At 45.1% G+C, this 141,734-nt stretch overlaps 1 protein-coding gene and 1 pseudogene across 1 annotated transcript; both read right to left on the bottom strand.

The window, feature by feature from the left end:
- Positions 1 to 11,471: 11,471 nt before the first annotated feature.
- On the bottom strand, positions 11,472 to 11,589 carry LOC124554283 (annotated as a pseudogene).
- A 10,036-nt stretch (positions 11,590 to 21,625) lies between these two features.
- On the bottom strand, positions 21,626 to 97,792 carry LOC124553639 (D-3-phosphoglycerate dehydrogenase). The gene is made up of 10 exons (XM_047127510.1): positions 97,569 to 97,792; positions 60,956 to 61,113; positions 56,510 to 56,575; positions 44,710 to 44,863; positions 40,677 to 40,809; positions 35,845 to 35,951; positions 32,553 to 32,761; positions 28,544 to 28,701; positions 26,547 to 26,768; positions 21,626 to 23,052 (listed from the first exon to the last, which is right to left on the bottom strand). The coding sequence occupies exons 1-10, from the start codon at positions 97,701 to 97,703 to the stop codon at positions 22,748 to 22,750; spliced, it is 1,647 nt and encodes a 548-aa protein (XP_046983466.1). The 5' UTR covers positions 97,704 to 97,792; the 3' UTR covers positions 21,626 to 22,747.
- Between the last annotated feature and the right edge of the window lie 43,942 nt (positions 97,793 to 141,734).

Below are 141,734 nucleotides of genomic sequence, written 5' to 3'. Positions count from 1 at the left end.
TTATAAACAGGATATGCTGCTTGGAATCCGGCTCAAAAAACAGAGGGACAGAATTAGTGCTACCTCACCTGTTGATTACTAGTCACTATCGATATTTCCGATGTTGGTTATCTTTGGTTGTGTGTTGGCTCTGCGGTTACTTGTTCTGTGTGTGGTATCTTCCTTCGAGGTATTAAATTCCCTTGCACATTGCTTCCTCCTTGCAGTTGTGCCTCGAGAATGGCAGGGTGTGCTCCTGCCGAGATATCGGCGGTGGTCGACGACGTCACCCGGCAGCAAACATGTAAGTTATGTGAACTCGTAAAATGCTGTTAGGACTAACTCCTGGATTCAATATAAAACAAGCACTGATGGCAAGGCAAAAAATGGATGCTTGAGACAACTAAAAAGGCCAGAATAGCAAAGAGGAGCAAGAAAAGGAAGAGAGAAGGTGAGGAACACACAAACCGAGAACATTATGCAACTGGAGGGTTTTAAGAACAACAGAGGTGAGTAACAGATGAAATGTATCTTTAAACTGAATTTTCCCAAGATCAGATTTTCTGACATGTTTATTTTATACAAAAAAAAACTATTTGAGCTAGAGGTCTGAAATTTTTTGTTATTTTTAGGTTACCATTTGGGGAAAAGTAGACTACATACATCAGCTTACTATCACCAGGAAGAAAAATATACCCTTGTTAATTATAAAAAATTGCCTTAATTTTGATTGTCTAATTTATGTATTTATAGTATAAAAACTATTGATTGAAATCTTTTGGTTGTAGTCTAACAATGTCATAAATGTGTGCACAAAGTTTTAAGCATCTAAGAAAAGTAGTTGATAAGTCTATAGACTTCAAACATAGACTGGCAGGAAAAATTTTAAATTACTGACCGACATAAATGTTTATATAATCAAGTTTATATCAAAGCTATCCTGATTATTCTTATACCGACATCTTCATCCTTAAAACACTTTCATTGTCCTGAAATTTTTTTGCATTCAGAGTTCACGTTATGCAGTTAGACGCTCATAAACTTAATGAAAATTGTTGCTGTTTCTCCAGCTGTTTTCTGGCAAGTTGCCTTAAGAGCGACGTGCTCAGTCATGTCTGCAAAGAAGTCTTGAGTTCCAGAATGAGATTTTCACTCTGCAGCAGAGTGTGCACTAATATGAAACTTCCTGGCAGATTAAAACTGTGTGCCGGACCGAGACTCGAACCCGGGACCTTCGCAATTCGCGGGCAAGTGCTCTACCGTCTGAGCTACCCAAGCACGATTCACACCCCTTCCTCACAGCTTTACTTCCGCCAGTGCCTCGTCTCCTGCCTTCCAAACTTTACAGAAGCTCTCCTGCGAGCACTTGCCAGTGAAAGGCAAAGGTCCCGAGTTCGAGTCTCGGTCCTGTAAACAGTTTTAATCTGCCAGGAAATTTCAAGTCTTGAGTTACCGATAAGCTCACCTTTTTTTTCAGTAAACGGAAGTGCAGGATTGCGTGTGAAATGCGTTTCTGAAATCAAGTAACACGGCGTAAATATGAATGCCGTTCTCTACAGCGCTTTGGATCTCATGGAGGAACAGAGCAGGCTGAGTTTCGGAAAACCATTGTTTGCGGAATTTCTAAAGGAGATTTTCGTTTTTCAAAAACGTTGTGATCCTTGAGCATAAAATGTGTCACACAATTGTACAACAGACTGACGTTTAACCATACATGTCAGTAATCATGTGCATCTCTCCTACGACCCTTCCTGGGAATGGGAATGACCTGTGCTTTTTTCTAGCGACCAGCTATCTATGACAAACATCTGCTAGAGGGGGAGAGAGTTCTTTCGCATAATAATTGTACAGTCTTACAGGTATCTCATCTGGTCCAGGTGCCTTTGCACTACTAAGCACTGACAGAGGTGGCGCAGTGTTTAGCATTCAGGAGCACGATGGTTCAAACCCGCCATCCTGATTTAGGTTTTCCGTGATTTCCCTAAACGCATTAAGGCAAATGCCGGGATAGTTCCTTTGAAAGGGCACAGCCGATTTCCTTCGCTATCCTTCCCTACTCCGATGAGACCAATGACGTCACTGTTTGTTCCCTTCCTTCCCCCCCCCCCCACCCCACCCCCCGCCCCCCAAGATCAACTCCATCAGTCACTCCACTACTAAGCGATTGTAGGTGCTTTTTCATTCTGCGATCGGTTTGCTCAGCATTTGACATTTCGACGTCCGTACGATGATTGAGAGGAGGGACCGCGCTACGATTTTCCGTGGTGGAGCAATATCGGAAGACCGAGCTCAGTATTTCGGCCTTCTCTCTGTTATCTTCCGTTGCGGTGCGATTACGGACTCTGCCTGAAGAATAGGGGACTTCAAACCGTTTACTGATTTTACGTCAGACGAAACTTATTAGGGCTTGGTTGACAAAATTTGCTTTCAGAGTCACTGAACGATTCTCGCATTGCTCAGTCTCACTCGATTCAGCTTTTCTTCGTCAAAGAGACTCGTTTTGAAGCGGTCTACATTGCACGTTTACACTTAGCGTAAACTGCACTTTCAGAAATGCTGGTGTCATTCTCTATTTTAACGCTGAGGTGACAAAAGGCGTGGGACACCACATAATACACTCCTGGAAATGGAAAAAAGAACACATTGACACCGGTGTGTCAGACCCACCATACTTGCTCCGGACACTGCGAGAGGGCTGTACAAGCAATGATCACACGCACGGCACAGCGGACACACCAGGAACCACGGTGTTGGCCGTCGAATGGCGCTAGCTGCGCAGCATTTGTGCACCGCCGCCGTCAGTGTCAGCCAGTTTGCCGTGGCATACGGAGCTCCATCGCAGTCTTTAACACTGGTAGCATGCCGTGACAGCGGGGACGTGAACCGTATGTGCAGTTGACGGACTTTGAGCGAGGGCGTATAGTGGGCATGCGGGAGGCCGGGTGGACGTACCGCCGAATTGCTCAACACGTGGGGCGTGAGGTCTCCACAGTACATCGATGTTGTCGCCAGTGGTCGGCGGAAGGTGCTCGTGCCCGTCGACCTGGGACCGGACCGCAGCGACGCACGGATGCACGCCAAGACCGTAGGATCCTACGCAGTGCCGTAGGGGACCGCACCGCCACTTCCCAGCAAATTAGGGACTCTGTTGCTCCTGGGGTATCGGCGATGACCATTCGAAACCGTCTCCATGAAGCTGGGCTACGGTCCCGCACACCGTTAGGCCGTCTTCCGCTCACGCCCCAACATCGTGCAGCCCGCCTCCAGTGGTGTCGCGACAGGCGTGAATGGAGGGACGAATGGAGACGTGTCGTCTTCAGCGATGAGAGTCGCTTCTGCCTTGGTGCCAATGATGGTCGTATGCGTGTTTGGCGCCGTGCAGGTGAGCGCCACAATCGGGACTGCATACGACCGAGGCACACAGGGCCAACACCCGGCATCATGGTGTGGGGAGCGATCTCCTACACTGGCCGTACACCACTGGTGATCGTCGAGGGGACACTGAATAGTGCACGATACATCCAAACCGTCATCAAACCCATCGTTCTACCATTCCTAGACCGGCAAGGGAACTTGCTGTTCCAACAGGACAATGCACGTCCGCATGTATCCCGTGCCACCCAACGTGCTCTAGAAGGTGTAAGTCAACTACCCTGGCCAGCAAGATCTCCGGATCTGTCCCCCATTGAGCATGTTTGGGACTGGATGAAGCGTCGTCTCACGCGGTCTGCACGTCCAGCACGAACGCTGGTCCAACTGAGGCGCCAGGTGGAAATGGCATGGCAAGCCGTTCCACAGGACTACATCCAGCATCTCTACGATCGTCTCCATGGGAGAATAGCAGCCTGCATTGCTGCGAAAGGTGGATATACACTGTACTAGTGCCGACATTGTGCATGCTCTGTTGCCTGTGTCTATGTGCCTGTGGTTCTGTCAGTGTGATCATGTGATGTATCTGACCCCAGGAATGTGTCAATAAAGTTTCCCCTTCCTGGGACAATGAATTCACGGTGTTCTTATTTCAATTTCCAGGAGTGTAGATTGTCGCACCTCCTTTCGCCCGCCGCATTCCAGCACCTCGATGTGACGCGTACTCAACAAGTCGTCCGATGCAGCTACAGAAATGCCGTCCTTCAGACGATCGTAACAACGAAAGTCTTACCGCTGCAGGATTTTGCACACGAGCTGACGTCTCGATCATGTCCCATAAATGTTGGATGGGATTCATGTCGTGCGATATGGGTGGCGAAAGACTGGGTGTACAGGAAGTCAGGGAACACTTTCAATTACTCACTGCACAAGAACCAAACATTGTACAGATGTCATATACACTCCTGGAAATTGAAATAAGAACACCGTGAATTCATTGTCCCAGGAAGGGGAAACTTTATTGACACATTCCTGGGGTCAGATACATCACATGATCACACTGACAGAACCACAGGCACATAGACACAGGCAACAGAGCATGCACAATGTCGGCACTAGTACAGTGTATATCCACCTTTCGCAGCAATGCAGGCTGCTATTCTCCCATGGAGACGATCGTAGAGATGCTGGATGTAGTCCTGTGGAACGGCTTGCCATGCCATTTCCACCTGGCGCCTCAGTTGGACCAGCGTTCGTGCTGGACGTGCAGACCGCGTGAGACGACGCTTCATTCAGTCCCAAACATGCTCAATGGGGGACAGATCCGGAGATCTTGCTGGCCAGGGTAGTTGACTTCCACCTTCTAGAGCACGTTGGGTGGCACGGGATACATGCGGACGTGCATTGTCCTGTTGGAACAGCAAGTTCCCTTGCCGGTCTAGGAATGGTAGAACGATGGGTTCGATGACGGTTTGGATGTACCGTGCACTATTCAGTGTCCCCTCGACGATCACCAGTGGTGTACGGCCAGTGTAGGAGATCGCTCCCCACACCATGATGCCGGGTGTTGGCCCTGTGTGCCTCGGTCGTATGCAGTCCTGATTGTGGCGCTCACCTGCACGGCGCCAAACACGCATACGACCATCATTGGCACCAAGGCAGAAGCGACTCTCATCGCAGAAGACGACACGTCTCCATTCGTCCCTCCATTCACGCCTGTCGCGACACCACTGGAGGCGGGCTGCACGATGTTGGGGCGTGAGCGGAAGACGGCCTAACGGTCTGCGGGACCGTAGCCCAGCTTCATGGAGACGGTTGCGAATGGTCCTCGCCGATACCCCAGGAGCAACAGTGTCCCTAATTTGCTGGGAAGTGGCGGTGCGGTCCCCTACGGCACTGCGTAGGATCCTACGGTCTTGGCGTGCATCCGTGCGTCGCTGCGGTCCGGTCCCAGGTCGACGGGCACGTGCACCTTCCGCCGACCACTGGCGACAACATCGATGTACTGTGGAGACCTCACGCCCCACGTGTTGAGCAATTCGGCGGTACGTCCACCCGGCCTCCCGCATGCCCACTATACGCCCTCGCTCAAAGTCCGTCAACTGCACATACGGTTCACGTCCACGCTGTCGCGGCATGCTACCAGTGTTAAAGACTGCGATGGAGCTCCGTATGCCACGGCAAACTGGCTGACACTGACGGCGGCGGTGCACAAATGCTGCGCAGCTAGCGCCATTCGACGGCCAACACCGCGGTTCCTGGTGTGTCCGCTGTACCGTGCGTGTGATCATTGCTTGTACAGCCCTCTCGCAGTGTCTGGAGCAAGTATGGTGGGTCTGACACACCGGTGTCAATGTGTTCTTTTTTCCATTTCCAGGAGTGTATATCTCATTATGAAGAGAAACCCTGAAAGTTTCCTTTTTTTTTCATGTATACCGCGACAGCGGAGTGTGGTAATTTGCCGATAGTCGGCGCAAGTCGCAAACATGGAGAGTTCGGGTGCGGAGCGAGCTTTCTGTGTGATGAAGTTCGACAACAACAAGTGTGTTACGGCTGTTCAACGGATGTTTAGAACCAAGTACGATAAGAAGCCACCAACAAGGAAGGCCATTTACCACTGGCACAACAAAAATCGTTATGACGAGTTGCTTGTGCCTGGCAAAGAGGACGTCCAAGTGCGAGTGAAGTGAAGGTGGAGTGCAGACAAGAGACATTCGTAAGGAGTCCAAAGAAAGCGGTGCGTCGTGCATCCCGTGAACTCAAAATGGCTCCAATGACAGTGTGCAAAGTTCTCCGACAGAAGCTGTTTATGTTGTTGTTGTTGTTGTGGTCTTCAGTCCTGAGACTGGTTTGATGCAGCTCTCCACGCTACTCTATCCTGTGCAAGCTTCTTCATCTCCCAGTACCTACTGCAACCTACATCCTTCTGAATCTGCTTAGTGTATTCATCTCCTGGTCTCCTTCTTCGATTTTTACCCTCCACACTGCCCTCCAATACTAAATTGGTGATCCCTTGATTCCTCAGAACATGTCCTACCAACCGGTCCCTTCTTCTTGTCAAGTTGTGCCACAAACTTCTCTTCTCCCCAATCCTATTCAATACCTCCTCATCAGTTATGTGATCTACCCATCTAACATTCAGCATTCTTCTGTAGCACCACATTTCGAAAGCTTCTATTCCCTTCTTGCCCAAACTATTTATCGTCCATGTTTCACTTCCATACATGGCTACACTCCATACAAATACTTTCAGAAACGACTTCCTGACACAAATCTATACTCGATGTTAACAAATTTCTTTTCTTCAGAAACGCTTTCCTTGCCATTGCCAGTCTACATTTTATATCCTCTCTACTTCGATCATCAGCAGTTATTTTGCTCCCCAAATAGCAAAATTCCTTTACTACTTTAAGTGTCTCATTTCCTAATCTGATTCCCTCAGTATCACCCGAGTTAAGTCGACTACATTCCATGATCCTCGTTTTGCTTTTGTTGATGTTCATCTTATATCGTCCTTTCAAGACACTGTCCATTCCGTTCAACTGCTCTTCCAGGTCCTTTGGTGTCTCTGACAGAATTACAATATCATTCGAGAACCTCAAAGTTATTATTTCTTCTCCATGGATTTTAATACGTACTCCGAATTTGTCTTTTGTTTCCTTTACTGCTTGTTCAATATACAGATTGAATAACATCGGGGAGAGGCTACAATCCTGTCTCACTCCCTTCCCAACCACTGTTTCCCTTTCATGTCCCTCGACTCTTATAACTGCCATCTGGTTTCTGTACAAATTGTAAACAGCCTTTCTCTCCCTGTATTTTACCCCTGCCACCTTCAGAATTTGAAACAGAGTATTCCAGTCAGCATTGTCAAAAGCTTTCTCTAAGTCTACAAATGCTAGGAACATAGGTTTGCCTTCCCTTAATCTTTGTTCTAAGGTAAGTCGCAACGCGAGTATTGCCCCACGTGTTCCAATATTTCTACGGAATCCAAACTGATCTTCCCTGAGGTCGGCTTCTACCGGTTTTTCCATTCGTCTGTAATGAATTCGTGTTAGTATTTTGCAGCTGTGACTTATTAAACTGATAGTTTGGTAATTTTCACATCTGTCAACACCTGCTTTCTTTGGTACTGGAATTATTATATTCTTCTAGAAGTCTGAGGGTATTTCGCCTGTCTCATGCACCTTACTCACCAGGTGGTAGAGTTTTGTCAGGACTGGCTCTCCCAAGGCCGTCAGTAGTTCCAATGGAATGTTGTCTACTCTCGGTGCCTTGTTTCGACGTGGGTCTTTCACTGCTCTGTCAAACTATTCATACAGTGTCGTATCTCCCATTTCATCTTCATCTACCGGTACATCCCCTTCCATTTCCATAATATTGTCCTCAAGTGCATCACCCTTGTATAGACCTTCTATATAGTCCTTCCACCTTTCTGCTTTCCCTTCTTTGCTTAGAACTGGGTTTCCATCTGAGCTCTTGATATTCATGCAAGTGGTTCTCTTTTCTCCAAAGGTCTCTTTAATTTTCCTGTAGGCAGTATCTATCTTACCCCTAATGAGATAAGCCTCTACATCCTTACATTTGTCCTCTAGCCATCCCTGCTTAGCACTGTCTATGAAACCAATCGAATTGGAGCTAGTACAGAAGCTCAATGACGACGACAAAGACAAGCGTTTTGAGTTTTGTTTGCAGTTGCAACAATTGAATGAGGATGGGGATGTCATTGTTGATCGCTTAATTTTTAGCGACAAAGCCACCTTTCACACTAATGAGAAAGTGAACAGGCATAATTGTCGAATCTGGCGTACACGGCATCCACCCGAATTCACTGAATTTGAGCATGATACACCAAAGGTAAATGTTTTTTGTGCCCTGTCACGTCAAAAACTGTACGGGCCATTCTTCTTCGCTGAGAACACTGTCACTGGATATTCCTACTTGGACATGTTGCAGCAATGGCTGATGCCTCAAATGCAGATGGACTCTCCGTTCATCTTTTACCAGAATGCCATTTTCATCGCGAAATACGTGGGTACTATGGCTTCCCGAGTGAAATAATAAGAAAACACAAAAAACGGTATTTATGAAGAAGAGACATTTAAAAATTGAATAATATACATTTTTCTCATGTATAATAATTTCTCTATGTAAGTTTCGAGGGGAAAGAAATATAACAAAATGATCAAAAGAGACGACAAGATACGCTCTTTTGTTTGTTTTTTACTAGTCTTCACTTCTTCTCTTGTCTTGGTTGCGTGTAGACGGACATCTTGCGAGTGCTGGCAAATGTGAGCATTTGCTAATTAAGCAGATACTATATTGATTTAAATATTATTGTTCACTTTTAATTGGTGAGAGGTGACCCCGATTTCATGGCCGCCATCCTTGAATTAACCGGCATTCGGCTAATTTGGAGTGCAACAATCGCACCGGCCGATGCAGCCAACGACGCCATTACGTGGCGATATTAACTTATAAAAATTAGTGGAAGCGAAAACCTCGCCCGCTATTAACATAATGTACATTCTTCTCCACAGCCGCCGGACGCTGCAGAAAATACGTAGCTTTAAGGTTCTTATTTTCAGTACAACAGCCGAGAGCCAGAGCCAGGACTCCGACTACAGTGCAATGGTTAACGGAGGCAAGGAAAAATAATCTCGCTCGTGTGTGGGCCGCAATTGTAATTAATAACTAAAGATTTTTTGCTTTAAAGTGAAGTGACTAGCCGAGGAAATCAATATGAAAAGTTTATTCCATTGTTCAACTTATATACTCATGTTTTAAGATTCAGCGAGTCTAATTCCACTGAAGATTAATATTGTTAAAAAAGAGAACTTCACGAAAGCATTTAATTGTAAATCAAAATTGAATGAAATATCATTTTTATTAAGGCCCACCACGTAAGTCGGCAACAATCAACATTACCAATAAATAATATATTAAATTACGACGGCCGACGGACGCGGGAGTACCTGAACAAAGATTTCCTGAAAACGGAATGTCCCATGCGTCTAGTTGCAGCTCCCATTCAGCGTTCAGAGTGTGTTAATTTCCGTCGTGCGTCATAATCATTCCGAAGCCTTTTGATGTTGGTAAAGTCACTGATGACAGTGGCACTAAAGCAGAGCTATTAAACACAGATTTCAGAAACTCCTTCAGCAAAGAAGACGAAGTAAATGTTCCCGAATTCCAGTCAAGAACGACGGTCAAGATGAGAAACATAGTAGCTATCCTTGGTGTAGCAAAGCACCTTAAATTACTTAATAAAGGCAAGGCCTCTGATCCAGATCGTATACCAGTCACGTTGCTTTCAGAGTATGCTGATACGATAGCTCCATACTTAGCAGTTATGTACAACCACTCTTAGATAGCTCTGTAGCTGAAGACTGGAAAAATGCTACAGTCACACCCATACTGAAAAAGGGAAATAGGAGTAATGCGCTGAATTACAGTCCCGTATAACTAACGTCGATTTGTAGTAGGCCTTTGGGAGATATACTGTGTTCGAACATTGTGAATTAGCTCGAAGAAAACGATTTATTGACACAGTTAGCACGGATTCAGAAAATATCGTTGTTGTGAAACACACCCTGCTCTTTGTACTCATGAAGTAATGAGTGCTATCAACAGGGGATGTCAAATTGATTCCATATTTTTAGATCTCCAGAAGGCTTTCGACACCGCCCCTCACATGCGTCTTCTAACCAAACTGCGTGCCTACGGAGTATCGCCTCAGTTGTGCGACTGGATTCGTGATTTCCTGTCAGAAAGGTCACAGTTCGGAGTAATAGACGGAAAGTCATCGAGTAAAACAGAAGTAATATCCGGCGTTCCCCAAGGAAGCGTTATAGGCGCCCTACTGTTCCTGATCTATATTAATGACATAGTATACAATTTGAGTAGCCCTCTTAGATTGTTTGCATATGATGCTCTCATTTACCGTCTTGTAAAGTCATCAGATGACCAAAATGAATTGCAAAATGATATAGATAAGATATCTTCTGTATCGTACGAAAAGTGGCAATTGACTCTTAATAAAGAAATTCTGAACTTATTCACATGAGTACTAAAAGAAGTCCGCTAAATTTCGATTACACAATCAGTCACACAAATCGTAAGGCTGTAAATTCAACTAAATACTTAGGGATTGCAGTTACAAATGACCTAAATTGGAACGATCACATAGAGAATGATGTGGGTAGAGCAAACCAAACACTGTGATTCATTGGCAGAACACTTAGAAGGTGCAACAGGTCTACCAAAGAGACTGCTTACACCACGCTTGTCCGCTGTATTCTGGAGTATTGCTGTGCGGTGTGGGATCCACATCAGGTGGGACTGACGTATGACACCGGAAAAGGTGAAAGGGCGTCACGTATTGTACTATGGCGAAATAGGGCAGGTAGTGCCACACACATGATACGTGAATTGGAGTGGTAATCATAAAAACAAAGGAGTTTTTTTCTTTGAGGTGGGATCTTCTCATGAAATTCCAACCACCAGTTTCCTCCTCCCATTGCAAAAACACTCTGTCGGCACCCAGCTACATACGGGGAAACGATCATTACGATAAAATCAGGTAAATCAGGGCTCGCACAAAAAAATTTAAGTGCTCGATTTTCCCGCGCGCCGTTCCAGAGTTGAACGGCAGACAGACAGCTTGAAGCTGGATCATTCAACCCTCTGCCAGGCACTTTATTGTTAATAGCTGTGTAATGATGCAGATGTAGACGTAGCCTGAGTGGAAATGAGAGCTCCGCCAATGCACTGCCCTTTTACGCCTTGTGTACGCTCTACTACCGCCATCGGTATAAGAGCAAATCCCAATTGCTTGATTTTTGTTAATTCAGTGTGTGTGTACATTAAAGATTATTGAAATACAACCGATGCTGCAACTTATGTGGATTGGATTTTTTTTAGCAGTCCGTCGTCAAGCCACGAGTGGCCTACCGGGACCATCCGACCGCCGTGTCATCCTCAGTGGAGGATGCGGATATGAGGGGCGTGGGGTCAGCACACCGCTCTCCCGGTCGATATGATGGTATTCTTGACCGGAGCCGCTACTATTCGGTCGAGTAGCTCCTCAATTGGCTGCACGCGGCCGAGTGCACCCCGAGAAATGGCAACAGCGCATGGCAGCCTGGATGGTCACCCATCCAAGTGCCGGCCACGCCCGACAGCGCTTAACTTCGGTGATCTCACGGGAACCGGTGCATCCACTGCGGCAAGGCTGTTGCCATGTGAATTGGTTAGACTTTTAATTTTGTTAGTGTACTGCCAACAAATACAAACGAGGGCAGCAGCGCCGTCGCTGCTGGATCCCTATACTCGCTGTCAGACGCTCCTGCTCCTTGCTCGACGCATAACGATTGCCTCTCCACGGGCAAACGACATCCGAATCCTACTTCTGACCGAGAAACCAGCCGCGTGATCTGTCCTTGTACATCATGATTCAGCTGCTCCGCCGGCCGGAGTGGCCGAGCGGTTCTAGGCGCTACAGTCTGGAACCGCGAGACCGCTACAGTCGCAGGTTCGAATCCTGCCTCGGGCATGGATGTGTGTGATGTCCTTAGGTTAGCTAGGTGTAAGTAGTTCTAAGTTCTAGGGGACTGATGACCACAGCAATTAAGTCCCATAGTGCTCAGAGCCATTTGAACCATTTTGAATCAGCTGCTCCACCGCTGTCGTGTATCTGACCTTCAAGAACTGCGTACGACATTTTCACGACCTCTCGCTCGTTACGTGCGCGCTATCAGTGCAATAGAAAAGAAGGAAAAAAATCCACAGGACATTTTGCAGTAAATTAAAGAGAGTTACATTTTGTGCTGGGATACTTTTTCGCCTGAGGCCATAGTTTTAAATTTATTCTAGAACAATATACGCTACTGACCATTAAAGTTCCTACACCACGAAGATGACGCGTTACAGACGCGAAATTTAACCGAGAGGAAGAAGATGCTGTGATATGCGTGGCGACACCTACAACGTGCTGACATGAGGAAAGTTTCCAACCGATTTCTCATACACGAACACCAGTTGACCGGCGTTGCCTGGTGAAACGTTGTTGTGATGCCTCGTGTAAGGAGGAGAAATGCGTACCATCACGTTTCCGACTTTGATAAAGGTCAGATTCTAGCCTATCGCGATTGCGGTTTATCGTATCACGGCATTGCTGCTCGCGTTGGTCGAGATCCAGTAACTGTTAGCAGAATATGGAATCGGTGAATTCAGGAAGGTAATACGGAACGCCGTGCTGGATCCAAACGGCCTCGTATCACTAGCAGTCGAGATGACAGGCATCTCATCCGCATGGCTGTAACGGATCGTGCAGCCACGTCTCGATCACTGAGTCAACAGATGGGGACGTTAGCAAGACAACAAACATCTGCACGAAATGTTGGACGACCTTTGGAGCAGCACGTACTATCAGCTCAGAGACTGTGGCTGCGGTTACCCTTGACGCTGCATCACAGACAGGAGCGCCTGCGATGGTGTACTCGACGATGGACCTGGGTGCACGAATGGCAAAACGTCATTTTCGTATGAATTCAGGTTCTGTTTACAGCGTCACGATGGTCGCATCTGTGTTCGGCGTCATCGCAATGAACTCACATTGGAAGCGCGTATTCGTCATCGCCATACTTGCGTATCACCCGGCGTAATGGTATCGGGTGCCATCGGTTACACGTCTCGGTCACCTCTTGTTCGCACTGACGGCAATTTCAACAGTGGACGTTACATTTCAGATGTGTTACGACCCGTGGCTCTACCCTTCATTCGATCCCTGCGAAACCCTACATTTCAGCAGGATAATGCACGACCGCATGTTGCAAAGTGTTCGACTACTGCCCTGGGCAGCGCATTTTCCAGATCTCTCAGCAACTGAAAACGTAAGGTCAATGGTGGCCGAGCAACTGGCTCGTCACAATACGCCAATCACTACTCTCGATGAGCTGGTCCCGGCGGGGCTTCGAGTCCTCCCTCCGGCATGGTTGTGTGTGTTTGTTCTTAGGATAAGCTTAGGGACTGAAGGCCTTAGCAGTTAAGTTCCATAATATTTCACACACATTTGAACACTTGAAATACTCTCGATGAACTGTGGTATCGTGTTGAAGCTGCACGGGCAGCTGTACCTGTGCACAGCATCCCAGCTCCGTTTGACTCAATGCCCAGGCGTATTAAGGCCGTTATTACGGGCATAGGTGGTTGTTCTGGGTACTGATTTCTCAGGATCTACGCACCCAAATTGCGTGAAAATGTAATCACATGTCAGTTCTAGTATAATATATTTGTCCAATGAATACCGGTTTATCATCTGCATTTCTTCTTGGTGTAGCAATTTTGATGGCCGGTAGTATTCAAAAGTGAGCTTGAAACGCAACTCCGCCCGCACACCCAGCCCCCATCGGTCGGTATTTCTCCTGTGCTGCACGTGACACTCCCTCCTATCACTGTACAAAAATTTCCCACCGACGCGAAATTTTCCCGCTATTCGATCTTTTTTGCTCTTTCTTCACTGGGCTATTACCCCACCAGCATCGTCGGCTGTTTCGTTAACATTATTAATGTGTCCGCCACCGTAGCTGAGTGGACGGCGTCATGCCAGGGAGCCCGGGATCGATTCCCGGTTGGGTTGGAGATTTTCTCAGCTCAGAGACTGTGTGTCTGCGTCGTCTTCATCGTCATCATTTCATCCTCATCGACGCGCAAGTCTACGAAGTGTCGTCATCTCAAAAGACTCGCAGCAGGCAATCGGGTCTACCCACCGCGGTGCCCTCACCACACGTCATTTCATTTTCATTATTAATTTGAATGTGCCCCTCAACGTGATGGACGACAAAATGACTTGTAGACGTTACGCCAAAGCCGATACGTTGGCAGTTCGATCCTTACAGTAATCGGAAGGACAGACGAGCGCGACGGTGTAATCGTTTATTTTGTGCTGTGAAAATTCATAAATTGTTAGCTGAAATTTACACAAAAGTCAGTTTTCAAATTTTTAAGTGCTCGATTAAGCTGATGGCGTAATAAAGCGAGTCAATGAGGACCAAGAAAGATCGAATTTGGAAAATAATTCGAGCGGTAGCAAATTTTTGTACACTGGTATAGGGGAGTGCTACGAACAACACGCAAGAAATCCGGACCTCTGTGGGATGAGTGTGAGGGTGGGGCTGCATTTGAAGGTCACTTTTGTACGCTATTCCTGAATAGAATAGAATAGAATCTTTATTTGCCTTTCAGTATGTTTTCCATACAATTGGCATCGTCAGTGTGTTCAATACATTTTTTTTTTAAATTACATAATTGTGCGTGTGCAGGGCAAGCAGATACGCATACTAAGGTAACATTGATAATACAACAATTACTCATTCACAATAGTAATAATAATACACTATTGGCCCTTAAAATTGCTACACCGAGAATAAATGCATATAATAAACGTGTATTCATTGGACAAATATATTATACTAGAGCTGACATGTGATTACGTTTTCACGCAATTTGGGTGCATAGATCCTGAGAAATCAGTACCGAGGACAACCACCTCTGGCCGTAATAACGGCCTTCATACGCCTGGGCATTGAGTCAAACAGAGCTTGGATGGTGTGGACAGGTACAGCTGCCCATGCAGCTTCAACACGATACCACAGTTCATCAAGCGTAGTAGTGACTGGCGTATTGTGACGAGCCAGTTGCTCGGCCACCATTGACCAGACGTTTTCAATAGGCGAGAGATCTGGAGAATGCGCTGGCCAGGGCAGCAGTCGACCATTTCGTGTATCCACAAAGGCCCGTACATGACCTCCAACGTGTGGTCGTGCATTATCCTGCTGAAATGTAGGGTTTCGCAGGAATCGAATGAAGGGTAGAACCACGGGTCGTAACACATCTGAAATGTAACGTCTACTGTTCAAAGTGCCGTCAATGCGAACAAGAGGTGACCGAGACGTGTAACCAGTGGCACCCCATACCATCACGCCGGGTGATACGCCAGTACGGCGATGACGAATACGCCCTTCCAATGTGCGTTCAGCGCGATATCGCCAAACACGGATGCGACCCTCTTGACGCTGTAAACAGAACCTGGATTCATCTGAAAAAATGACGTTTTGCCATTCGTGCACCGAGGTTCGTCGTCTAGTACACCGTCGCAGGCGCTCCTATCTGTGACGCAGCGTCAAGGCTAACCACAGCCATGGTCTCCGAGCGGATAGTCCGTGCTGCTGCAAACGTCGTCGAACTGTTCGTGCAGATGGTTGTTGTCTTACAAACGTCCCCATCTGTTGACTCAGGGATCGAGACGTGGCTGTACGATCCGTTACAGCCGTGCGGATAAGATGCCTGTCATCTCGACTGCTAGCGATACGAGGCCGTTGGGATCCAGCACGGCGTTCCGTATTACGCTCCTGATCCCATCGATTCGATATTCTGCTAAATGTCATTGGATCTCGACCAACGCGAGCAGCAATGTCGTGATACGATAAACCACAATCGCGATGGGCTACAATCCGACCTTTATCAAAGTCGGAAACGTGACGGTACGCATTCCTCCTCCTTACACGGGGCATCACAACAACGTTTGAGTAGGCAACGCCGGTCAACTGCTGTTTGAGTATGAGAAATCGGTTGGAAACTTTCCTCATGTCAGCACGTTGTAGGTGTTGCCACCGTTGCCAACCTTGTGTGAATGCTCTGAAAAGCTAATCATTTGCATATCACAGCATCTTCTTCCTGTTGGTTAAACTTCGCGTCTGTAGCACGTCATCTTCGTGGTGTAGCAATTTTAATGGCCAGTAGTGTAATAATAATACATCATAACAGTTAAATATACAATAGCATCAAGATATATTTATGGTACATCTTCGGTATCCATGTAAAAACTCTTAGTTGGTACATTACTGTCACAAACATATAAGTATAATTCATATGGCAGTTTTTTGTTTCATGTAGCATATATCTTTTGTGTCACTGTTTAGAAACTCGTCAAGTGAGTAATATGGCGTACATTTGAGCCACACTTATATTGTTTGCTTAAAGTTATTCATCGGTATTTCGCTCACAGCCATTGAGAGTCTCTTATAAAATTTCAAGCTAAGGTGTTTATGACTCTTTTGTGCTAATGCCAGACTTGTGTGTGGTATGTCCATGTTACTATTATTTCGAGTATTATGAACATGCACTTCAGATCTTAAATTAAAGTTCTTTACGTTCTCTTTAGCATATATTAAACAATTATAAATGTATATACTATGTAGTGCCATTATCTTTCGTTCTTTAAAATGATTTTTGCAACTTTGTCTCGGTGCTAGTCCTAACTGCTTTCTTCTGCCACTTGAAGATGGTACTAAAACCCACTGAGTTACCCCAAAGAAGTACCCCATATTGCAGCTGTGAATGGAGAAAAGTATGTGGAGATTAGCAGATTTTTACTGATAACGTGTCTCAGATTGTGAAATAGAGAGTGAGTTCGAGCAAGTTGTGTGTCTGTCCCAAAAAATGGTTCAAATGGTTCTGAGCACTACGGGGCTTAACTTCTGAGGTCATCAGTCCCCTAGAACTTAGAACTACTTAAACCTAACTAACCTAAGGACATCACACACATCCATACCCGAGACAGGATTCGAACCTGCGACAGCAGCATTCGTGCGGTTCCAGACTGTAGCGCCTAGAACCGCTCGACCACCCCGGCCGGCAATGTGTCTGTTCCCTAGTTACTTGACTTTTTTTTGTATTCTGTTCCCCTAGTTTCAGGGCGAAGTAAATTTCTTCAGTTTTCAATTTGTTTATTGATAAAAGTTTGGCTCTGCACCAGTCACTGCTCATTTCAGTTGTATTCTATGACATCTTGCAGACTTTCCCCATCTGTTATTGGTGTCATATCATCAGCATACAGTACATTGTTGCATGGCATATAATTTGAGAAGTCATTGATGTAAACAATGAACAGGAAAGGGCCACGCACTGAGCCTTGTGGAATTCCTCTCTTTACTTTCATGGGTGTTGACTTTTGATAGTTTGTTTTCACTAATTGTACCCTATTGCTTAAGTATGACTGAAAAAATTGTAATTGAATAATTCTAAAACTTATGCCTCTAGCGGAAACACAGCCCAGTACAAAATTTAATTACATCAAATTTCATACAATAAGGTCACATTGACTTCTTTCTGTAGCAGCAATAATTCGCATGTAGTGAACAAGAGAATAGGAGACCCTGCAAATGGCTTTTGAAAGGAAGGTAGAACATTGCAGGTTGCATAAAATGACACCGGCGGGGGCAGCTGAATCAGGCTGAATAGAGAACGTGAATAACATCACTCCTACCTGCCCTGTGTTGCTGCACCAAAATGCTAATCAATTGCACCTCCAAGCACGTAGTGCACTTCATGCCAATCTGGTGTTTGTTGTACATCGACATCATGGCAGTGCAGTTTTAGCAGCCAGCAGTGCACTTACAGCCAGCTGGGACTTTCTCGTGAAATACAGCTCGTGTACAACTGTACCAATACGATCACATATATAACGTGTGAGGGATAGACGGTGTCATAGTAAGTGATGTCTGTTTCACGTTCTTTGCCGATTTTGAAGGTGAGGCACTGGGAAGGCAAGGAATTACGAGAGAAGGAAGCAATACTTGAAAGAGTGGACGGAGAAGGAAAAACTAGAAGGCAAGTCCTGATGAAAACAGCAGCACACCATGAAGATGGGGACAATGGGTCATTTGGGTCGGCAGTCGTGCTGATGGTACAATACACATCCAATGTAGGTAGGCTTTGTGCCAAGCTTTTCGTCTGCTTAGTAGTTCCTTGTAATGCCTAAGAGGCATTATGTGTCTGTGAGAGAAGAACCTGAAGCAAAGTCCGCAGCTCGTGGTCGCGCGGTAGCGTTCTCGCTTCCCGCACCCAGGTTCCCGGGTTCGATTCCCGGCGGGGTCAGGGATTTTCTCTGCCTCGTGATGACTGGGTGTTGTGTGATGTCCTTAGGTTAGTTAGGTTTAAGTAGTTCTAAGTTCTAGGGGACTGATGACCATAGATGTTAAGTCCCATAGTGCTCAGAGCCTGAAGCAAAACAAAGCAGGCAACTGGGTGTTCAATGATAAATTGCTACTGATGTTCTCGTTATGTCAAACTGATACAAACACCATTAATGGTTAACGTCGTTTTTGTAATTGTGAATAATATACACTCAGCTACGAATGTACATGCACACTCACATTAACAGCAATGTTATTACTTGAAAAATAGTTCCTGCAGTCTCTTATGGTTGGTGTCAGACACATACTGTCACCCATGATCCTATTAATTTTCCTGGCTTACTTAAATCTGTACATGGCAGTAGTACTTTGTTGTGGTTTTATTTCCTAAAATTCTGCATTTAACAGTTCAGCAAGGAATGTCATATGGCCAATGACAGCAACAAATCCATTGTTTGTTACTGTTCCACTGTTATTAAGCCTGTACATTTTGCGAAATCTACTGGTGGCTATTCACAGATTTAAACACAAAAAATGTGCTGCTTGTTGAGTTGTTAGGCAAGTCCACTAATTTTTGTAGCTCAACTAGAATGATAGTAATATTAATTTTCAGCTGACAGCATCATTATTGCAGTATGTGTGATCAGGACCTGTCCTTTCTTTCCCATTCTACGAGTATTTTTGTGGGAACATTAATTCTAGAAGGAAGACAAATAGCTTTCTATAAACTGATCATACATCTTTTTGGAAGTGGAGAAGAATAAAACAACACAATGTTTTGAGACATATAGCATTTTGTAACATAATGTGTTTGACTGCTGTAACTTATATTTACAATTCACAAGAAAAGTTTGGATTACTTCTTCTGTAGTATCAAAAATAAACCATTTTTTCTAATGAATCAATCTCAAAAATTTTGTTTCAAATGTACTAAAATATTATGTTCATATACAAATCTCTGTACAAACACTTTCATGTAATCTATGTACATAATTATCATTAATAAAAATGTGCTTTAAAACTTCTGTAATTATGATATGCAAAATTGCTTCTGAACAGGTAGAGAATTTATAACAAATCTTTTGTGAGATGAAGAAAATGTGTTCCTGATTTTATATTAATTAAGACACTGTTAACGTTGTGGATAAGTTAGTGTGGTATCTCTAGCCTTTGTCATTACTGTGCATTAGTGATAAATGTTTATATGTGGATAATCAAGTTGGAATTGAACCAACACTGTCTGGTCTACAATTAATAGTTTTACAGCTCATTTTAAACTTCAGACAACTTATACGTATTTCTATAGCAATGAATATGACTGAGCATTCTTCTCTCTTTTTTTCTGTTTAGCTCTTTTGTGTCATATTTAACTCTGGAAAAAAACCTTACATTTTCTTGTTAAATGCTTATTCGCCATTTCAAATGAGGAGATACTGCACTATTACAAATATTGAAGTCGTGGTTTTAGGTACCAATTTTATTACATTGTTTAACTAACATTTGGATTACTTTCTTTGAAATGCTTGAAAATAAACTGATTCTGCACTGGAGAATCTATTCCACTGCAGCTATTAAGTCTGCTTACATAAGCCTCATGTGGTATGTCACACAAAATCTATGGTACCAGTAAAACAAGTTTCCTGGCAGTGAGAAACTGAGTGATTTGATATAAACATCTTTCTTATGTGTAAAAGTAAAACTAATTAATGATTTTATATGCTAACTGGAAACATGGAAAAACTTTATTGAAAAGTAATTTGTTAATAAAAGTTCTGATACCATTAAATATTATATATTATTTTATTGTAAAAACCTAGAAAAAAGCGTAATTAATATGTTGTAGAAAAGGTATAAAAAAGAATTACACTCACATCACTATAGTAGAAAGGTATAAAAAAGAATTACCCTCACATCACTACCAATGAGATTTTGTTACATATGTTCATTGTCAGTGAAATATCTGATATTTTATAACAGAACTTATATTTCCAAGAAATTTAAGTGATTTAAGAATGACCACTAAGTAATGTAGTCTTGAAACTAATTTATGGGAAGTTTGGGTTCGTGTCAGGATGGTAATGAATTGAGTAATAACTGATTTTTAAAATCGTTCATTTTTATTTTATACACGGCACTACTCTCATACAGAAAAATTACAGTATTACAGTAAAAAACTATCTTCTGATATATTCAATTATTTTCTTTATTTCTAATAATGTAAAATGGAAGAATGCAATGGCATTTGATTTTTAAATAAGGGTAGATATAGGTACAAAAAATTACAGTTATTAAGACTATCAAGACAAAAATGTCAACTACAGTCTCGAAAGAAATATTGCCACAACCATAGGCTGTTAAGCTTTATGCATTTCACCACAGAACTAACATATGCTGCTGTAACAACTACAGCAATATTTATGGTGATGGAATGCTAAAAACAAAGGAATATTGATCAAATCATAGTATACTAGTATGTAATACATTAGACATTAATAAAAAGAAATGACAGTTAATTCTCACTGTATGTAGATGTGGACAGACAGATAGTATACTTAGGGACACATTTAATAGAAAAACAAAAAGTTGGCCTTCTTCCTAATAGACCATTTTTGTCAGTTTTAAGTGGCAGTTTCTCATCTTCTTTATGAGCTTTTATACAGAAAATTTGATGTGCAGTTTATTAATTAAGATAATTTATTCAAATTTTGGACTTTAAGAAACATGGATAATAAATTTCTGTTCTAATCCTAAAATGTATGGTTCCCTGATATAAACACAGTTTTTGCACAATGTATTTGATGTCACTACACAGAATGAATTTCACTGCTATGATTAAGACCGACATGATTGAATACAGAGAACTCAGCCTGTAGAATAACTGGTAAGTTCTCCTGTGTCGGACTATGCTTCTTTGGCGTTATCAGTTCATATTTTCCAATCTTATAACTTCTTCTGTATTAAATCATTTTTTTATTTCATGATGAAATTAGATCCACAAAATGTCATTGTTCAAGCAAAGTTTTTACCTTCACAGTACATGAATATCACAGCCATTGATTACAACACACCACAAAAATCATTGTATCAGTCAAACGCCTTCTCTTAAACAAAAATTTGCAGATCAAAATATTAAAAATACATTATGAAAATATATGTTAGAGCTCACAGAAAAACTGAAGTAGAAGCAAAAAACTTCAAGTTTTCATAAAGCTAATTTCATGAATCAGGTTTCACTGCAAATTAAATTACAGCACAATATGGTAGGAAGTCTTATTTATAATACTGTGAGAACATTTCATTTGAAATTAGTTGGAATGCACTAGTATTTATATGATCTTTTTTTTTTTTTTACCAAGCATTATTGATGCAATCTGTAATCAGTAAAATAAATTAATGTATTGTTCACTTTTTCTTTTAAATAGTTGCCTGAAACATTAAGGCTTTATTGGGTAAGAATGAAAAGTTTTGTCCAATCAGCTAGATGCATGTTATACTATCAAATCTGGTGAAAAACAGAGGGTAACAAGTTTTTACGGATCTTGCTCATTGTTTTATTACAAGGAGAGGTAAACATTGGTGCCTAGTCTCAATGAATACTTCAAAACGAAATTATAAATTTAAAGTGGGTGCTCAGCATGCTTCTGGAATGCCTGGAGATATTACAATATGTGAGAGACATACGACTAAGGCGAGAACTGTCATGGTAGTAATATACTCCTAGCATATGTGGTGGCACAAAGCTGGAACATCACCAGCAACTTCAACTAAATGTGGTAGAAATATGGTTTATTATGTGGGAAAAATACCCTGCTGGGGTAAAACACCTCCATCGCACTTAAAATTAGGATGGGCTGGGACAGGAGTTACACACAAAAATAATAGAAAGTGAGCTATAATAGTACATAATCCACAGCATTCTGTTATTACGACAATTGTTGACAGTCTTGATGACATTTGACGAATAGGTGTCATGGTGAGAGCTGAGGGGGGTAAGGGGATGATGTGTAATGTGGACTGTTTGGGTGTGCGGAGTAATTTCAACACATCACATCCTATCTGGAGATACACCCACCTAGCAAATGAGAGGTATTAAGGCCACCTGCAAAGGATACTGGTGTCATTGACTAATAAGTGTCAGTCCTGATGACATTTCTGCCCCACTGGTGTGGTAGGGAGTAGGAACAAGGTGACTTAAAAAAAAAGTAACTGGGCAACAATGGATAATCAGCTAAGAGCTGACCGATGGCAGTTCATTTCAAAATTTCATTCCTTACCAGTTACTACAGTTTCAGAGCACCAGGCAGTAGTGTCACATAATTGTTACAAAACACACTTCAAGAAGTGAGATGAATGCTGAAGACACAATTTGAGCTGTACTGGGCACAGTAGCTTCACAAATTGGGCAAAACAGCACAAGTGAATCTTCAGACGTCGACGACACCCGGGATGTTAACACGGGTCTCGACACGCTGCGTGGTGCGCACAGCGATCCAGGCATGAGAGTCAGTGGGTTGGCCTTTGGCCGGCTCCATGACAGGGGCAGCTACAGAGACACCGGTAATGGAAGCGGAGGCAGAGGCCAGTGCCCCCAACACAGCTCCAAGTGCTGAGGCGGCAGAGGCGGCACGGAACAGGCGCAGAGGTGCGCCCCCACCGAGGGCAATGCCACCGTCGAAGACGCAGCCGTCGACAGAGAGCAAGAGGGGCCGGTTGTCAGCACGGACCGTACCTGGAAGTACACCGGCATCAATTGTCATGCATAGTAGTGGCATCAGTACCTGTCTGTACATAATATCTTGTTGTTGTGGTCTTCAGTCCTGAGACTGCTTTGATGCAGCTCTCCATGCTACCCTATCCTGTGCAAGTTTCTTCATCTCCCAGTACCTACTGCCACCTACATCCTTCTGAATCTGCTTAGCGTATTCATCTCTTGGTCTCCCTCTACGATTTTTACCCTCCACGCTGCCCTCCAGTGCTAAATTTGTGATCCCTTTATGCCTCAGTCATGTCCTACCAACCGGTCTCTTCTTCTTGTCAAGTTGTGCCACAAACTCCTCTTCTCCCCAATTCTATTCAATACCTCGTCATTAGTTATGTGATCTACCCATCTCATCTTCAGCATTCTTCTGTAGCCCCACATTTCGAAAGCTTCTATTCTCTTCCTGTCCAAACTATTTATTGTCCATGTTTCACTTCCATACATGGCTACACTCCATACAAATACTTTCAGAAACGACTTCCTGACACTTAAATCTATACTCGATGTTAGCAAATTTCTCTTCTTCAGAAACGCTTTCATTGCCATTGCCAGTCTACATTTTATATCTTCTCCACTTTGATCATCATCAGTTATTTTACTCCCTAAATAGCAAAACTCCTTTACTACTTTAAGTGTCCCATTTCCTAATCTAATTCCCTCAGCATCACCCGACTTAATTCGACTACATTCCATTATCCTCATTTTGCTTTTGTTGATGTTCATCTTATATCCTCCTTTCAAGGCAGTGTCCATTCCGTTCAACTGCTCTTCCAAGTCCTTTGCTGTCTTTGACAGAATTACTTAGCAAAGGAATTATAGATGGAGGGAGAACCACTTTTACAAGTGGCTGTTAAAAACTCTTCTTTATTAACTTTCAACATTCATAGAATTTTCGAAATGTGCAACGTATGTATGAATCATATTTAAGTGTGTGTAAGCTGTCACATGTGATGGTGTCACAGTCACAGCCAAACCAGTTTGAAAGTGTGCGCTGCTGCACTGATCTGGATGAGTTCTTGTTGTATACTATGAGTGGACCTCTTGCATCACAGTTACAGCCTACCACAGTCAAAGTGTCCACCCCTACATTTATCCAGATGAGTTTACATTGTATACCATGAGTGAACTTCTCAATGTGGTAATAAAAAGTAATAGATAACACATTTATCAGCCGTGGTAATTTTATTTACCGAGACTTTCAACATCAAGAAGATAAAAATAAAAAGGTATAAAGAGTGTAAAAAAGAAAAGAGTTGCAGAATGAGAGGGAGCTGAGCAGAAACAATGAGAGCTATAGAGGAAGGAAGGAAGGAACATATATTGCATGCATAGAGGGGAATTTATGAGGAGGATACATAAACATGGCCAAAGAGAAACTATATAAACTCAGAGGAAGACATAGGATTCAAAAGAGCAGAATAGAAATGAGAAGGAATCTGGGAACTTCAAGCTAGAGAAGAATATTGAAGATTCAAGGATGAGCAATAAACCTGAGGAGGAGCAAAAGTTGATGATGTCAAATCTAAGGACAGTGACAAAATGAGAAGAAAGAGAAAGTCTAATTTCAAGAATAAGGAGATAACAAAGACTGAGGAAAACAATTACAAGAATTTGTAGACAAAAAGGAGAAGACTCAAGAAGGAACAGGTAAGAAACAAAGCAGGAGGAGAAATATAACTCAAATTAGGAGATATGAAGAATCAGAGAGAGCTCAATAAGAGTAAGCAGTATAGGAAGCAGGATCAGAAATTCATGATTTGGAGGTATAAGTCAAAGCAGAGTGAAGAAGGCAACATGAGGCTGACGAGAAATTAGCATGCCAGGAAATGATGAATGAGGCTGATGTAGAACAAAAATGGAGAAAGAAGTGGAATGAAAATAGGAATGTTATAGCAACAAAGAGTCTAGCATCAGAAGAGAGAATATATAAATAAAAAACAGGAGTAGCAATATAACCAATGCAACATTTTGATGGAAGAAAAGACAGAGAATAAAGAGATAAAGCGAAGGACAATGAGAATTTGCTGACATATAAGAAGGAGAGAAAGGAATCAAATAAGTGGAAGGCGCAATCTTGATGGATACCTCAATTGTGAGATAACATTTCTGCTGTATATATGAAGGGCTTATTTCAATAGTGGTACAAGTCCATTTTTGTTCATTGTGAGATACGGAGTCCTAAAGTTAAATGAGCGCTGAAAAATCTGCAGTTGAGATACCAGAAATATTCAAGCATATAGCTTTTCGCTAGAGATGAACCTTTCTTTCTGTTTGTTTGGACCATTAATGTCAGAAGCATTATAGACAGAAAAGTGGAGGTAATGGACTTGTACCACTATTGAAATCAGCCCTTCATATCAACTGTTTAGTTACTTATATCATGGTTAGAAATTTTCTGTTGACCTCTGAAGCTTTAGTGAGAAGCTGATAGAATCTACAAGCTTCAGTGAATTCAAGAATGCTACCCATGAATGCCATGTGTTTGAGTTCCCTAGCTGCACACTGTTTTAGCTTTTCAGAGCTGGCTGTATGGATCAGATTGCCTTGTGCAACACTTGAAAAATATGGGTAACAGGAAACAAAGTCTACCACACGCTATTCAGTGTTGAACAACTGGTAAGTGGATATAAGAATGCTGATGGAATGATGGAGCAAGAAAAACTGAAAAGTAGTACATTTAAAGGAAATGACAGAGTAATCTGTAAAGGAAGTCCCACTAAAGAAAGAATAGTCCAAGGGAGGAGTGAATGGATGTGCAGTTTGATGAAATGGTGAAGGAAGAAGAAAGTAGAGTAGATTTAGGTGAAGTAATTAGAAAAAAAAAAGTGGTAGAGTTTGGGAAGTAAGGTGGGATGTTCTAAGCAGATCCCAATAAAGAGAGATGGCAGATATGGGAGAAGTAAAGATGCATGCAGATGCATGAAATGGTAAAGGAATTACGAAGGAGAGTAGAGTTAGGTAAGGCAGCACAAAATAAACCAGAAACTGGTGGAAATGAAGAAACTAAGTAAAAATTTTGTAAGAAGGAACCACTGAAGAGAGCAGGGGCGTATGGGAGAAGTGGACAGATGTGCAGTTGACTGAAATGACGAAAAAAGTGGGAAGACAAGCTAGGGGACTGAGGAAGAAACCAAACACTGATGGATTCAGGGGAAATAAGAAATAATGATGTAAGCAGAGTCCACTCACTCAGTAGAAACAGGATGCATGGGAGAAGTGAACAGGTATGCAATTCAATGCAATTGTGGAAGAAGTAGGAAAGAGTATAGAGGAAGTTTGAGTTGTGTAGGAGAAACTCAAAAATAGAAGAAAATACGGAAAAATTAAGGAGGAAATAAGAAAGAGGTTGTGAGGTGATGGCACTGAAGAAAGGAGTGATGCACGGGAGAAGTGAACAGATGTGCAGTTGAATGAAATAGTGCAGAAAGTAGACAGCAGAGCAGAGTGAGGAGGGGAAGACTCACCAGTGACGGCATGCACCTCGCCGCTGGCCTGCTGGATTTTGACAGTGACTGTGGTGTCGTCTCCCTGGCTGCCAGCAGAGGCCTTCTCGGATGTCACTGTGACACCCATGTCGCGCGCCAGTGCTGGGGCGTTGACCAGGTTCAACCCATTCGGTGTGCGCCCAGACAGCAAACCAGTAACGGCTGCCGTGGCAACGAAGGTCAGCCGCTCACTACCAGGGCCTGCCAACATTAGACAAGGCTTCACTTACCATGAGTTCCACATCAGTCAGCATACTAGCTGTTCCTAATTGAGTGAAGTAAAGCCAAAAAAACAAGTGGCGAGAAATTTGAAGAGGAATTAGAAGAGTAACATACATCCAGATGAAACAATTATGAACTAGCGTGTTATGTAACATCAAGTGAACTTATTTAAACACCCAGTATGTGTGTACATGAAAATTACACATGAAAATTATTTCTGTCAGAGCTAAAGACCTATAGTTTTGCTTTCCTTGTGGCATGGCAACAGACCTTTTCTATACACAAATTCCAATGTATGACTTTATTTTCTTAGTGCACTGTACAACCCTGGAGATGAATAATATGAACGATATGACATGACGAATCAGTGATTAATTTCTGCATGTTGTTTATTTCAAACAATAACTTTCATCACAGCCAAACAATATTGCCTTTACATTATGACACAAAGGCTTACATTTCAATATTCAGCCAGTGATTGATACTAATGTACTCAATAAAACCATTTCTTAAGTTGATGCCACTATAGTAAATGAGTCTCAGAAAATTATGACTGTAGTCCAGTCATAAAAGGAAGGTTCAAAGGGCCCTCAATGAAAATGTGGTCAAACAAAAGTACTGAACACAATCAAGCCAATAAATTAAACAAACTGAAAATCAAAAAAAGTCATAATAAGTATGGGTCACAAGGACAATGTGGCTGTTCTGATACATGATGACAATTACATTGGCAAAAGATCAGATATTTTTCGTGGAAAGTAATACTGTCAATATAGAAAGAGAGCCAACAAGCAAATTTCAAAGTGAGATAAAAGAAAAGATAGACAATAGTTATTTCTTGTTCATAGAAGAAGAAAAACATAGATTGAAACTAATGAATCTGAAAAGACCTGGACTTTGCTGACAAGTAAAACTAAATAAGCAAAAAAACAGGATTTGGCAAATTGTGCATAACACGTTGTGCCCTAACAACAAAATCAATAGGAATTGTGACTGAAAACTGAAAGCTGTGTATATATTCAAACAAACAAGTAACATAAGAAGTTGTTACGCATTTGCTAAAGAAGTGAAGGATTTTGTTATACCTATGGAGGTATCTATAGCCTCTTTGGAAGTAACCAAAAATGGTGATCAGTGACTGAAAATAATTGTAGTAAAAGTGCCATCATGATTTCAGGCTCTCAGTATCCCATTATGTCAATTTCTTATGAAAGCACTGTCAACTGTGTGGTATTTGATCATGATGATGTATCTTTGTGTCCTTTGCATGTCTATAAACCATCGTTAACAAGATCCAAGAAGCTGAGAAATAGATGTAATTAAACCTCCACAAGAAGACAGCCATTTCATATGAACTTGCCAAGACTGTAAGTCCCTCTCCCCCCCCCCCCCTTTAAACCAGCTAACCAAGACTGTAGAAAGCCTATTTAGTATCTATGTGTACTTATGTTAAATTTTTTGTGTTGCCATTGTAACCTGAAGATGAAGTTTGTGCCTCAAAACATGTTATTTCATTCAATAAATTAAGTAAATTGACAAATAATTGTGAGTAGTAGTGGTCTCTGAAAAAACGTATTCGTATTTGTGTCTCACAGTCGACAAATAGACAATACAGCTTTAAAAATAGTATCATACGTCAGAGTTACATAACATTTTAGAAAAGTTGTAGAGCAAACGGACAAATCCTCAGTACCACCAAGGCGCTGTCACAACCTGTAAGACGAGACCACCAGCAGTGGTTATGATGGTCTTACCAGAGGCTGTGACGTTGATGGCCGTCCCGGGCAGCGAACCCTGGACCAGACGGGCGGCCAGTGAGCCCAGCTCCTTTGCCAGCTGGAGCCAGGGCTGATTCCCCTCGTCCAGTGATGCAGACAGTGCGGGTGCGTTCACAACACCTGTCAGCTGGAACCTGCACAACAGCAGAAGCAACAAAATCAGGTGGCTGTCAGTGCGGGCCCTCCAAAATATAACAAGGAACTTAGATTGCTGCAGGTTCTCAGCCACTTCTCACAGAGCTAGTAGTATTTGTACTAGAGTGTTTATGTAGCTGACGATTAGCACCTGTCGGGCTACCAGATAGCGGTGATTCTTAATGCCATATTTCAATTGCAGTGTCAGATTCTACAAGTCATTTTCTTTTGGATTAAGATTGAGTGATTTAGCGGGTCACTCCAGATGACAGAACACCCTGGGTCTACGTCAAACTAGGAATGTATACATGCAGCCCTGTCAGTATGGCTGCTGTCGTCTTGGTAGGTGGGGGTGTCCACTGCACATTCATGAAGAAGATTTAAAAGAGAGGACAAGCCAGAAATGTTGAAACAAACATCATAATTGATGTTCATGGTGTGTCAAATGAATATTGCTAAGTCATGGTACAAATATCAGCCCTATGAACAGTAATCTCACATGCTTCAATGGGTTAGTGTGAGTCTTTCCACTGGATGCCACTACAGTGATTTGTGCGACCCTGACTGCCCCAGTTATCCATCTGGGGAAAGGGGACCTATTGTTTAACGTGGAATCCAGTGGAACGCCACAGCAGTAGCTCTGCCCTGAGTTGCACCTTACATATACTGTGATTTAAACATTTCACTGGACCATCAGTGTGCTCAACATGTTGCATCATCTGAAAAGAGCCAAAATCGTGACTCCTCGGACTACATCACACATCTCCAGTCGGCTGTTGCCTAGTTTCTGTGTTGATGGCAGATTCAAGTGCGACTGTGCTGTCTCTTTCACTACGTTCACTCACTTGAGGTTTCTTGCAGTCATAGACAACAGCATTTCCTGTTGGATTTGAAACCATTGACAATGTGTGACACTTGTCTCCCTCTCTGTCAGCTGGGATCCTTCTACGAGCACAGTTTTTGTGGTTTGTTACATGGCTGTGGGTGGTACACCATTCCTTGTAGACACACTGGACATGCCACACTGGTACACCAATAAGTCATGGGCCCATACGGTGTTAACACAGTAGTGTCACAAACAGCAGTGGAGCCACAGTAACTCGAGTTTCAAATAAGAGAAAAGCGCATCCAAACTTTCTCCCACCTAGTAAAAGATGATGAATGGACAACTGCTGTGACTTTACTGAAATGAAAATCGCAGACAACCCTTTTTTTGAGAAAATCATCAGTACCAGCTGTAAGTAGCCTGTTTGTATGTTGCCAGTGCTATAGACTGCTTTAATATTGCTGACAGCCCTCATTGCCCTCACCGAGAGATTCTGTGGTTGTATGGACTAGCAGTTAGCAAGTGGATAGGAAAGTGTATGGACATGATATTTTTAGTGGCGACTCTGTGTTGGTAGGACATGCATTGTAAAGTGAGGTGAAATGGAGTGTTCATAAGAAAATACACAAGGAAATGTATGAGGATAGATGTTTGGTTGATATTGTTTGGGCAGTGGAATTATTGACAACTACAGACTTATTGGAACTTGATGTCAAATGAATAAGGTAAAATTTTCTAAATACATTGTTTGCTCTTCAATAAAATCTTTCTTTTGCTAACCATACACCTCCTTGTAGTTAGAGCTCCGAGTAGTTAGAATCTTTTTATGTAGCTAGCCGTAGTTGCTACTTGCTGTAATTGCTGTAGTTTGTGTTATGAAGATTTTCTATGAGGTAAGTGACTTATGGAAAAAAATGGGGTTTGCACTGTTGGGATTCGTGATTGAAATAAGTTTAGGCAATTAACAGAGTTGGAGGTAGTTTCATATTTCTTTAATTTCATGTTTTTTCAATTTGTATTATTGTTAGGATTTCTTGAAATACAGAGCCATTGTTTTGTGTTAATTATTGGAAGTCATGTTTTCAATGTATAGTAGTCAGATAATGTTGGGCTTGTATATTGTGGGTAATAAATGAATAGGTTATCTCCATCAGGGAAAATTCTGTAGATCTGTGTTTAATAAAAATAATTAAAGAGATATTTTCGCGGCCTAATACAATATGACAAAATGCAGGTGGCTCATCAAGATCGAAAAAAGTGTGAATGTGCCCTGCAAGTTGAACAACATCTTGAAATGGGATCTTGGTGGCAGTTTCATGTAGCTGTATGAACATTCTGCATACTGTACTCCTGTGGGGGCTGGGGTATGTAGCATCAAAACAAGCATGTTAATTTGTTTCACTTTTACCATGGTTTTATTAAGTCCCTGTCTTGTATATCTGTTTGATACAAATTTTGTAATTGGTTTAAAGTTAACTTTCTGATGAATTAGAGGACTGAAATTTCAAATGTAACTCAGAACTGGATGACAATGCAACATTAAACTGCTTTTGTGTCAGCCTTTTCGGTAGGGATGGGGGTAGGTTTGAAAAAGTTTGGTGATGCCTGACATGTTGGCTGCCCTGCGACAGCAACATGTTGTGTGGGTAGGATTAGAATATGTTGCAGATAGTATCTGAGATGACAGGCACAGATGAGCAAAGACAGCGGGAAGATAAGATGGATATTTCGTTTTTATTTGTCTGAGTCTTCGGTACAAATTTCGCTTTACAGCTCAGTGCTTGGTGAAAAAGCAATATTAACTCGCTTTATCACCTGGTGTGTATTGAAGAATAGTTTGTTTACCACACTCATTTCCCAGTGAGCTAGAGAGGTGAAACTTTCAATATGTGAAACATACACTATAGCTCAGAATTGGGTGAGTGCTAGATTAACTCATTTTCTTTTCTGGTACATGTCAGAAGCTACTTTGTGTATCTCTACCCTTTCCCCCTTTTTCTGTTCCGGTCACAAATGTTTTGCAGAAAGCAGAATTGCTGGTAAATCTCTGTGCGAGCACAAATCTCTCTTAACTTTTAGTTTCATGGTCTTTTCATGAGATATACGTAGGAGGAAGCACTACATTTCTTGGGTCAGGTGAGGGGAGACTGAAATAAACCTGAAAATTACCATGTCTCCCTTATTATCTCATCAATACGTTTGAAATCTATTAAAATTTTCAAACATACAAGAGTAAAAGCAGAACATAATTATTTAAAGGAAAAAGAATTTTAAATGTACCATCCTTTTAAATTAGATCAGAAAGTTCAAAATGATTTCGCACAGCCTTGTATAGATTCCTAACCCAATACAGATAGTCCTGGAAATTTGTGATTGTGAACTTTTTAAGAAGTACTTGTAAGATTTAAAACAATAACTACGGACACTTGCAGTATGCATAATTCATGTCCTTACTGGTAAGTAGTGTATCTGTAGCTAAGTTTTCCCTTTAAATTTTACAAGTATTTGCATAGCTATAAAAATTTCACAGCCACACGTTTTCAGAACTATCTACAGACTCTCTATGTGGCTAGGAGAAATTTGAAAATGTAGTGTGTTAAAAATTCGCCTTCATTTACATAATTATTTAGTAATTCAATCACAAAAGTTTTTGTGACTGATGAGTAGGCATATCCGTACATGACAGTTTGTTTCTGCCATTGTGTGGTCTGTCAATGGTGGCTCACATTACTTCACTAATCCCACACAAATATGCACCACCTCATTGTCTTCACTCACGTCAGCAGTGAATGGCCCCATGATGACACAGTGCCAGTTGTACACCTCTTACAGTGATCCAAAGCAACCACAGAGATTAGTCAACTGTCTCGTGAGCTTGCGTCTGCCATATCAGAGGCCCCAGCAGTTCGTGCAGCTGTAATTCACAGCTAGTTCGGAGGTCCCCCGAGGTTCTACTGGAGGGTCGCGATGTGAGTCCACTCGGGCGTATCGAGAGGTGAGGCAGGCAGGCGTGCTGCGACTCACCTGGCCCTCTGCGCGGCGGGCACGGTGGCGGAGAGTGCCACCAGCTGCTCGGCCGCCTCCCTGGCGACCCGCCGCTGCGCCTCGGCGGTGCTGGCGCCCAGGTGGGGCGTGGCCACCACCTGCGGGTGACGCACCAGCTCCAGCAGCCAATCGGAGCGTGGCGGCTCCTCCGTCAGCACGTCCAGTGCAGCGCCACCGCAGCGGCCGTCCTGGAAAACGGCATCACATTATTAGGCGCCCAGCAAGAAGTGTTACTATATGCAGTGTTCTCTATGTGCTTCCACAAGCGACCTTCTAAAACAAAAACAGGTAGATATAATAGATACGTCAATTAGAGTTAGGTTTCATAATGGAAGAAAGACCTGAGAAAAACTGAGATATATTCATACGATTCATCAACCTATAAAATCTGATGGCAATGTGAAATAGTGCAAGACATTCAATAGACAATACGCATAAGAACTGAGAGGGAACAATAAGAGTGGAAGAGCGAGAATGAAGTGATCAGACTACAAAGGGTATAAGACTATGTTGGATTTTTCCCTCTACTTTTCAACTTATACATCAGAGATGACTGAAATAAAAGAAAGGTGCAGGAGGGGATCAAAATTCTGGGTAAAGGTTTTGTCGATGATAATATTCAGTGAGAACATTGCTAGCCTCAGGAAAAGGAGAAAGAATTATGGACTTGCAGAAGAAAATAAAGAGCCTAATGAATATATACTATGGATTGAGAGTAAACTGAGGAAAGATGAAGTAGTAGAGTAGCACAAATGTAATTAGCGATAAACTTAACATCAAAATTGGGAATCCAAAAGTGGAAAAGGTGAAAGAATTCTATTACCTAGGAAGCAAAGTAATACGCGACATACCCAGCAAAGAGCAGACTAGCACACTAATGCTGCAGTTAATTCAACAAATACTTACAATATTTTTAAGCCTTTTGAAAGCATCCTTTAATGAAAATTGTGACACTGAGCACTTAGCTGTACAGCTCCAACAAGTTCAAAAACTGGCTTGTCGTCTGGGATGGCTTGCACAATTTTGGTATGGACCGTACTTAAGACAATTCTCTGCAGCAGTTTATAGCGAAATCTAAGGAAATAATGCGTCCAACTGTGAAAAGGCTGCCAAATCTTGGCTGGGTGAATGACAGCCACCGATACCCTGCAGCACACTGTAAATGCCTGAATCTGTCCTCGTGTATTTTCAAGGGCAACATAACTACTCAATCTTTTATTTGTAGAAAAAGTGTCCTGGAGTGTCGCATGCCAACTCCTCTTTAATTTCCTCAACTGGAATATTTACAATAGAATTAACTCTTCCAGTGACATTGCTGCTCCTCGCTATACACTCAAATAAAATTCGAAGGATGATAGGTTTTCGACGTCCATTTGAGGCGAGTTTATTGGAGACAGAATACAAGCCCACACTGGGAAGCAAATCAGCCCTTTCATTTTCAGTGGACACATGGAAACCACAGGGAACAATGGACAAAGATGTGAACCCCCATTCCTACTGAAAGTGAGTCCTGTGACGTAGAGGCTGAGGTTCAGTCAGAGGCCACCCGAGATCTTCCCACAGAGCTGGATGTGACACTACTCTAGTCCTGTTGTGGAAGATGTGAGGGGATAATGAGCACTGGTCACGTGTTTTTCGCTTCACAGGGCGACCACAAGTACAACTCACATAATTGGCAACCAAAAAGTTACCGTTTGAGTAAGTTGCTGCAGCCTGTGTGTAACCCAGCATGACTCCATTGCTAGTATAAGCACTGACATGAAGGCAAGGGGTTGGAGTGGCCTCTGAACAGAGACTTTTTCCATTGCTCATTATATATTTTCATTGTTTCTTTTACTCACCTATAAGCCCCAATCTCTCTACTTATATCTGTGCATCACCCTACATTTCTCTCTATATTTCTATCATTTTGTCTGTAGAGTGAAAGATGAAGGTTGTTGTTGTTGTGGTCTTCAGTCCTGAGACTGGTTTGATGCAGCTCTCCACACTACTCTATCCTGTGCAAGCTTCTTCATCTCCCAATATGTACTGCAGCCTACATCCTTCTGAATCTGCTTAGTGTATTCATCTCTTGGTCTCCCTCTACGATTTTTACCCTCCACGCTGCCCTCCAATACTAAATTGGTGATCCCTTGATGCCTCAGAACATGTCCTACCAACCGGTCCCTTCTTCTTGTCAAGTTGTGCCACAAACTCTTCTTCTCCCCAATGCCATTCAACACCTCATTAGTTATGTGATCTACCCATCTAATTTTCAGATTCTTCTGTAGCACCACATTTCAAAAGCTTCTATTCTCTTCTTGTCCAAACTATTTATCGTCCATGTTTCACTTCCATACATGGCTACACTCCATACAAGGTATATCACTATATTTCTTTTTTTACTCTGTCTGTCTGTTGCTCTCTGATTCTACCTCATGTTTCACTTCATTTCTATTTATGTATCACTCTACATTTCTATCTTCCTCTCTACATTTCCATCATTCACCCAATCTCCAAGTGCCCATCTCTCAGTATCTTTCAGTTATACTTCAGTTCTGCCTGTACATCTCTCTCCTTTTTATTTTTCCCTCCATCTCTCTGTGAGTATCACTCAATTTTCAACTTTTCTCTTTATCTCTATCAGTGTATCAGTCTTTCATGCTATTCTACTGGTGCATTGCTTAAGATGTTGTTGCACACTGCTCCATATTTTGTATATTTCTCTCTATAACTCTCTTTATATTTAGACAGGTTTTTATCTTTCACTATTTCATTGCATATTTCTTTATATTTTTATCACCCAATGTATCTTTCTCTCAAGCTGTATCTATGTATCTCAATATATTTCTGTTTTTCTCTTCATTTCTATCTACATATCCCTCCATATTGCCGGCTGCTGTGGCCGAGCGGTTCTAGGCGCTTCAGTGCGGAACTATTCTGCTGCTACAGTCACAGGTTCCAATCCTGCCTCAGACATGGACGTGCATGATGTCCTTAGGTTAGTTAGGTTTAAGTAGTTCTTAGGGAACTGATGACCTCAGATGTTAAGTCCCATAGTGCTTAAAGTCATTTGAACCCTCTATATTTCTATCTTTCCTCTATCTTTGTATACTCTGTATGTGTGCCATATGCATTCACTGAGATAATACAAGTGACCAAACTTACTAATTTCAATAAACTGACTATACCAGGTGAGAAAAAGTAGAAAGATAGACTTTCACTACATATGTTCTGAGCTGCATTCTGCAGCTGCCATTGAGTCAGATATGAGTGGATGTATGGTACTTACATTTAGAGCCACCAGCAGTGCCTTCTCATGGATGATCCCTCCTCTTGCGACATTGACGATGCGGACACCACGTTTGCATTTGCTGAGCACTTCATCATTAATCAGATCTGTAACATGCAAGCATCAAAGAATGTTACTTCAGCAACATAATGTGTAGTGTTTGATGAAGTTAACAAATTATACTTACAACGACCAGTTACGCATCCCATATGAAATGTAATCCTTATATCACCTTAATGCTTTAACTATTCTAAAATTCCTTAGTAAGCCAGGTTATTTCGCTTCGAGAGGCCACAACAGAACATTAGAAATGTAAATATTTTTTGGCAGAAAAGTGGATTAGTTATGTCAGTGATGCCTTACACATATGTCTTGTAATAGGCCCAGCACTTCAAATGTATTGACTGACAAAAAAATGTTCCACACTATTTGTATCGAAAAGTAACTTTAAGCCTTGAAAGTATTATCTATCAAGATACTGCATGGAACAGTTGACTACAATAATTACAACATAACTATGTGTTCTTTAACTTTATAACTTGTAGTTTACCATTGATGACAGTTGTTAAGTCTTGCGCCCATCTTATACAGGGTGAGTCACCTAACGTTACCGCTGGATATATTTCGTAAACCACATCAAATACTGACGAATCGATTCCATAGACTGAACGTGAGGAGAGGGGCTAGTGTAATTGGTTAATACAAACCATAAAAAATGCACGGAAGTATGTTTTTTAACACAAACCTACGTTTTTTTTAAATGGAACCCCATTAGTTTTGTTAGCACATCTGAACATATAAACAAATACATAACCAGTGCCGTTTGTTGCATTGTAAAATGTTAATTACATCCGGAGATATTGTAACCTTAAGTTGACGCTTGAGTACCACTCCTCCGCTGTTCGATCGTGTGTATCGGAGAGCACCGAATTAGGTAGGGATCCAAAGGGAACGGTGATGGACCTTAGGTACAGAAGAGACTGGAACAGCACATTACGTCCACATGCTAACACCTTTTTATTGGTCTTTTTCACTGACGCACACGTACATTACCATGAGGGGTGAGGTAAACGTACACACGTGGTTTCCGTTTTCAATTACGAAGTGGAATAGAGAGTGTCCCACTGGAAACGCGTCGACGTATGTGGTATCAGCATGATGGTGCACCTGCACATTCCGCAATTAACACTAGGCTGACCCTTGACAGGATGTTCGACGGGCATTTCATAGGACGTGGAGGAAGCATAAATTGGCCAGCCCGTTCTCCTGATCTTACACCTCTGGACTTCTTTCTGTGGGGTACGTTAAAGGAGAATGTGTACCGTGATGTGCCTACAACCCCAGAGGATACGAAACAACGTATTGTGGCAGCCTGCGGCGACATTACACCAGATGTACTGCAGTGTTTACGACATTCATTACGCCAGAAATTGGAATTGTGTGCAGCAAATGATGGCCACCACATTGAACATCTATTGGCCTGACATGTTGTGAAAATGACCAATAAAAAGGTGTTAGCATGTGGAGTTAATGTGCTGTTCCAGTCTCTTCTGTACCTAAGGTCTATCACCGTTCCCTTTGGATCCCTACCTAATTCTGTGCTCTCCGATACACACGATCGAACAGCGGAGGAGTGGTACTCAAGCGTCAACTTTAGGCTACAATATCTCTGGATGGAATTAACATTTTACAATGCAACAAACGGCACTGATTACGTATTTGTTTATATGTTCAGATGTGCTAACAAAACTAACGGTGTTCCATTTTAAAAAACGTAGATTTGTGTTGAAAAACATACTTCCGTGCACTTTTCTATGGTTTGTATTAACCAATTACACTAGCCCCTCTCCTCACGTTCGGTCTGTGGAATGAATTCGTTAGTATTTTATGTGGTTTACGAAATATATCCAGCGGTAATGTTAGGTGACTCACCCTGTATAATAAATTTAGCATTTCAAATTAACTCTACTGCACAGGTTATATTCACATTTCAGTATTTCTTAGTGGTAGTTCATACTGAGTTTAAACTTTTTGAAAGACCTCATTGTCACATTTAGCTGCTAAAATTGTTTAGATTTTAAAATTCACGTTTTTGGCCATTCAGCCACTTTTCTAGGGAGGTGCAGCGAAAATCCTGTGCTCCAGCACATGTCAAATTTTCGAAAGTGCTACAAATGTATATCTTTTTATTTCATGTATAGGCACAGTGTTTTACATTTTTTGCATCTTTTGCATAAATGACATCAATGAACTTCATATGTTCACACAGTGTGATGATGACACATCACTGATGTGTTTAAAGTTGTGATGAAACACTAAATTTTCTCTGTGTTCTACTTTAAAATAGCTAAATGGAGAAAATTTCAGTGTGTTTTATAAAGAAATTATTCAAACAGTCACAGCTGACAGTGATGTCCTTCAAAAGGTTGACATTTTTGTCACCATGAAGATCTATACCTCACAATCACAATTAATTTTGATAATGATGAAACCTGAAGAAATGAATTAAAATTCAAACCCCACTTGGGACTTGAACCCAGGTCTGCTGCATACTAGGCTGAAGTGCTGGCTGGCTATAACATCACCGTAACAGTGTAGCTGACAAAGCTACATGGACTTCCCTATTCCAATGCCCTCCCTAGCACTTCAGTCATGCCTTCAGTTTATTTTCCCCATCGTCAGTATTGCTGAGCCTCTCAGGTATTGGAATAGCATTCCAGCCTTGTATGTAATGGGAAAATCCTGCCTGTAGCTCAAATGTGAGTGACCTATCTATGATTGATAAGCTACACTGCCGCAAGGGTGTAACGGCTAGCACATCTCCCTTGTAGGTAGGAGACTTCGGTTCAAGTTGCAGTTGTGTCACAAATTTTAATTCATTTCTTCAGCTCCTATCTTTATTGAAGCTAAAGCTGAGACTCATATGTCTCAAGGAAAATGTAATTCTACAGATCAATAGATCACCTACATTTGAGATACAGGCAGGATTTCTCCATTATGTACAAAGCAGGGTTGCTATTCCAATACCAGATAAGTTTGGCAATAAAGAGAATTTAAGAAAGGGAAAATAGGCTGAAGGCATGACCTGAATGTTGTGTTAGAGAGGGCAGTGGACAAGGGTATTCCATGCAGGTATCTGAACTACACTGCTCCAGTGGGGTAATGGCTAGTAAATCTGTCTAGCAAGCAGGTGACCTGGCTTCAAATCCCAAGTCACAAATTTTAATTCATTTCTTCCGCTTCTATTGCTATCAAAGATAAAGCAACTTGGGGTAAACTGTTCATCCGGTACCAACACCGTTATCTACTATAGAAGATGTAAGAAGAAGGATTAATGAGGGTGGTAGTAATCAAAAACTTATATTATTTATTCATGGAAATGCTATATCTGGTGCACCAATTATTAATGGTACAAGTCAATTACCAAATCCACCAGTTATAATGGTCATTACTATGAAGAAAATTATTACAAAAGCATGGGCTGTAATAATAACATTATAAATTTGGTCATCTCCATTTAGAGATCCTGGTTGACCTAGTTCAGCACGAATAAGTATTCCTATTGATGTTCCTACTATTCCTGCCCACGCTCCAAACAGAAAGTATAAAGTACCAATGTCCCTAAGGTTTGTTCAGAATAATCATTTTTGTGGTAAGATGGCTGAATTTTAGGCGGTAGACTGTAAATCTACTTACGAAATAATTTCTCTCTTACCATACTTTGGTCTTGTATTCAATTATGATTCTAGACTGCAATTCTAGAGGTGTAAAGTTTCACTAAGGCCTAAAAGATTATTCTTTTAATTATAACTTTGAAGATTATTAGTTTAATTAACTTAAGTCCTTAGTATAATGAGGTTAAGGTTGATGTTGAAATCAATCCTATTGTTGAAATTATTACGGTTATCGGAAGAATAATTCTTGATTTTTGATAATTTATCTTTATAGATCATGAATTTTTGGTATATGATATAATTAAAGCTGAGAATCTAATATGTAGGTAATAATAAAGTCTAATTGTAGTTAGTATGAGTATAATAGTTATAATGGTTGTTATGTTGTTTTTTATTAATGATTGTATTACAATTCATTTTGGTAGGAATCCAAGAAATGGTGGTAAACCACCTAGAGATAGTAGGGATAAAAATATTATGAATTTTAATGCAGTTCTTATGTTTCTAGCTGAATAAATCTGATTTATAAAGAATAAATTTATTTGCTTGAATAATAAGACTATGATTAGTCTTAGTAATGAATAAATAATAAAGTATAGTTCTCAGATGTATTCTCTGACTGTTAAGGATCTGATTATTCACCCTAAATGTATAACTGAAGAGTATGCTAGAAATTGTCATAAAGATGTTTGATTTAAACCTCCTATTGCCCCAATAATAATTCTTAAAATGATAATGGTTCAAATAAAGGATCTTAGTTGAATACAATATGATAGTACCATTATTGGGGCAATTTTTTGTCATGTTATTAATGTTAAACAGTTATTTCAGCTTGAAGCGCCTAAGACTTCTGGAAATCAGAAATGAAAGGGTACAGCTCCAATTTTTAATAATAATCTGGATCTGATTATTATTGAGGGGATAAATTCTGTTTCCCACCCCTGCCTCAAGGAAAATGTAATTCCCTCAGATCAACATTTTGTTATGTGAAGTGTGACAGTAGAAGAAAAGTTGCACAGACTTCTATTCAGGAGACGAGTCACGTTTTTGTGATACATATGACAGCTGTTTACATGTGACCTGTAGAGGTACGTTTGAGAAGGCAGTGCTGTGTGCTGGAGATGGTATGATGCCGTCAGGCAGTGGCGACAAACTCACTTCTGGTCTGTGGGATGAGCGGTGTGTGCACGGTGATGTAGTCAGCGCGCGGCCAGATCTCTTCCAGCTCCAGCTTCTCCACGCCGAACTGCTGGGCCGCCTCAGCGCTCACCAGAGGGTCAAAGCCAATTGTCTGCAACACACAGACATGTGTCCTGTCAGTTTCACTCATATGCTCACATACCAACTTCCCCAATTCATGATACACTGCCTCCAGTTTCATAGTGTGGCCAAATTGCTCAAGTGATGTTTTGTAACATTACCATACACGCATGAGCTCAGACTGAAAATGGAGTGGGGGAAGAAAGGATAAGCCCAATTAATTAACGTGTTGCTGCAACCAGTCCATTGCAATGTGATCGGACTTTCAATGTCGTGCTGTCCACAAGGTACGGGAATCCATGCCGGTCGGCACTGACGAGGTTGAAATGGAATAAGAAATTCGCAAATCGCGTGTTGGATGATTCCAGTTCTGGTCACTGGAGGGGCAGCACTGGGCAACGAACGAAGGGGTTTAGCAGGAACATATCAGAAGGTTGTAGCTGCAATGAACTGAAAAATGGCTCTGAGCACTAAGGGACTTAACTTCTGAGGTCATCAGTCCCCTAGAGCTTAGAACCACTTAAACATAACTAACCTAAGGACATCACACACATCCATGCCCAAGGCAGGATTCGAACCTGCGACTGTAGCCGTCGCGCGGTTCCAGACTGTACTGCCTAGAACTGCTCGGCCACCCCGACCAGCTTGCACTGAACTGGCGAGAGAAAAAAAAAGTGGGAGATCTGTGGAGAGGCATGGTGAAGTATGATGATTTTGATTCGTTACAGCCTCGCGGGGTTAGCCGAGTGGTCGAAGTGCTGAGTCATGGACTGTGCGGCTGGTCTCAGCGGAGGTTCGAGTCCTTCCTCGGGCATGGGTATGTGTTTGTCCTTAGGATAATTTAGGTTAAGTAGTGTGTAAACTTAGGGACTGATGACCATAAGATTTCACACACATTTGAACATTTGTTTAAGGTATGGTATTCTGTTTATGTTTTTCAAAAAGTGTAGATATACCAATATATGGACAACAGCATAAGTTTTGGTGTTATTATTGTACAAGGCTTGAATATAGTGTGAGTCTAGTATTATAATTTTACAGATAATTATCTTAACGCTAGCAATACCAGTGATCTTTCGTAAATATTGTAATCTAGTAATGTACTTCATATTTTAAAATTTTTAACAAGCATTTATCTGGATCACTATTGGGTGCCATCACCACGTACGCAAATCAGGGGCCCGTTATTTACGCGAATTACGTGGCCTGCGCATAGTCATCTATGGCCTCACACACTATGTGATCAAAAGTATCCGAACACCTGGCTGAAAATGACTTACGAGTTCGTAGTGCCCCCCATCGGTAATGCTGGAATTCAATACGGTGTTGGCCCACCCTTATCCTTGATGACAGCTTCCACTCTTGCAGGCATACGTTCAATCAGGTGCTGGAAGTTTTCTTGGGGAATGGCAGCCCATTCTCCACGGAGCGCTGCACTGAGGGAAGCTATCGATGTCGGTCGGTGAGGCCTGGCATGAAGTTGGCGTTCCAAAACATCCCAAAGGTGTTCTATAGGATCCAGGTCAGGACCCTGTGCAGGCCAGTCCATTACAGGGATGTTATTGTCGTGCAACCACTCTGCCACAGACCGTGCTTTACGAACAGGTGCTCGATCACGCTGAAAGATGCAATCAACATCCCAGAATTGCCCTTCAACAGTGGAAAGCAAGAATGTGCTTAAAACACGAATGTAGGCCTCTGTTGTGGTAGTGCCACTAAAAACAACAAGGGGTGGAAGCAGCCTCCATGGAAAACAAGACCACACCATAACACCACCGCCTCCGAATTTTACTGTTGGCTCTACACACACTGGCAGATGACTTTTACGGGGCATTCGCCATACCCACACCCTGCCAGCGGATCGCCACATTGTGTACCGTGATTCGTCACTCCACACAGCTTTTTCCACAGTTCAGTCGTCCAATGTTACACTTCTTACACAAAGCAAGGCTTCATGTGGCATTTACAAGCGTGATGTGTGACTTATGAGCAGCCGTCATAGTACTTGAAGTAGATTGGGATACAGTTTGGAGTTCCTGTGTAATGGTCTCGATAGATGTCTGCCTATTAGACATTACGACCCCCTTCAACTGTCGGCGGTCTCTGTCAGTCAAAGAGACGAGGTCAGCCTGTACGGTTTTGTGCTGTACGTGTCCCTTCACATTTCCACTTCACTACCACATTGGAAATAGTGGACTTAAGGATGTTTATGAGTGTGGAAATCTCGCGCACAGACGTGTGACACAAGTGACACCCAATCACCTGACCACGTTCGAAGTCCATGAGTTCTGCAGAGCGACCCATTCTGCTCTCTGACGATGTCTAATGACTACTGAGGTGGCTGATATGGAGTACGTGGCAGTAGTGGCCTGATATGAAAAACCTATGTTTTTGGGGATGTCCGGATACTTTTGTTCACATAGTGTATCTTCACTAACCTACCAAGAAACTATCGGATCAAATGCTTCTGAGGGCTATGGTACGTCTGTTCTGTAAATCTAAAAATATGGAATCAGTTTGACATCTCCTGGTGAGAATAAAGAGGTAGTTTAGTTGCACAAGAACGTTATTTTGTACGGTCTGGAACCGCGCATTCGAATCCTGTCTCGGTCATGGATATATGTGATGTCCTTAGGTTAGTTAGGTTTACGAAGTTCTAAGTTCTAGGGGACTGACGACCTCAGAAGTTAAGTCCCATAGTGCTCAGAGCCATTTGAACGATATTTTATGACTCCTTGTTGACTGTGTGTCAATAAATCGTTTTCTTCAAGGTAAACTATAATATTCGAACACAGCATATATTCCAAAATCCTACGGCAAATCCACGTTAGTGATATTGATCTGAAATTTAGCTGATTACTCCCATTTCCTTTCTTGTTGGTGTGACTTGTGCAACTTTCTGGTCTTTAGGTACGGATCTTTCTACAAGGGAGCCGTTGCATGTGATTGCTAAATATGGAGCTATTTTTATCAGCATTCGATTATGGTGTGATCATTTTGACATTGAAACTTTCCGGCTTGGGTACCTCAGTCAGAGAGCACTTGCCCGCGAAAGGCAAAGGTCCCGAGTTCGAGTCTCGGTCCGGCACACAGTTTTAATACGTCAGGAAGTTTCATATCAGCGTACACTGCGCTGCAGAATAAAATCTCATTCTGGAATTTCACATTCTTCATGATGACATCGGACTTCGCTAAGGACTGAAACTTCCTGATGGACTAAAAGAGTGTGATGGACTGGGTTCAAATGGCTCTGAGCACTATGGGACTTAACATCTGAGGTCATCAGTCCCCTAGAACTTAGAACTACTTGAACCTAACTAACCTAAGGACTTCACACACATCCATGCCCGAGGCAGGATTCGAACCTGCAACCGTAGCAGCAGCGTGGTTCCGGACTGAAGCGCGTAGAACCGCTCGTCCAGACCGGCCGGCAACTATCGGATCCCTTATCGGCAGAATGAGTGATGAAGACGACAAACGTATTTTGTTCCAAAGATGGACAGACAAGCTTTTAAGGAGGTGAAACTTCCTGGCAGATTAAAACAGTGTGCCAGATCGAGACTCGAAATCGGGTGGAAGTAAAGCTGTGAGGACGGGGCGTGAGTCGTGTTTGAGTAGCTCAGTTGGTGGAGCACTTGCCTGCGAAAGGCAAAGGTTCCGAGTTCGAGTCTGGGTCCGGCACAGAGTTTTAATCTGCCAGGAAGTTTCATATCAGCGCACACTCCGCTGCAGAGTAAAAATCTCATTCTGGCTATCAAGGAGGTGATCATAACGTTTCGGCTCATCAGTGTAATTGACTCCACTGCTGTTGGCTGTGTGGGAGTGCCCCGAAAGCCAATAATAAGTGAAGTATAGGAAGGGGGGCGGGGTCGGGCCCGTGTAGTAGGGAGGCAGGTGGTAGGTGGGCAGGTGGGGGCGGAGCCGCACTCACCGTCATGCCGAAGGCGCGCATGCGCGCCGCCACCTCCCTGCCGATGCGGCCCAGCCCCAGCACGGCGAGCGTCTTGCCGCTCAGCTCCGAGCCGGCCAGCTTGCTGCGCTCCCAGCGGCCCTCCTTCAGCGACTGGCACGCCGCCGGCACGTTCCTGCAACAACACACCGCAGATCATCACGATGACGTCTGGTTTGTGGGGCGCTCAACTGCGCCATCATAAGCGTCCGTACAAACTCCCAATTTTTACACAATGCAATTCTGTACTCACAAGGGGAGGCCACGACGTTTGGAATGCGGATTTTGGGTTGGGTTGGGGTTGGGTTGTTTGGGGGAAGAGACCAAACAGCGAGGTCATCGGTCTCATCGGATTAGGGAAGGACGGGGAAGGAAGTCGGCCGTGTCCTTTCAGAGGAACCATCCCAGCATTTGCCTGGAGCGATTTAGGGAAATCACGGAAAACCTAAATCAGGATGGCTGGACACGGGATTGAACCGTCGTCTTCCCAAATGCAAGTCCAGTGTGCTAACCACTGCGCCATCTCGCTCGGTGTGGAATGCGGATTTACTTCCAACTTCGTACACTCGTAGTACTCCACGAGGACAACAAAATGTGTAAGGACCAGCCCGTACTTCTCAAGGGTTACTGAGAAAATCGCAAGATAATTTCGGTCGTCAGAAAAATATACCTGTGCCATTTTAACCATGAAGCGGCGGCAGCCGAGTGGTGCCGGCAGGGTAGCTCAGCGTGTTCGTTCAGAGGGTTAGCTACCCTCTGTAGTTAAAAAAACTGAGTTCACCCATCAACAACGAACCGAAACGGGTGTCCTACGACGTCCGTCACGTGGGAAAACCGAGCACTTAAATTTTTCTGTGCGAGCCCTGATTTCTATTTCCTCGTGATGATCATTTCTCCCCATGTGGTGGGTGCCAACAGAATGTTTTCTCAATCGCAGGAGAAAACTGAAATTTCATGAGAAGATGCCGTCGCAACGACAAACGCTTTTGTTTTAATGATTGCCACTTCAATTCACGTATCATCTCTGTGGCACTATATCCCCTATTTCACGATAATACATAATGAGGTGCCCTTCTTTGTACTTTTTCGATGTCATCGGTCAGTCCCACCTGATGCGGATCCCACACCGCACAACAATACTCCAGAATAGGGTGGACAAGCGTCATCTGCAAAAAGCCTCAGTGAACTTCCGATGTCATCCACCAGGTCATTTATGTATATTGTGAATAGCAACGGTCCTATGACACTCCCCTGCGGCACACCTGAAATCACTCTTACTTCGGAAGACTTCTCTCAATGGAGAGTTCACTGAGGCTTTTTGCAGATGATGCTGTGGTGTACCGAGAGGTTGTAACAATGGAAAATTGTATTGAAATGCAGGAGGATCTGCAGCGAATTGACGCATGGTGCAGGGAATGGCAATTGAATCTCAATGTAGACAAGTGTAATGTGCTGCGAATATACAGAAAGATAGATCCTTTATCATTTAGCTACAAAATAGCAGGTCAGCAACTGGAAGCAGTTAATACCATAAATTATCTGGGAGTACGCATTAGGAGTGATTTAAAATGGAATGATCATATAATGTTGATCGTCGGTAAAGCAGATGCGAGACTGAGATTCATTGGGAGAATCCTAAGGAAATGCAATCCGAAAACAAAGGAAGTAGGTTACAGTACGCTTGTTCGCCCACTGCTTGAATACTGCTCAGCAGTGTGGGATCCGTACCAGATAGGGTTGATAGAAGAGATAGAGAAGATCCAACGGAGAGCAGCGCGCTTCGTTACAGGATCATTTAGTAATCGCGAAAGCGTTACGGAGATGATAGATAAACTCCAGTGGAAGACTCTGCAGGAGAGACGCTCAGTAGCTCGGTACGGGCTTTTATTGAAGTTTCGAGAACATACCTTCACCGAAGAGTCAAGCAGTATATTGCTCCCACCTACGTATATCTCGCGAAGAGACCATGAGGATAAAACCAGAGAGATTAGAGCCCACACAGAGGCATACCGACAGTCCTTCTTTCCACGAACAATACGAGACTGGAATAGAAGGGAGAACCGATAGAGGTACTGAAGGTACCCTCCGCCACACACCGTCAGGTGGCTTGCGGAGTATGGACATAGCCGTAGACGTAGAGGTGTAAGCAGTCTCTTTGGTACACCTGTTGCACCTTCTAGGTGTTCTGCCAATGAATCGCAGTCTTTGGTTTGCTCTACCCACAATATTATCTACGTGATCGTTCCAATTTAGGTTATTTGTAATTGTAGTTCCTAACTACACTCCTGGAAATGGAAAAAAGAACACATTGACACCGGTGTGTCAGACCCACCATACTTGCTCCGGACACTGCGAGAGGGCTGTACAAGCAATGATCACACGCACGGCACAGCGGACACACCAGGAACCGCGGTGTTGGCCGTCGAATGGCGCTAGCTGCGCAGCATTTGTGCACCGCCGCCGTCAGTGTCAGCCAGTTTGCCGTGGCATACGGAGCTCCATCGCAGTCTTTAACACTGGTAGCATGCCGCGACAGCGTGGACGTGAACCGTATGTGCAGTTGACGGACTTTGAGCGAGGGCGTATAGTGGGCATGCGGGAGGCCGGGTGGACGTTCCGCCGAATTGCTCAACACGTGGGGCGTGAGGTCTCCACAGTACATCGATGTTGTCGCCAGTGGTCGGCGGAAGGTGCACGTGCCCGTCGACCTGGGACCGGACCGCAGCGACGCACGGATGCACGCCAAGACCGTAGGATCCTACGCAGTGCCGTAGGGGACCGCACCGCCACTTCCCAGCAAATTAGGGACACTGTTGCTCCTGGGGTATCGGCGAGGACCATTCGCAACCGTCTCCATGAAGCTGGGCTACGGTCCCGCACACCGTTAGGCCGTCTTCCGCTCACGCCCCAACATCGTGCAGCCCGCCTCCAGTGGTGTCGCGACAGGCGTGAATGGAGGGACGAATGGAGACGTGTCGTCTTCAGCGATGAGAGTCGCTTCTGCCTTGGTGCCAATGATAGTCGTATGCGTGTTTGGCGCCGTCCAGGTGAGCGCCACAATCAGGACTGCATACGACCGAGGCACACAGGGCCAACACCCGGCATCATGGTGTGGGGAGCGATCTCCTACACTGGCCGTACACCACTGGTGATCGTCGAGGGGACACTGAATAGTGCACGGTACATCCAAACCGTCATCGAACCCATCGTTCTACCATTCCTAGACCGGCAAGGGAACTTGCTGTTCCAACAGGACAATGCACGTCCGCATGTATCCCGTGCCACCCAACGTGCTCTAGAAGGTGTAAGTCAACTACCCTGGCCAGCAAGATCTCCGGATCTGTCCCCCATTGAGCATGTTTGGGACTGGATGAAGCGTCGTCTCACGCGGTCTGCACGTCCAGCACGAACGCTGGTCCAACTGAGGCGCCTGGTGGAAATGGCATGGCAAGCCGTTCCACAGGACTACATCCAGCATCTCTACGATCGTCTCCATGGAAGAATAGCAGCCTGCATTGCTGCGAAAGGTGGATATACACTGTACTAGTGCCGACATTGTGCATGCTCTGTTGCCTGTGTCTATGTGCCTGTGGTTCTGTCAGTGTGATCATGTGATGTATCTGACCCCAGGAATGTGTCAATAAAGTTTCCCCTTCCTGGGACAATGAATTCACGGTGTTCTTATTTCAATTTCCAGGAGTGTATTTACCTGAATTTACTGCCTTCAGCGTGCATAAGGCAGTTCTCACCGTCAAACCTTGTTCCACGAAGAGAGTCTTTCAGTTTCCCAAAGAGGTGATAGTCACATGGAGCCAGGTCAGGACTGTAAGGCGGGTGTTTCAGTGTTGTCCGTCCGAGTTTTGTGATCGCTTCCACGGCTTTTTCACTCACATGTGGCCGTGCATTGTCGCGCAACAGCAAAACATCCTGCTTTTGCCGATGTATGGCTATAGCCATAAGTTTTCCAGCAGAAGGTGTGGTTTTGAATTTTCTTTTTCTTGGGTGAATTTGCAAGATGCCACTCCATTGATTGCCTCTTCGTCTCTGGTGAAAAATGATGGAGCCACGTTTCATCACCTGTCACAATTCTTCCAAGAAATTCATCTCCACCATTCTCGTACTGTTCCAAAAGTTCGCTGCATACCGTTTTTCTTGTTTCCTTGTCAGCCACTGTCAACATCCTGGTAACACACCTGGCACAAACCTTTTTTAACGCCAACACTTTCAGTATTCTGCAAACACTTCCTTCCCATATCCCAACGTGGCGTGACAATTTGTTCACTGTGATGCGTCTGTCAGCAGTCACCAATTCGTTAACTCTCTGCACATTGTCTGGAGTGTGTGCAGTACGAGGCCTGCCGCTGCGAGGACAATCCTCAATATTGCCGTGCCCGCTTTCGTCACGTAACCTGCTCGCCCATCGACTAACTGTACTGAGAACGACAGCAGCATCTCCGTACACCTTTTTCAACCTCTTGTGGATGTTTCCCACTGTCTCGTTTTCACAGCACAGCAATTCTATGACAGCACGTTGCTTCTGACGAACGTCAAGTGTAGCAGCCATCTTGAAGACATGCTGTGACGGCGCCACTCACGGGAACAGGTCGAACTGAGTTTCCCAACTTTGGCTGTTTTCTACATCAAACCGACGTGATCTGTTGTGATGGCAGGTCCGTCTCGAACAGTTGCCTAGCTAACGAGCAAGTGATATTTCAGGTCTACACAGGGACGTCGATCGGCGGCAAAGAGCACGCACAATTCCGAGCTGAGGCTACGCAGTCGATCCGTTCTGTGACATCGATGTATCGACGTATCATTATTGGCTACACCGTAGCGGCGTCTTTGTGAGTTTGTCAATGATCGACGTCTTTGGCGCTGATGTATCTGTGCTCTAACACAACGTGACGGGTATCGGCGCTTCAGTCTGTCTGCTCATACATCTACAGCTGCATCAATACTCTGCAAGTCACCTAAAGGTGTGTGGCGGTGGGTACTTCTGACACCGCTAACTGAACCCACCTTCCCAGTTCCAGTAGCGAACCGCTCATGGGGGGAGTGTTTGTCGGTAAGTCTCCATTTCCGAGGATGCCCGAAACGAATACGGCCGCAATATTACAAGCAAAAGAAACAGACACTACGCAGTTGCACTACCAAAAAGCTGATGAACCAATATTTCTGGATATTAGCAACCTTTAGAAAGTTCCGCACTTGTGCATTAGATTTTAATTTCTTGTCAGTGCTGCCATTTTTATCGAAAGATAAGATTTCAACGATTGTCGTTTTTTTAAATGTGATAATAAACATAGAATTAAAATAAAAGTAAAGAAAAAGTTGCTTCTTCTGAGAATTGAACCACCAACCTAGGGATCCCGAGACTAGAATGGTACCCACGCGAGGACATTCCGTTCTATAAAGCAATTTCAAATTTTGTTCTGTAAGAGACGATCCTACGACTTATCTTAGAAAATAGATTAAGGAAAGGCAAATCTACGTTTCTAGCATTTGTAGACTTAGAGAAAGCTTTTGACAATATTGACTGGAATACTCTCTTTCAAATTCTAAAGGTGGCAGGGGTAAAATACAGGGAGCGAAGAGCTATTTACAATTTGTGCAGAAACCAGATGGCAGTTATAAGAGTCGAGGGACATGAAAGGGAAGCAGCGGTTGGGAAGGGTGTGAGACAGGGTTGTAGCCTCTCTCCGATGTTATTCAATCTGTATATTGAGCAAGCAGTAAAGGAAACAAAAAGAAAAGTTCGGAGTAGGAATTAAAATCCATGGAGAAGAAATAAAAACTTTGAGGTTCGCCGATGACATTGTAATTCTGTCAGAGACAGGAAAGGACCTGGAAGAGCAGTTGAACGGAATGGACAGTGTCTTGAAAGGAGGATATAAGATGAACATCGACAAAAGCAAAACGAGGATAATGGAATGTAGTCGAATTAAGTCGGGTGTTGCTGAGGGTATAGATTAGAAAATGAGACGCTTAAAGTAGTAAATCAGTTTTGCTATTTGGGAAGCAAAATAACTGATGATGGTCGAAGTAGAGAGGATATAAAATGTAGACTGGCAATGGCAAGGAAAGCGTTTCTGAAGAAGAGAAATTTGTTAACATCGAGTATAGATTTAAGTGTCAGGAAGTCGTTTCTGAAAGTATGGAGCGTTGCCATGTATGGAAGTGAAACGTGGACGATAAATAGTTTAGATAAGAAGAGAATAGAAGCTTTCGAAATGTCGTGCTACAGAAGAATGCTGAAGATTAGACGGGTAGATCACATAACTAATGAGGAGGTATTGAATAGAATTGGGGTGGAGTTTGAAGCACAACTTGACTACAAGAAGGGATCGGTTGGTTGGATATGTTCTGAGGCATCAAGGGATCACCAATTTAGTATTGGAGGGTAGCGTGGAGGGTAAAAATCGTAGAGGGAGACCAAGAGATGAATACACTAAGCAGATTTTAGAAGGATGTAGGTTGCAGTAGGTACTGGGAGATGAAGAAGCTTCCACAGGATAGAGTAGCATGGAGAGCTGCATCAAACCAGTCTCAGGACTGAAGACCACAACAACAGAAGATCCCTTTATATAGGCCTTGTACGGCCGAGGTTGTGCTTGCAGGCAGTTGCAGACTTCTTCACGACGCAGGCCACGGTGTTTTACCAAACGGGTATCTTCAACATAGTGCGTCGATGGTATTCTGGACTGTAGGACCTTGGAAGGGAAACTTTTTTATTACCGCTTATATCTACCACTGCTAGGATACACACACACTTAAAAGTTTTTTTCGAGTACTTATCATAGCTGTATCGTACTGTCTTAAGGAAGTGATTCCTATAAGTAAGAATAAAATCGAAAAGAGCTGAGCAGTCTTTAACTTGTTCGTGCGTTTCCTGTGTAAAACTAGGTGACGATAGCGACTCCTAGTTTATTACGCAGATACAAACTGTAACAGTAGTTGTGTGCTGCAGGTTGCCTGCGGCGCAGGCGGTCTCCGCAGAGGCACATGAGGCTGCTTACGTATAAAGACAGGAGCTGCGACGCTACCATAACGGCGGAGCCTGTCAGCAGCTTTCCTATAGCAGTTTTTACATTTATTGGTCCACCGCTCTGACCCACGCTTAGTATGAAACTTCCTGGCAGATTAAAAGTGTGTGCACCGACCGAGACTCGAACTCGGGACCTTTGCCTTTCGCGGGCAAGTGCTCTACCATCTGAGCAAAGGTTCCGAGTTCGAGTCTCGGTCGGCGCACACAATCTGCCAGGAAGTTTCATATCAGCGCACACTCCGCTGCAGAGTGAAAATCTCATTCTGGGAACATCCCCCAGGCTGTGGCTAAGCCATGTCTTCGCAGTATCCTTTCTTTCAGGAGTGCTAGTTCTGCAAGGTTCGCAGGAGAGCTTCTGTAAAGTTTGGAAGGTAGGAGACGAGGTACTGGCAGAAGTAAAGCTGTGACGACCGGGCGTGAGTCGTGCTTGGGTAGCTCAGGTGGTAGAGCACTTGCCCGCGAAAGGCAAAGGTCGCGAGTTCGAGTCTCGGTCGGTGCACACAGTTTTAATCTGCCAGGAAGTTTCATATCAGCGCACACTCTGCTGCAGAGTGAAAATCTCATTCACGCTTAGTATATAGCTGAGCAGCGGCAGAAGGAGCATCCACAACCCGTGTTACACTTCTCTTCGGCAGTATCGAGCATGGGTACTGGAAGTGTAAATTGGTCAAATATTTCCAGGTTTGTTTTGTGTGATCTTAGAGACACAAGGCATCATAATACGGTTCCTTTTGCACAAATTTCGAATGAAGTGGAAGTTAAATCGAGGATAGCACGTATATGAAAAAGTTTATTTTCACAGTAATACGTGTAATAACCAACAATGGTTTGAGGCAAGTTTGTAAGAGTTTGGGAATATTCGTGGCCCATTGGCTTGGACTTGCAGCTGGAGTCTGGATGCGTGACATCTGTCGAATTTAAACTTATGTAAAGGTTTCTAACTACCTAAGGTGAAACAGGTCTACTAAAGAGACTGCTTTCACCACGTTTGTCCGCCCTATTCTGGAGTATTGGTGTGAGGTGAGGGACTGACGGATGACATCGAAAAAGTACAAAGAAGGGCAGCTCGTTTTGTATTATCGCGAAATAGGGGAGATAGTGTCACAGATATGATACGTGAATTGGAGTGGCAATGATTAAAACAAAGGCGTTTTTCGTTGCGACGGCATCTTCTCATTAAATTTCAATCACCAGTTTTCTCCACCGATTGCGAAAACATTCTTTTGGCACCCACCTACATAGGGAGAAATGATCATCACGATGAAATAAGAGAAACAGGGCTCGCACAGAAAAATTTAAATGCTCGTTTTTCCCACGTGCCGTTCGAGAGTGGAACGGTAGAGACACAGCTTGAAGGTGGTCCGTTGAACCCTCTGTCAGGCACTTTTTTTTGTGAATGGAAGAGTAATCACGTAGATGTACCACTACCAATCACAAAATTTCTTAACTAATGTATCGTTCATTTACTGTGCGATCTGTTTCGAGGGTAGGCCTATACCTCGCCATCAGGCCTTATGCCATTACAAAAACAATTTCACAATAGGATCTTGCAGATCTTAAACAGTCTCTTCATGAATGCTGTGGTTATCCTGTGGGAGAAGAAGAGAAGACCAAGTAAGAATCGATGTCACTTTGAAGCAGGACTGATGTTTGCATGAAAAAGTTTTGTAACAGGCACTCACTTTGTTCTTATGGTGTGACAGACTCACTGTAATGAGCTGAGATATTTCCTACCACGCCATAAGAACAAATTGAGTGGCATCGATTCTTACTTGGTCTTCTCTTCTTCTTCCCCAGGATAACCACAGCATTTATGAAAAGACTGTTTAAGATCTGCATGATCCTATTGTGAAATTGTTTTTGTAGTGCCATATAGCCTGACGATGAGGTATAACCTCGAAACACCTCGCACAATAAATGAATGATACACTAGTTAACACATTTTGTGACTGATAACGGTAGTTAGAAACCTTTACATTCACGGTCGGAAAATAGTCAAATTCGAATTTCAACTTGTTTTCACAACATGATAATGTTCAGTACGTCCTCGGCCAGTGAGATTATGAAGTAAGCAAACGTATTTGACAATATCGTCGGTCACATGTACAGAACTTCGTATCGAATTAAAGTGCACCTGTTCAAGGCCTTTAGTGTGGCTTGTAACTATCGCACAACAGTGGAACTTGGTAGATATGCTAATGCGTTAATGCAGGACCGATTTACTCGGGAAAACACATTAGTTACAATTGTGTCCACCAGGTGCTAACCTTGCGCTGTACGTTGTTTGTATGACGGTATGACATACACGCTCTCATTTTACAAGCCATGGAACGAGTGAACAATACAGAACTGATTTAATTAATGAAAGAATGAGTGATCTGTTAAATTTTAAACTTCTTGTTTAGAAAAAAAACTCAAATTTCATGTTTAATTATCTGAATTTTTACCACAGTTTTTAACAGATTTGGAAAATTCTAGAGTTTCATACTTATGTAAGTATATTTTGCATGCTGTGCAGAATTCATCGAAGAATCTCCCTTGTTTATGAAGAAAAGTGTACCTTTAGTAACAAATGCAGCCAATAATAAGTTAAAAAATTATGAAATTCCACGTGTAAAAAAAATTATTTTGTTATGTTTTTGAACTTCCACTGCTATGAGTATGAATCCTGAATAGTTCCTGGTCATGCTGACAAAGTTTTATGAATTTATTTGTTAAAGTATAGACAGTGCAAATTAAAATGTCCTGTGGTGCCTCTCCTGTTCCGAAAGCCAGACATTTCTGATTGCAGTAACACAACTGTGTGAGATGTTCATCATTTAATCCTCGCATGTCCCAGGTTCCAGCAACACAGCGAACAATTCCTTACAGATCTTAGGAAGTCCAGAAAATCATTTCTACAAGCATCATTAGTCTCTTAGTACAGAACAGTAACTCATTCCTTAGATGGCTGAGAAGCAATTGTAAAATACGACCAAGGACCTATACAGAAATCACGACTTTATTCATTAATTAACAAAGTTTTCTTGAATAATATCACTGTGAAACTAACATATCGGAAATAAACATAATTGATTGTATGTCAAAGAGTTCTACTGTGCAGACCTGTTTGTAAACATTTTTCCTGAAGAAAAATTTAATTATTGTTGCTATATTCAGACTTTATGCAGCTGCCCTATTTCGCTAATAGTGGAAAAGTGTTGTTCTTAAGTAATTTGCACGTTCATACCCTTCTAAAAAAAGTCTGTTTTTGTAACTGACGATGGTTGAACAGAGTAATTGTTGAAAGCTGAAGAGTGTAGTTGTTTACGTCTGAACAGCATATAAATACATGAAACTGCAACCAGTCACTTTCTTGAATAGTTATTTATTATTCCATTAACCGGTTTTCGAATCTTTTGAGGTTCATTTTCAGATGGTTTTCTGGAAGCTACATCACTATTTCCAGCATGATGCTGGCTACTTGCTCTGTGACAAAGATGGAACATGCTTTAATCATTAAAGCATGTTAAAGTTTAATGTATCGCCATGAGTATTTGTTCATCTGTCGATATGGACGCAAAATTTTAGTTTTGAACTTACTGCGACAATATGGGCGGCTTTTTTTTCTGTTAGTGTCCATCCGTCTGCCTCCATTCTGATGGCCAGTTGGTACATCAATTCACGCACTTTCACACAATTTGTAAACATTTACACTGTGATCGCGAAACTTTGCCAGCATCCAGCGTGTGCTATACAACTGTTGCTTGTTACGAAGATTTTGACAAACGATATGACATGGGCCTACTTTGCTCAGTGATGTTATTTGTTTTTGTTTTTATGTTTTAAAGTCGATATAGGGCGAAACAAAAACAGATAGTATCTCTGACCAAAGTAGACCTGTGTCATATCTTTTGTCAAGATCTTTGTGACAAGCAACAGTTGTATAGCACACGCTGGATGCTGGCAAAGTTTCGCGATCACAGTGTAAATGTGTACAAATTGTGTAAAAGTGTGTGAAGTGATGTACCAACTGGCCAACGAAATGGAGGCAGAGAGATGGACACAAACAGAAAAAAGGCGCCCATATTGTCGCAGTAAGTACAAAACTAAAAATTTTGCATCCATATCGACAGATAAACAATACTCATGGCGATACACTAAAGCGTGTTCCATTTTTGTCACAGAGTTAGTGCCCAGCATTATGCTAGAAACAGTGATGTAACTTGCAGAAAACCATCTGAAGATAAACCTGAAAAGGTTAGAAAACCGGTTAGTGGAATAATAAATAACTATTCAAGAAAGTGGCAACGGCCTTGCCGCAATGGATACACCGGTTCCCGTCAAATCACCGAAGTTAAGCGCTGTCCGGCTGGGCTAACGCTTGGATGGGTGACCGTCCGGCCTGCCGAGCGCTGTTGGCAAGCGGGGTGCACTCAGCCCTTGTGAGGCAAACTGAGGAGCTACTTGAGTGAGAAGCAGCGACATAGGTCACAGAGAACCATCATAACGACCGAGAGAGCAGTGTGCTGACCACACGCCCCTCCAATCCGCATCCTCCACTGAGGATGACACGGCGGTCGGATGGTCGCGATGGGCCACTTGTGGCCTGAAGACGGAGTGCTGCTGCTGCTGATTCAAAAAAGTGATTGGCTGCAGTTTTATGTGTTTACATCCTGAATAGTGTATCGAAGCTGCAGTCAAATGAAAAACACAAACACGGTTTGAGACAGCGGTGAGTCTTGTGGACTTACTGACCTGGCGAGCACGGTGATGAGAGAGCAGGTGAGTTCGCAGGCGCTCACGGAGTTGCCGCCAGGAGTGCTGGAACAGGCGAAACACGGTGAATGGTTAGTTAGACAACAGACAGTACAGAGTGACAACAAATTATCATCACTTAATGCTAAACAGCTGTCATCCTAGAGGAAACTGTATAGCTTATGGAAGCTTACTGCATATTCCTAAGCGGAGAGGTTCGACTCCTGCCTCGCGCATGGATGTGTGTCATGTCCTTAGGTTAGTTAGGGGACTGATGACCTCAGAAGTTAAGTCCCATAATGCTCAGAGCCATTTGAACCATTTTGAACCTAAGCTGAGGGATAATTCAAACCTGTTTCCATTTTCTTGAGCTCAACACTTCACTGATTGCAGTGGGATGCTGGCTCAGTCTTTTTAGGCGGGTCAAGGGGGCGACGTGAAGAATTCTGTCGAATGGTGGAAGTATAGTCAAGGTGCCTGCCCGGCTAGCCGCTGGTTCAGCAGCAGTATAATACGAGGCAACATAGTGTAAAATTAGATGTATGTACACCGAAGAGCCAAAGAAACTGGTACACTTGCCTGATATCGTGTAGGGCACTCGCGAGCACGTACAAGTGGCGCAACACGACGTGGCATGGACTAGACTAATGTCTGAAGTAGTGCTTGAGGGAACTGACACCATGAACCCTGCAGGCTGTCGACAAATCCGTTAGAATACGAAAGGGTTGACATCTCTTGTGAACAGCACGTTGCAAGGCATCCCAGATATGCTCAAAAATGTTCATGTCTGTGGAGTTTGGAGGAGAGCGGAAGTATTTAAACGCAGATGAACGTTCCTGGAGCCACTCTGTGGCACCTCTGGACGTGTGGGGTGACGCATTGTCCTGCTGGAAATGCCCAAGTCCGTCAGAACGCACAATGGACATGAATGGATGCAACTGATCAGACAAAATGCTTATGTACGTGTCACATGTAATTCTGGACGTGTGGGGTGCCGCGTTGTCCTGCTGGAATTGCACAAGTCCGTCGGAATGCGCAATTGACACGAATGGATGCAGGTGATCAGACAGGACGCTTACGTTTGTGCCACCTGTCTTAGTCGTATCTACACTCCTGGAAATGGAAAAAAGAACACATTGACACCGGTGTGTCAGACCCACCATACTTGCTCCGGACACTGCGAGAGGGCTGTACAAGCAATGATCACACGCACGGCACAGCGGACACACCAGGAACCGCGGTGTTGGCCGTCGAATGGCGCTAGCTGCGCAGCATTTGTGCACCGCCGCCGTCAGTGTCAGCCAGTTTGCCGTGGCATACGGAGCTCCACCGCAGTCTTTAACACTGGTAGCATGCCGTGACAGCGTGGACGTGAACCGTATGTGCAGTTGACGGACTTTGAGCGAGGGCGTATAGTGGGCATGCGGGTGGACGTACCGCCGAATTGCTCAACACGTGGGGCGTGAGGTCTCCACAGTACATCGATGTTGTCGCCAGTGGTCGGCGGAAGGTGCACGTGCCCGTCGACCTGGGACCGGACCGCAGCGACGCACGGATGCACGCCAAGACCGTAGGATCCTACGCAGTGCCGTAGGGGACTGCACCGCCACTTCCCAGCAAATTAGGGACACTGTTGCTCCTTGGGTATCGGCGAGGACCATTCGCAACCGTCTCCATGAAGCTGGGCTACGGTCCCGCACACCGTTAGGCCGTCTTCCGCTCACGCCCCAACATCGTGCAGCCCGCCTCCAGTGGTGTCGCGACAGGCGTGAATGGAGGGACGAATGGAGACGTGTCGTCTTCAGCGATGAGAGTCGCTTCTGCCTTGGTGCCAATGATGGTCGTATGCGTGTTTGGCGCCGTGCAGGTGAGCGCCACAATCAGGACTGCATACGACCGAGGCACACAGGGCCAACACCCGGCATCATGGTGTGGGGAGCGATCTCCTACACTGGCCGTACACCACTGGTGATCGTCGAGGGGACACTGAATAGTGCACGGTACATCCAAACCGTCATCGAACCCATCGTTCTACCATTCCTAGACCGGCAAGGGAACTTGCTGTTCCAACAGGACAATGCACGTCCGCATGTATCCCGTGCCACCCAACGTGCTCTAGAAGGTGTAAGTCAACTACCCTGGCCAGCAAGATCTCCGGATCTGTCCCCCATTGAGCATGTTTGGGACTGGATGAAGCGTCGTCTCACGCGGTCTGCACGTCCAGCACGAACGCTGGTCCAACTGAGGCGCCAGGTGGAAATGGCATGGCAAGCCGTTCCACAGGACTACATCCAGCATCTCTACGATCGTCTCCATGGGAGAATAGCAGCCTGCATTGCTGCGAAAGGTGGATATACACTGTAGTAGTGCCGACATTGTGCATGCTCTGTTGCCTGTGTCTATGTGCCTGTGGTTCTGTCAGTGTGATCATGTGATGTATCTGACCCCAGGAATGTGTCAATAAAGTTTCTCCTTCCTGGGACAATGAATTCACGGTGTTCTTATTTCAATTTCCAGGAATGTAGACGTATCAGGGGTCCCATATCACTCCAACTGCACACGCCCCACACCATTAGAGAGCCTCCACCAGCTTGAACAGTCAGCTGCTGACATGCAGGGTCCATGGATTCATGAGGTTGTCTCCATACCCGTAGACGTCCATCCGCTCGATACAATTTGAAACGAGACTCGTCCGACCAAGCAACAAGTTTCCAGTCATCAACAGTCCAATGTTAGTGTTGAAGGGCCGAGGCGAGGCGTAAAGCCTTGTGTCGTGCAGTCATCGAGGCTACACGAGTGGGCCTTCAGCTCCAAAAGCCCACATCGATTATGTTTCCTGACGTTTATGGCGCAGCATTCAAATCTGAAGCAATTTGCGGAAAGGTTGCCTTTCTGTCACGTTGAGCAATTCTCTTCAGACGTCGTTGGTCCCGTTCTTGCAGGATCTTTTTCCGGTCGCAGAGATGTAGGAGATTCGATGTTTTACCGGATTCCTGATATTGACGGTACACTCGTGAAATGGCCGTACGGGAAAAGTCCCCACTTCATGGCTACCTCGGAGATGCTGTGTCCCGTCGGTCGTGCACCGACTGTAACACCACGTTCAGACTCACTTAAATCTTGATAACCTGCCATTGTAGCAGCAGTAACGGATCTAACAACTGCGCCAGACACTTGTCTTATTTAGGCGTTGCAGACCACACGTCGTATTCTGCTTGTTTACATATCTCTATATTTGAATACCTATACCACTTTCTTTGGCGCTTCAGTGTACATAACACATACGTAAATAGGGGTCTGACACAACAACCGTGTCCTCTTGAGAGGAGGGACCGTGCTCAGACATGGTTGACAGTGAGCTGCCACTTGAGATTGGTGTAACAGGGAAATCGCTATCGTCAAAAATGGTTCAAATGGCTCTGAGCACTATGGGACTTATCATCTATGGTCATCAGTCCCCTAGAACTTAGAGCTAATTAAACCTAACTAACCGAAGGACATCACACAACACCCAGCCATCACGAGGCAGAGGCAGAGAAAATCCCTGACCCCGCCGGGAATCGAACCCGGGAACCCGGGCGTGGGAAGCGAGAACGCTACCGCACGACCACGAGATGCGGGCGCTATCGTCAATGAATAGTTTAGTAACTGTCCAGAGAGAAGATCTAATCATTTGTGTAAAATATTCGCGGAGTGCGGCCGCGAATAAACAGGTATCAATAATTATTTTAACCAGAGTCGCAGTATGAGATTTTAACTCTGCAGCGGAGAGTGCGCTGATGTGAAACTTCCTGGCAGATTAAAACTGTGTGTCGGACCGAGACTCGAACTCGGGACCTTTGCCTTTCGCGGACAAGTGCTCTACCAAATGAGCTACCCAAGCACAACTCACGCCCCGTCCTCACAGCTTTACTTCTGTCAGTACCTCGCCTTCTACCTTCCAAACTTTACAGAAGCTCTCCTGCGAACCTAGCAGAATCTGCCAGGAAGTTTCACATCAGCGCATACTCCGCTGCAGAGTGAAAATCTCATTCTGGAAACATCCCCCAGGCTGTGGCTAAGCCATTTCTCTGCAATATCCTTTCTTTCAGGACTGCTAGTTCTGCTAGGTTCGCAGGAGAGCTTTTGTAACGTTTGGAAGGTAGGAGGCGAGGTACTGGCCGTAGTAAAGCTGTGAGGACGGGGCGTGAGTCGTGCTTGGGTAGCTCATTTGGTAGAGTACTTGCCCCCTAAAGGCAAAGGTGCCGAGTTCGAGTCTCGGTCCGGCACACAGTTTTAATCTGCGAGGAAGTTTCAGAGTCGCAGTGTTTGCGTGCAGAATGGGTGAGACAGACGAGAAGAATGCGGTGCAGCTAATGGTTGTAAAAGGGACCCATTGAGACAGGTCGGATCTGGAGGTTCATTGGACGGGGCAGAGCGGCGGCCGCAGCGATCCAGTGTGCTTACTTGAGGACGATGACGCCGCGGCGGGTGGCGGCGTCGACGTCGATGTTGTCGACGCCAGTGCCGGCCCTGGCGACGGCGCGCAGCGACGCGGCCGCGCCCGCAGCCACCACCTCCGCCGTCACCTTCGACTCGGAGCGCACCACCAGCGCGTCGTGCCTCTGAAAAAGTAAACACGTCCACATCACCGCCACGCCGACTTCACCGTAACAGCGGCACGTCGACACCACCACCGTATCAAAGTCAACGAAATCACATCACCGTGACAAAAACATAATCATAACGACAAGCAGATCACCACCAGCGCGTCGTGCCTCTGAAAAAGTAAACACGTCCACATCACCGCCACGCCGACTTCACCGTAACAGCGGCACGTCGACACCACCACCGTATCAAAGTCAACGAAATCACATCACCGTGACAAAAACATAATCATAACGACAAGCAGATCACCACCAGCGCGTCGTGCCTCTGAAAAAGTAAACACGTCCACATCACCGCCACGCCGACTTCACCGTAACAGCGGCACGTCGACACCACCACCGTATCAAAGTCAACGAAATCACATCACCGTGACAAAAACATAATCATAACGACAAGCAGATCACCACCAGCGCGTCGTGCCTCTGAAAAAGTAAACACGGCCATGTCACCGCCACGCCGACTTCACCGTAACAGCGGCACGTCGACACCACCACCGTATCAAAGTCAACGAAATCACATCACCGTGACAAAAACATAATCATAACGACAAGCAGATCACCACCAGCGCGTCGTGCCTCTGAAAAAGTAAACAAGGCCACATCACCGCCACGCCGACTTCACTGTAACAGCGGCACGTTGACATCACCACCGTATCAAAGTCAACGCAATCACATCACCGTGACAAAAACATAATCATAACGACAAGCAGATCACCACCAGCGCGTCGTGCCTATGGAAACGTAAAGACGGCCACGTCAGCACCACACCGACTTCACCGTGACAGCGGCACGTCGACATCACCACCATATCAAAGTCAATGCAGTCACATCACCGTGACATAAACATAATCATAACGACAAGCAGATCACCACCAGCGCGTCGTGCCTCTGAAAAAGTAAACACGGCCACGTCACCGCCACGCCGACTTCACCGTAACAGCGGCACGTCGACACCACCACCGTATCAAAGTCAACGAAATCACATCACCGTGACAAAAACATAATCATAACGACAAGCAGATCACCACCAGCGCGTCGTGCCTCTGAAAAAGTAAACAAGGCCACATCACCGCCGCGCCGACTTCACTGTAACAGCGGCACGTTGACATCACCACCGTATCAAAGTCAACGCAATCACATCACCGTGACAAAAACATAATCATAACGACAAGCAGATCACCACCAGCGCGTCGTGCCTATGGAAACGTAAAGACGGCCACGTCAGCACCACACCGACTTCACCGTGACAGCGGCACGTCGACATCACCACCATATCAAAGTCAATGCAGTCACATCACCGTGACATAAACATAATCATAACGACAAGCAGATCACCACCAGCGCGTCGTGCCTCTGAAAAAGTAAACACGGCCACGTCACCGCCACGCCGACTTCACCGTAACAGCGGCACGTCGACACCACCACCGTATCAAAGTCAACGAAATCACATCACCGTGACAAAAACATAATCATAACGACAAGCAGATCACCACCAGCGCGTCGTGCCTCTGAAAAAGTAAACAAGGCCACATCACCGCCACGCCGACTTCACTGTAACAGCGGCACGTTGACATCACCACCGTATCAAAGTCAACGCAATCACATCACCGTGACAAAAACATAATCATAACGACAAGCAGATCACCACCAGCGCGTCGTGCCTATGGAAACGTAAAGACGGCCACGTCAGCACCACACCGACTTCACCGTGACAGCGGCACGTCGACATCACCACCATATCAAAGTCAATGCAGTCACATCACCATGACATAAACATAATCATAACGACAAGCAGATCACCACCAGCGCGTCGTGCCTATGGAAACGTAAAGACGGCCACGTCACCGCCACACCGACGTCACCGTGACAGCGGCACGTCGACATCACCACCATATCAAAGTCAATGCAGTCACATCACCGTGACATAAACATAATCATAACGACAAGCAGATCACCACCAGCGCGTCGTGCCTCTGAAAAAGTACACACGGCCACATCACCCCCACACCGACTTCACCGTAACAGCGACTTGTCGACATCACCACCGTATCAAAGTCAACGCAATCACATCACCGTGACACAAACATAATCATAACGACAAGCAGATCACCACCAGCGTGTCGTGCCTCTGAAAAAGTAAACAAGGCCACATCACCGCCACGCCGACTTCACTGTAACAGCGGCACGTTGACATCACCACCGTATCAAAGTCAACGCAATCACATCACCGTGACAAAAACATAATCATAACGACAAGCAGATCACCACCAGCGCGTCGTGCCTATGGAAACGTAAAGACGGCCACGTCAGCACCACACCGACTTCACCGTGACAGCGGCACGTCGACATCACCACCATATCAAAGTCAATGCAGTCACATCACCGTGACATAAACATAATCATAACGACAAGCAGATCACCACCAGCGCGTCGTGCCTCTGAAAAAGTAAACACGGCCACGTCACCGCCACGCCGACTTCACCGTAACAGCGGCACGTCGACACCACCACCGTATCAAAGTCAACGAAATCACATCACCGTGACAAAAACATAATCATAACGACAAGCAGATCACCACCAGCGCGTCGTGCCTCTGAAAAAGTAAACAAGGCCACATCACCGCCACGCCGACTTCACTGTAACAGCGGCACGTTGACATCACCACCGTATCAAAGTCAACGCAATCACATCACCGTGACAAAAACATAATCATAACGACAAGCAGATCACCACCAGCGCGTCGTGCCTATGGAAACGTAAAGACGGCCACGTCAGCACCACACCGACTTCACCGTGACAGCGGCACGTCGACATCACCACCATATCAAAGTCAATGCAGTCACATCACCGTGACATAAACATAATCATAACGACAAGCAGATCACCACCAGCGCGTCGTGCCTCTGAAAAAGTAAACACGGCCACGTCACCGCCACGCCAACTTCACCGTAACAGCGGCACGTCGACACCACCACCGTATCAAAGTCAACGAAATCACATCACCGTGACAAAAACATAATCATAACGACAAGCAGATCACCACCAGCGCGTCGTGCCTCTGAAAAAGTAAACAAGGCCACATCACCGCCACGCCGACTTCACTGTAACAGCGGCACGTTGACATCACCACCGTATCAAAGTCAACGCAATCACATCACCGTGACAAAAACATAATCATAACGACAAGCAGATCACCACCAGCGCGTCGTGCCTATGGAAACGTAAAGACGGCCACGTCAGCACCACACCGACTTCACCGTGACAGCGGCACGTCAACATCACCACCATATCAAAGTCAATGCAGTCACATCACCGTGACATAAACATAATCATAACGACAAGCAGATCACCACCAGCGCGTCGTGCCTATGGAAACGTAAAGACGGCCACGTCACCGCCACACCGACTTCACCGTGACAGCGGCACGTCGACATCACCACCATATCAAAGTCAATGCAGTCACATCACCGTGACATAAACATAATCATAACGACAAGCAGATCACCACCAGCGCGTCGTGCCTCTGAAAAAGTACACACGGCCACATCACCCCCACACCGACTTCACCGTAACAGCGACTTGTCGACATCACCACCGTATCAAAGTCAACGCGATCACATCACCGTGACACAAACATAATCATAACGACAAGCAGATCACCACCAGCGTGTCGTGCCTCTGAAAAAGTAAACAAGGCCACATCACCGCCACGCTGACTTCACTGTAACAGCGGCACGTTGACATCACCACCGTATCAAAGTCAACGCAATCACATCACCGTGACAAAAACATAATCATAACGACAAGCAGATCACCACCAGCGCGTCGTGCCTATGGAAACGTAAAGACGGCCACGTCAGCACCACACCGACTTCACCGTGACAGCGGGACGTCGACATCACCACCATATCAAAGTCAATGCAGTCACATCACCGTGACATAAACATAATCATAACGACAAGCAGATCACCACCAGCGCGTCGTGCCTCTGAAAAAGTAAACACGGCCACGTCACCGCCACGCCGACTTCACCGTAACAGCGGCACGTCGACACCACCACCGTATCAAAGTCAACGAAATCACATCACCGTGACAAAAACATAATCATAACGACAAGCAGATCACCACCAGCGCGCCGTGCCTCTGAAAAAGTAAACAAGGCCACATCACCGCCACGCCGACTTCACTGTAACAGCGGCACGTTGACATCACCACCGTATCAAAGTCAATGCAGTCACATCACCGTGACATAAACATAATCATAACGACAAGCAGATCACCACCAGCGCGTCGTGCCTATGGAAACGTAAAGACGGCCACGTCACCGCCACACCGACTTCACCGTGACAGCGGCACGTCGACATCACCACCATATCAAAGTCAATGCAGTCACATCACCGTGACATAAACATAATCATAACGACAAGCAGATCACCACCAGCGCGTCGTGCCTCTGAAAAAGTACACACGGCCACATCACCCCCACACCGACTTCACCGTAACAGCGACTTGTCGACATCACCACCGTATCAAAGTCAACGCAATCACATCACCGTGACACAAACATAATCATAACGACAAGCAGATCACCACCAGCGTGTCGTGCCTCTGAAAAAGTAAACACGGCCACGTCACTGCCACGCCGACTTCACTGTAACAGCGGCACGTCGACATCACCACTGTATCAAAGTCAACGCAATCACATCACTGTGACATAAACATAATCATAACGACAAGCAGATCACCACCAGTGCGTCGTGCCACTGAAAAAGTAATCACGGCCACATCGCCGCCACACCGACTTCACCGCATCAGCGACACATTGACATCACCACCGTATCAACATCAATGCAGTCACATCACTGTGACATAAACATAATCATAACAACAAGCAGATCACCATCACACCAACAGCGCCATTACTACAAGGTGAGGCAAACTTTAATGGTGTAAGAAATCACAATGGCGTCTGGTATAGGGTCTCTGTAGGTGGGAGGGAGGGGGCAACTTACTGGTGTCGTGGTGACGGCATCGGCCATCTTGAGAGCCGCCATCTTGGATGTAGTCACTGTCTAGGTATGAGAATCATTATTGCTTGCATCTTTCGACCTGTTCGTTTCCGAACCAGGGGTCATTGCCTCATATCGATATATTTATCCATCTGCATCGTTCTAGAAAGTTTGTAAAACATCACAGAAACAGATGTGCAGTTGCCGTAGCCTATAATTTTGTCACCCTGTGTCGTCATCGGATGATATTTCTTGATATGGGTTCCTATTCAAAATATTACATACCCCCTCTACAAGTCCCAGAAATTCGTAACTGGAATTTTCGAACACCTAATGGGGCGTCCTGGACGGTTTGTAACTCCCGAGCCTCCGAATTTGATGGTGCAAACCTTTCTCATCATTGTGGGCTGGCATTTTTCATTTGGTGTTCACGATGCACGTTAGTGGTGTGTTTTGAACATATCTTGAATGCAAAAAATGTCTACTTTGTGAAGTGTGTCAGACATAGTAACCAGGCTGATTGAACATGAATGCTGCTGGAGGCTGCAGAATTCTGACTGCACATTTCCTGAGCATGCTCTGAGCAAGGTTCAGGAGTACCAGTCAGACAGCAAACAAAGAAGAAATACTCAGCCCACAGCTGGCCGGAGTGGCCGAGCTAGTTTCTGGACTGGGCTGACCTCTGCGGAGAGTCTGGTGCGGCAGAGGACGAACCAGTTGGCGCCGGCGGCAATTGGCAGAATGAGGCGAGGAGGCTGGACGCTGGTTCTCAGCAGCCAGCCGCTTGTCGACCGCTGTCGAGGTCACTGCACAGTCCTGGCTCGCAAGAGCGGAGCGCAGCCAGTGCGAAAATTACCTTATCTCTGAACAGAGACCGGAAAAAAACGCTACCGTGATTTCGAGCACCTGTACATCTGCAGGGTGGGCAGGATATAATTACGCCGGTGTCAAATGCCATGAAACACTATTCGTTACCTTTTTTGTAACGAATACTGTGTTTAACGACATTTTAATTATTACGTAATGGAATTTTCGTACTATTACTATTTTTATATATTTGACTCCGTAGTCTTAACGTAAGCTTACGTAAATCACGAACGTTGTACTTCCCACGCCAGATGGTGGGTACTATGTTTTTTTAAAAACTGTGTTAGACCTCATTTCATGTTATTCATATATTATTCTTTTTCCTTTTCTTTTTCGCTTTTACCTGTCCTGTACTCTGACAACTTATTATCGATCTGTCTTATGTTTTGTAAGTTGGTTTTTTAAGAAAACAATACGCCAGTGTATTTTAGATGTGTCCTTCCCCCTTCGTCTGCTATGTTTTTCACGTACAATTTAAAATTTGAATTACTTCGTGTGTCACAAATGCACAAGAGGTATTTTTTGGTTAATATCTTGCAAAACCGAGCGAGGTGGCGCAGTGGTTAGCACACTGGACTCGCATTCGGGAGGACGACGGTTCAATCCCGTCTCCGGCCATCCTGATTTAGGTTTTCCGCGATTTCCGTAAATCGCTTCAGGCAAATGCCGGGATGGTTCCTTTGAAAAAGGGCCCGGCCGATTTCCTTCCCCATCCTTCCCTCACCCGAGCTTGCGCTCCGTCTCTAATGACCTCGTTGTCGACGGGACGTTAAACACTAACCTCCTCCTCCCCCTCCTCCTCTTCACGTGACACATGTCACATAGAGGCCGTTCCAAGCCCTGTCCTACCGAGGTCTGCTGTACAGGTGCATGTAAATAGCGGCCTCAGTTTATGCGATCGCTCTAAGCTTCTGGTTATAGCTTGATACCAGTGCCTACCAATTTTAATTGTATATTACAGGTATGTTCCTACCAACTATTATGTTCATACGCAGGTGTAGTTATGATTTTCTGTTTTATACTCTCTGATCGTTATGTGAAAATTTGTAACTTATAGCACTGAGGATGGTCACTAAGTGACCGAAAATCGATTTTGCTGACAATAAAACACCAAAATACGGCCAATGCTGATTTTCCTTCCAATTCGATTCGCATTAAGCCATCGGGCCCAATCACTTTGCAGCAGAGGACCGAATAGGTAAAACGACAAGATCTAGTAGAAATGCTTGGATAACACAAGTGATATTGAATGTAACTGATGAAACGAGAAAATATAAAAATGTGGCAAGTCAAGGACGCTAAAGGAAATTCAGAAGTTTGAAATAATCAAACTGACCGGAAAAATGTAAGGGCTTAGAAGAGTATTTCATCAGCGGAAAGGCAGATACCGTCACTATGAAAATCAAAGAGGCATTTGGAGGAAAGAGAAGCAACTGCTTGAAACTCAACTCAGATTGGGTTGGCTCTGAGCACTATGCGACTTAACTCCTGAGCTCATCAGTCCCCTAGAACTTAGAACCACTTAAACCTAACTAACCTAAGGACATCACACACATCCACGCCCGAGGCAGGATTCGAACCTGCGACCGTAGCGGTCGCTCGGCTCCAGACTGTAGCGCCTAGAATCGCACGGCCACTCCGGCCGGCAACTCAGATTGAAAACCAGTCCTAAGCAAAGAGGGAAAGCTGAAAGCTAGAAGGAATATATAGATGGTCTATACAAGGAAACTCTAGTTGAAAGCAATATTATGGAAATGGAAGAGGACGTAGATGAAGATGAGATGGTAGATATGATACTGTGAGAAGAATTTGACAGAGCTCTGAAAGATCTAAGTCGAAACAAGGCCCTGGTAGTAGATGATATTCCGTCAAAACTACTCTAGCCTTGGGAGAGCCGACCATTACAAAATTCTTCCATCTAGTGTGCAAGAACTATAAGACAGGCTAAATACCCTTAAACTTCAAGAAGAATATCACAATGCCAATTCCAAAGAAAGCACATGCTGACAGGTGTGAAAATTACCGAAGTATCAGTTTAATAAGTAGTGGCTGCAAAATACTGACACGAATTTTTTACAGAAGAATGGAAGAACTGAAAGAAGCCGACCTCGGGGAAGATCAGTTTGGATTCCGTAGAAATGCAGGAACACGTGAGGCGATACTGACCCTATGACTCATCTTAGACGATAGATTAAGGAAAGCAAACCCACGTTTGTAGCTTGTGTAGACTTGGAGAAAACTTTTGACGGTGGAATACTGTTTTAAATACTGAAAGTGACAGCAGTAAAATACAGAGAGCAAAAGGCTCATACAGAAAGCAAGCGGCAGTTACAAGAGTCGAGGGGCACGAAAGGGAAGCAGTGGTTGAGAAGGGAGTGAGACAGGATTGTAGCCTCTCCCCGATGTTATTCAATCTGTACATTGAACAAACAGTAAAGGAACCAATGAAAAATTTGCGGTACGAATTGAAGTGCACGAAAAACAAATTTAAAAAATGTTCAAATGTGTGTGAAATCCTATGGGACTTAACTGCTAAGTTCATCAATCCTTAAGCTTACACACTACTTAACCTAAATTATCCTAACGACAAACACACACACCCATGCCCGAGAGAGGACTCGAACCTCCGCCGGGACCAACCGCACAGTCCATGACTGCAGCGCCTTCGACCAACAAATAAAACATTTGAGACTTTCCTGGCAGATTAAAACTGTGTGCCAGACCAAGACTCGAACGCGGGACCTTTGCCTTTCTGCAAGGTTCGCAGGAGAGCTTCTGTGAAGTCTGGAAGGTAGAAGACGAGCTGCTGGCGGACGTAAAGCTGTGAGGTCGGGGCGTGAGTCCTGCTTGGGTAGCTCAGGTGGTAGAGCACTTGCCCGCGAAGGGCAAAGGTCCCGAGTTCGAGTCTCGGTCCGGCAACAGTTTTAACCTGCCAGGAAAGTTTCATAACAGCGCACGCTCCGCTGCAGAGTGAAAATCTCATTCCAAAAACTTTGAGGTTTGCTGATGACATTATCATTCTGTCAGAGACAGCAAAGTACTTGGAAGAGCAGTTGATCGGAACGGAAACTGCCTTGAAAAGAGGGTTTAAGATGAACATCAACAAAAGCAAAACAATGATAATGGAATGTAGTCGAATTAAATCAGGTGATGGTGGGTGAATTAGGTTGTAGTAGTAGATGAATTTTGCTATTTAGCCGAAGTAGGGAGGATACAAAATGTAGACTTGCAATGGCGAGAGAAGTGTTTCTGAAGTAGAGGAGTTTGTTGACACCGACTATAGATTTTCTGGAAGTATTTGTCTGGAGTGCAGCCATGTATGAAAGTGAAACGTGGATGATAAGCAGTTTAGACAAGAAGAGAACAGAAGATTTTGAAATGTCGAGCTACAGTGGAATCTGAAGGTTGGAAGGGTAGTTCAAGTATCTAATGAGGAGGTACTGAATAGAATTGGGGAGTAGGGGCATTTGTGGCACAGCCAGACTAGAAGAAGTGATCGGTTGGCGGAACACATTCGGAACATCAAAGAATCACCTGTTTAGTACTGCAGGGGTAAAAATCGTAGAGGGAGACCAAGAAATGAATACAGTACGCAGATTTAGAATGATGTAGGCTGTAGTAGTTACTCGGAAGAGGCTTAAAAAGGATAGAGCAGCATGGAGAGCTCCATCAAACCGAAGACCACAACAACAACAATTACTACTAGTATTACTACATAAAAGTTGCCTGGTGAAACGTTGTTGTGATGCCTCGTGTAAGGAGGAGAAATGCGTACCATCAGGTTTGATAAAGGTCGGATTGTAGCCTATCGCGATTGCGGTTTATCGTATCGCGACATTGATGCTAGCGTTGGTCGAGATCCAATGACTGTTAGCAGAATATGGAATCGGTGGGTTCAGGTGGGTAATACGGAACGCCGTGAAGGATCCCAGCGGCCTCGTATCACTAGCAGTCGAGATGACAGGCATCTTATCCGCACGGCTGTAACGGATCGTGCAGACACGTCTCGATCCCTGAGTCAACAGATGGCGACGTTTGCAAGACAACAACCATCTGCACGAACAGTTCGGCGACGTTTGCAGCAGCACGGACTATCAGCTCGGAGACCACGGCAGCGGTTACTCTTGACGCTGCATCACAGACAGGAGCGCCTGCGATGGTGTACTCGATGACGAACCTGGGTGCACGAATGGCAAAACGCCATTTTTTCGGATGAATCCATATTCTGTTTACAACATCACGATGGTCGCATCCTTGTTTGGCGACATCGCGGTGAACGCACATTGGAAGCGTGTATTCGTCATCGCCATACTGGCGTATCACCCGGCGCGATGGTATGGGGTGCCACTGGTTACACGTCACCCATTGTTCGCATTGACGGCACTTTGAACAGTGGACGTTACATTTCGGATGTGTTATGACCCGTAGCTCTACCCTTTTTCGATCCCTGCGAAACCCTACATTTCAGCAGGATCATGCACGACCGCAGGTTGCAGGTCCTGTACGGGCCTTTCTGGATACAGAAAATGTTCGACTGCTGGCCTGGCCAGCACATTCTCCAGATCTCTCACGAACTGAAAACGTCTGGTCAATGGCGGCCGAGCAACTGGCTCGTCACAATACGTCAGTCACTACTCTCGATGAATTGTGGTATCATGTTGAAGCTGCGTGGGCAGCTGTACCTGTACACGCCATCCGAGCTCTGTTTGTGTCAATGCCCAGGCGCATCAAGGCCGTTATTACGTCCAGAGGTGGTTGTTGTGGGTACTGATTTCTCAGGATCTATGCACCTAAACTGTGTGAAAATGTAATCACATCTCGGTTCTAGTATAATATCTTTGTCCGTTGAATACCCGTTTATCATCTGCATTTCTTCTTGGTGTAGCAACTTTAATGGCCAGTAACTTCAGACAAACCATAATTTCTATACAGGCCAGCTTTTGAAGAGCATACTAGGAAGTTTGGAGGATTTCCAGGGAGAAGTTAGAAAACGATCACTGTACGGAGAGATGAAAGAGGAAGAGGAGACAGTGAAATATTGAAGAATTACTGGAAAGTCTGAAAATTAGGAACAAAGAGAAGATCAATAGTAAGTTACTTCACATGGTCTATAGACGGCCTATATGGGGGAAAGAAGTAACGTCACTCAGCAGGCTTTGTGTAATGTCACGCCTCAATAGCGCCTCCTAGTGATTACAGAAAATGGTAAGGCGGCCGTGTTACGGTGCCTCGTATCGCTACCGCGCTGTCTGGTGGCGATAGAAGCGCAGTCCAGCTGTGTCATTGCGGGAACCAGAAGTAACCAGACCGACGCCTGCTCCTTGTTTGTCTTGAGGATCACGCCAGCCACAGGGGAACCGGTTCGGAGCGGTTCCCGCGCGCCTGAGGTCGACACGTCCTGTCATTAAATCAACGCCCCCCCCCTCCCCCGCAACCCCACCCCCGCCCCCCCACTCCACCGCAGCTTCACTTCCTCGCCGGCGGCGGCGCTGGAGGCGTTCAGCAGCCAGCGCTGACTAAACTACGATTTTCCGATAGCAGTGATTTCTGCGAATGCCACTTCTCGGTAACTGCGATTTTCGCAGTTAATAAATTCACGACTTGCATCCGTCCGCGTTCGACTAATGCTATTTCTACATCTACACTACTGGCCATTGAAATTTCTACACAAAGAAGAAATGCAGATGATAAACGGATATTCAATCGACAAATATATTTCGGTGCATAGCTCCTGGGAAATCAGTACCCAGAACAACCACCTCTGGCCGTAATAACGGCCTCGATACGCCTGGGCATTGAGTCAAACAGAGCTCGGGTGGCGTGTACAGGTACAGCTGCCCATGCAGCTTCAACACGATACCACAGTTCATCAAGAGTAGCGACTGGCGTATTGTGACGAGCCAGTTGCTCGCCTACCACTCACCAGACGTTTTCAATTGGTGAGACATCTGGAGAATGTGCTGGCCAGGGCAGCAGTCGAACATTTTCTGTATCCAGAAAGGCCCGTACAGGACCTGCAACGTGCGGTCGTGCATTATCCTGCTGAAATGTAGGATTTCGCAGGAATCGAATGAAGGGTAGACCCACGGGTCGCAACACATTTGAAATGTAACGTCCGCTGTTCAAAGTGCCGTGGATGCGAACGAGAGGTGACCGAGACGTGTAACCAATGGCACCCCATACCGTTACGCCGTTTGATACGCCAGTATCGCGATGACGAATACACGCTTCCAATGTGTGTTCACTTCGATGTCGCCAAACACGGATGCGAGCATCGTGATGCTATAAACAGAACCTGGATTCATCCGAAAAAATGACGTTTTGCCATTCGTGCACCCAGATTCGTCGTTAAGTACACCATCGCAGGCGCTCCTGTCTGTGATGCAGCGTCAAGGGGAGCCGCAGCCACGATCTCCGAGCCGATGGCCCGCGCTGCTGCAAACGTCGTCGAACTGTTCGTGCAGATAGTTGTTGTCTTGCAAAGGTCCCCATCTGTTGACTAATGGATCGGGACGTGGCTGCACGATCCGTTACAGCCATGTGGATAAGATGCCTGTGACTGCTAGTGATACGAGGCCGTTGGGATCCAGTACGGCGTTCCGTATTACTCTCCTGAACTCACCGATTCCGTATTCTGCTAACAGTCATTGGATCTCGACCAACCCGAGCAGCAATGTTGCGAGACGATAAACCGCAATCGCGATAGGCTACAATCCGACCTTTCTCAAAGTCGGAAACGTGATGGTACGGCATTTCTCCTCCTTAGACGAGGCATCACAACAACGTTTCACCAGGCAACGCCGGTCAACTGCTGTTTGTGTATGAGAAACCGGTTGGAAGATCTCCTCATGTCAGCACGTTGTAGGTGTCGCCACCGGCGTTCCGTATTACCCTCCTGAACCGACCGATTCCATATTCTGCGAACAGTCGCCATCGGCGCCAACCTTGTGTGAATTCTCTGAAAAGCTAATCATTTGCATATCACAGCATCTTCTCCCCGTCGGTTAAATTTCGCGTCTGTAGCACGTCATCTTCGTGGTGTAGCAATTTTAATGGCCCGTAGTGTAGTTTATGTGACGTTTGGCTGAAGAGCGAATTTTACCCGCCCCCGCTGTGGAGAACTGAAATAAGAATAAAAGAATGGAAATGAACGTGCGGCATTGTGGGCTGGGAGTCCCCCATTCGGAGAAGTTCGGCCCCCGAGGGCAACTAGTTATTGCTTTCGACGCCCCATGGGGCGACTTGCGCGTCGGAGATGGGGATAAAATGATTATGAGGACAACACAACATCCCGTCCGTGAGCGAAGAAAATCTCCTGTTCTAGCCGGGAATCGAACCCGGGTCCCTTGGCGTAGCATTCCGCCGCGCTGACCACTTTTGTTCGTTTTTTCTGTTTTTTTATTTATTTTTATTTTTTATATTTTTAACCAGCGCCTTAGGCCGCTTTTTTTTCTCCGCCTTTAGAGAGAGAATGTAAATTGACGGTATGGAAATGCACTTCTTCTGAACGACAAACTAAGTATGCCCCTTGTGTTGCCTTTGTTTGCAGCATGACTTGGATAAAAATAAATGTAAATTCCATTGAGAAGGCACTCACATAATTGTTATGGAAATGTAACGGCGTCTATAAATTTCGTTCTCCGTGCGTGGATAAACGGAAAGAAGCAAACTCATTATTGCTGATAAGTAAAATTTTCTTCTTCAGAAGGTAATGAAGTAAAGTAGGCTTCTTCTGCTTGATTTTACACATAATTAACATAAATGTGCCTTACTGTGAAAAGAAAAGGAAAGAAAGACAGAAACTAAATAAAGGGTGTATACCAGTTTCATCACTGTGCTTACCGCAAAACAAAGTAATAGATACACATAGGCTTAACTGGTCTATACTGATGATCTTCTCTGATTACTTTCTGCTGGAAATCCTCCTCCTGCTACGTGAAGTACAAACGTTAACCAAAAATCATTTGTCTAATATACGAAATGCTTGGATGTGTAATGTAAAGTACGCACTTTTTTGGTTACAGTGTTGTTTTAGTTAAAAAATTTGCGTAATTTTCTTTGTATTTTTTAGTACATATCAACTTGTGGTGCTCAGTTGTAAGGTATACCCAGAAGTCCTCCCTACTGCTTGATTATTTTGTGAGGATGTAATGCATCGTTTGGTCTTTCGACCAGTTAGTTGGTTCAAAATTGTTCAAATGGCTCTGAGCACTATGGGACTTAACATCTTAGGTCATCAGTCCCCTAGAACTTAGAACTACTTTAATCTAACTAATCTAAGCACATGACACACATCCATGCTCGAGGCAGGAGTCGAACCTGCGACCGCAGCAGTCACACGGTTCCGGACTGAAGCGCCTAGAACCGCACGGCCACCACGGCCGGCTAACCAGTTAATCGCGTTTCGTTTTGTTTTAGGGTAAGGTATACCGTCAGGGTTTAAAAATTCAGCAGTCGTAACGGCGTTGGGCGTAGTTTTACCACTCAGCTAATGGGGGCGGATAGAATAAGAGAAAAAAACCAGTTCACGGAAGTCAATTTTAGTATCTGTCGATGACGATGTAGGCTATCATCGAAAACTTGAAATTTTGTCCGAACCTGACGCGGTAAGTGAAGCGAGAACTTTTAATGTAAAACTGAACGAGTTTGGTGACCTGCAGTCAGTACCAGACGCTAGCGCGGAGAATTACCGGGGTTCACTGAACAGCCGGCATAAACATGTTTACCGTCCGTGCGCGCGTGACCGCCTTTGTGTAGCAGTGTTTGCGTTTCCGTTTGCGTTTCCATTTGCGTTTGTGGTTGTGTACGCACACTGCTGGCTGTTCCTTTCAGCACGCCGCAGCTGGCACCGTTCGTAATCTGGCAGAAAAATACCAGTGGGACATTGCGCTCCTATCACCATACATACGAGCGTCACTCCAAAAGAAATGCACACTATTTTTTTAAAAATACAGTTTTCATTCTGCATGACCGAGCGGGGTGGCGCAGTGGTTAGACACTGGACTCGCATTCGGGAATACGACGGTTCAATCCCGCGTCCGGCCATCCTGATTTAGGTTTTCCGTGATTTCCCTAAATCACTCCAGGCAAATGCCGGGATGGTTCCTCTGAAAGGGCACGGCCGACTTCCTTCCCAATCCTTCCCTAATCCGATGAGACCGATGACCACGCTGTCTGGTCTCCTTCCCCACAACAACCAACCAACCAACCATTCTGCATGTGTGAAACTTTTACGGTGTGTAGATACATTCTTCCCGCTTGTTTTCAAACTTAGTTCAACCTGTTCCCGTGAGTGGCGCCGTCACAGCAAGACGGCTGCTACACTTGACGTTCGCCAGAAGCAACGTGCTGTCATAGAATTCCTATGCTGTGAAAACGACACAGTGGGAAACATCCACAAGAGGTCGAAAAAGGTGTACGGAGATGCTGCTGTCGATCGCAGTACAGTTAGTCGATGGGCGAGCAGGTTATGTGATGAAAGCGGGCACGGCAATATTGAGGATTGTCCTCGCAGCGGCAGGCCTCGTACTGCACACACTCCAGACAGTGTGCAGAGAAAAAATGGTTCAAATGGCTCTGAGCACTATGGGACTTAACATCTGACGTCACCAGTCCCCTAGAACTTAGAACTACTTAAACCTAACTAACCTAAGGACATCACACACATCCATGCCCGAGGCAGGATTCGAACCTGCGACCGTAGCAGTCGCGCGGTTCCGGACTACAGCGCCTAGAACCGCATAGCCACCGCGGCCGGCAATGTGCAGAGAGTTAACGAATTGGTGACTGCTGACAGACGCATCACAGTGAACGAATTGTCACGCTGCGTTGGAATAGGGGAAGGAAGTGTTTGCAGAATACTGAAAGTGTTGGCGTTAAAAGAGGTTTGTGCCAGGTGGGTTCCCAGGATGTTGACAGTGACTCACAAAGAAACAAGAAAAACGGTATGCAGCGAACTTTTGGAACAGTACGAGAATGGTGGAGATGAATTTCTTGGAAGAATCGTGACAGGTGATGAAACGTGTCTGCATCGTTTTTCACCAGAGACGAAGAGGCAATCGATGGAGTGGCATCGTGCAAATTCGCCCAAGGAACAAAAAATTCAAAACCACACCTTCTGCTGGAAAAGTTATGGCTACGTTCGTTTTCGATTCCGAAGGACTCTTGCTTGTGGACATCGTGCCAAGTGGAACCAACATAAATTCCGTGACGATACTGAAGAAACTTCAAGCTCGACTGAATCGTGTTCGACCACATCGGCAAAATCAGGATGTTTTGCTGTTGCACGACAATGCACGGCCACATGTCAGTCAAAAAACCGTGGTAGCGATCACAAAACTCGGATGGACAGCACTGAAACACCCGCCTTACAGTCCTGACCTGACTCCGTGTGACTATCATCTCTTTGGGAAACTGAAAGACTCCCTTCGTGGAACAAGGTTTGAAGATGATGACTCCCTTGTGCACGCTGCTAAACAGGGGCTCCAACAGGTTGGTCCAGAATTTTACCGTGCGGGTATACAGGCGCTGGTTCCAAGATGGCGTAAGGCAGTTGAGAGGGGTGGAAATTATGTGGAGAAATGAAAATATTGCTCCTAAAGGATGTATCTACACACTGTAAAATTTTCAGACATATAGAATAAAAGATGGATTTTTAAAAAAATAGTGTGCATCTCTTTTCGAGTGACCCTCGTATTACGTCCCTACATTTTGGTGCTTATACGAGGGTAAGTCAACTGTTATCTGCAAAGTAGTATAAATTTTCATTGTAATCAAATAGGAAAGTTACAAGAACATCATTTTTCGACATAGTCTCGTTGCGTTTCAACGCACTTGGTCCATCGTTCTACAAGCTTCCTGATGCCCTCGACAAAGTAGGGTCTCGGTTCAGCTGCGAGCCAGGAATACACCGCTTCCTTCACTGCTTCTTCCGAGGCAAATCGAAGGCCCCTTAACGCCTGTTTAAGTGGACCAAACGAGTGATAGTCAGAAGGGGCAAGATCGGAACTATACGGAGGATGATCCAGTGCTTCAGATTTGAGTTTCTGGAGCGTTTCATCAGAGTGGGTAGCAGTATGCGGACGGGCATTGTCGTGCGACAACACAACACCTTGTGACAGCAATCCTCGGCGTTTGCTTCGAATTGCTGGCTTTAGCCTGGTAGTAAACATCTCACTGCAACGCACACTGTTTATTGCTGTGCCCCTTTCCCCTTAATGTTCCAGTACTGGACCTTGTGCGTCCCAAAAAAACCGTAAGCATCGGTTTTCCTGTGAACGGTTGGGTCTTTAACTTTTTCTTGCACCGTGAATTTGGATGTTTCCATTCCATACTCTACCGTTTACATCCTGGCTCGTAATGATGTCTCCATGTTTCGTCACGTGATCCTAAGAAGTTGTTCCCTTCGTTACCGTAGCCATCCAAATGTTTTTTTGCAGATGGCCAAGCGCGTTTGTTTATGCAACTGTGTGAGTTGTTTTAAGATGATTTCGTAGGCAGAACCGTGACTAATTTGCAGACGATCTGCCCCTTCGTCAATAGTTAATCGCCACCCCTTAAATTAACCTTGCCAAATTCGATTAACCATGCCGACCCTGCGTCATTGCGGGAAAACGGCACCAGCAAAAGAGAGAAAAGAAAGGATCTTGTATTGTCGTTCCAAGACACTGTCCATTCCATTCAACTGCACTTCCAAGCCTTATTGCTGTCCCTGACAGAATTACAAAGTCATCGGCAAACCTGAAAGTTTTAACGAGTTTTTCTTCTCCAATACAGGATTAATTACCAATATTTTATAAAACATTGTCAAAAATATTGTTTAAACTAAAAAACGATTATAAATTACAATTTTTCATCTTAATATATTTTAAGATCACACCACTGGTCGTAGCGCATGCACCTTCGTTTAAAAATATGCATTGACTGAAAAGCGAACCCGAGCTGCCGACATGGAGAACACCGTTGATCACCGAAAAGCTGAACTTCATCTAAGGTGCGACTGGATTCGTGATTTCCTGTCGGTAAGGTCACAGTTCGTAGTAATAGACGGAAAGTCATGGAGTAAAACACAAGTAATATCCGGCGTTCCCCAAGGAATCTACTGTTCCTGCTCTATATTAACGACATAGGAGACAATCTGAGTAGCTGTCTTAGATTGTTTCCAGATGATGCTGTCATTTACCGTCTTGTAAAGTCATCAGTTGACCAAAACGACTGCCAAAATGATTTAGATAAGATGTCTGTATGGTGCGAAAAGTGGCAATTGACCCTGAATAAAGAAAAGTGTGAAGTTAATTCACGTGAGTACTAAAAGAAATCAGCTACATTTCGATTACGCAAAAAGTCACAAAACTGAAGGCTGTAAGCTGAACTAAATACTTACCGATTACAATTACAAATAACCTAAACTGGAACGATCACATAGATAATGTTGTGGGTATAGCAAACCAAAGACTGCGATTCGTTGGCAGAACACTGAGAAGGTGCAACAGGTCTACCAAAGAGACTGCTTACACCACGCTTGTCCGCCCTGTTCTGGAGTACAGCTGTGCGGTGTGGGATCCGCATCAGGTGGGACTGACAGATGACATCGAAAAAGTACAAAGAAGGGCAGCTCGTTTTGTATTATCGCGAAGTAGGCGAGATAGTGCCACAGACATGATACGTGAAATGGAGTGGCAATCATTAAAACAAAGGCGTCTTGCGTTGCGACGGGATCTTCTCATCAAATTTCAATCACCAGTTTTCTCCTCCGATTGTGAAAGCATTTTGTTGGCACCCACCTACATAGGGAGAAATGATCATCACGATAAAATAAGAGAAATCAGGGCTGGCACAGAAAAATTAAAAGTGCTTGTTTTTCCCGCGTGCCGTTCGAGAGTGGAACGGTAGAGAGACAGCTTGAAAGTGGTTCACTGAACCCTCTGCCAGGCACATTATTGTGAATAGCAGAGTAATCACGTAGATGTAGGTATTAAATGCGCTTGGAAACCTTTGCACTGAGTTGGTTTGGATGATTGATATTTTAGGCATGAACTTTAGGTACAATAAAAACAAAAAATTTACAAAAATCCGATTGGCGTGTGGCCTTCTTCAGTGTAGAACACGTCAAAACGCTTCAACTTCCTTAGCGGATTTTTCTAGCTTTTTCGAAAAAAGTCTTAGCGGATGGGATAGCTAAAGTGGTACATGTATTTTGCTGTTTGGAGAACATAATAACGGACGATGGCCGCAGTATAGGGAATGCGACTGGCAATAGCAAGAGAAGCGTTTCTGGAAAAGAGAAAATTGTTAACATCGATTATAAATTTAAGTGTTGGGAAGTCTTTTACGACGATATTTGTCTGGACTGTAACGTTGTACGGAAGTGAAATGCGGAAGATTAACCGTCCACATAAGAAGTGAATAGAAGCTTTTGAAATGTGGTCCTACTGACGAATTTTGAAGATTGGATGGGCACATTGACTAACGGCCGAGGAGGTACAGAGTTGAATTGGGAAGAAAAGAAATTTGTGGCGCAACTTGACTAAAAGAAGGGATAGGTTGATACGAAACATCCTGAGTCATCAAGGAATTGTTAGTCTACGTACGCGGGGAGGGCAGTGAGGCCTGAAATTGTCTATGGAGACGTAGGCTTGACTAGCGGTGCAGGTGGGTGTGGGTTGCGGCTGCCGCACACGTGTGGAGGGGCTTGCAGAGGTAAGTGGGTCTCTGGTTCGCAACCCGGTTTCGCCAACCTCTGCATCCAGGACGACTTTCTCTGCCCGACTGAGCCTACCGGCTGGGTCCTCGCTATAGGCCCCCGCTGCAATAGCCTGTAACAAAACACTGAACCTCTTTTTCCCGGCCTCCCGATCTCAGAGATACAGGAAAATTGTATAGGAGTGTGTGCTCTGACTCTTTTCCAGTGACCCGCCATCGTCTACTCTGAAGCTCCGTAGCGTTCCTCCTCAACGGAGTAGAGTTAATTACGCTACTGGCCATTAAAATTGCTACACCAAGAAGAAATGCAGATGATAAACGGGTATTCATTGGACAAATATATTATACTAGAACTGACGTGTGATTACATTTTCACGCAATTTAGGTGAACAGATCCTGAGAAGTCCTTACCCAGAACAACCACCTCTGGCCGATATAACAGCCTCGATACGCCTGGGCATTGAGTCAAATAGAGCTAGAATGGCGTGTGCAGGTACAGCTGCCCGTGCAGCTTCAAAACGATACCACAGTTCATCAGGAGTAGTGACTGGTGTATTGTGACGAGCCAGTTGCTCGGCCACCATTGACCAAACGTTTTCAATTCGTGAGAGATCTGGACAATGGGCTGGCCAGGGCAGCAGTCGAACATTTTCTGTATCCAGAAAGGCCCGTACAGGACCTGCAACGTGCGGTCGTGCATTATCCTGCTGAAATGTAGGGTTTCGCAGGGATCGAATGAAGGGTAGAGCCACAGGTCGTAACACATCTGAAATGTAACGTCCACTGTTCAAAGTGACGTCAATGTGAACAAGAGATGACCGAGACGTGTAACCAATGGCACCCCATACCGTAACGTCGGGTGATACGACAGTATGGCTATGACGAATACACGCTTCCAATGTGCGTTCACCGCGATGTCGCCAAAAACGGATGCGACCATCCTGATGCTGTAAACAGAACCTGGATTCATCCGAAAAAGTGACGTTTTGCCATTCGTGCACCTAGCTTCGTCATCGAGTGCACCATCGCAGGCGCTCCTCTGTGTGATGCAGCGTCAGGGATAACGGCAGCCACGGTCTCCGAGCTGATAGTCCGTGCTGCTGCAAACGCCGTGCAACTGTTCGTGCAAATGGTTGTTGTCTTGCAAACGTCCCCATCTGTTGACTCAGGGATCGAGACGTGGCTACACGATCCGTTTTAGCCGTGCGGATAAGATGCCTGTCATCTCGACTGTTAGTGATACGAGACCGCTGGGATCCAGCACGGCGATCCGTGTTACCCTCCTCAACCCACCGATTCCATATTCTGCTAACATTCATTGGATCTCGACCAACGCGAGCAGCAATGTCGCGATACGATAAACCGCAATCGCGATAGGCTACAATCCGACCTTTATCAAAGTCGGAAACGTGATGGTACGCGTTTCTCCTCCTTACACGAGGCATCACAACAACGTTTCACCAGGCAATGCCGGCCAACTGCTGTTTGTGTACGAGAAATCGGCTGGAAACTTTCCTCATGTCAGCACGTTGTAGGTGTCGCCACCGGCGCAAACCTTGTGTGAATGCTCTGAAGAGCTAATCATTTGCATATCACAGCATCTTCTTCCTGTCGGTTAAATTTCGCGTCTGTAGCATGTCATCTTCGTGGTGTAGCAATTTTAATGGCCAGTAGTGTGTAAAGTTATTGTTATTCACTTCAATGGCTTCTTGTTGTCAAATTTACTCCTTGTCCTAATACGATTTTTAAATGTCTTAAGCAAGTTACGTGGCACTAGTAATGTTCTACGACGACCGTCTTAACACGATGCTGCAGCTGATCGGGAAAACATTGTCGGAGCCGCAAGTGCTCGTAATACACTTAGAAAAAAAAAGGTAAGAAAAAAAAATGTTCACCATCACGCATCAGCGTGTTGAAGATCGACCGACGATTTTGCAAAATATTACGTTTAAAATTATAATCGCTTTTTCTCACTTTTGATTGTTCTGTTCTTTACAACCAACGATAGATTGTCATTAGTCGTATATTTAAGAAGTGAACTGCGTCACAATCAAGAAATATGTATCCAGAATCATATTTTCACTCTGCAGCGGAGTGTGCGCTGATATGAAACTTCCTGGCAGATTAAAACTGTGTGCCGGACCGAGACTCGAACTCGGGACCCAGGCAAAGGTCTCGAGTTCGAGTCTCGGTCCGGCACACAGTTTTCATCTGCCAGGAAGTTTCAAATCAGCGCACACTCCGCTGCAGAGTGAAAAATCTCATTCTGGAAACATCCCCCACACTGTGGCTAAGCCATGTCTACGCAATATCCTTTCTTCCAGGAGTGCTAGTTCTGCAAGGTTCGCAGCAGAGCTCCTGTAAAGTTTGGAAGGTAGGAGACGAGATACTGACAGAAGTAAAGCTGTGAGTACCGGGCGTGAGTCGTGCTTCGGTAGCTCAGATGGTAGAGCACTTGCCCGCGAAAGGCAAAGGTCCCCAGTTCCAGTCTCGGTCCGGCACACAGTTTTAATCTGGCAGGAAGTTTCAAGATATATGTTGTCGCCTATGTAGACCATTAACCATAAGGTTAATGTTTCAGTAACCCAACTGACAAAAAGTTACATGAAGTGGTATTATTAATACACACATCAAAAGAAGTTTAGCATCACCTTGGTTCCGACAGTTTCGGAAACTACAGATAATTGGAATAGAGATCAACTTAAACATCATTTCAGCCCATTTTTATTGTTGGTCCAGATTGTCCCACTCGTCAACGGCGATTTGGCGTAGATTCCTCAGAGCGGTTGGTGGGTCTCGTTGTCCATAAACAGCCCATTTCAGTCTATCCCAGGCATGTTAAATAGGTTTCATGTCTGGAGAACATGTTTGCCACTCCAGCCGAGCGATGTCGTTATCCTGAAGGAAGTCATTCCGAAGATATGCACGATGGAGGCCCGAACTGTCGTCCACGAAGGCGACTGCCTCGCGAATATGCTGCCAATATGGTTGCACTATCGGTCGGAGGATGGCATTCACGTATCGTACAGCCGTTACGGCGCCTTCCGTGACCACCAGCGGCGTTCGTCGGCCCCACATAATGCCACCCCAAAACAGCAGGGAACCTCCACCTTGCTGCACTCGCTGGATAGTGTGTCTAAGGCGTTTAGCCTGACGGGCTTGCCTCCAAACACGTCTCCGACGATTGTCTGTAACACTCATCGGTGAAGAGAACGTGATACAAACCTGAGCGGTCCATTCGGCATGTTGTTGGGCCCATGTATTCTACAGTAGGTTCCTCCGAGTCCCTAAGTGCGTGGCAAAGGGTGGTGTTCGTTTTGTTTGTACCGCTGCGCCCTTCCCGTTCGCTGTTATACAAGCAACGCGCCACAGACCGTTGTAGCAGGCCGGAGTGACCGAGCGGTTCTAGGCGCTACAGTTCGGAACCGCGCGACCGCTACGGTCGCAGGTTTGAATCCTGCCTCGGGCATGGATGTGGTGATGTCCTTAGGTTTGTTAGGTTCTAAGGGACTGATGACCTCACATGTTAAGTCCCACAGTGCTCAGAGCCATTTGAACCATTTGAACCTTTTAATTTCACTCCCCTCTCCAACTTTGTCATTTGTTTCCTTAACCACTTGCCCAGTATACAGACTTAATAACATCAATCTAATTTTATACGTATTTCGCGGCTTCAAACGTGACTGTATTCAGTACATTTGAAGTATGAATTAACAAACGCCTTCCGCTGCAGTCTGGAACCGCAAGACCGCTACGGTCGCAGGTTCGAATCCTGCCTCGGGCATGGATGTTTGTGATGTCCTTAGGTTAGTTAGGTTTAACTAGTTCTAAGTTCTAGGGGACTAATGACCTCAGCAGTTGAGTCCCATAGTGCTCCGAGCCAACAAACGCCTTCAGTCACAACTTTTCGAATTTTATTAAGTACACGATGCATTTCAGACCCTGTGGGTCCATCATCAGGTGTAATTTCTCTTAGTACATACTTTGCTTTTTTCGCTTGAATGAGGTGAAATGCATGAGAGAAATATACGTTTCACCTAATTCAAGGGAAAAAATAAAGCATATATTAGGCAAGTTACACCTGATGACGGACCCACAGCGTCCGAAATGCATCGTGTACTTAATAAAACACGAAAAGTTGTGACGGAAGGCGTTTGTTAATTCGTAATTCCAATGTATTAGTAACATCAGACCTATCTCACTCCCTTCTCATATACGGCTTCCCTATCACCTCTTTTCGGCTCAAACTCGATAAGCGACCTGCATTCGTTACCAGATTTCTTCAAATCACATTTAAGTGCCTGGCAAAGGGTTCATCGAACCACCTTCACAATTCTCCATTATTCCAATCTCGTAAAGCGCGCGGAAAGAATGAACACCTTATCTTTCCGTACGAGCTCTGATTTCCCTTATTTTATCGTGGTGATCATTCTGCCCTATGTAGGTCGGTGTCAACAAAATATTTTCGCATTCAGAGGAGAAAGTTGGTGATTGGAATTTCGTGAGAAGATTCTGTCGCAACGAAAAACGCCTTTCTTTTAATGATTTCTAGCCCAAATCCTGTATCATTTCTGTGACACACTCTCCCATATTTCGCGGTAATACAAAACTTGCTGCCTTTCTTTGAACTTTTTCGATGTACTCCGTCAGTCCTACCTGGTAAAGATCCCACACCACGCAGCAGTATTCTAAAAGAGGGCGGACAAGCGTAGTGTAGGCAGTCTCCCTAGTAGGTCTGTTACATTTTCTAAGTGTCCTGCCAACGAAACGCAGTCTTTGGTTAGCCATCCCCACAACATTTTCTGTGTGTTCTTTCCAATTTAAGTTGTTCGAAATTGTAATACCTAGGTATTTAGTTGAATTTACGGCTTTTAGATTAGACTCATTTATCGTGTAACCGAAGTTTAACGAGTTCCTTTTTGCACTCATGTGGATGACCTCACACTTTTCGTTATTTAGGGTCAACTGCCAGCTTTCGCACCATTCAGATTTCTTTTCTAAATCGTTTTGCAAAAAATGGTTCAAATGGCTCTGAGCACTATGGGAGTTAACATCTATGGTCATCAGTCCCCTAGAACTTAGAACTACTTAAACCTAACTAACCTAAGGACATCACACAACACCCAGCCATCACGAGGCAGAGAAAATCCCTGACCCCGCGGGGAATCGAACCCGGGAACCCGGGCGTGGGAAGCGAGAACGCTACCTCACGACCACGAGATGCGGGCAATCGTTTTGCAGTTTGTGTTGATCTTCTGATGACTTTATTAGTCGATAAACGACAGCGTCATCTACAAACAACAGGAGACGGCTGCTCAGATTGTCTCCCAAATCGTTTATATACATAAAGGAAGAGCAAAGGGCCTATAAACTACCTTGGGGAACGCCTGAAATCATTTCTGTTTTACTCGATGACTTTCCGTCAATTCCTACGAACTGTGTGACCTCTCTGACAGGAAATCACAAATCCAGTCACATAACTGAGACGATATTCCATAAGCACGCAATTTTACTACGAGCCGCTTGTGTGGTACTGTGTCGAAAGCCTTCCGGAAATCCAGGCAAACGGAATCGATCTGAAATCGCTTGTCAATAGCACTGAGCACTTCATGTGAATAAAGAGCTAGGTGTACTAACGCGCACCGCGACCTAGCGTAGCGTAGGACAGGGGAGGGCGTTCGTATTGCTGGCAGTGGGAGCCACAAACTGAGCCGGCCGTTGACCTTGGCAAGGGCACACACGCACACACACGACCTGTTGGCCTTCAGCCCTCCAGCGTAGCCAACAGCATCGGCGCGCCACACAAACCCTGCTTCCAGGAGCTGCCTCTCACACTTAACGAGCAGCCGGTGTATTTTAGCCCTTGCAGTGCACGGGAGCGACAAGCCATCGTTTCCAGTCACAGGGGAATTACACGGCGGCCCAAATGAATGTTGACGTTGTTTCGTTTTGATACGTGATAATCGCCACATAAACACTGTTTTGTTTCGTCATTTTTTTCTGTTTTCTGTCGTTCCGTAGCCGCTTCCAAAATTCATTGAGGTATGTTCCGTCTATGCAACTAACTGAAGACAGTTTGTTTATTACCATACGCGTTTCGCTTTTCTTATTTACAAGCATCTTCAGTGGCCTGTAATACATGTTTCTTTTTATACATATAGGAACTTCCAAAGGAGATACAAAGAACAGAAGTTTGGAAGGTGGGATGTTTAATCCATGGGAGGGTGTCGGAGAGATACTGAAGGAAGTGAACTGGCAGGCTCTTGAGGACAGATGTAAACTGTCCTGAGAAAGTCTGTTAACAAAAGTTTCTAGACAAGGCTTTAAATGGTCACTCTAGGAATCTGTCACCATTCGCACTGCCCTTCTCTGTATATGTTCAATATTCCCTATTAGTCCTATCTGGTACGGGTCCCACGCACTTGAGTAATCTTTTGGAATCGGTCCCACGAGTGTTTTGTAAGCAGTCCTAATATCTAGAATGAGATTTTCACTCTGCAGCGGAGTGTGCGCTGATATGAAACTTCCTGGCAGATTAAAACTGTGTGCCCGACCGAGACTCGAACTCGGGACCTTTGCCTTTCGTGGGCAAGTGCTCTACCAACTGAGCTACCGAAGCACGACTCACGGCCGGTACTCACAGCTTTACTCCTGCCAGTACCTCGTCTCCTACCTTTACAGAGTACCGGCCGTGAGTCGTGCTTCGGTAGCTCAGTTGGTAGAGCACTTGCCCGCGAAAGGCAAAGGTCCCGAGTTCGACTCTCGGTCGGGCACACACTTTTAATCTGCCAGGAAGTTTCAGTCCTAATATCTGTGTGTGAAAGTAGGAACTCTGAATAATTCACACACGAGAACTAGCGGCTGTTTCACCGCTCATCAGATAAAACTTTCTTGCAACACAAGGCTAACACAGCCTGACCGCCACCAACGGCGTCCGAACCTAGACTCCCGTGCAAACAGCCGCTGTTCACCAAGGAAGCCTCGCTCAAGCACCACCGAAGTCAGTAAAAGTACTGAATGTGAAAACTGCTGAAATTTTTACTTTTTATAGCCGGCCGGTGTGGCCGTGCGGCTCTAGGCGCTTCAGTTTGGAACCGCGTGACCGCTACGGTCGCAGGTTCGAATCCTGCCTCGGGCATGGGTGTGTGTGATGTCCTTAGGTTAGTTAGGTCTAAGTAGTTCTAAGTTCTACGGGACTGATGACCAGAGATGTTAAGTCCCATAGTGCTCAGAGCCATTTTACTTTTTATACGCATATGATACTTCAAATCACAAAATGGTTCAAATGGCTCTGAGCACTATGGGACTTAACATCTGAGGTCATCAGTCCCCTAGAACTTAGATCTATACCGAAATATACCAAATTCAGGACAAGACAATTTGCAGACGAGATACAATGCATCATGACGGGCAGCTGTGCAAGTGAGGGATGATTTTAAATTGTATTTTGAACAAAATCCTGTAAAAATGAATGTAGAGTACACTGCTTAAAAACGTGTTGTGTGCTCTTACTTGTGGTATCCTTTATATTGGCAATGAAGAAAAATTTTAAATTGTATGTTGAAGATAATCCTGCGCACAGAAAGTGAACAACACTGCTTAATAAATGTATGTTACACATGTAGTTACTTGCAGCACCAATTATATTCGCAACTTCCCCCCCCCCACCCCCCAATCACGGTATGATATTAATCGCTTATGATAATTTTTAATTCTGTTGTCCCACAATACACGCCGTTCTTGAACCAGCACTGATTAAAATTTCAGCCGTTTTAAGACGTGAAACACACTGCAAACCGCGTCGACTTCGCGCGGAAATACACTCCTGGAAATTGAAATAAGAACACCGTGAATTCATTGTCCCAGGAAGGGGAAACTTTATTGACACATTCCTGGGGTCAGATACATCACATGATCACACTGACAGAACCACAGGCACATAGACACAGGCAACAGAGCATGCACAATGTCGGCACTAGTACAGTGTATATCCACCTTTCGCAGCAATGCAGGCTGCTATTCTCCCATGGAGACGATCGTAGAGATGCTGGATGTAGTCCTGTGGAACGGCTTGCCATGCCATTTCCACCTGGCGCCTCAGTTGGACCAGCGTTCGTGCTGGACGTGCAGACCGCGTGAGACGACGCTTCATCCAGTCCCAAACATGCTCAATGGGGGACAGATCCGGAGATCTTGCTGGCCAGGGTAGTTGACTTACACCTTCTAGAGCACGTTGGGTGGCACGGGATACATGCGGACGTGCATTGTCCTGTTGGAACAGCAAGTTCCCTTGCCGGTCTAGGAATGGTAGAACGATGGGTTCGATGACGGTTTGGATGTACCATGCACTATTCAGTGTCCCCTCGACGATCACCAGTGGTGTACGGCCAGTGTAGCAGATCGCTCCCCATACCATGATGCCGGGTGTTGGCCCTGTGTGCCTCGGTCGTATGCAGTCCTGATTGTGGCGCTCACCTGCACGGCGCCAAACACGCATACGACCATCATTGGCACCAAGGCAGAAGCGACTCTCATCGCTGAAGACGACACGTCTCCATTCGTCCCTCCATTCACGCCTGTCGCGACACCACTGGAGGCGGGCTGCACGATGTTGGGGCGTGAGCGGAAGACGGCCTAACGGTGTGCGGGACCGTAGCCCAGCTTCATGGAGACGGTTGCGAATGGTCCTCGCCGATACCCCAGGAGCAACAGTGTCCCTAATTTGCTGGGAAGTGGCGGTGCGGTCCCCTACGGCACTGCGTAGGATCCTACGGTCTTGGCGTGCATCCGTGCGTCGCTGCGGTCCGGTCCCAGGTCAACGGGCACGTGCACCTTCCGCCGACCACTGGCGACAACATCGATGAACTGTGGAGACCTCACGCCCCACGTGTTGAGCAATTCGGCGGTACGTCCACCCGGCCTCCCGCATGCCCACTATACGCCCTCGCTCAAAGTCCGTCAACTGCACATACGGTTCACGTCCACGCTGTCGCGGCATGCTACCAGTGTTAAAGACTGCGATGGAGCTCCGTATGCCACGGCAAACTGGCTGACACTGACGGCGGCGGTGCACAAATGCTGCGCAGCTAGCGCCATTCGACGGCCAACACCGCGGTTCCTGGTGTGTCCGCTGTGCCGTGCTTGTGATCATTGCTTGTACAGCCCTCTCGCAGTGTCCGGAGCAAGTATGGTGGGTCTGACACACCGGTGTCAATGTGTTCTTTTTTCCATTTCCAGGAGTGTATCAAACAATTAGATCGTGTCCGCTTCGCCACAACTCGAGTCGCACACTGCCTCGCATGTGCCTAGGTGGCGTTGCACGTGCGCGCTCGCCTAGGACAATTTGACCGTTGGCCGTTGTTTGATATTTCAGCGCGGTCGCTGCACCGCAAAGCGTTCGGAACAGTTCGCTAACGTAGCTGCGTTGCTGCGTCCAAGGTCGCGTGTTTGTCATTGAATAAAGTGTTTCTTCCCTTTACAGTAGGCTGTCGTGTAGCCGGCCGCGGTGGTCTAGCGGTTCTAGGCGCGCAGTCCGGAACCGCGCGACCGCTGCGGTCGCAGGTTCGAATCCTGCCTCGGGCATGGATGTGTGTGATGTCCTTAAGTTAGTTAGGTTTAAGTAGTTCTAAGTTCTAGGGGACTGATGACCACAGATGTTAAGTCCCATAGTGCTCAGAGCCATTTGAACCATTTACAGGCTGTCGTGTTACAGATCCCAGTGCCTTGTTGACTTTGAGTTGATTTAGCTACATTGACTGGCCATTGTACCGTGTGGGAGTGTGTTTACTACAGCTCGTGGTTGTGTGTGTGTGTGTGTGTGTGTGTGTGTGTCGCTTCGTCATCTTACGACGCAACAGCTCGCGTTTAGCCAAGCACGCACGCGTTCCGAGAAGCTACTGAGCTTAGCCTGTTTACCTACCGCGGTTCCACGCGCTCGTGTTTACGTTCGCAGCCACCAAGAGCGCGCTGTGACCTTGAAGTTGTTGTTCCGGAAATCAGTCACTTCCAAGGCCGTGACGTCGCTAGCGATTGGCGGATGCCCCCGTCTACAATAGGCGTATTACGAGGTGTGTTCAGAATGTCACGGCAGTTAGGTAATTTCGCGGCTTGTATTAATTCTATTCGTGCTATTTTTTCCGTCGTTGTGTTTGTAAAGATCACTGACAAGGGAACCTCCCCATCTCACCCCCCTCAGATTTAGTTATAAGTTGGCACAGTGGATAGGCCTTGAAAAACTGAACACAGATCAATCGAGAAAACAGGAAGAAGTTGTGTGGAACTATGGAAAAAATAAGTAAATTATACACTGAGTAGTCCATGTGGAAGATAAGTAACATCAAGGACCATATGTATTCAGGAACGCCGTGGTCCCATTGTCAGCGTGAGCAGCTGGGGAAGGAGAGATCCTAGGTTTAAGTCTTCCCTCGAGTGAACAGTTTACTTTCTTTATTTTCGCAAAGTTATGATCTGTCCGTTCGTTCATTGACGTCTCTTTTCACTGTAATAAGTTTAGTGTCTGTGTTTTGCGACCGCACCGCAAAACCGTGCGATTAGTAGACGAAAGGACGTGCCTCTCCAATGGGAACCGAAAACATTTGATCGCAAGGTCATAGGTCAACCGATTCCTCCACAGGAAAACATGTCTGATAAATTCTATACGACACTGGTGACGGTATGTGCGTCATATGACAGGAATATGTTGTCGACCCACCTAACTTGTACACTTGGCGAATGGGTAAAAAGGTTCTTCTACCTTGCCCGATTTAGGTTTTCTTGTGGATGTGATAATCACTCCCAAAACAGTGATAGCATCGGACGGACGGACGGACAGATAATAATTGTCTGAATATAAAAAATTACACTTTCCACTCGAGGGAAGACTTGAACCTAGGACCTCTCGTACTGCAGCTGCTCACGCTAACCACGGGACCACGGCGCTCCTGAGCTCACACTATCTTTGATGCCTGTCTTGTGCATAGACTACTCAGTTTGTATATTTTGCTTATTTTTTTCATTGTTTTCTCGATTGATCTGTGTTCAGTTTTTCAAGGCCTATCCACTGTGCCAACTTATAACTACGTCTGAGGGGGGGGGGGGGGGGGGTGCGATGGGGAGGTTCCTTTGTGAGTAAAATGATACCCACAGCGTCTATTTAGTTTGTTGTCAGCCGCCAAAAACCAACGGGTGTTTTGATAGTACTGATTATTTATTTTGTATAAAAATGATCAAAAAATTTATATTGAATTGTGTTATAACTACACGACAAAGTACTGCAAAGTTTTAGAAATGTTAAACACCGCTTTTGGCGAGTGTGCTATGAATGAAACAAGGGTTCGCGTGTGGTGGGATACGTCCCGGAAAGCTCTGTGAAGATACCGAGCGGACATCATTAGCCGATGAAGTCGTGAGAAATGCCGGAGAAGTGGTGACGTACTATCCCCAAATCGCAGTCGGGAAAGTGGATGATGATGTTGGCACATCGGTTAGCTGTTTCGGGTACGAAAACTTGTTCCAAAATTGTTGAACTACAGATGGCTGAGCACTATAGGACTTAACATCTGAGGTCATCAGTCCCCTATAACTTAGAACTACTTAAACCTAACTAACCTACGGACATCACACACATCCATGCCAGAGGCAGGATTCGAACCTGCGACCGTAGCGGTGGCGCAGTTCCAGACTGTAGCGCCTAGAACTGCTCGGCCACTCCGGCCGGCGAACTACAGATGAATGCGAGAATAGTTATATGAAGTCAGTAACGATGCAGAATTACTGAAACACGTCAAAACAGGTGAACTTGTTCCCAAATTGTTGAACTACAGACGAATGCAAGAATAGTTATGTGAAGTCAGTAACGATGGAGAATTACTGAAACACGTCAAAACAGGCGATTAAACATGGGCTTGCGGATACGACGTCGAAACTAAGTTCCATCTTCCCAGTGAAAATACTATAGATAGCTACAACACAAAAAAAACTGCACAAGTTGTATCAGATGTGCCTATGCTCACCAGGTTCTTCTATTTTAACGGCCTATCCATCACATCACGACTTCATGACACAAGGACGAACGATCAACAAGGATTATTGCTCACAAGTTCAGTGATGATGTTTGATTTTCGGAGCCACGCGGGATTAGCCGAGCGGTCTGAGGCGCTGCATTCATGGACTGTGGGGCTGGTCCCGGCGGAGGTTCGAGTCCTCCCTCCGGCATGGGTGTGTGTGTGTTTGTTCTTAGGATAGTTTAGGTTAAGTAGTGTGTAAGCTTAGGGACTAATGACCTTAGCAGTAAAGTCCCATAAGATTTCACACATATTTGAACATTTTTTTGGTTTGCTGGGCGCTCAATTGAATTTTTTACACATTCCAATCTAGCCACTGTCACGAATGGTGATGAAATGATGAGGACAACACAAACACCCAGTTCCCAGGCAGAGAAAATCCCCAAACCCGGCCGGGAATCGAACCCGGGACCCCGTGATCCAGAGGCGGCAACACCAGCCACTACACCACCAGCTACGGACCACAAGCTCAGTGCCGTCTGCGTGAAGCAACCTGAAAGTAAGCCGCCAGGATCTGTGCCGTAACAATTCACTGTTTTTACTTTACGATCATGCGTCTGCCCACATTTAGTTGCTGGTTCGCGAATTTTTTGGCCAAACACAATGCTGCAATGTTGCCCAACCCTCAACATTCAGGAGACATGGCCCCATGTGACTTCACCCTGTTCCCAAAAATAAAGAAACTTAAAGGACCGTCGTTTAGCAGCCATATATCAGATTAAAGACGCGTCACTCAGAGAGCAACAGCTATACGAAAGACGGAATTTTTAAGTGTTCCGGGAGATAGAAAAAGCAACGGCATAAGTGTATACTATGAAGATGGTATCTGTTCTTTTGAACATGTCCAAAAGAACAGATACCATCCTCATACAGATAAGGCTAACTGGCCATTGACCTTCTTCATCTGGATGCACACGCATTGCCCCAACTCCATTGAGACTCGGTAAGATTGTCTGCCGCGAGTAATGAGTGTAATGGGCAAGGGCACTAAGAATGTAGTGTGTGGACATTAAGCTGGGCCGGACGCTGTGGCCGAGCGGTTCTAGGCGCTACAGTCCGGAACCGCGCTGCTGCCACGGTCGCAGGTTGGAATCCTGCCTCGGGCATGGATGTGTGTGATGTCCTTATGTTAGTTAGGTTTAAGTAGTTCTAAGTCTAGGGGACTGATGGCCTCAGATGTTAAGTCCCATAGTGCTCAGAGCCATTTGAACCATTTTGAAGTCCGATGTCATCATGAAGAAAGTAAAATTCCAGATCGAGATTTTACTCTGCAGCGGAGTGTGCGCTGATATGAAACTCCCCGGCAGATTAAAACTGTGTGACGGACCGAGACTCGAACTCGGGACCTTTGCCTTTCGCGGGCAAGTGCTCTACCATCTGAGCTACCGAATCACGACTCACGCCCCGTCCTCACAGCTATGCCATGTGTCCGCAGTATCCTTTCTTTCAGGAGTGCTAGTTCTGCAAGGTTCGCAGGAGAACTTCTGTAAAGTTTGGAAGGTAGGAGACGAGGCACTGGCAGAAGTAAAGCTGTGAGGACGGGGCGTGAGTCGTGCTTGGGTAGCTCAGTTGGTAGAGCACTTGCCTGCAAAACGCAAAGGTCTCGAGTTCGAGTCTCAGTCCGGCACACAGTTTTAATCTGCCAGGAATTTTCAATGTGAAATTGATCACACCATATATCGAATGTTGATAAAAATAGCTCCATATTTATCAATCATATACAACGGCTCCCTTATAGAGAGATCCGTACCTAAAGGATAGAAAGTCGCACAAGTCACACCAATACCCAAGAAAGGAAATGGGAGTAATCAGCTAAATTTCAGATCAATATCACTAACGTGGATTTGTCGTAGGATTTTGGAACATATGCTGTGTTCGAATATTATAGTTAACCTTGAAGGAAACGATTTATTGACACACAGTCAACACGGAGTCAGAAAATATCCTTCAAATGGCTCTGAGCACTATGGGACTTAACATCTGTGGTCATCAGTCCCCTAGAACTTAGAACTACTTAAACCTAACTAACCTAAGGACATCACATACATCCATGCCCGAGGCAGGATTCGAACCTGCGACCGTAGTGGTCGCGCGGTTCCAGACTGTGGAAAATATCGTTCTTGTGCAACTAAACTACCTCTTTATTCTCACCAGGGGATGTTAAACTGATCCCATATTTTTAGATTTACAGAACGCTTTTAACACCGTACCTCACAAGCGACTTCCAGTCAAATTGCGTGCCCATAGACCACCGTATCAGCTGTGCGACTGGATTCGTGATTTCCTGCCAGGATGTAATAACTGATGAAATGTCATCAAGTAAAACAGAAGTAACGCCTCGCGTTATCCAACAAAGTGCGTTATGCTGTTCCCAGCGATATAGGAGACAATCTGAGCCGCCCTCTTAGATTATTTGCAGATGATATCATTCACCGTTTTAAAAAGTCATCAGATCAGTAAAACAAATTACGAAACGATTTAGAGAAGATGGTGCGACAAGCGGCTATTGACTCTAAGTCGTGAAAAGAGTGAAGTCATCCACATGAGCACAAAGGGGAATCCGCTAAATTTCGGTTACAGAATAAGACACAGAAACGTGAAGCCTGTAATTCAGCTAAATACCACTGCATTGATAATGACCTGCTGACACAGGTCGAAATCGGATCTGCGTTGTGACTATAAATGTCATATAAAAGCAACTTAATTCTACGACTGATTGCTGCTCTGTCTAACCCAATATAACCACAGTCTTTGCGTGCACCCACCCCACGGAGGGCAACCTGATGAAAATACCTAGGGGTTACAATTACGAATAACTTGACTTGGAGCGATCACACGGATAATTTTGTGGGGTAAGCAAACCAAAAAAATGCGATTTATTAGCAGAACAGTTAGAAAATCCGACAGGTCTACCAAAGAGACTGCCCACACAACGCTTGTCCGCCCTTTCGTAGAGTACTGCTGTGCGCGGTGTGGGACCTGCACCAGACAGGCTTGACGGAGAACATCGAAAAAGTTCAAAGAAAGGCAGCTTGTTTTGTATCGTCGCGAAATAGGGGAGAGGAGGTCACGGATATGACACACGAATTGGGGTGGCAGTCATTAAAACAGCGGTTTTTTCGTTGCGGCAAGACCTTCTCATTAAATTTCGATCACCGATTTTGTCATCAGAGTGTGTAAGTATTTGGTTGTCTGCGACTTACGTAGAAACGAATGATCATGATAAGAAAATAAGGCAAATCAGAGCACGCGCAGCAAGATTTAAGGGGGAACGAAATTTTGACGGCGAATAATTCGAAATTTTTTTACTGCGGAATTCGGACGTATAGGCACTGAAGAATTATTACCCAAAATATTATGCGCGAACTCCAAAAAGTAACGATTCTGTGAACGTTTGAAGCCGAGCGTGCACGGACCGCCTAGGCGTAACAGATGAGGTTCAAAAAAATGGTTCAAATGGGTCTGAGCACTATGGGACTTAACATCTGTGATCATCAGTCCCCTAGAACTTAGAACTACTTAAACCTAACTAACCTAAGGACATTACACACATCCATGCCCGAGGCAGGATTCGAACCTGCGACCGTAGCGGTCACGCGGTTCCAAACTGAAGCGCCTAGAACCGCTCGGCCACACCGGCCGACACAGAAGAGGTTTCCACAGTCGTTATCGATACCATCACGATTTGAGTAAACGATGTGCTGGAGCGTTACTCAAAATGTGAACGAAAGTTTCAGTAGTCTCATTTGGAGATACGCTCCAAAAAGTAACATACAGCCGAAGCGTAATTGTCAACATTGCTTCAAATTTGACCGTAAGTCTATTCAGTGTAGGCCATACTGCAATAACGCATGTGGCAAACGTTCTTCAAATCAACATCGGCGAAGAAACGCGACTATTGCGTGAAGACAGAGACACCAGCGGCAAGGCGCTCAAAGACGGAGAGTTTTGAGGTCGAAAATGAGGGCTTATCAGGTCAAAGTAGCAGCATGCGGCCATCCACTATACCGTTACTATGGACCAGGCATCGATGATATCCCGTAAATTTCAAGCTTTGTCCCTTTTTTTATACAAAAAATTCTTGTCAAACTTAAAACACGTTTTTCTCAAAAACTTTGTTTTTCGGCATGGTTGTCGTCGCCCATACTACAATCTTCATCCGATTTTAGTAATTCTTGGTCTTCCTTGAAGCAAATTGAATTGTGTACAGTTCATCCTAGCCGATTTTTTTGTATTGATATTTAGTATACTTTGGGTCAAAAAGGAGGGACCAAATATTGTCATTTTTTTCGAATATCTATAATTTCACCTGTTTTTTTTTTTTCAAATCACTATGATGAACGAAAATTACATCTCTAAGGCTCAGGGTGATACGTTGATGTTTCAGATAACCACAAACGGAGCTATAGCGACAACCCTCGATCTATCTCCTTCTACAGCTGCCTCGCGAAATCCTAATTACACAGTGAAGATATCAATATTTATGAGTAAAAAATACCAATAAAAACTTTAATATATGCTTCATTCATGGCAGCAAACCCCATTTGTCTACTACATTCCAGTACAGAGAAAAAAAATCCTGAATTTGGGCAATATTTTCGTCTGTCACCCTCTTGTTCCGCCGTAAGGGTTCGTTTATCCCACGCGCTGTTCGAGAGTGAAACTATAGAGGCCAGGCACTTAATTGTCAACTGATGCAGATGAACAGACACTCCGTCGCATTCATTCCGGAAGTATTCTGTGGCCACGAGGTGACCGTAGAGCAGACACTCACCTTGACTTCCTCCAACAGCTCCTCAGGTGTCATGCGTAGCCTTCGCGTCACGGAGATGCCGTACTCGCGCAAGATTTGGTCGCAGCTTTCGTGGACAGCGTCCGCGACCAGAACGGAAGCGATATTCACCGGCATGTCAGCGGTTTAGCAGTGCGCGTACTCGAGACACTGTAGAAAAGCAGACTTTCAACCACCCGTGCGTCCTCGCCGACAGCCGCGTCCGGAATGACGGCGCAGTGCCCGGAGCGTGGGGTTTTATACCGCGCGCGCGCGCCGGAGCTTCGCGCAGCGGCCGGTAGGGGCGCGCTCGTCGGCCACTTGTTGCGCGAAACGGTTGGCACGGGGTGAGGGGCGCGTGGTGTGACTGGGATGAACGGACGCTTGCGAAAGCTGTTGTCATGGGCTGGATTGTTGGCGTTATCTCGTCCGAGCGCTCGTGGGGTCTGACGCAGAACGGACAGATTGGCTCATTGATGGCCCACTCGGCCGCTAGCTCCACGCCGCCAGCGCGGTGCGTTAGCTCGCCGGCCCCCTCGAGCGAAATAATGCGTTTAATTATTGCAACAACAGTTCCATTTTACATCTCCGCTAGACTGCGGTCGGTCGGTTACTTCACAACTCGTAGCTTTTCCCACGTGACATCCCGGAAGCCTTGGAACAGGGCGGTCAAATGGATGCTGTTGATCTTGATTCTGAAAGGCATTTGACTCCGTATTACATACGCGGTTGTTATCGAAAGTACGATCATATGGGGTGTCAGGTGACGTTTGTCACTGGACTGAAGGTTTCTGCCGGCCGCTGTCACCGAGCGCTTCAGTCCGGAACCGCGCTGCTGCTACAGTCGCAGGTTCGAATCCTGCCTCGGGCGTGGATGTGTGTGATGTCCTTAGGTTAGTTAGGTTTAAGTAGTTCTACGTACTAGGGGACTGATGACCTAAGATGTTAAGTCCCTTAGTGCTCAGAGCCATTTGAACCATTTCAGGGTGTGAAGGACATGGAATGTTATCTTAGCTGGAGACTGATCGTCAGATGTAGAAATATGTTCAGGTGTACCCCAGGGAAGTCTGCTGGGTTTGCTCTTTATGATTTGTATTGATGACCTTGTAGAAAGTATTTATAGTAATCTCACAATGAGTAATGAAGCACTGTCTGAAAGAACCTGCATAAATACACTACTGACCATTAAAATTGCTACACCAAGAAGAATTGCAGGTGATAAACGGGTATTCATTGGACAAATATATTATACTAGAACTGACATGTGATTACATTTTCACGCAATTTGGGTGCATAGATCCTGAGAAATCAGTATCCGGAACAACCACCTCTGACCGTAATAACGGGCCTTGATACGCATGGGTATTGAGTCAAACAGAGCTCGGATGGCGTGTACAGGTACAGCTGCCCATAGCCGGCCGAAGTGGCCGTGCGGTTAAAGGCGCTGCAGTCTGGAACCGCAAGACCGCTACGGTCGCAGGTTCGAATCCTGCCTCGGGCATGGATGTTTGTGATGTCCTTAGGTTAGTTAGGTTTAACTAGTTCTAAGTTCTAGGGGACTAATGACCTCAGCAGTTGAGTCCCATAGTGCTCAGAGCCATTTTTGAACAGCTGCCCATGCAGCTTCAACACGATAACACAGTTCATCAAGAGTATTGACTGACGTATTGTGACGAGCCAGTTGCTCGGCCACCATTGACCAGACGTTTTCAATTGGTGAGAGATCTGGAGAATGTGCTGGCCAGGACAGCAGTCGAACGTTTTCTGTATCCAGAAAGGCCCGTACAGGAGCTGAAACATGCGGTGGTGCATTATCCTGCTGAAATGTAGGATTTCGCAGGGATCGAATGAAGAGTAGAGCCACGGGTCGTAACACATCTGAAATGTAACGTCCACTGTTCAAAGTGCCGTCAATGCGAACAAGAGGTGACCGAGACGTGTAACCAGTGGCACCCCATACCATCACGAAGGGTGATACGCCAGTATGGCGATGACGAATACACGCTTCCAATGTGCGTTCACCGCGATGTCGCCAAACACGGATGCGACCATCGTGATGCTGTAAACAGAACCTGGATTCATCCGAAAAAATGACGTTTTGCCATTCGTGCACCCTGGTTCGTCGTCGAGTACAAGATCGCAGGCGCTGCTGTCTCTGATGCAGCGTCAAGGGTAACCGCAGCCATGGTCTCCGAGCTGATAGTCCGTGCTGCTGCAAACGTCGTCGAACTGTTCGTGCAGATGGTTGTTGTCTTACAAACGTCCCCATCTGTCGACTCAGGGATCGAGACGTGGCTGCACTATCCGTTACAGCCATGCGGATAAGATGCCTGTAATCTCGACTGCTAGTGATACGAGGCCGTTGGGATCACATGGTTCAAATGGTTCTGAGCACTATGCGACTTAACTTCTGAGGTGATTAGTCGCCTGGAACTTAGAACTAATTGAACCCAACTAACCTAAGGACATCACACACACCCATGCCTGGGGCATGATTCGAACCTGCGACCGTAGCGGTCGCTCGGCTCCAGACTGTAGCGCCTAGAACCGCACGGCCACTCCGGCCGGCCCGTTGGGATCCAGCACGGCGTTCCGTATTACCCTTTTGAACCCACCGATTCCATATTCTGCTAACAGTCATTGGATCTCGACCAACGCGAGCACAAATGTTGCGATACGATAAACTGCAAACGCGATGGGCTACAATCCGACCTTTATCATAGTCGGAAACGTGGTGGTACGCATTTTTCCTCCTTACACGAGGCATCACAACAACGTTTGACCAGGCAACGCCGGTCAACTGCTGTTTGTGTTATGAGAGATCGGTTGGAAACTTTCCTTATGTCAGCACGTTGTAGGTGTCGCCACCGGCGCCAACCTTGTGTGAATACTCTGAAAAGCTAATCGTGTGCATATCAGAGCATCTTCTTCGTGTCGGTTAAATTTCGCGTCTGTAGCACGTCAGCTTCGTGGTGTAGCAATTTTAATGGCCAATAATCTCGTGAAATCAGCGTAAGGATTCGCTCCTGAGTTCCAAAGTGGCACTGGTCAAAGGACTTACATCTGCATCTACAGCTACATCTACATAGATACTCCGCAAGCCACCGTGCTGTACCTGACGGAAGATACCCCATACCACTACTTGTCATTACATTTCGTGTTCCACTAGCAAGTAGAGCGAGGAAAAAACGACAGTCTATACGCCTCCGTATGAGCCCTAATATCTCGTATCTTATCTCTGTGGTCCTAATGCGCAATGTATGTTGGCCGCAATAGAATCGTTCGGCAGTCAGCTTCAAATGCGGGGTCTCTAAATTTTCTCAATAGAGTTCCTCTAAAAGAACGTCGCCTCCTCTCCAGGGATTACCATTCGAGTTCCCAAAGCACCTCCCTAACACTAACGTGTTGTTCGAACCCACCGGTAACAAATCTAGCAGCCCGCCTCTGAATTGCTTCCATGTCTTTCTTCCATTTGATCTGGTGCCGATCCCAAACACTCGAGTAGTACTCAAGAATAGGTCGCACTTGCCTCCTACACGCGGCCTTCTTCATAGGTGAACCACCCTTTCCTAAAATTCTCCCGAGAAGCAGAAGCCGACCATTGGCCTTCCTACCTTTCCCTCATATCGCTTTGCAGCGCCACGCCCACATACTTAAGAGATTCGACTGTGTCGAGCACGACACTACCAATACTGTATCCAAACATTACAGGTTTGTTCTCCCTACTCGTCCGCATTAACTTACATTTTTCCACATTTACGGCTAGCCGTCATTCATCACACCAACTGGAAATTTTCTCTAAGTCGTTTTGTACCCTTCTACAGTGACTCAGCTTCCACACCTTACCTGACATCACGGCATCATCAGCAAACAACCGCAGATTGTTGCCCACCCTGTCCGCCAAATCATTTATATATTTAAATGTATCCACTGTTTAAAAGTCCATAACTTGCAAACAAATTGACGGAGTTGTCTCATTTTTGATGAAAGTGTAGCTTAAAGTGAAACTTAAAGATATCACTGTAGGTGTTCGAAATGGTCACCATTAACATTCACAAACAAACGATGCTGCCGAGCTGCAGCACGAACTACTGACTGCAACGTGTTCAGTTGGATATTTGCACACGAATGTACCATGGATTCTCGAAGCTCATCCAATGTTGAAAGGTGGCTACACTGAGCCACGGCGCCAGAGATTCCGCCAAAGAGTATTATTCAGCCTCCTCCACTGGCAGTGCCTGTCGAGGACTCGTAGTAGTCAGTGCTTGGGGAGAACTCGTAGTAGTCAGTGCTGGTCGAGAGCTCGTAGTAGTCAGTGGTTGTTAAGAACTCGTAGCAGAGAGTGTTTGTTGAGATGTGCTAGTAGGCAGTGCTTGCTGAGATGTGATATTGGAGAGTTCTGGTTGAGATGTGGTAGTAGCGAGTCGGTGTGGAGAGATTGTAATGTTTAGAGTGCTTTTCATCAATACAAACGAAGGTAAAAAAAAAAAAAATTTCTTTTCTCTCTCATTATTTCAGTGTCCTGAATAATGCGTCATTACAGGTTCAGTCAACAAAGCATCTGGCGTGTGTTCTTGTATTAGAGTGTAATTCTGGGTTTCTTGCGCAATTATAGTATTTCTAATTTTTTTCTATCACGTCAGTATAAATGGTATTTGAAATTTCTTGTCTTGTTGAAGAAGAACCGTGCCAGATGTGTACGTTGAGTCACGCTCCCACACACAGAACAATTACACTTGTGCTTTGGTTTCGTAGGTTTTATAGTTGCTGGGGACTTAATTAATTAATTGTGTTAACGAAAATTTTCTTTCATTCTTTGTTGTTATTCTATGCAGTCAGATTGCGTACAAATACTAGTCAGGGCCAACCGTTTACGATACAGCGTAATCGGACTTATAGCCACCAAAAATAAAAATCATTTTCAAATATTTTAATAATTAAGCCCCCATGCAATGTGCATGGCTTTTGTCGACAAACAACGTCCTTTAGTGTTCCCCACTGGTAAAGTCCAGAGGAGTTAGATCTGGGGAACGTGGTGGATGCTCCACAGCACCTCTTCGGCCCATCCATCTTCCTCGAGATACGCCCTAACACGATTTTGGTAGTGGGCTGGGGCACCATCCTGCTGAAAGTAAACTCTTCCCTCCCCATACAAGTCTCGGATGGCAGGTAAACTGGATGTCTGAAGCTTCTGAAGGTACACCTCACCGGTAAGTGTGCCATCAAAGAAGAATGGCCCAATCGAGCCCCGGTAAGACAACACACACCACACATGAACTCCTGGCAAATTCACCGCTTTGTCTACATGGACGTTCGGATTTTTCCGCGGTCCAGTAGATGCAATTGTGGCGATTTACTGTACCACTGAGTCTGAACTGTGCCTCATCAGACCGCACAATCATCTCTGCAAACTCTTCATCGTTGCCCACCACTCGCAGTACTCCATTCTACAATCTGGGTCGCCCTCGTTCATTGCGTGTAGCCATCGTGGGATGCAGCACTTCCGGTTTACTGTCTTCAAAATTCGCCGAAAGCTTGAGCGACTGTCTCCAGTTTCACGGGCACACTGCCTCACAGACTTCTGTGGTGAGCGAGTGGATTGTTGTAAGACACAGCGGGAGTTAGCTGGATTTTTTACTGTTACAGGTCGTCCAGATCGTCGTTTGTGTACATCTTTAACACAGCCTTCGGTTTCAAATTTGTTTCGAATGCTACGAATCGTTAAACGTGTCCGTGGATCTGTTTGATGCTCATTTCGCCATTGCCGTTGAACGTCATTAATGTTTTCGCCCTTAAAATACCACTTCAAAACTGACTTCTTTCCATCGAATGTAACCCTTGCGCCAGCCATGTTTACTGGAGTACCTGGGTGCAACTAAGAACAAAACACTGGCGACTGTCATCTGACAAAACAAAACAACGCAATACAACGCTTACGTGGCGATTGCCGGAACTACAAACTATTACACTGTCAAAGATGAGACAACTCCGTCAATTAGTTTGCCAGTTATGGACTTTTAAACAGAGGATACATTTTTTTGGGCCCCTCTGTATACAGAACAACAGCGGTCCTATCACACTTCCTTGGTGCACTCCTGATGATGCCTCTGATAATCAGTCGCCATCAAGGGAAACATACTGGGTTCTAATCCTTAAGAAGTCTTCGAGCCACTCACATATCTCACTGTACTCGTACCGTTGTGCGTTATTTCTGGTGCTGAGTTCCATAAAGTCAGCGACAGTCGATACTTGCAGTAAAAGAAGAATTTTATAATGTCTTTTCCGGAGCTGGCGTGCCTGTTGTTTCCACTAAGTTGAGGGAGTTCCGCTGTGAACCCTTAAACATCGTCCATACAGTCCTGACATCTTCCCACGCAATTTCTATATTTTTAGAGCCCTATAAAAAACTGTTCGTGTTTGTCGGTTCGATTCGGGCGAGGAGGTGCCAACTTGAGTATGAGCGCTAAACCGTAGATAATAGCAAACATTTTTCATTCGCACTTGTCACTATTTGTACTGAGCCTTTCGTTTTCAAGGTTAAGGCTGGCCGCCGGTCCGAGTGGCCGTGCGGTTCTAGGCGCTACAGTCTGGAGCCGAGCGACCGCTACGGTCGCAGGTTCGAATCCTGCCTCGGGCATGGAGGTGTGTGATGTCCTTAGGTTAGTTAGATTTAATTACTCCTAACTTCTAGGCGACTGATGACCTTAGAAGTTAAGTCGCATAGTGCTCAGAGCCATTTTTTGTTAAGGCTGGCCGGAATATCCTCGCAAGATGATTGGGTTAATGAAACCTAGCATTTCAGTCACGTTTCTTGTGTTTGCAGCCGGACGGGGTGGCCGAGCGGTTCTAGGCGCTACGGTCTGGAACCGCACGGCCGCTACGGTCGCAGGTTCGAATCCTGCCTCGGGCATGGAGGTGTGTGATGTCCTTAGGTTAGTTAGGTTTAATTACTCCTAACTTCTAGGCGACTGATGACCTTAGAAGTTAAGTCGCATAGTGCTCAGAGCCATTTTTTGTTAAGGCTGGCCGGAATATCCTCGCAAGATGATTGGGTTAATGAAACCTAGCATTTCAGTCACGTTTCTTGTGTTTGCAGCCGGACGGGGTGGCCGAGCGGTTCTAGGCGCTACGGTCTGGAACCGCACGGCCGCTACGGTCGCAGGTTCGAATCCTGCCTCGGGCATGGAGGTGTGTGATGTCCTTAGGTTAGTTAGGTTTAATTACTCCTAACTTCTAGGCGACTGATGACCTTAGAAGTTAAGTCGCATAGTGCTCAGAGCCATTTTTTGTTAAGGCTGGCCGGAATATCCTCGCAAGATGATTGGGCTAATGAAACCTAGCATTTCAGTCACGTTTCTTGTGTTTGCAGCCGGACGTGGTGGCCGAGCGGTTCTAGGCGCTACGGTCTGGAACCGCACGGCCGCTACGGTCGCAGGTTCGAATCCTGCCTCGGGCATGGATGTGTGTGCTGTCCTTAGGTTAGTTAGGTTTAAGTAGTTCTAGGTTCTAGGGGACTGATCACCTCAGCAGTTAAGTCCCATAGTGCTCAGAGCCATCTGAACCATCTTGTGTTTGTGTAAACACCATGAGCTGCGGAATGATCTTGAAACGCACCTGGCGGTCAGTGTACGGCGACACTTTGTGATGCTCCATGTGGTGCTCTCAGAGTTTTCGCCACTTATAATCTGCGGCACATCAGTCGTGTTTAACATGCTTTCTAGCTTGTTCAATTGTCAAATAGAAACGAGCAAACCAACAGGTAATTTAAGCTCGTGGCTGTCGCTGTATGACGAATCTTTGTTACTATTCGTATGAGGCTCTCAGCATGCTTTTGTAGTAGAATTTATGGAGTAACATTTGTATTTAGTAAGCCGGCCGGTGTGACCGATCGGTTCTAGGCGCTTCAGTCTGGTTTAAGTAGTTATAAGTCTTCAACAGAAACAAGAGTAACTTCAGGTGTGCCCCAGGGCAGCGTAATAGGTCCTCTGCTTTTTACGATTTACATAAACGATCTGGTTGATGGTATTGACAGCGGCTCGGACTGTTTGCCGATGATTCTGTAGTCTACAGGAAAGTAGTATCACACGAAAATTGTGAACAAATCAATGAGGATATGCAGAAAATAAATGCGTGGTGTAATGGCTGGCAGTTATCTCTGAATATTAGTAAGTGTAACCTACTGCGTAAGTTGTTGTTGTTGTGGTCTTCAGTCCTGAGACTGGTTTGATGCAGCTCTCCATGCTACTCTATCATGTGCAAGCTTCTTCATCTCCCAGTACCTACTGCAACCTACATCCTTCTGAATCTGCTTAGTGTATTCATCTCTTGGTCTCCCTCTACGATTTTTACCCTCCACGCTGCCCTCCAACACTAAACTGGTGATCCCTTGATGCCTCAGAACATGTCCTACCAACCGATCCCTTCTTCTTCTCAATGTGTGCCACAAACTCCTCTTCTCCCCAATTCTATTCAAAACCACCTCATTATTTATGTCATCTACCCATCTAATCTTCAGCATTCTTCTGTAGCACCACATTTCGAAAGCTTCTATTCTCTTCCTGTCCAAACCATTTTTATCATCCATGTTTCACTTCCATACACGACTACTACACTCCATACAAATACTTTCAGAAACGACTTCCCGACACTTAAATCAATACTCGATGTTAACAAACTTCTCTTCTTCAGAAATGCTTTCCTTGCCATTGCCAGTCTACATTTTATATCGTCTCTACTGCGTATAACAAGGCGAAAATCCCCATTAATGTATGAGCACAAAATAAATGATCAGTCTTTGGAAGCGGTAACATCAGTGAAGTATCTCGGTGTGGCTATTCGAAATGATCTCAAATGGAATGATCAGATTACACAAGTAACGGGTAAGGCGAACTCTAGATTGCGGTTTATTGGTAGAATCCTGAAGCGATGCAGTCCTTCAACAAAGGAAATAGCTTACAATACGTTAGTTCGTCCAGTCTTGGAGTATTGTTCGTCTGTGTGGAACCCTTACCAGTTGGGTCTGGTTCAAGAGATTGAGAAGTTCCAAAGCAGAGAGGCAAGATTCGTGACTGGTACGTTTAGCCATCGCTAGAGCGTTACAAATCTCATATAAAGTTTGAAGTGGGACACACTTGCAGATAGACGACGCGCTAAACAGAAGAGGCTGCTCACTAAATTCCGAAATCCGATCTTCACCGTGGATGTAGAGGATATATTAGTACCAACAACTTTCAAATCGCGTAATGATCATCATTCAAAGATAAGGGGAATCAGAGCTCGTACTGAGGCGTTCAGACAGTCGTTTCTCCCTCGCGCGATCCGTGAGTGGAATAGAGAGGGGGAAATATGATTTTGGAGCGAATTGTGCCCTCTGCCACACTCCGCTTGGTGGCTAGCGGAGTATATATGTATGTAGATGTAAACTTACTCCATACGCTCGTAGCTTCGTTAACAGCCAGCAATGGGGCACCGTGTCAAATGCTTTTCTGAAATCTGGAAATATGGAATCTGCCTGTTGCCCTTCATCCATAGTTCCAGTATATCATGTGAGAACAGGACTATCTGAGTTTCACTCGAGCGAAGCCTTCTAAAACCACGCTGTTCCGTGGACATAAGCTTCTCAGTCAGACCTTGCTCCAGTCAGTGCTGAACGACGCTCGAGGTGGTCTAAAGACAGCCGCCACTGGACAGCAAATGAATGGAAACCAGCGACTTGGAGTGGCGAACCACGCTGCACCCTGCTGCGGTCGGATGAAAGAGTTTGCGTGGAGCGAAGGCGTGGAGAACGTTACGAGCGATCGTGTGCGATGCCAGCTGTGGAGTACAGAACAGCTGGTGTTAGGGTTTTGGGGTGTTTCTCCTCCGATCCCCCTGTTGCGCTTAAGAAATCGATAAATGTGAAAGGACACGAAGACGTTCTATACGATTCTCAACTGGATAGAGTAGGGGGGAACCATGAGGAGACGACAACTGTTCGTTTAATGGGCAAAATAAGAGCATATGGACTATCAGACCAATTGTCTGACTGAATTGAAGGGTTCCTAGATAACAGAACGCAGCATGCCATTCTCAATGGAGAGAAGTCTTCCGAAGTAAGAGTGATTTCAGGTGTGCCGCAGGGAAGTGTCATAGGACCGTTGCTATTCACAATATACATAAATGACCTTGTGGATGACATCGGAAGTTCACTGAGGCTTTTTGCGGATGATGCTGCAGTATATAGAGAGGTTGTAACAATGGAAAATTGTACTGAAATGCAGGAGGATTTGCAACGAATTGACGCGTGGTGCAAGGAATGGCAATTGAATCTCAATGTAGAGAAGTGTAATGTGCTGCGAATACATAGAAAGAACGATCCCTTATCATTTAGCTACAATATAGCAGGTCAGCAACTGGAAGCAGTTAATTCCATAAATTATCTGCGAGTAGGGATTAGGAGTGATCTAAAATGGAATGACCATATAAAGGTTGATCGTCGGTAAAGCAGATGCGAGACTGAGATTCATTGGAAGAATCCTAAGGAAATCCAATCCGGAAACAAAGGAAGTAGGTTACTGTACGCTTGTTCGCCCACTGCTCGAATACTGCTCAGCAGTGTGGGATCCGTACCAGATAGGGTTGATAGAAGAGATAGAGAAGATCCAACGGAGAGCAGCGCGCTTCGTTACAGGATCATTTAGTAATCGCGAAAGCGTTATGGAGATGATAGATAAACTCCAGTGGAAGACTCTGCAAGAGAGACGCTCAGTAGCTCGGTACGGGCTTTTGTTGAAGTTTCGAGAACATACCTTCACCGAGGAGTCAAGTAGTATATTGCTCCCTCCTACGTATATCTCGCGAAGAGACCATGAGGATAAAATCAGAGAGGTTAGAGCCCACACAGAGGCATACCGACAATCTTTATTTCCACGAACAATACGAGACTGGAATATAAGAGAGAACTGATAGACGTATTCATGGTACCCTCCACCACAGACCGTCAGGTGGCTTGCAGAGTATGGATGTAGATGAAGACGTAGACGGTGCACCCTTTCGTAGACTGGCATCTGTGAGGCAATGGTTTGTGCCCAGTAACATTCGTGAAACAGACTGGACTGTCCAGAGCCCTGCCTGAATCCACTGGGACACAACTGGGATGAGTCAGCACGTGGACTTGGCTCCAGACTCCAGCGTCCCATACAGCTCCCGTCTCAGTTTTTGCTCTGGAGGAGGAATGGACTGCCATTACACCATGGACATTCATCCACTATCAGTAGAATTCACGCCTAACATTAATGTCCAGCGACACGTTTCTGTATACTTTCCATCAGCCAGCACACATTGACGTGAGAGGAGTCATGGGATACAAAATTGTTAAGGCTTTCGTGGGCACTTGTTGACAAACTGCCTCTTGGCTTCTGTCTCGGATTCTTCGGCCGACGTTCGTCTAATGATTTTTCTGACGTTTCGCCAGCACGAGTGGCTAGCATTGTGAAAGCTTCACCCTCCACTGCCGGTGGTGAACTGGAGCCGAGCTCGCGGCCGCAGATTGTATGTACCTGGCGCGTCAACGTCCGAGGGCTTCTCCGCTGTCACCTCCGGTGCGGTTCTCCTCTCGCTACCTGCGACGGACGTTCGCTGCAGTACGGGAAGCCAGGATCCGTTTACCTTAAGGCTTTCCTCTTTCTTGTTCAAACTGTTCGCGTGTTTCTGGATTTCTACAGCTTCTCTGAACAAGCGCGTGTCATAGTGCTTCTCTACAGCCAGAACTTCCGTCTCGGCGAATTTTATTACGTGGCCGGTCTCACTCAGCGCGTGCTCTGCCACGGCCGATTTTTCCCGGAGCCAGGTCAGAAGGCGGGTGTTTCCGTGTTGTCCGTCCGAGTTTTGTGATCGCTTCCACGATTTTTTCACTGACACGTGGCCGTGCATTGCCGTGCAGCAGCAAAACATCCTGCTTTTGCCGATGTGGTCGAACACAGTCGAGCTTGAAAGTTCTTCAGTGTCGTCACATATTCATCAGAATTTATGGTGGTTCCACTTGGCACGATGTCCACAAGCAAGAGCGCTTCGGAATCGAAAAACACCGTAGCCATAACTTTTCCAGCAGAAGGTGAGGTTTTGAATTTTTTTTTTTCTTGGGTGAATTTGCATACCACTCCATTGATTGCCTCTTCGTCTCTGGTGAAAAACGATGGAGACACGTTTCACCACCAGTGACAATTCTTCCAAGAAATTCATCTCCACCATTCTCGTACTGTTCCAAAAGTTCGCTGCATACCGTTTTTCTTGTTTCTTTGTAAGCCACTGTCAACATCCTGGGAACCCAATTGGCACAAACCTTTTTTAACGCCAACAGTTTCAGTATTCTGCAAACACTTCCTTCCCCTATCCCAACGCAGCGTGACAATTCGTTCACTGTGATGCGTCTGTCAGCAGTCACCAATTCCTTAACTCTCTGCACATTGTCTGGAGTGTGTGCAGTACGAGGCCTGCCGCTGCGAGGACAATCCTCAATATTGCTGTGCCCGCTTTCGTCACGTAACCTGCTCGTCCATCGACTAACTGTACTGAGATCGACAGCAGCATCTCCGTACACCCTTTTCAGCCGCTTGTGGATGTTTCCCACTGTTTCGTTTTCACAGCACAGGAATTCTGTGACAGCACGTTGCTTCTGACGAACGTCAAGTGTAACAGCCATCTTGAAGACATGCAGTTGAATGGAATGGACAGTCTCTTGAAGGGAGGATATAAGATGAACATCAACAAAAGCAAAACGAGGATAATGGAATGTAGTCGAATTAAGTCGGGTGATGCTGAGGGAATTAGATTAGGATATGAGACACTTAAAGTAGTAAAGGAGGTTTGCTATTTGTGGAGCAAAGTAACTGATAATGGTCGAAGTAGAGAGGATATAAAATGTGGACTGCCAATGGAGACGAAAGCGTTTCTGAAGAAGAGAAATTTTTTAACATCGAGTATAGATTTAAGTGTCAGGAAGTCGTTTCTGAAAGTATTTGTATTGAGTGTAACCACGCATGGAACTGAAACATGGACGATAAATAGTTTGGATAAGAAGAGAATAGAAGCTTTCGAAATGTGGTGCTACAGAAGAATGCTGAAGATTAGATGGGTAGATCACATAACTAATGAGGAAGAATTGAATAGGATTGGGGAGAAGAGGAGTTTGTGGCACAACTTGACTAGAAGAAGGGATCGGTTTGTAGGACATGTTCTGAGGCATCAAGGGATCACCCGTTTAGTATTGGAGGGCAGTGTGCAGGGTAAAAGTCGTAGAGGGAGACCAAGAGATGAATACACTAAGCAGATTCAGAGGGATGTAGGTTGCAGTAGGTACTGGGAGATGAAGAAGCTTGCACAGGATAGAGTAGCATGGAGAGCTGCATCAAACCAGTCTCACGACTGAAGACTACAACAACAACAGAAGAATATCAACAGTAATTGCAGCTACCACATTACGCTACGCTAGAGAAATACGGCTCAACATAAAAGTCACGTTCTGTTTGCCACAGACTGTGCATTTTGTCATTTTAGTTTCGCCCTCTCAACAAGTGACCCGGCGTCTCATTCCACTTCACATCACGGGTGACACGTCACACTCAGCTAGCTGTCGAGCACCCAGCGACATTACGAGGGATCGGTCGCTAATCTTGTTTTGAAGTACTCGATCGCAGCTCATCCTCTCAAGATAAGGCGAGAGCGCCTCGCTATCTGTACGACAAACAGGGCTGTTGACAGCGAGAAAGCGGAAAACAGCTGACCGCGTTAAGCGGTAAACGAGCGCCTCGTCTCGATAGCAGAGCAAGCAGCGCGTAATCGTGACGAGGCAACCACAGGCCGTCCAGCTGTTAGCAAAATCCAGCGAACAAATAGACTGCGTGATCAAAAGTGTCCGCACACCTTGCTGGAAATAAATTACAAGTTCGTGGCGCCCTCCATCGGTAATGTTGGAATTCAATATGGTGTTGGCCCACCCTTAGCCTTGATGACAGCTTCCACTCTCGCAGGCATATGTTCAGTCAGGATGGGGCCCCTCCACGCCCACACCAACGTGGTGACCAAAAGTTCTACTGTCACCTTGTAACATCAACAACGCTCTACTATTGTACATATAAATATTATGTTTTTTCTCTTCTGAATTTTCGATAAATTAGTGTAATCGACGTTCTGATTTCATTTCTTTTTTTTTCATGTCATTGTGTTAAGAAAACTGTAAACAAATTTCGATGTGAATATTAATGTTTATGTCAAATGTCAAACAATATTGTAACAGAATTGAAATGTATGAAACGTTGAAACTGTTGTAAGATGTTAAAGTTGTAATTGTGCGCCTTGTCCATACGTAGGCAATGTATTAGAATATGTAGAGTGCAAAACCTCGGGTGAATACCCTGTCTGTAAGGGAGCGGTAAAAGGTGGATGGCAGGCGAGCGCGGGAAAATGCGCGCGGGCGCGGCACGGCGTAACGGGCTCAGCAATACAGTCGGAGTTGGGCATCGGTCTGAGGAACACGTTCCGGATCGAGGAGGATATCCTGGAAAAAGTGGTTTCATTGAGCCTCGGATATGCCGTTCCGACGCCTATACAGCATGGCAAAATTCCATAGGCACTAAATGGAAAAGTATTGCGACGCTATGAAGAAGTAAAGTGCCGATACGTCAAGAGCCATAGCTGTGGTTGTACGTGTGCTCTGTGGCTCGCCATCTCGCCGCCCACCAACCGCCGCATCGATACAGACACGTTGAAACTTTTAGTACTGTATTCGTATGGACCAGTGTTACTTTTGTTCCATACTGTTCAATAACAACTTTTAAATTTTACCAGAACTGTCCTATCATTTAATTATCCTCACAACTAACCTAGACAGGGTCCTTTCCAAATGTTGTTCAAACCGAGTGTCCCGAGATGAAAAATTAAAGTTTGTGTTAATAATAATTACCTGCAGACCTAGCTATGTTAGAATGATGTTTAAAGAACTTTTTTTGTTAATGAACTAATAGACGAATAACAAAGGTCTGACAAAGTTGGAAGATAATTTTGATATCGATTTAGAAATGAAGTTTAATTATCTTGAGGCAGATATAATAGTATTTAAATGAGCAGGAAATAAGATAAAAAGAGTAGTAACTCATACATTGGAAATCTTGAGTGCATAATGATTTCAGTAATTAATTGTTTTAATACATGATCATAACAGTTTCAAGGTCCCCCCCCCCCTCTTTCTTACTCATTTGAATTCTGAAGTGTACTGAACTGATTTGACCAGCAAAGTTAAAGTCAATATAAAAACCAAAATTTATCAGTGTTTTACCTTTATCAAAATTGACAGTGTGTGTGTGTTTCGAAAGTGGTATTTCTAGGGTAACCTATGCCCGATTTTAATCAGATCAATAGACAGTACGAAGTTTCGTAGTAAACATTATAGTGTAATGTTATGTATTTGTGGTTTATCCATATTAGTACAGAAAGGGAAATTATCAGTTCAGTAGATTTTCTGGTTCTAAAATTTACCATATTAGGCAGTGTTATTACGTGTTGTTTTGCATGCACATACATCAACCTGTACAGGGAAGAAACTCAGTTAATGCCTAATTAGGCTGGCGACCGTATTATTAACAAATTGGTAGCATGTTCTGTGTTGTTTCTTGTCCGTGTTGACGTGTAGTTGCATTTCGGACTTGCTTGACGTGTCATTGTTATTACAGAGTGGGTGTAAGTCTGATTTGCCTCCATTTAGGTACACGCGGTCAATATCTATACGAAAATCCTTTCTCATAAGGTGAAGCCCGTCAACTTACCATAGTACAGGCTTTAATGAGTATCGTGTGCCCACAAGCGCGCCGCGTTACAACCTCCGTATAAGATGTTAGTTTTTGAATCAGGAGTCACAGGTTGCGAGCTGTGATGTCATCCATGCGTCTGGGTAAGATTACTCATTAACATGGTCATCTGGAGATAGAAAGCGGACGAAAGCGATCGAAGGGTAGCGATTGTAAGGGCAGAGGAAGAAAAGTGCCAAAGCAAGCGCCAAGGAGAAAAAAACCTCTGCGACAGTAGGACGGGTAGTAAGGGCAGTAGCGGCTTGCTATCTGCGACAGTGCATGCAAGGTGTGGTTACGTTAGTGCGAGGTATCGTGCATCGTTACCTTTGTCGTTGTGTAAGCTCGTTGTAGGGCTTGCTGCAGTTGCTGCGTCCCTGCAACAGTTCAAGGTCGTTGTACGAGGTGTGGCTAGAAAAAAACCGGACTAGTACTGGTGAAGCAATAAAACGAATCCAATAAGGCTGAAAGTCGCGTGGCCTGTCACGTGACTCTCGCTCCGCCTACTGCTCGAGTTTCATCTGCCTCCTGCACTCAGTCTGCCCGTGGCGTCTGTTTTAAGTAGTTGACGTTTTGTCTGTGCGTCGGAAAATGTTGAGTGTACAGAAAGAACAGCGTGTTAACATCAAATTTTGTTTCAAACTAGGAAAATCTGCAAGTGAAACGTTTGTAATGTTACAACAAGTGTACGGCGATGATTGTTTATCGCGAACACAAGTGTTTGAGTGGTTTAAACGATTTAAAGATGGCCGCGAAGACACCAGTGATGACACTCGCACTGGCAGACCATTGTCAGCAAAAACTGATGCAAACATTGAAAAAAATCGGTAAACTTGTTCGACAAGATCGCCGTTTAACAATCAGAGCAGTGTCTGAGTTAACAGGAGTTGACAAGGAAAGTGTTAGGCAGATTCTTCATGAAAGTTCCAACATGAACAAAGTGTGTTCAAAAATGGTTCCAAAGTGTCTCACAATTGAACAGAAGGAACGCCAAAGAATGATTTGTTCTGACATCCTAGAAAACATTGAAAGTGATCCCACCTTCTTACAAAATGTTATTACTTGCGATGAATCGTGGTTTTTTACTTACGATCCCGAAACTAAACGCCAATCGATGCATTGGAAAACTCCTGGTTCTCCACGACAAAAAAAAGCACGAATGTCAAAATCGAAATTCAAGGCAATGATGTTAGTTTTTTTTTTTTGACATCAAAGGGATTGTGCACATTGATTGGGTACCAGAGGGACAAACAGTGAATCAGCATTACTACATTAGCGTCCTGGCTACCCTACGTGAGCGAGTACGGAGAAAACGGAACGATTTGTTGAGAAAAAAGTCATGGATCCTTCACCAAGACAATGCCCCAGCTCACAGTGCGTTGTCAGTGAAGACGTTTTTGGCAAAACACAACATTCCCATCTTAGATCATCCACCCTACTCACCTGATTTGGCCCCCTGTGACTTTTTTCTTTTCCCTAAAGTCAAGTCAGCTTTGAAAGGAACTAGATTTGAGACTGTTGAAGCAGTAAAAGAAAAAGCGACCGAAGTAATGTATGGACTTACCGAAAATGATCTGCAGCATTGCTATGAACAGTGGAAAATTCGTATGGAGCGGTGTAGAGACCGAGGAGGAGAGTACATTGAAGGAGATAACATGAAATTGTAAATAATTGTAAATAAATGTTTTTTCCAGCATCAGTCCGGTTTTTTTCTAGCCGCACCTCGTACATTAGCGGGCGATCGGTCATAGATCGGCTTACAGACGGTGTAGGGAGTGTGTGAGGGTGGTTTGCATGCTGTGTACAGTACGGCTTCCCTGCGGTTGCCTGTTTTTCGGCAGGTCGACCATCTGGGCGTACCAGCAGTAGCTGTGTTGCAGGGGCTTACCAGTGCGGTCGTCTTAGCGTGCTATGGACCGTAGATGTTTGGTTCCTAGCCAATAGTGTGCTGGAAGGTTTCTTGGGGAATGGCAGCCCATTCTTCACGGAGTGCTGCACTGAGGACAGGTATCGATGTCGGTCGGTGAGGCCTGGCACGAAGTCGGCGGTCCAAAACATCCCAAAGGTTTTCTATACGATTCAGGTCAGGACTCTGCGCAGGCCAGTCCATTACAGGGATGTTACTGTCGTGTAACCACTCCGCCACAGGCCGTGGAATATGAACAGGTGCTCGATCGTGTTGAAAGACGCTATCGCCATCCCCGAATTGCTCTTCAACAGTGGGAAGCAAGAAGGTGCTTAAAATATCAATGCAGGCTTGTGCTGTCATAATACCAAGCAAAACAACAAGGGGTGCAAGAGCACTCCATGAAAAACACGACTACACCATAACACCACCGCCTCCGCCGCACTAAACAAGCTGGCAGATGACATTCACCAGGCATTCACCATACCCACACCCTGCCATCGCATCGCCACATTGTGTACTGTGATTCGTCACTCCACACAACCTTTTTCTTCTGTTCAATCGTCCAATGTCTACGCTCCTTATACCACGCGAGACGTCTTTTGGTATTTACCGGCGTGATGTGTGGCTTATGAGCAGCCGCTCGACCATGAAATCCCAGTTTCCTCACCTCCCGCCTAGCTGTCACAGTACTTGCAGTGGATCCTGATGCAGTTTGGAATTCCTGTGTGACGGTCTGGATAGATGTCTGCCTATTACACATTACGACCCTCTTCAACTGTGAGCGGTCTCTGTCAGTCAACAGACGAGGTCAGCCTGTACCCTTTTGTGCTGTACGTGTCCCTTCACGTTTCCACTTCACTGTCACATCGGAATAGTGGACCTAGGCATGTTTAGGAGTGTGAAAATCTCGGGTACAGACGTATGACACAAGTGACACCACCTGACCACGTTCGAAGTCTGTGAGTTCCACAGAGCGCCCCATTCTGCTCTCTCACGATGTCTGATGACTACTGAGGTCGCTGATATGGAGTACCTGGCAGTAGGTGGCAGCACAATGCACCTAATACGAAAAAAGTATTTTTTGTGAGTGTCTGGATATCTTTGATCACATAGTGTAACTCACACAGATCGGCGACAGGCGAAAGGTTGTCTGCGAATTGTACAGAAACGACACTACTGTAAGGGAAAAGACCGTGAGATGTGAAGATAATGAAATTTACCCCACCACTTAGGGACGGGGCACTAAAAAACAAATGTTCAGCATTACAGGCCTGTACATGCACTGTCATTGTGGAAATTGAGTAGGGATTAGCGCCACCAAGTGCTGAAATCACTGTCGCTAGACGTCGTGGGATGGAATGAAAGAGAGCCTGAATTCGCTTCTGCCACGTGCTTTGTGGGCGTGTCCATGAAGCATCAACCACAGCCGCAGGTGGAGCTGAACGTACAGGCTGCCGACTGGCCACATCCGAGACATGCTCTGCGTGCAAACATGTCAGGTGTGGAGGCAGGGCAGGGAAGCGATGGTATCCTTCTTCGAAGAACGCTTGGCCATTCCTCGTCACATGAAACCGGGCATTGTCCTGCTGAAATATGGCATGTGGAAAGGCTCGGAGCAAGGGCAGTGCCTCAGGCTGAGAAAGCGCCCTGACATATCGGTAGCTGTTCAGATTGCCTTCAAGACGTAACATGCGAAATAGCTTGTTATAGGCGCAGGTGACTCCAGGAATAAGAAACGTAAAAGAACGGACCTGCAAAATTACAGACCACTACCCCTAACTTCTGTTCGCATATAATAACCTGTCCTGAGACTCAGAAGCTTGTCTGCACGAATCAGCATGGTTGCGCTCGCACAAAACTCAGCTTCACCTTTTCTCACATGACATACTGCCAACTATGGATGAACGCCAACAGGCAGATTCCATATTTCTAGATTTCCGGAAAGTATGCGACACGATGTGCCATGGCAGGCTGTTTACAAAGGTACGAGCGTATGAAATCAGTTCAGAAGTATGTGAGTGGCTCGAACACTTCATCCACATCTACGTGATTACTCTGCTATTCACAATAATGTGCCTGGCAGAGGGTTCAGTGAACCACCTTCAAGCTGTCTCTCTACCGTTCCACTCTCGAACGGCACGCGGGAAAAACGAGCACTTAAATTTTGCTGTGCGAGCCCTGATTTCTCTTATTTTATCGTGCTGATCATTTCTCCCTATGTAGGTGGGTGCCAATAGAATGTTTTCGGAATCGGTGGAGAAAACTGGTGATTGAAATGTCATGAGAAGATCCCGTCGCAACGAAAAACGTCTTTGTTTTAATGATTGCCACTCCAATTCACGTATCATGTCTGTGGCACTATCTCGCCTACTTCGCGATAATACAAAACGAGCTGCCCTTCTTTGTACTTTTTCGATGTCATCCGTCAGTCCCACCTGATGGGGATCCCACACCGCACAGCAGTACTCCAGAATAGGGCGCACAAGCGTGGTGTGAGCAGTCTCTTTAGTACACCGGTTGCACCTTCTAAATGTTTTGGTTTGCTCTACCCACAACATTTCCTTTGTGATCGTTCCAATTTGGGTTATTTCTAATTGTAATCCCTAAGTATTTAGCTGAAGTTACAACCCTCAGATTTGTGTGACTTATCGCGTTATCGAAATTTAGCTCATTTCTTTTAGTACTCATGTGAATTAACTTTGCACTTTTCTTTATTCAGGATCAATTGCCACTTTTCGCACCATACAGATATCTTATCTAAATCATTTTGCAAGTCGTTTTGATCATCTGATGACTTTACAATATGGTAAATGATAGCATCACCTGCAAACAATCTAAGACGGCTACTCACATTGTCTCCTATGTCGTTAATATAGATCAGGAACAATAGAGGACCTATAACACTTCCTTCGGGTACGCCGGATATTATCTTTGTTTTACTCAATGACTTTCCGTCTGTTACTACGAACTGTGACCTGTCTGACAGGAAATCACGAATCCAGTCGCACAACTGAGGCGATACTCCGTAGGCACGCAGTTTGGTTAGAAGACGCTTGTGAGGAACGGTGTGGAAAGCCTTCTGGAAATCTAAAAATATGGAATCAATCCGATATGTCTTGTGGATAGCACTCATTACTTCGTGAGTATAAAGAGCTAGTTGTGTTTCACAAGAATGATATTCTCTGAAACCGTGCTGATTATGTGTCAATAAATCGTTTTCTTCGAGGTAATTCATAATGTTCGAACACAGTATATGTTCCGAGACCCTACAGCAAATCGACGTTAGTGATTCAGCGGATTACTCCTACTTCCCATTTTGGGTATTGGTGTAACTTGAGCAATCTTCCAGTCTTTAGGTACGGATCTTTCTGTGACCGAGTGGTTGTATATGATTGCTAAATATGGAGCTATTTTATCAGCATACTCTAAGAGGAGCCTGACTGGTATACAATCTGGACCGGAGGCCTTGCCTTTATTAAGTGATTTAAGCTGCTTTGGTTCACCGAGGATATTGTTATATACGCTTATCAACACACTCGTGATAATAAATTTTGCTTTATTAGGCGTAGCCAGAACACAATTTTACACTCCTGGAAATTGAAATAAGAACACCGTGAATTCATTGTCCCAGGAAGGGGAAACTTTATTGACACATTCCTGGGGTCACATACGTCACATGATCACACTGACAGAACCACAGGCACATAGACACAGGCAACAGAGCATGCACAATGTCGGCACTAGTACAGTGTATATCCACCTTTCGCAGCAATGCAGGCTGCTATTCTCCCATGGAGACGATCGTAGAGATGCTGGATGTAGTCCTGTGGAACGGCTTGCCATGCCATTTCCACCTGGCGCCTCAGTTGGACCAGCGTTCGTGCTGGACGTGCAGACCGCGTGAGACGACGCTTCATCCAGTCCCAAACATGCTCAATGGGGGACAGATCCGGAGATCTTTCTGGCCAGGGTAGTTGACTTACACTTTCTAGAGCACGTTGGGTGGTACGGGATACATGCGGACGTGCATTGTCCTGTTGGAACAGCAAGTTCCCTTGCCGGTCTAGGAATGGTAGAACGATGGGTTCGATGACGGTTTGGATGTACCGTGCACTATTCAGTGTCCCCTCGACGATCACCAGTGGTGTACGGCCAGTGTAGGAGATCGCTCCCCACACCATGATGCCGGGTGTTGGCCCTGTGTGCCTCGGTCGTATGCAGTCCTGATTGTGGCGCTCACCTGCACGGCGCCAAACACGCATACGACCATCATTGGCACCAAGGCAGAAGCGACTCTCATCGCTGAAGACGACACGTCTCCATTCGTCCCTCCATTCACGCCTGTCGCGACACCACTGGAGGCGGGCTGCACGATGGTGGGGCGTGGGCGGAAGACGGCCTAACGGTGTGCGGGACCGTAGCCCAGCTTCATGGAGACGGTTGCGAATGGTCCTCGCCGATACCCCAGGAGCAACAGTGTCCCTAATTTGCTGGGAAGTGGCGGTGCGGTCCCCTACGGCACTGCGTAGGATCCTACGGTCTTGGCGTGCATCCGTGCGTCGCTGCGGTCCGGTCCCAGGTCGACGGGCACGTGCACCTTCCGCCGACCACTGGCGACAACATCGATGTACTGTGGAGACCTCACGCCCCACGTGTTGAGCAATTCGGCGGTACGTCCACTCGGCCCCCCGCATGCCCACTATACGCCCTCGCTCAAAGTCCGTCAACTTCACATACGGTTCACGTCCACGCTGTCACGGCATGCTACCAGTGTTAAAGACTGCGATGGAGCTCCGTATGCCACGGCAAACTGGCTGACACTGACGGCGGCGGTGCACAAATGCTGCGCAGCTAGCGCCATTCGACGGCCAACACCGCGGTTCCTGGTGTGTCCGCTGTGCCGTGCGTGTGATCATTGCTTGTACAGCCCTCTCGCAGTGTCCGGAGCAAGTATGGTGGGTCTGACACACCGGTGTCAATGTGTTCTTTTTTCCATTTCCAGGAGTGTACAACAGATAACCTTCTTTGGAAAATAAAAAGGCTTTCCTCCTGGCCAAAAATTTAGCATCAAAACAAGAATATACAACCTTAATAAAGTTGAGTTTTATAACTGAACTGATTTTACGTTCCTTGGTAGTGCTCTCTCGACGCTCTGCAACGGATGCCGCGGAGTTAGGCGGGCGCCGCTTCCGGGTCGAAGATTGGCGTATTGAAGACGGGCTGCGGCGATGTTTCCTCCTGGCGGCGGTCCGCGGCGGGTCGAAAGACGCCCGTTTCCAATCCTGCCGGCTATCTAACCCGTGTAAGGCAGATACTGCCTACAGGAAAATTAAAGAGACCTTTATATGAACATGAAGAGCTCTGATGGAAACCCAGTTCTACGCAAAGAAGGGAAAGCAGAAAGGTGGAAGGAGTATACAGGGTGTTACAAAAAGGTACGGCCAAACTTTCAGGAAACATTTCTCACACACAAAGAAAGAAAATATGTTATGTGGACTTGTGTCCGGAAACGCTTAATTTCCGTGTTAGAGCTCATTTTATTACTTCTCTTCAAATCGCATTAATCATGGAATGGAAACACACAGCAACAGTACGTACCAGCGTGACTTCAAACACTTTGTTACAGGAAATGTTCAGAATGTCCTCCGTTAGCGAGGATACATGCATCCACCCTCCGTCGCATGGAATCCCTGATGCGCTGATGCAGCCCTGGAGAATGGCGTATTGTATCACAGCCGTCCACAATACGAGCACGAAGAGTCTCTACATTTGGCACCGGGGTTGCGTAGACGAGAGCTTTCAAATGCCCCCATAAATGAAAGTCAAGAGGGTTGAGGTCAGGAGAGCGTGGAGGCCACGGAATTGGTCCGCCTCTACCAATCCATCGGTCATCGAATCTGTTGTTGAGAAGCGTACGAACACTTCGACTAAAATGTGCAGGAGCTCCATCGTGCATGAACCACATGTTGTGTCGTACTTGTAAAGGCACATGTTCTAGCAGCACAGGTAGAGTATCCCGTATGAAATCATGATAGCGTGCTCCATGGTGCGTAGGTGGAAGAACATGGGGTCCAATCGACACATCACCAACAATGCCTGCCCAAACGTTCACAGAAAATCTGTGTTGATACGTGATTGGACAATTGCGTGCGGATTCTCGTCAGCCCACAAATGTTGATTGTGAAAATTTACAATTTGATCACGTTAGAATGAAGCCTCATCCGTAAAGAGAACATTTGCACTGAAATGAGGATTGACACATTGTTGGATGAACCATTCGCAGAAGTGTACCCGTGGAGGCCAATCAGCTGCCGATAGTGCCCGCACACGCTGTACACGGTACGGAAACAACTGGTTCTCCCGTAGCACTCTCCATACAGTGACGTGGTCAACGTTACCTTGTACAGCAGCAACTTCTCTGACGCTGACATTAGGGTTATCGTCAACTGCACGAAGAATTGCCTCGTCCATTGTAGGTGTCCTCGTCGTTCTAGGTCTTCCCCAGTCGCGAGTCAGAGGCTGGAATGTTCCGTGCTCCCTAAGACGCCGATCAATTGCTTCGAACGTTTTCCTGTCGGGAAATCTGTCCCGATAAAAACGTACCGCGCCACGGCTATTGCCCCTTGGTAATCCGTACATCAAATGGGCATCTGCCAACTCCGCATTTGTAAACATTGCACTGACTGCAAAACCACGTTCGTGATGAACACTAACCTGTTGATGCTACGTACTGATGTGCTTGATGCTAGTACTGTAGAGCAAAGAGTCGCATGTCAAGACAAGCACCGAAGTCAACATTACCTTCCTTCAATTGGGCCAACTGGCGGTGAATTGAGGAAGTACAGTACATACTGACGAAACTAAAATGAGCTCTAACATGGAAATTAAGCGTTTCCGGACACATGTCCACATAACATCTTTTCTTTATATGTGTGTGAGGAATGTTTTCTGAAAGTTTGGCGGTACATTTTTGTAACACTCTGTACAGAGGGTCTATACAAGGGCGATGTTCTTGAGGACAATATTATGGAAACGGAAGAGGATGTAATTGAAGATGAAATGGGAGATATGATACTGCGTGAAGAGTCTGGCAGAGCACTGAAAGACCTGAGCCGAAACAAGGGCCCGGGAGTTGACAACATTCCATTAGAACTACTGACAGCCTTGGGAGAGCCAGTCATGACAAAACTACCGTCTGGTGAGCGAGATGTATGAGAGAGGCGAAATACCCTCAGAGTTCAAGAAGAATATAATAATTACAATCCCAAAGAAGGCAGGTGTTGACAGATGTGACAATTACCGAACTATCGGTTTAATAAGCCACAGCTGCAAAATACTAACGCGAATTCTTTACAGACGAATGGAAAAACTAGTAGAAGACGACCTCGGGGAAGATCACTTTGGATTCCGTAGAAATTTTGGAACACGTGAGGCAATACTGACCCTACGACTTCTCTTACAAGCTAGATTAAGGAAACGCAAACCTATGTTTCTAGCATTTGTAGACTTAGAGAAAGCTTTTGACAATGTTGACAGGAATACTCTCTTTCAAATTCTGAAGGTGGCAGGGGTAACATACAGGGAGCGAAAGGCTATTTACAATTTGTACAGAAATCAGATCGCAGTTATAAGAGTCGAGGGACACGAAAGGGAAGCAGTGGTTGGGTAGGGAGTGAGACAGGGTTGTAGCCTCTGCCCGATGTTATTCAATGTGTATATTGAGCAAGCAGTGAAGGAAACAAAAGAAAAATTCGGAGTAGGTATTAAAATCCATGGAGAAGAAATAAAAACTTTGAGGTTCGCCGATGACGTTGTAATTCTGTCAGAGACATCAAAGGACTTGGAAGAGCAGTTGAACGGAATGGACAGTGTCTTGAAAGGCGGATATAACATGAACATCAACAAAAGCAAAACGAGGATAATGGAATGTAGTCGAATTAAGTCGGGTGATGCTGAGGGAATTAGATTAGGAAATGAGGCACTTAAAGTAGTAAAGGAGTTTTGCTATTTGGGGAGCAAAATAACTGATGATGGCCGAAGTAGAGAGGATATAAAATGTAGACTGGCAATGGCAAGGAAAGCGTTTCTGAAGAAGAGAAATTTGTTAATATTGAGTATAGATTTAAGTGTCAGGAAGTCGTTTCTGAAAGTATTTGTATAGGGTGTAGCCATGTATGGAAGTGAAACATGGACGATAAATAGTTTAGACAAGAAGAGAATAGAAGCTTTCAAAATGTTGTGCTAGAGAAGAATGCTGAAGATTAGATGGGTAGATCACGTAACTAATGAGGAGGTATTGAATACAATTGGGGGGAAGAGAAATTTGTGGCACAACTTGACTAGAAGAAGGGATCGGTTGGTAGGACATATTCTGAGGCATCAAGCGATCACTAATTTAGTATTGGAGGGCAGCGTGGAGGGTAAAAATCGTAGAGGGAGACCAAGAGATGAATACACTAAACAGATACAGAAGGATGTAATTTGCAGTAGGTACTGGGAGATGAAGAAGCTTGCACAGGATAGAGTAGCATGGAGAGCTGCATCAAACCAGTCTCAGGGTTAAGACCTCAACAACAACATTCCTCCGCGGATTCTGTCGTGAGGATTGGCGGCCGTTGGCGATACCCAACTGGCGGATGGTGATGTCATCGTATTACCATCCGTGTCGGAAAAAGCAGTCGCGCGCGTGCGTATTCCGCGGCTGCTTTCATGTTTGGCGGGAAACGCCTCTGGTGCCGGCTGGCGGAACGCGCCGGAACTACGTTGCAGGTGCGGCTTAAGCTGGGTTTACACTAGCAAGCCGCTTGCACAAGTTATTGCTGCAAGTTATTGCGAGCAGCTTGCAGATTCGTTTAGACAGCAGCGCAAGAATTAAGCAAGGTCCTTCCGCAAGTTCTCTGGCAAGAAACTTGCGTCAACAACTTGCTGATACTGTTTACATATGCTTTCAGTACCACTACGAGTGTCAGCCGAAGTGTAAAATGACAAGTAGGCGGCTGACATCTACTGCAGGTCTTGTAATTGTAATGCAAAACGTGAAAAAGAAAAAGAGAAGTAATTGGGTTAGAGAGTAGATAATGAGAAGATCGCAAAATGGTGCCTACAATAACCTTTTGCAAGAACTTAGTATCGAGAGCATGGATACTTTTGAAAACATTTGTAGAATGTCCTCAAATGATCTGGAGTGTTTGTTGGCGTTAATAGCGCCCGTCGTATCAAAACGAGACACAAACTTCGGTACTGCTATTTCAGCAAACGAACGTTTGCTAGTCACTATGATTTATAGCTACATGTGAGCTACGAATAAAATAGGCCCTTTCATTTATTTATGTGGCACATACAACCAAAAAAATTTTGTATTTTGAAATCTTTTCTTTGTAGGAACCTCATACAAGTCCCTAATGTACTTGTTTCATATTCCCGTCAGCACGATTTCTCTGATCGTACCCGATGTGTGTAGAGCCATTTTTGACGTCTTGAAAAGGGAAAATTATTTGAAGGTATGTGAAAACACAACAATGAAATTAAATTGTTATTGAAATAAACTTCATTTTACAGAATGATATGCTTATAAAATTGTTTTTTTTTCCTTCTAATGCTCATAAAATGGAAAGTGACAAGCTAATTAAATAGAACATGTAATAATTACACATCGTCTTTTTCTGGACTCCTAAATCTACAAGCGAGTGGATGCAGGTAGCAAAGGGGTTGTGTCATCAAGTTATGCTACTTTTTCTGTGTACTTCTTTAACAGATGAGTCGAATATCGATGTCATTTCATTTAATGCGCTCGTCTTCTTCACCTCATCCTTAAAGTCCCGGTTATGCACGTTCCATATTTCGGGGTAGCTCCCCACGGCTTCAATAAAATGTTCTGTAGCCTGCTTCGTCCATTCCCGTTTCTCCTCCATTTCTGAAATTTGTTTGCATATAATACGTAAGATGGTTGCATAAAATTAAGTCACCACATTAAGTAAAATGTTAAATATGAGTGCTATGCAGACGACATACTTGCGCTTCCTACTTGCAGGAAATAGAAATAAATCCTAAAAGCTGCAAGTTACTTGCAGATACTTCTCGCGTAGTGTTCACACTGGAAGCGGAAAACGTGCAGCAAGTCACTTCCGCAATAAACTGCTACGGTCGCAAGTCGACTTGGCGATATGTTTACTCTCGCAAATCGCGCGGCAAGTTCCTCCGTGCAAGTAAATTGCTGCAGTAACTTGCTAGTGCAAACCGAGCATTATTCTGCAGCGGTAGCCGCCCGTTGTACTTGCGCGGCTGTGTCCGCCACGGCTAGCCCTGTCTCAGTCCCTTCCCAACCACTGCTTCCCTTTCATGCCCCTCGACTCTTATAACTGCCATCTGGTTTCTGTACTAATTGTAAATAGCTTTTCGCTCCCTGTATTTAACCCCTGCCATCTTATTATGTTATAATAAAGGGAAACATAATATAGAAATAAATATATTTAAGCCATATCAATTAATAGATGTAAACAGCACGTACCTTCTAGTGTTATACAAATTTTAACAAATTTTTTAAAAAAATTTAAAATAGTTTTACCTAGCTGACGTAATTTAAATGTTTTAATATAATAACGGACTCACAAGGAGTGAACATGCAGATTTTATTACTTGATGGTAAATGTGAAATAAGTCGGACGACAATTTAAGAGTTTTGCTTGTTGTTGTTGTTGTGGTCTTCAGTCCTCAGACTGGTTTGATCCACCTCTCCATGCTACTCTATCCTCTGCAAGCTTCTTCATCTCCCAGTGCCTACTGCAACCTACATCCTTCTGAATCTGCTTAGTGTATTCATCTCTTGGTGTCCCTCTACGATTTTTACCCTCCACGGTGCCCTCCAATGCTAAATTGGCGATCCCTCGATGCCTCAGAACATGTCCTACCAACCGATCCCTTCTTCTACTCAAGTTGTGCCACAAGCTCCTGTTCTCCCCAATTCTATTCAATACCTCCTCATTAGTTACGTGATCTACCCACCTAATCTCCAACATTCTTCTGTAGCACCACATTTCGAAAGCTTCTATTCTCTTCTTGTCTAAACTATTTATTGTCCATGTTTCTCTTCCCTACGTGGCTACACTCCATACAAATACTTTCAGAAACTACTTCCTGCCGCTTAAATCTATACTCGATGTTAACAAGTTTATCTTCTTCAGAAACGCTTTCCTTGCCATTGCCAGTCTACATTTTATTTCCTCTCTACTTCGATCATCATCAGTTATTTTACTCCCTAAATAGCAAAACTCCTTTACTACTTTAAGTGTCTCATTTCCTAATCTAATTCCCTCAGCATCACCCGATTTAATTTGACTACATTCGATTATCCTTGTTTTGCTTTTGTTGATGTTCATCTTATATCTTCCTTTCAAGACACTGTTCATTCCGTTCAACTGTTCTTCCAAGTCCTTTGCTGTCTCTGACAGAATTACAATGTCATCGGCGAACCTCAATGTTTTTACTTCTTCTGCATGAATTTTAATACCTACTCCGAATTTTTCTTTTGTTTCCTTAACTGCTTGCTCAATATGCAGATTGAATAATATCGGGGACAGGCTACAACCCTGTCTCACTCACTTCCCAACCACTGCTTCCCTTTCGTGCCCCTCGACTCTTATAATTGCCATCTGGTTTCTGTACAAATTGTAAATAGCCTTTCGCTCCCTGTGTTTTACCCCTGCCACCTTATTATGTTATAATAAAGCGAAACATAATGTAAAAATAAATATATTGAAGCCATAGCAACTGATAGATGAGCCGGCCGGTGTGGCCGTGCGGTTAAAGGCGCTTCAGTCTGGAACCGCGTGACCGCTACGGTCGCAGGTTCGAATCCTGCCTCGGGCATGGATGTGTGTGATGTCCTTAGGTTAGTTAGGTTTAATTAGTTCTAAGTTCTAGGCGACTGATGACCTCAGCAGTTGAGTCGCATAGTGCTCAGAGCCATTTGAACCATTTGAACTGATAGATGTAAACAGCACGTGCCTTCTAGTGTTTTATAAATTTTAACAATTTTTTTTTTAATTTTAAAATAGTTTTACCTAGCTGACGTAATTTAAATCTTTTAATATAATAACGGACTCACAAGGAGTGAACATGGAAATTTATTACTCGATGGTAAATATGAAATAAGTCGGACGACAATTTAAGATTCTACTTATGTTTCATTTTATGTAATTAAATCTGAAGTGTTTTACTTCCCTTGAGGTTTATATGTAGTTCACATAGATGGCGCCATGTAACCAACCGATGTGTTCTCCATACAGCCCGCCTTCCGCAAACAGAAGTATTCAATGAACCGTGGATGAAGCCCGACCAACAGGCATTACATCCATTGATGAAAAATGATAGTGGTATGTAATATAAAACCATATGAGTTAAGCAATTAACTGCAACCTTTTATGACATCATCTAACTATGTAACCTCCTGAATTCTTAGCACTGAGATTGGCTAGTTCCTAGCTGAAATCCAGATCTGCCAACAAAATTTAAAAAGGACGACTGATAGCTAAAATCTATTGCTTACAAGCTTTCTGAATGTAAGGTAACCTAATGTCATATATGACACACCAGACGTATGTTCCGGTGGAGGATCTTACCACTAAATCTGAGGGGGATGCGACGGGGAGTTTGGCGTGTGAGAACAATTCCGACTGTTTAGTGAAAAAAGAAGGCCAATGATATATGCAGATAGAATATTTACACTACTGGCCATTAAAATTGCTACACCATGAAGAAATGCAGATGACAAACGGGTATTCATTGGACAAATATATTATAGTACAACTGAGATGTGATTACACTTTCACGCAATTTGGGTGCATAGATCCTGAGAAATCAGTACCTCTGGCCGTAATAACCGCCTCGATACGCCTGGGCATTGAGTCAGACAGAGATCCGATGGCGTGCACAGGTACAGCTGCCCATGCAGCTTCAACACGATACCACAGTTCATCGAGAGTAGTGACTGGCGTAATGTGGCGAGCCAGTTGCTCTGCCACCATTGACCAGAGGTTTTCAATTAGATCTGGAGAATGTGCTGGCCAGGGCAGCACTCGAACATTTTCTGTACCCACAAAGGCCCTTACAGGACCTGCAACATGCGGTCGTGCATTAGTTTGCTGGTATGTACGGTTTCAGAGGGATCGAATGGAGGGTAGAGCGACTGGTCGTAATAGATCTGCAATGTAACGTCCACTGTTCAAAGTGCCGTCAATGCGAATAAGGGGTGACCGAGACGTGTAGCCAATGGCACCCCGTACCATCACGCCGGGTGATACGCCAGTGTGGCGATGACGAATACACGCTTCAAATGTGCGTTCACCGCGATGTCGCCAAACACGGATGCGACCATCACGATGCTGTAAACAGAACCTGGAATCATTCGAAAAAATGACGTTCTGCCATTCGTGCACCCAGGTTCTTCGTCGAGTACACCATCGCAGGCGCTCCTCTCTGTAATGCAGCGTCAAGGCTCAAGGGTAATCGCAGCCACGATCTCCGAGCTGATAGTCCCTGCTGCTGCAAACGTCGTCGAACTGTTCGAGCAGATGGTTGTTGTCTTGCAAACGTCCCCATCTGTTGACTGAGGGATCGAGACGTGGCTGCACGATCCGTTACAGATACGCAGATAAGATGCCTGTCATTTCGACTGTTAGTGATACGAGGCCGTTGGGATCCAGCACGGCGTTCCGTATTACCCTCCTGAACCTACCGATTCCATATTTTGCTAACAGTCATTGGATCTCGACCAACGCGAGCAGCAATGTCGCGATACGATAAACCGCAATCGCGATAGGCTAGAATCCGACCTTTATCAAAGTCGGAATCGTGATGGTACGCATTTCTCCTCCTTACACGATTGTCACAAAAGCGTTTCACCAGGCAACGCCGGTCAACTGCCGTTTGTGTATGAGAAATCGGTTGGAAACTCGCCTCATGTCAGCACGTTGTAGGTGTCGCCACCGGCGCCAACCTTGTGTGAATGCTCTGAAAAGCTAATCATTTGCATATCACAGCATCTTCTTCCTGTCGGTTAAATTTCGCGTCTGTAGCACGTTACCTTCGTGGTGTAGCAATTTTAATGACCAGTACTATATATCCGTATTGGAGGCCATTCGTGATTAAGTGAAGAGAAGCTAGTGACTGCCTCTTCCTCCCTGTGCCACACTCCGGGGAGACTCCCTCTGTCACTGCGTTCACATGCGACGCGTCTTCTGAAAGACGAAAACCGAATGTCGGAAACCGTTTCCCGCTCTCGTCTTTACATGTTAAGGTCTCAAGCCGATTTGCAAAACAGGTGTTACAGTTCTCATTTACTCAGCACAATCACTATTTTTCGATTACACGAGGCGTAAACAGCTTGAATCTAATATTTCTACACTACTGGCCATTAAAATTGTTACACCACGGAGATGACGTGCTTCAGACGCGAAATTTAACCGACAGGAAGAAGATGCTGTGATATGCAAATGATCAGCTTTTCAGAGCATTCACACAAGGTTTGCGCTGGTGGCGACACCTACAACGTGCCGACATGAGGAAAATTTCCAACCGATTTCTCATACACAAACGGCAGTTGACCGGCGTTGCCTGGTGAAACGCTTTTGTGACAATCGTGTAAGGAGGAGAAATGCGTACCATCACGATTCCGACTTTGATAACGGTCGGATTCTAGCCCATCGCGATTGCGGTTTGTCGTATCGCGACATTGCTGCTCGCGTTGGTCGAGATCCAATGACTGTTAGCAGAATATGGAATCGGTAGGTTCAGGAGGGTAATACGGAACGCCGTGCTGGATCCCAACGGCCTCGTATCACTAGCAGTCGAAATGACAGGCACCTTATCCGCACGGCTGTAACGGATCGTGCAGCCACGTCTCTATCCCTCAGTCAACAGATGGGGACGTTTGGAAGACAACAACCATCTGCACGAACAGTTCGACGACGTTTGCAGCAGCAGGGACTATCAGCTCGGAGATCGTGGCTGCGATTACCCTTGAGCCTTGACGCTGCATTACAGACAGGAGCGCCTGCGATTGTGTACTCGACGAAGAACCTGGGTGCACGAATGGCTGAACGTCATTTTTTCGAATGATTCCAGGTTCTGTTTACAGCATCGTGATGGTCGCATCCGTGTTTGGCGACATCGCGGTGAACGCACATTGTAAGCGTGAATTCGTCATCGCCATGCTGGCGTATCACCCGGCGTGATGGTATGGGGCGCCATTGGTTACATGTGTCGGTCACCTCTTGTTGGCATTGACGGCACTTTGAACAGAGGACGTTACATTTCGGATGTGTTACGAGCCGTGGCTCTACCCTTCATTCCAACCCAGCGAAACCCAACATTTCAGCAGGATTATGCACCATCGCATGTTGCACGTCCTGTACGGGCCTTTCTCGATACAGTAAATGTTCGACTGCTGCCCTAGCCAGCACATTCTCCAGATCTCTCACCAACTGAAAACGTCTGGTCAATGGTGGCCGAGCAGCTGGCTCGTCACAATACGCCAGTCACTACTCTCGATGAACTGTGGTATCGTGTTGAAGCTGCATGGGCAGCTGTACCTGTACACGCCATCCCCGCTCTGTCTGACTCAATGCCCAGGCGTATCAAAGCCGTTATTACGGCCAGAGGTGGTTGTTCTGGGTACTGACTTCTCAGGATCTATGCGCCCAAATTGCGTGAAAATGTAATCACATGTCAGTTGTAGTATGATATAAATGTCCAATGAATTCTCGTTTACCATCTGCATTTCTTCTTTGTGTAGCAATTTTAATGCCCAGTAGTGTACTTATCTGTTACTGTACGAGAGGTCACTCTATCCGTATTAGCCGAAAAAAGTTTAGAAACAAGACAAAACCTGGCATCCCAAGCATGTTTCAAAACCGGTTGTGTTTACGTGGGGGCGAAAATCGATTGCGGAATTAGAAAACAGGCAATTAGAAGCGGACTTGCAGAATCGATTTTGAAGTCTTTCTCTCCAGTCGTTTAGTCAGTTCCGACTCTCCGTCATCCCATGAACAAAAGCATGTCAGTTTCTTCTTTCCTGCACCATCTCCAGAAATTTTTCGTTTTTCAATCCATTACTTCTGTGATTGCCATCGATCCAAATCTTCTTTTGCTGCCATCTCCTCGGTTCTGCTTTCGATCTTGCCCAGCGCTAAAGTCTTTTTTTTTTTTTTTTCATTGAATCATGTTTTCCCATGCCGTGCACGGAGTAGACTAGTTTTTGTTTCAGTATCTTCCAAGGAGAAGTTTGATTTTATTTGCTGTAATATCGATCTTTCCGTTCTCTTTGGAGTCCATGAAACTGTTGCGTCGGTGCCATTTGTTACGTTATATACACTCCTGGAAATGGAAAAAAGAACACATTGACACCGGTGTGTCAGACCCACCATACTTGCTCCGGACACTGCGAGAGGGCTGTACAAGCAATGATCACACGCACGGCACAGCGGACACACCAGGAACCGCGGTGTTGGCCGTCGAATGGCGCTAGCTGCGCAGCATATGTGCACCGCCGCCGTCAGTGTCAGCCAGTTTGCCGTGGCATACGGAGCTCCATCGCAATCTTTAACACTGGTAGCATGCCGCGACAGCGTGGACGTGAACCGTATGTGCAGTTGACGGACTTTGAGCGAGGGCGTATAGTGGACATGCGGGAGGCCGGGTGGACGCACCGCCGAATTGCTCAACACGTGGGGCGTGAGGTCTCCACAGTACATCGATGTTGTCACCAGTGGTCGACGGAAGGTGCACGTGCCCGTCGACCTGGGACCGGACCGCAGCGACGCACGGATGCACGCCAAGACCGTAGGATCCTACGCAGTGCCGTAGGGGACCGCACCGCCACTTCCCAGCAAATTAGGGACACTGTTGCTCCTGGGGTATCGGCGAGGACCATTCGCAACCGTCTCCATGAAGCTGGGCTACGGTCCCGCACACCGTTAGGCAGTCTTCCTCTCACTCCCCAACATCGTGCAGCCCGCCTCCAGTGGTGTTGCGACAGGCGTGAATGGAGGGACAAATGGAGACGTGTCGTCTTCAGCGATGAGAGTCGCTTCTGCCTTGGTGCCAATGATGGTCGTATGCGTGTTTGGCGCCGTGCAGGTGAGCGCCACAATCAGGACTGCATACGACCGAGGCACACAGGGCCAACACCCGGCATCATGGTGTGGGGAGCGATCTCCTACACTGGCCGTACACCACTGGTGATCGTCGAGGGGACACTGAATAGTGCACGGTACATCCAAACCGTCATCGAACCCATCGTTCTACCATTCCTAGACCTACAAGGGAACTTGCTGTTCCAACAGGACAATGCACTTCCGCATGTATCCCGTGCCACCCAACGTGCTCTAGAAGGTGTAAGTCAACTACCCTGGCCAGCAAGATCTCCGGATCTGTCCCCCATTGAGCATGTTTGGGACTGGATGAAGCGTCGTCTCACGCGGTCTGCACGTCCAGCACGAACGCTGGTCCAACTGAGGCGCCAGGTGGAAATGGCATGGCAAGCCGTTCCACAGGACTACATCCAGCATCTCTACGATCGTCTCCATGGGAGAATAGCAGCCTGCATTGCTGCGAAAGGTGGATATACACTGTACTAGTGCCGACATTGTGCATGCTCTGTTGCCTGTGTCTATGTGCCTGTGGTTCTGTCAGTGTGATCATGTGATGTATCTGACCCCAGGAATGTGTCAATAAAGTTTCCCCTTCCTGGGACAATGAATTCACGGTGTTCTTATTTCAATTTCCAGGAGTGTATAAAAATTATATACACATATTTTTATTGTTGATTTATCAGCATGAATTTTTCTTTTGTTAGAGCATGATTCTTTCTCTCAGGGATATTGTCTTTTCTTATCACTTTTACTTACGTGCATAAGTGAATATGAAACAGGTTCCTGAAGGGCCTCAGTTATTCATGTACCAGCTTTAGATTTTGGACGTGGTGACTAACGTTGTAATGTCTCTTTATATTCGATGAATTATTCTGATACAATTCTACCCTTGAATTACGTTTACTAATTTTCTGTCTTCATAGTCGCAGAATCCATGCGCAAAGTAGTTTCACACAATAGCTATGCCATGAGCTTCGACCATAGATACTAGTAGACTGGCCTTGCTGTGCAGAAGCTATAGGGCTGGTGTGGCTCCAACATAAACCACGTGACTGTTGGCAAAACGTGGCGGGATTTCAAATCAGCGGTGTGCCATCCTATGTTTGTAATGTATTTTCCCCACATTTCTCAATTGACTGGCAAACGCTTCCCACAAAAATTACTTCTTTATTTTCGAAAAGTTATGCCAGAACTACATTTGACCTGGATTTGTTCACAGTACCATTTATAAAATATAACAAATACTTCGAACGCCACTCTGGTGGTCAGCGGGACGAAATTACCATAAACTATCAATTAAAGTAAAATGTCGTTAAAATTCTTTTAAACAGTAAGAGTGGGCTCATGTCAAAACTTTAAACATTGTATTCGCCGCGTTTCGAGCTCTAGTCACTTATAAAAGAAAATGGGCTATGGGAATTATGTCAACTATAGGTGTCAAAATTGTTTACTTTAGGAGCAGGTCCATTTTAGAGAATCAATTTTAGGTGCACTTCAAAGGTTCAGTTCCCACTATTTTTACAAAAGTTTAAACTATCAGTTAAAAAAAAAATAATATTTTAGATGAAAAGTGTGACTTTGAAGTTTCAGAAAATAATTCTGGAGGCTAGGTTTAAAAATGACAGGCACTGTAAATATAAATTATAAATATACATTGTACATAATAACTAACCTATCAAAACACTTCTCCGCGAAATGTTTCGAGCAAAGGCGCGTATGTGCAGATGGCTTAAAGTTTTTCCGTTTCAGGGCCTGTATCCAAAGCTGCCTTCTGTTTTCATCCTTAGGGAACCTATGAGTAGGAACGAGAAACAATTATACTTACTTCTGTAACCGAATTATCACAGATCCTTTCCAAAATGTAATATGAGTCTGACTTTACAGGCATGACTTTCAACACTTTAATTTACGTGATACTCTATTTCAAGCGTAAAAAACATATAAAAGTCACTTCAGCAGATTTCAATAAACGCATCTGCACTATCATAGAAACACTTACACGTGAAAGGTAATGCCATTTCCCCCGACAAAACGCTGAGTACAGCCATAAGCGCAACACGAAACAACCATGTTTTGTCAACATTCACGTGACTTCAGCCCAGAGATGTTGGAGCCACGAAAATGACGTCAGGGCCAGTCTGTTATATTTATGGTCGAAGGCCATGAGCGCATAATTATTCTTTGTAGTACTCTCTCTGGTGGTTGTTAGAAGAAAAAGCTTCCGAGATTGTCTTCGTGCCGATTAGCTTGAGCTTTGTTTTGAAGAACTGTAATCTGATTATTGAGATTATATTATTATATCATTAATTCTCAAATGTCAAATACACACCTTTTGTATGAAGGAGCAATATATATATATATATATATATATATATATATATATATATATATATATATACTCCTGGAAATGGAAAAAAGAACACATTGACACCCTTGTGTCAGACCCACCATACTTGCTCCGGACACTGCGAGAGGGCTGTACAAGCAATGATCACACGCACGGCACAGCGGACACACCAGGAACCGCGGTGTTGGCCGTCGAATGGCGCTAGCTGCGCAGCATTTGTGCACCGCCGCCGTCAGTGTCAGCCAGTTTGTCGTGGCATACGGAGCTCCATCGCAGTCTTTAACACTGGTAGCATGCCGCGACAGCGTGGACGTGAACCGTATGTGCAGTTGACGGACTTTGAGCGAGGGCGTATTGTGGGCATGCGGGAGGCCGGGTGGACGTACCGCCGAATTGCTCAACACGTGGGGCGTGAGGTCTCCACAGTACATCGATGTTGTCGCCAGTGGTCGGCGGAAGGTGCACGTGGCCGTCGACCTGGGACCGGACCGCAGCGACGCACGGATGCACGCCAAGACCGTAGGATCCTACGCAGTGCCGTAGGGGACCGCACCGCCACTTCCCAGCAAATTAGGGACACTGTTGCTCCTGGGGTATCGGCGAGGACCATTCGCAACCGTCTCCATGAAGCTGGGCTACGGTCCCGCACACCGTTAGGCCGTCTTCCGCTCACGCCCCAACATCGTGCAGCCCGCCTCCAGTGGTGTCGCGACAGGCGTGAATGGAGGGACGAATGGAGACGTGTCGTCTTCAGCGATGAGAGTCGCTTCTGCCTTGGTGCCAATGATGGTCGTATGCGTGTTTGGCGCCGTGCAGGTGAGCGCCACAATCAGGACTGCATACGACCGAGGCACACAGGGCCAACACCCGGCATCATGGTGTGGGGAGCGATCTCCTACACTGGCCGTACACCACTGGTGATCGTCGAGGGGACCCTGAATAGTGCACGGTACATCCAAACCGTCATCGAACCCATCGTTCTACCATTCCTAGACCGGCAAGGGAACTTGCTGTTCCAATAGGACAATGCACGTCAGCATGTATCCCGTGCCACCCAACGTGCTCTAGAAGATGTAAGTCAACTACCCTGGCCAGCAAGATCTCCGGATCTGTCCCCCATTGAGCATGTTTGGGAGTGGATGAAGCGTCGTCTCACGCGGTCTGCACGTCTAGCACGAACGCTGGTCCAACTGAGGCGCCAGGTGGAAATGGCATGGCAAGCCGTTCCACAGGACTACATCCAGCATCTCTACGATCGTCTCCATGGGAGAATAGCAGCCTGCATTGCTGCGAAAGGTGGATATACACTGTACTAGTGCCGACATTGTGCATGCTCTGTTGCCTGTGTCTATGTGCCTGTGGGTCTGTCAGTGTGATCATGTGATGTATCTGACCCCAGGAATGTGTCAATAAAGTTTCCCCTTCCTGGGACAATGAATTCACGGTGTTCTTATTTCAATTTCCAGGAGTGTATATATATATATATATATATATATATATATATATATATATATATAGCTCCTTCATACAAAAGGTATATATATATATATATATATATATATATATATATATATATATATATATATTGCTCCTTCATACAAAAGGTGTGTATTTGACATTTGAGAATTAATGATATTCATCGATATATTGCGTAGTTGTTAATCAGAAGGGAACTTCCGAAAGACTGGATATGAACGTGCAATTAATAATCCAAGAGCTCCATTACTTCTTCGGAAGGTTAAACTTCATCAAAGCCAAATATCCGCTTGATCTGAGGTTTCCCGACTGATTATACAACGCCCCCAAAAATTACGAGGCATTTTATTTGTACAGATTAGCAGACTGCCGCAAAGCACGAGCCTCCAGAGAAGAAGAATCATCGCCTGATTTCATTCTAACAAGTAAAATTTCTGAATCATTTTGAGTGAATGAGCTATGACTGTGATTCATATTATGAATGACTGATTGCTCGAACGAATTGAGAGCTACATAATCACGTAGATAGGAGGAAAAATTACAACATATAGTTGCCGTAAACTGAACTAAATGTAATTTTGTTAATTTCTATTTATTGACTGCAGAGCAAGGCCCGACAAAATTTAGATTGTTGCCGTGGAGCGGCCAAGATAAAACTTACTGAACTCATGGAATCTGTATAAATAAAAAAAAGAGCTTTAACGTTAATTAATTATCTGTTGCAATTTAGAAAGGTTCTTACAACGAAATCTTTCGCATTTACAGTTACTGTTAAAAAAATAAATTAATACTTCGGCGCGTGATGGCCGACCAGAGGCTGCATAGGAAGATGAGCTTCTCGCAGTGCAAATTACGGAAAAAATGCTTATTAAAAATAATTAGCCACTGCGAGCATTTGAGGTGACAACTATTACAAGGAAATTCATTTTGTGATAACAATAATTAGTTTATTTTAGCGGAATACTGAGTAACTAACATAAAATATGTGTAGCCGCTCAATGGCTGCCTTCCGTATCGCGAAACAAAACAGTGGGTTCAAATGGCTCTGAGCACTATGGGACTTAACTGCTACGGTCATCAGTCCCCTAGAACTTAGAACTACTTAAACCTAACTAACCTAAGGACAGCACACAACACCCAGCCATCACGAGGCAGAGAAAATCCCTGACCCCGCCGGGAATCGAACCCGGGAACCCGGGCGTGGGAAGCGAGAACGCTACCGCACGACCACGAGATGCGGGCAGCAGTGGGTGTACCACTAAATACGTCCTTCCTTCTCGGCCTTACAATCGCGTCTCTTTACGATCCTTTTTTATTTTCATAGACATCTTTTAAATAAAGATGTTACTCTTAAATTATCGCTGCATATCAGTTGTTTCAAGAACATTAACTGTATTTTTTATACTAATTATATTCATAAAATACGTTAACTGCGGTTTACAACCGATAAAAATGTCAATATTTATGCGACGTACCGTCACAGAACTCTAGGAAATTTCATCCAACACCAAAGTGCGAAGGTTGCTATCCTACAAAATTCAGCCTTTCTTATTGTTCGGGTCTCAGATCCGTACATCACAGCTGAAGTCCCATCACCTTCACTTCATGGATCTTTGTTATTAAAGTTATGTCATTACTCCTTAAGACATTGTCAAATTTGAACACTGTTGGATTAACGTTATTAAATTAAGATTTCACCACATCAACTTCTGTTATTTACTAACTACAAGTTTCACCTTTGCAAATATTAGTAACGAGTTATCTCAGCCACAAACTGGTGGGTTATCGCCACAGTAAATGTAGTAGGGACATTATCCAACACGCAAAGAGAGTGAAGTTGCACAGTAATCACCTGATTTACTACATCCGAGGTGACAGCACAGGGTACCTTCACTTAACAGGAATGGCAGATCTGAGATAAAGTAGCCGGCCGTTGTGGCCGAGCGGTTCTAGGCGCTTCAGTCCGGAACCGCGCTGCTGCTACGGTCGCAGGTTGGAATCCTGCCTCGGGCATGGATGTGTGTGATGTCCTTAGGTTAGTTAGATTTAAGTAGTTTGAAATGTTACTGTATCTCATTGCTACCTATCAGGACCCCTCAGAGAGCATTAAAGATAAACACTAGTCCTAATTGTCCAATGTGAATAACTAAATAACTGTTTCAAATGCAGTCATTTCGACATAAAGAACAAAATGTAAAGTGACCTGTTTCCAAATTACATGCAAAAGTAACTAGTGTGATATATAAAACAACGCTGTCATGCTAAATGTAAATGTTTAATGTGTAATATAGCATTTGTGGCAGGTAGAATTGGCCAGATACAACATTCTATTTCAGTATACATATAATTCGAAAACGATGTTTTGCTGAAACCATATGTGTAAAAGCCACCACGTGTATTCTGAATGTGCCAAAAGCATTTAACATTGTTCTTATGTGAGAAACACAATATAAATGTGAAATTAATACTGTAACTAATGGAAAGAAATCGAGCAAATTAATTGGAACATATAAATAAAGCACGTTAATTGAAATACCGATATATGTTAGCACTAAAATTCAGGCATTAGTTGATTTGTTATAAACAAATTTAGAAAGGTAATTGTTACCTGTAACATAATTGGTCAGAAGATGTATTAACTCGTAACTAAGTTGAAAATAGGTTCACCTTGTTCAGCACTGAGATTGTAAATTTTTAGCAATTTGTATCTCATATTCTGTTTAACTTCTAATTGTGATTTTACATAAAACCGTAATTTTCATTGTATATAATTGTTAACAAAAGTATAAATAGAGGTCGCGCAGGCGCCTCTAGGAACTCGTTTTTTGGCTATGGTTGCGAGCACATGTATTGTAGGCTCACTCGTTTGTTGACTTTTGTGACGTGACCCTGTGTCGTTTGATGTCAACTTTTGTGTACATGTGATGTAACCGGTACAGTTCACCAGGCTCGGACACCAGAGTCCTGGAAATATATTGGTATTAAAACTACACTGTGCTTTGGAATTTATTTGGGAGTCTTCGGCAATCTTTTTCATAGGCTGCACAGCGAGAGACACGAATCCTGCAATTTTACAAAACCCTGACAACTAAATAACTCTCAATGTTGGTAGAACTGACGTGAAAACAGCAGCGCATCGACTGGGCATTCCATTCTAAACATTTGCAACGCAGAGGTGGATCAGCTGGACTGTGAAATCGACAACGACGCGGTGGTGGAAAGTAAACGTCACAAGTTCTAAGTCTAGGGGACTGATCACCTCAGACGTTAAGTCCCATAGTGCTCAGAGCCATTTGAACCATTTCAGATAAAGTATAACATTGAAGAATAGCTAAATCATAGTTTTCTTCAGACGAAGAAGAGGAAAGACACGAAACAGCTAAAAGACAGTGTACAGATGGTGAATTGAAAGAAAAGTCAAACTGCAGATAGCAGATAAGACAAGGACAGGCACGTATTTCAAAGTAACAGTGGACGGAAGTCGAAATTCCATTTCGATTACAATTATTTCTTTCTTTCTGTTTGCAACCTGTTATTTCTGCAGGAGCTAGCTGTTTATGATTTGTCAAGAGCTTGTTATCAGCAGAGCTCTGGCATTTGAAGCTCATTTTGCGTTCCAATCTTTGTCCATGTTTGTCACTTAACTAGTTATCTTTCTCACTGTTACACAGAACTGTATTTCATGTTTGTGAACACAGTAATGCGATAAAAATGTTATGAGATGGGAGGAAAACAACTCATTCTGAGAAAATGGCAGAGTTTTGAAAAAGGCTGAAGGAAAAGATAAACAAATAATTGTCCTGATGTCGTCCTTAAGCTAGCCTAACAGGGAAAGTAAAATCTGGTTGGAAATGGAACTGTAGTGGTTTTGTGGCGTCAGTTCCTTTCTTCCTTTTTTTTTTTTCCTTCACGTTGACGAAGCTGTGCCGCTCGTGAGGGAAGAAATGAGTTCTGCGACAGTTCACCAACGTACAACAAAATATCTAACGAATGGAAGGGAACAACCCTATCCATGAATAAGCAGGAATTGCGAAAAAATGTTCAAATGTGTGTGAAATCGTATGGGACTTAACTGCTGTCATCAGTCCCTAAGCTTACACACTACTTAACCTAAATTATTCGAAGGACAAACACACACACCCATGCCCGAGGGAGAACTCGAACCTCCGCCGGGACCAGCCGCACAGTCCATGACTGCAGCGCCTAAGACCGTTCGGCTAATCCCGCGCGGCGGGAATTGAGAGGCATAATACAAGATGTCGCGTTTTCATTTGAAGCCAACTTTTGATGGAATTTGTATTATAACTTACGACCTTCCACATTGAGGATCTCTCGAAGATCTACATCTACAGCTTCATCCATAGTCCGCAAGGCACCTGACGGTGTGTGGCGGAGGGTACCTTGAGTACCTTTATTGGTTCTCCCTTCTATTCCAGTCTCGTGTTGTTCGTGGAAAGAAGGATTGTCGGTATGCCTCTGTGTGGGCTCTAATCTCTCTGATTTTATCCTCGTGGTCTCTTCGTGTGATATACGTAGGAAGGAGCAATATACTGCTTGACTCTTCGGTGAAGGTATGTTCTCGAAACTTCAACAAAAGCCCGTACCGAGCTACTGAGCGTCTCTCCTGCAGAGTCTTCCACTGGAGTTTATCTACCATCTCCGTAATGCTATCGCGATTACTAAATGATGCTGTAACGAAGCGCACTGCTCTCCGTTGGATCTTCTCTATCTCTTCTGTCAACCCTGTCTGGTACGGATCCCAGACCGGTGAGCAGTATTGAAGCAGCGGGCGAACAAGCGTACTGTAACCTACTTCCTTTGTTTTCGGATAGCATTTCCTTAAGATTCTTCCAATGAATCTCAGTCTGGCATCTGCTTTACCGACGATCAACTTTATATGATCATTCCATTTTAAATCACTCCTAATGCCTACTCCCAGATAATTTATGGCATTAACTGCTTCCAGTTGCTGACCTGGTATATTGTAGCTAAATGATAAGGGATATTGGTAAAATTTGTTGTAACAAAATGACGGGAAACGTCATATTACCGGTTAAACAAAATTGGTATCCAGCTGTTTTCGTATTGTACGAGGCGTGTTTTTTAAGTAAGTACCGTTTTGAAATTAAAAAAAGACGTGCTAAGATGTCTCAATTATTTTATTTTTACATGAAAGCCAGTACCTTAATTTGCGCACTGACGCCATTACGGTCTGATTCTTCCTTGTTTACGTTGTGTACTGAGTGTTTAAGAGTCCCGCAGACTGTGAAGTACGGGCTGTTATAAGATTTCTTAGTGCTAAAGGCCTAAAAGGGATCGATATTCATCTTGAGATCTGTGCAGTTTACGGAGAAAACATTATCAGTGATGGAATGGTAAGAAAGTGGGTGAGAGCTGTTGTGTCTAGACAAGACAGCCTAGACACAATGAGAGGAAGCCGAAAGGCACGCGCTAAGCTAAAGCAGGATGGCG

Source organism: Schistocerca americana, chromosome 11 (assembly GCF_021461395.2).
Source record: "Schistocerca americana isolate TAMUIC-IGC-003095 chromosome 11, iqSchAmer2.1, whole genome shotgun sequence".
Lineage (NCBI taxonomy): Eukaryota > Metazoa > Arthropoda > Insecta > Orthoptera > Acrididae > Schistocerca > Schistocerca americana.
Note: the sequence above shows the minus strand (reverse complement) of the source record. Positions and strands in the feature narration are given on the sequence as shown.

What these genes read in the sequence shown, in the direction of transcription:
- LOC124553639 (XM_047127510.1), bottom strand. Translation starts at nt 97,703, where the DNA reads ATGCCGGTGAATATCGCTTCCGTTCTGGTCGCGGACGCTGTCCACGAA. An exon ending in GCTCATCCCACAGACCAGAA is followed by an intron (nt 35,952 to 40,676) that starts GTGAGTTTGTCG and finishes TGCATGTTACAG; the next exon opens with ATCTGATTAATGATGAAGTG. An exon ending in CATCAACGTCACAGCCTCTG is followed by an intron (nt 26,769 to 28,543) that starts GTAAGACCATCA and finishes TAATGTTGGCAG; the next exon opens with GCCCTGGTAGTGAGCGGCTG.